At 39.5% G+C, this 137,386-nt stretch overlaps 1 protein-coding gene and 1 long non-coding RNA gene across 2 annotated transcripts in view; one reads left to right on the top strand and one right to left on the bottom strand.

The window, feature by feature from the left end:
• LOC122814374 (zinc finger protein 480-like) overlaps positions 1-8,056 on the top strand; it is a 188,202-nt gene extending 180,146 nt beyond the window's left edge. Inside the window, exons 7-8 of the mRNA XM_044086958.1 lie at positions 1-333; positions 7,913-8,056. The exon at positions 1-333 is cut by the window's left edge and continues 518 nt beyond it. Of these exons, the coding sequence (XP_043942893.1) occupies positions 1-333; positions 7,913-8,056 (477 nt within the window). The remainder of the gene's footprint in view (positions 334-7,912) is intronic.
• Positions 8,057-48,704: 40,648 nt separating this feature from the next.
• LOC122813861 lies at positions 48,705-99,011 on the bottom strand. The gene is made up of 3 exons (XR_006366738.1): positions 98,895-99,011; positions 98,123-98,395; positions 48,705-49,270 (listed from the first exon to the last, which is right to left on the bottom strand). It is a non-coding gene; the product is annotated as an uncharacterized LOC122813861 (long non-coding RNA).
• Between the last annotated feature and the right edge of the window lie 38,375 nt (positions 99,012-137,386).

The following is a 137,386-nucleotide window of genomic DNA, read 5'->3' on the forward strand; positions in this document are numbered from 1 at the left end:
ATTCATACAGGAGAGAAACCATATAAATGTACTGACTGTGATAAGTGTTTTACACAAAAGGCACACTTAAAATACCACCAGAATTCTCACACAGGACTGAAACCATATAAATGTACTGAATGCAGCAAGTGTTTCACACATCAAAGTAGTGTTCGAAAGCATCATCTTATTCACACGGGAGAGAAGCCTTATAAATGCAATGAATGCAGCAAGTGTTTCAGATATCTTAGTGGCCTTCGACAGCATCATGTTTTTCACACAGGAGAGAAACAAAAGCAACCTTTAAAGCAGGAAAACTGCAGCACCAGGAAAACGTCAGTTTGGGACAATAATGTGATATAAAAGAACTTGAGCAAGAGGGACTGTATAAATACTTTGGAATTGATAAAGGATCAGCAATAAAACATGAACAAAAGCGAATAAAACTCAGTAAGGAATACTTTAGAAGACTTAAATTAATTCTGAGAACAGCATTGACATCTAGGAACAAGATCCAAGCTATAAATCAATTTGCTCTTCCTGTCCTAACGTACAGTTTTGGAGTGATTGACTGGCCCCAAAAAGTGTTGGATAGATTACATATTAAAACAAGAAGGATGCTTCATGCTCACCAGATGATTTATAAAAATCAGTATACCACGATTATATGCCTCTTGAAATGGATGGGCCTCCTTGAAATTGATTACATGCATAGATCTGCAATTGTGGGACTCCACACATATTTACTGACCTCACAAGATGTAGTGAAAGTTTTGAAACATGAGGATAATAAATCTAAGATGACTTCTCTGTTTAATTTAGCAGAAGCATATAGATGTCAAGCGGGAATGGAAATCAAACTACAAGTAGATGAAAACCAGGTAGCAACTGAATGTGCCAAAAAACAAAAGAAAGAATATATGGTGAAAGACTAGATGAGAAGGCAGGAAATGTGGAAAAAACATAAATATAGTTGCAAGTATAAAAAACTTCTGGATCAAGAAAGAACGCAGGAATGGTTGAGGAGAGGCGGATTCAAACTAAGAAATGAAAGGTTAATATTGGCAGCCCAAGCTAGCAGTCTACGTACAAGCTGGTTTACAAAGTCCGTTGTACATGTGAGAAAAACAGACAAATGTAGGTTTTGTAAAACTGAATTGGAAACAGTCACACACCTTGTTGCTGGCTGCGATACACTAATGGCAGAAGGACTGTATACTGAAAGGCATAATAATGTGGCGAGACTGTTGCACTGGGGATTGTGCAAACATTATGGTATCAAAGTGGCTGAAAAGTGAGCCACGCAGCATCATAGAAAATGAAGTTTATATCTCATGGTATCACCCATTACCAACAGTTCAAAAGATAGATGCTAGAAAAACAGATAATAGTGGTCCAAGAAAAGAAGACAAAAGTAGCATTGATCATTGAAATCACCACACCTAGTGACTACAGTGCCTTGCGTACAGAGAGACACAAAGTCATAAAATACCAGGATCTGCAGGCAGAAATGAGAGTAATATGGAAGAAAGATGCCCAGACAGCTCCAATAGTAGTAGGAGCAACGGGTCTTAACAAAAAGAATTTACAATCATACGTTGCCAATCCACATAACCCCATATGAATTGCAGAAGGAGTCATTACTGGGCACATTGCGGGTGCAGTGAAGAGCAGTTTTGGCTGACATCAAAGATTGAAACAATACTAATTTCATGAACTTTAATCATACTTTGACTTAGGAATGGGGTCCATTCCCATCATGGTATTAGAAACTCAAACGTTTTGGAGAAATTAGAAAAGAGAGAAATCATATCAATGTACTGAATGGTAAGTGTTTCACACAGCATAGTGGTCTTCAAAAGCATTGTGCCCTTTTTCACATCGACTTTTCCCGGTTAGGGGTCGCCACAGCGGAACTCCGGTACGCTAATAACTGGCAGTCGATTTATATGGTGCTGAGGTGCCAGCCGATGCCTAACCTTCAACGAAGGCATGCGCATTCACGCATATCTTTCGAACGCCACTCTACCAGGGGGAGGACATGCAGACTCCACACAGAAGGCGCTCCAGCAGAGAATCAAATGGGAGAACCTTTTGCTGTGAGGTGACAATGCTACCGCTGCACCACCAGGGCTATGATTTGGGGAAAAAACACCCAAGTAGTAGAAGGAACAACAGGGTTAACAAAAAAATAATTTTCTGGTATACTTAAATTTGATACAGATACATTTAACTCCGTATGAGTTGCATAAAAATGCAATTCTGGGTAGAGTGTGAGTGCCAAGAAGAACACTCTTTGTAAGCATCAAAGACTGAAGCAATAATTGTACCCTGACATAGGAATGGAGCCCATTTGTGTTACAGTATTAGAAAATGGAAACCTCAACATTTGGAAAAATTCAAAAGAGAAAAAAAATATATATAACTGTACTGAATACAGTGTTTTTAGAAGTAGAATAGTCCTGGTAAAATATTAGGGTATTCACACAGGGGACTGGCGCACTTCCTTTCTCAGTATTAATAATGCTAAACATTTGTAGAAATTACAAAATAATAAACCGTGTCACTCTGCTCAATGTAGCAAATGCTTTATAGAAAAGGCACACATAAAGGACCATCTGGACTCTTGCACAGATTTCTGTGTGGAATGTTAGAAGACTGATAAATCTCATAAACACAGTACTTGGGACCATTGGGAAAGATTCGTATTATGTATCAAATAATTAAAATATGCTATTATGCAGCTTAACTAATAAAGTGCTACCACAAAAATGCAAAATAACAGAAGAAAGGAAAAGAAGTAAAATGCCACCATGGAAGCACTGAATAGTGGGAACTGATTAAAACGCTTCTATATTATATTATTGTATGCTGAAAATAGCGAACGCTATTTCATCACACCGATAATATCTAAACAACAAAATATCGAACAAACGGAACAGCGAATTTTTTTCCCAAGGAAAAAATTTGCTGCTCCGTAAAAAAAAAAAAAAAAAAAAAAAAAACACTTAAACACCCCCCCCCCTACTTAAATATACCAACTCCGAGATCACACCATAATGGAGGAAATTACAAAGTCCCGAAGACGGCCCTCCAAATTTTTCTCTGGGAAAAAATGTGATGTTCCGTGACTTCGCTACTTTGCCATTTCGACAGTATCGGATCGACTAAATAGCATTCGCTATTTAGTCCATTCGATACTGTCATATAGGTTCATAGGTTCATACTAGGCTATCTGCCCAAGGGCATTTATAAGCCTAGCCCATAGTTATGTGGCTTTCGCCACCCCTTTAGTTTGAATAAAAACTATGCCTATTATTTTGCTGTGCCTCTGTCAAGCAGTGACACTGAAGATTAATCCCTGGGGTATATCTGTGATCTCCCATCCATTGGTCAAGATTCCTCTTGAACAAGGCCATCGAGGTGCTCTGCCTCACATGTACCGGGATTTTGTTCCACAGCATAGGGAGTCTCTGGGTGATGAATCTGTCCCTCCAGCACGTTCTATTTATAACCGTGTCGAGGTTTAAGTCTCCCGCCCTTGTGGTTCTGAGGGATCTAGATTTTTTGAGGTGAAGCATATTCATCAAATCTGGGTTTGACATGGCCTTATATGTCAGGCACAGGTCACCTCTGAGCAAGCGGTATGAGACTGAATAGAGCTGGAGTTATTTCAGTCGGGCAGCATAAGACATATTTTTGAGACCCTTTATCCTTTTGGTGAGGAACTTTTGGGGCCTTTCAAGCTGCAGCAGGTGTCGGGTCAGATACATTCCGAACGGGGCATTGTACTCAATCATAGGTCTAATGAGTGATGAGTACAGGGGGACGATGACCTCCCTTGATCTAGATGTGAATCCCTTCATGATCAGGTGGGCAATATAGAAGGTTTTCCTAACTACTTTAGCAACATGAGTGTCAAATAAAAGGCTACTGTCAACCTGGGTCCCCAGATCCCTGATGACTTCTTCTGTGCTCAGTGGATTGCCACCTATATGGTAGCTAGGGGTAACCTTGTTTTTCCCGAAAGGTATGACTATGCATTTCTTGGCGTTTAACTTTAGGCCATGGCTCTGGCACCAGTTATCCGTTTCTGTGAGGCCCTTCTGAAGGATATCTGTGTCAGATGTGTTTTCGACTATGGCGCCCAGTTTGCAGTCATCTGCAAACTTTGTCAGCCATAACCCTCCTGTGTTTGCTTGTACTTCAGAAAAGTAGATGCCGTAGATGCCGAACAAGAGTGGACCCAGGACTGAGCCCTGTGGGACACCACTAGTGACAGGCTTTGAGTCTGACATGGCTCCAGCAACTCTGACCCTGTGGGTTCTGTCACTTAGCCAGTTTGCAACCCATCTTGTGATGTATGGGTTTACATTCAAGCTGATGAGTTTTTCGATGATACCTGAGTGGGGTATTGTGTCGAAGGCCTATAAAACAACCAAGGCAAGAAGTATTGCTACTAGAATAAAAGAGAATAGATAAATATTCTTATCTATAGGTTATAAAAGCAGCACACAATATCAAAACATACTAGGATTTGTGTTGTGCCATCTCCAAAAATGATCCACACAGTGGAAAAATATATTGCATGGAGAAATATAAAAAGTGCAAAGCAAGGAATTCATTGATGATCCCCCCCCAAAAATGTTCTTATAGAGAGTTGTGGAAGAAAACAGTAGTACAACCAAGTAAAAAAAAATAAATAAATACATTTTGGAAAAGTATTTATGAAGACCCTGTTAAATGAAACAATTTAGCTTAGAGTAAAAGTACTTATGTGCACATCCTAAACTGACACCAGCATGGTTAACAGGAAAACCTTCACTGCTCCTTAAACATGAATGTGCAAACCGTCCTATGAATTACACACCACTAAGTTTGAACTTATGTGCAGTAAATGATGCAGGCAGAGTTTAAAGTCATTTGGATAAAATGTAATAATGACAATAGAACAGAAGTAATTAAAGAAAAAGTGTGTGGAACAAAGGACCATCTGCTACTAAATAAAGGCATGATGGAGAGTTTATAAAGAGTCAGAACTTTTTATGTCTAGAGTACACAATGTTATTTGACAGTATGCCACAGTCGCGGGTTATGAAATACCTGCAAATATATAAAATATACTATACTTGGATAAACTGTATAACAATCAGACAAAGTTCTCCAATTCAGGATGGTGCTGGTAAGTTGACACACAGTGGTGAAGAGTAGTAAATCCCGCTATGCAGCTATGGAGTAAATGAGTCCTTTCTTATTCAAAGGTTATCCAAACAATTGCCACGTTCAAGCATCCAAATAGAAGTAGTGAACAAAAGGTAGAACTAAAACCAAACTGGACCAAACAGGGCCAGAAGTTTATTAAAAATTAAGCAACACGGTACAAAAATACTGCTTTTCGTCCTTTCACAATACAAAGACTTCTTCAGACAAATGGTTCTACACAAGAAACCAGCCTGTGTTATAAAGGCAATTTCAAATTCAAATTGTGCCCCTCCCCTGGTACAATCCGAATGACCTATTTTCCTGATCACAAAGCATTTGTCATTTCCTCTTCCTAGTTATACGCCCATTCAGTAATATACACAATTCACTTGCAAAAACAAGAATAAGGTTAAAACATTAAAATGAAATGTGTGAAAGTACAATGGATAAAAAAGCGAATCCACATTTCAAGTATAAGATCAATAAGCAAATATGAGTAGTATAAACTACAAGGATAACAAGTCCAAACATACACATTTAAGCATTTAAACATTGTGTCATAAGGTAATAAAGGTAAGGGGGAGGGGGGGGAAGGGGAAGGGAAAAAGTATTTACAACATAATAATGACAAACTGATAAATAACTCTGCTTTCTGTTGACTTCTAACAGAATTTAATACTATGATGTATGAGAACCAGTCGATCATAAAACAATAAAAAGTAAACCTTAAAGAAAACATTTGTGACAAAATATGCTAAAGATAAAATGGTGAAATAATAATATAAATGACAGGTATATGTTATGTATGTATGTTGAACATTGAAAAATGAAGTGCATGTTCAAACGTTATGTATTCTACCAGGTCTGCATGTATCACAATAAATGTCAGGGGTAAAATAGCCTATCTATTCAATGCTTTCAATTTCAAAATACTAGAAATAGAATATTGCTCATTAAGCCCTGGTACTGAGCAGGCTCTTGTACGAAGTTGCCACAACAATTCTAGTCTCTCTAGAAGTAGGGGGGTCGGTCCCCCTCTATCATTGTGGACACATTCACCTATTACTCTAAAGCCAAAGGTATGGTTCAAAAATGTCGCTGTGTGTCTAGCTAAAGCATTGGTCATGTTTCCAGTTCGCATACTATATAGGTGTTCATACACCCTTTCCCTCAGTCTCCTCTCAGTTTTACCAATATAGAATGAGGGGCATGCTTTACAAATAGCTACATATACCACATTCTTTGAATTACAGTTGAATTTACCTTGGCTGCTATATTGCCTATTTCTCAGTGTAAAATGTTTGCCTATGTCCATATGAGTACAATACCTACACATATTACATTTATTCATGCCTAACATAGATGGCCTACAATTATTCATTTTGCTTATTTGCAAGATGTTCTTTATATTTGCTCCCTTCCTGTATACTGTTTTGACTCTATTTGGTAGTGCACTTGGGAGTCTCTCTTCATCTAATAAGAATTTCCAATTCTTATTAATAGTGTCTGAAATTTGGTAGGCGTCCAGACTAAATGTTGTAATAAAGCAAAAGCTATTAATATCAGCATGTTCCTCCCTATTAAGTGGTTCATTTAACGTGTCACCTCCGTTGGTTGTACTACTTAAATTTTCTCCCAAAAGTGGTATGTATATATTTTTCATGCGTTTCAGTGATACTTCCCTTATAAGTGCATCCACCAAGGTAGGAGGATATTTCCTCCTCAAGAACATACCTCGCAACAATTCACACTCAAGGTCAAAGTCAGTTTCCCTGGACACCATTCTAGCTGCCCTCACCAGTTGGCCTTTCACAACAGCTCTCTTTTGGGTCACGGGATGGCAGCTAGAATAGTGTAAAAAAGAGTTTGAGTATGTTGGTTTCCTGTAGATCCTTGATACAAAGGTGTTAGTTTCCAAGTCTTTTTCCAAGGATACATCGAGGTATGCAATTTTACTTGTATGAAAACTGTGGGTAAAAGATAAAAAGGCAGTGCTATCATTGAAATGGATGAGTAATTCATCTGCAACTTCAGAGTTGCTCTTAAGCAATATAAAAATATCATCCAAAAATCGAGTGTAATACCTGATGCTGCTGGCCACCTCTAAGTGGTGAAGTACATAAGTTCTCTCCCAGTGTGCCATCACCAAATTGGCGAAACTGGCCCCACAGGGAGAGCCCATCGCTACACCTATTTTCTGCACAAAATATTCCCCACCAAATGTAAAGTAGTTGTTATCCAACACTACCTCAAGTAGTTCACATAATAATGTAACCAACGCAGTTGTGGCCCCCATTTCAAGTAATAACTCCCTCACCCATTCGACCCCCGTGCTTTGTGGTATCGATGAATATAAGTCTATAGTTAAGAAATTTAACTCTTGGTCGAATGGAATAGAGCTAATAGATCTCAAAAATGCCCAGGAGTCGTTACATATCTGTGGGAGCTGACATACAAATTTCTTTAAATGATAGTCTATAAATTTAGCTATTGGGTAAGTTATACTACCTCTAGCATCTATCAAAGCTCTCAATGGTGGGTCCGAAATAGATTTGTGGATCTTAGGGATCCCGAAAACAGTCGGGATCTTTGGAAATGCCATAAACAGAAAAATATAAATGTCCTTGTCTATTCTAACCTCTATAAAAAGTTCCTCAATCAGTGCTCTTATCCTGTTGTATGCTACGTTCAGTTCATTTTTAGATACACTTTGATATGTATTTGTGTTAAGGATCCGCTTGATCCTATTATTGTAGTCTGGTACATCAAATATAACAAGACCACCTCCCTTATCTGGTTGGACAACCCTAACATTGGTGGTCTGGATCAACTCTATACATTGTTTCTCTTCGTTTGTAATGTTATTAGTAATTAACTTGTTGCTAGGCTGTACGTTATTCAAACAATTAAAAATGTCCCATTCACATATTTTTTCAAACAAAGCTAATGATGTATGCATTGGTGGGCAAAAGGAACTAGACACATAAAGTGGATCAGGTGCTCCTTGTGAGGCTTTACTAGAACCAAATAAGAAATGCAAGTGGAGTCTCCTCATAAATAACTTAGTCCTCCATAGTGTGTGCAATGCTAGCTCTTGTAGCAGGTATAAATGTTTGACCCTTCGCAAGAAAGTCAGCCATTATTTTGTCAATCTGAATGGTGGAAAAGTTATAAATACAAAAGTCACCTTCTGAATTCTTGACAATTTCAGGTACTGGAACCGGTCCTGGGTCAGGGTCAGCGTCATGGGCATCTGTTGAAGATGGAAAAATTATTTCCTCCATGAATTCGCATACTTCACCTGTTGGCCCCGCCTCAAATTGTAGTTCGAGGCAGGCATTGGAAAATTTTGCACTTTCTCCTTAGTCCCCCTTTTTCGGTTCCTGGTATCCGGTGAAGAAATTGTCTGGTTGCCCTGAGTATGTTCACCCGCTACCTCGTTGTTCTCATTAAGGTTCACATCATCCCCTTCGATGTTGTCATGTCGGTTCTCCATAGAATTATCATTCCCCGATTGAGATTTGGGGGGGGGGATAAGCTACATTCAAACAGTAAGCTTCTTTGTCTCTATTTAGTTTCTTAATTTTGATAGATTTAAGTTTGACAAGATGCTGGTCGATACTAGTAAAGCAGCGCTCATAATCGAATTTATATCTATAAAAGTCCAGACTTGACTTTAGCTTTGAGTCTAGTGCGTTGAGTTCTTGCACTAGTGAATCAGCCCATGACTGATAATACTTAGATATTAAAGTCATTAGCTCAAAGCCATGTTTATCAAACAAAGAAATAAGGTCCTTGTGAAAGTCAGTCCCCCCCACAAGGCCAGTTGGATACTGCCATGATCTCAGTCCTTTTGGGACAATTCTCTCACTGAGACATTCCTTAAAGTAAGCAAGTTCAACTTGTAGTTTCTTATATTTGTAAAGTTTAGCATAAAATTCTTTCAATAAGTTAGTTACTAGTTGCCCCTCAGGTTCATTAATTTGAAGGCGTTGGTCATTGGTGTCATTAGTAAAAGACACTACACTTCCTAACCACTCATCTAAGTTTAATGCAATAGGTTGCCTCACGTGGTGCTGTTCATCACCAGTTCTTTGGATATTGTTTCCGTCTAAACGTTGCATCCCAGACCCCTCAAATGGGGTTGAGTGAATAGACATGTCCAAGTTAGGGTCATTCATTGACAGGTCTATGTTTTGGGTAAGGGGATTTGGGGGGTTTAAAAGTTCACTAGTATTACGAGGGCCATTATTAGTAGTAGAAAGCCCTCTTGACCCCTTGTCAGATAAAGTATCAACCCTCTCAGTTAATAGTTCTACCTTTTTAGTTAATTTCTCCATCAAAGTAAACAGTACCTGTAAGTTGTTAGAGTTGTCATTATTCGGTTGACTTCCCTGCACCACTTCTGAATCCATGACAAACAGCAAACTTGGGAACGCATACACAAACTCACAAAGTTCTCCAATTCAGGATGGTGCTGGTAAGTTGACACACACTGGTGAAGAGTAGTAAATCCCGCTATGCAGCTCTGGAATAAATGAGTCCTTTCTTATTCAAAGGTTATCCAAACAATTGCCACGTTCAAGCATCCAAATAGAAGTAGTGAACAAAAGGTAGAACTAAAACCAAACTGGACCAAACAGGGCCAGAAGTTTATTAAAAATTAAGCAACACGGTACAAAAATACTGCTTTTCGTCCTTTCACCATACAAAGACTTCTTCAGACAAATGGTTCTACACAAGAAACCAGCCTGTGTTATAAAGGCAATTTCAAATTCAAATTGTGCCTCTCCCCTGGTACAATCCGAATGACCTCATTTCCTGATCACAAAGCATTTGTCATTTCTTCTTCCTAGTTATACGCCCATTCAGTAATATACACAATTCACTTGCAAAAACAAGAATAAGGTTAAAACATTAAAATGAAATGAGTGAAAGTACAATAGATAAAAAAGTGAATCCGCATTTCAAGTACAAGATCAATAAGCAAATATGAGTAGTATAAACTACAAGGATAACAAGTCCAAACATACACATTTAAGCATTTAAACATTGTGTCATAAGGTAATAAAGGTAAGGGGGAGGGGGGGAAGGGGAATGGGAAGGGAAAAAGTATTTACAACATAATAATGACAAACTGATAAATAACTCTGCTTTCTGTTGACTTCTAACCCTACTAAGTTGACAAACTGGTAGTGACCACCCAAGGTGTAGAGCATTGTGTATGAAATGGTTTTCAAAATCTGTAGAAAAAGGAGCAAATAACCAATAACTGTAGGTTCAGTGATATGTAGATGGCTATGACATAGTTATGGCTGAAGGTTTTCATACTGAAAAACAACTGTTAGAGCTGATGTACTAAAAGCTGTACAGACGTTGCAGTGCACAGGTGGTTGAGAAGCACTAGTAACATCCAGAAAGAGTTACTGAAAATGAAGAGGCAATGCTCGTGTATGAATATCAACTGCTAGGAGAGCCAAAGTAATAAAGCCATGTGTTGTAGCGGAAAAAAGACGAAAGAAAGTCTTGTCGTTCAGGTAACTCTGTCTAACGACTGCAGTCTGTTTGGTGCATGCAAGCAGAGACCAAAACAATGTAGAACGAGGACGTTCTGATAGCTCCAGTACTGCTGGGAGGCATTAATCCAAGCATATTTAAGTACAGTGCTAGCAGAGGTAATCCCATTTATCCTACCCAAGGAGGCAGTCTTGGGTATGTTATGGGTGACAAGGAAAGCATTTCTCACAAACAGTGACTGAAGCAGTATTGGTTTTCTGAACTTTAAATATCCCCACATTTAGGAATGAAGTTGTTTGTGCTATGTTATAATAAAAAGTACACATTAAGAGAAGGTAAACCAGGAAAATGAAAGCAGAGGTCAACAAAGATCTAAAAGGCTAATATGTTGAACATTCTGGCCCGTAAATTATTTAAATGTTCAAAGAAAAAATTAAATAGGATCAGTCTTCTGTGCACAAATTCACCAACTGGCACCTTGAACTAACAACTTCATCTAGGGTTATGAACATATGAAATGTAAACCGTACTGAAGGGCTATCGGTGGTTTCCTCTGATGTACTGCTATTTATGTCCACTTCCTTCATTTCTGTCTGGAGACCTATAAAAATGAGACATGCTGTCTTGAAACATGTTTTGTCTTATTGTATATATTGTCTGATATTGTATACATTTGTTCAGCAATGTTGAAACTTCACCTAGTGAAATAAACCTATTTTTGTTGCTTTCTAATTGTTTTCTACTCTTGGATTATGTCTGCTGTACTTATTGCTATGTTTTGAACTTGATATGTTTAATTCTTTTCCCAGCTGGGCCTGAAATTGGTCAGCTTTGATCAGTGCTTTAACCTGGTAAATAAAATAAAAATATACTCTGTTAATCAACCTATTCAAAATAATTTCTGAATAAAATGTATTTACTTAAAATCTCTGCAGAAACTGTTCCAAATCTCAAATTGTATCCTGCTTCTAGGTTGGTTGAGGAACGCTGCTTTAATTCATGTCTATGACTTATTTTATGCTTAATTTCTTCAGAAAAATCGAGGAAACTATTTCTTCCAAAAAATCAAGGAATCAAGGTCCTAGTGTAAGCATTTTAATGTGCTGAACTACTGCAATATCAAAATTGCATGAATTGCAATTTCTAATGTTTTTATTTATTTATTTACTGACTGACTTACTGTTTGGTGACTAGGTGGGTGGACTAGTCCAGAGATCCTTTTCAGTTACAACCCAGGCTTAGAGGCAATAAATAGTGCAAGCAAACATATGTTCTGCACTTTAAATGTGATAGAGTATTAAGATATACAGTTGCAAGACTTTAGCAAGTTCATATACTCTTGTTATACAATTTTTATAAAGTAGAATGTTATACAGTTCTAATAAAGTAGCAGGCTTATATTAGGTTTTTATCAGTTTACATGGGTTGCAATACAGTTTGGTTACATGAAATTGCTTTAAAGGTTTAAAATGTACTTTTTCTGAAAAAAAGTCAAATGAAAGTGGGTAAAAAAATGGAGATTTACGGAAATAGTTCTAGAAACCAAGAAGAGAGCACAGGAGAATGAAGAGCTAAACGGTAAAGGAAAACAGATGAAAGACTGTAAGCATATTTAGAATTTAAGCCTTTTAGAGTTTATCCATTCTGCCTAAAGCATTTGCAAGCAACTTCCTTGAAGAGGTGCTCAGAAAGGGAGTTCTTAAACTTTGAAAGACTATCTTAATGACTGATTTCATCTGGCATTTTTTTTCCAGAGAGCTAGACCTGTCCATGAGAACATTCTATCAGCAATGATGGTTTTAAAAGGGGAGTGACTGAATAACGTTAAGTTCTCCAGGGAAATCCTTAGGTAGTAGGACTGTTCCTTGGAGAGTTTTCTTTTCAGAGTGGGCAGTAACAGTTATTTAAAATGTTATATAGCAAGGTGCATAGAACATGTGTCCCTCTCAGAAATGAATAGCCTATTTAGGTCACTTAGAAGGCTGCGGTGTTGTACCTGGGCATCAGTAAGTAGGGCAAATCTGGCAGTTTTATTCTTAGTGACTTACAGTCTTTGGATGGTGTAAGCAGAGTATCGAAAGTCAGTGTTCTGTTTTAGGGGAAGGGACATTCTTGGCTGGTGTTTTGCAGGCAGTAGAATATAGTAGATGTGTTATCTTGTAGTCAAGCTTTAGTTGTGAGAGGACTTCATTTTGTATTGTAAAGCTTAATGTAAAGGGTTAGACTTGAGTAGTTGTACCCAGTCACAGAAAGAATAATATTATTGTCTGGGATAGCAGTGACAGAAATGTCTCTGAGGAGAGGAAAAAATAGCATATCTTTTGTATGGTTAATTTGGAGTTTTTTTGTTCAGACCCTTGACAAAGAAAATAGATGGATTGCCGGGAGTTGAGATTGCAAGACTGTGGGGCATCTGCATGCCTAGGGTTTATTATAATCTCCATGGGGGGTAAGGGTAAGCTCAAGTAAGTCATCAGTAATATCCTTAATCAATAAAGAAACAGTGATGGATGTAGTACCGAATTTTGGGTGACACATGTTTTTAGCGTTCTATTAGTGGACAGCTGCTGTTGAAGTAGACTTGAAAAGTCCTACTGTCAAGGTTGCTGTAGAAATATGCAATGACTTTTTCTCCCAAGGTGAATGTTTGTAGTTTAGCAAGCAAAATTTTGTGGTCCACAGTTTCAAAGGCACACTTCATATCCATAAAAATACCAACTGCATGCAATCTTCTTTTTTAGGTTGCTATAGATAGCATCAAATGCTCATTAGTATAGCAGTGGTTGTGCTAAACCCATTTCTGAAGATATACTGTCTATCTGATAAAAGCCCAGAGCTATTAAAGTGTTCAAGCAGCTGATTGTAACAAACTTTTCAAAACATTCTTACAGGTGGGCAAAGAGTCGAGATTGGTTGATAGTCTTTATGAGTTTTGGGCTGGGGTACTTTAGAAGAGGTATAAGGATGGCATATATCAGGGGTGGTGGAACAATTTCTGTAGTAAGTGAGAAATTATAATTTGGGGAGGAGGGAGGTATTTCATTTGACTTCTTTCTAAGGAAGTTGGAATGGAGTGCAATGAAGGTAGAGGTGGATGGTTACAAGTACTTAAATCATTTTTTAGATTTGTTAGCAGGCTGCATACTCTGCAAGAATTTACATTTGAGCTGGAAAGTTATTTTGAGTAGTTTGTTGATTAGATCTATGGTTAAGAAATGGGTTAGTGATAGTTTCAATGGAGGAGATACCATTCTGGAGTCTTTATATGAATTAACATTTCTAGGTTCATAGGTAGGTACTACGCCGTTGGCCCTAGGGCCTGTATAAGCCTAGCCAAAAAGGTACCCTGGCTTTCGCCACCCAAAAAAATTATTTTCCTGTGCCCCTGTCGAGCAGAGCCACAGAGGTGATCCTCTGGGTGAATTTCCTATTTCCTATCCAATCATCAAGATTTTTCTTGAAGAGTGCTAATGAGGAGCTTTGTTTGATATAGATAGTTAGTTTGTTCCAGAGTATGTGAAGTCTCTGGGACAGGAATCTATCCCTCCAGCATTTTCTATTTATTGTGGTGACAATATTTAGGTCCATAGAGCATGTAGCTCTGAGGGATTGGGATTTCTTTAAGTGGAGCATGTCCAACAGCTCTGGGTTTGACATTTGTATGTTAGGCAGGGATTGCCTCGGAGTAGGCGATATGCGATGGAGTAAAGCTGGAGTTTTTTGAGACCATCTGCGTAGGTCATCTGTTTGAAGTTGGTAATCCTCTTTGTGAGGTATTTCTGTGGCCTTTCCAATTGTTGTAGATGTCTTGTGAGGTACATACCAAAAAGGGCATTGTACTCTATAATGGGTTTAATGAGTGATGAGTAGAGGGGAACAATGACCTCTTTTATCCTGGTTGAGAAACCTTTTGTGATGAGGAGTGCCGCACATAGAAGGATTTCCTGACTACTGTGGCATGTGATTATCAAAGGAGAGACTACTGTCCACCTGTGTCCCAAGGTCTCCTCAAACTTTCGGTGTTAAGTAGACTACCACGTATGTGGTAATTCATGGGTACAGAGTTTTTACCAAAGGGGAATGACAATGCACTTTTTGGCATTGAGCTTGAGGCCATGGCTTTGACACCAGGCATCTGTCTCAGTGAGGCCCTTTTGAAGGATGTCCACATTGTTAGGAGTTTTGATTATGGCTCCTAATTTGCAGTCATCTGTGAACTTCATTAGCCAAAGACCTTTTGTGTTAGCCTGTACTTCAGAGAAGTAGGTACCAAACAAGAGAGGACCCAGGACTGTACCCTGTGGTACTCCACTTGTCACTGGTGTGAAGTCGGATTTGGAGTCTGCTACTTTCACAGTACGGGTTCTGTCAGTGAGTCAGTTGGCAAACCATCTTGTGACATAGGGATTTATACCTAGTTTAGTGAGTTTATCTATAATTCCAGATTGGGGGATGGTGTTGAAAGGCTTGGTGAGATCTAGATAGGCTGTGTGAACCACCTTACCCTCATCTACTGCTTTGGTGACTGCTTCAAAGAAGTCTATCATGTTTACAAGACATGATCTGCCTTTTACAAACCCGAACTGGGTGGAATCCAGAGTTTGGAGATTACCAATGTCTTTGTTTATAAGTTCCATGATGATAAGTTCCATGGCCTTGCAGACCAGGCTCATTAGGCTAATGGAGTGGTAGTTCCCAGGGTCTGTGGTGGCTCCCACTTTGTGGAGTGGGTTAACCATTGCTGTGTGCCATTCAGTGGGCACAAAGCCTGAGGTGAGGCTATGATTGAACATGGTGCTTAGGTGGGGTGCCAGTTCGTTCTGTAGTTCCTGTAGAACACAGCCTGGGATGTTGTCAGGTCCCATGGATGCTGTGTTCTCTGCTTTGGAGAGTGTTTTTTACCTGTGCAGCCGTGATTACAGAAACTTTGCATTCTAACAGTATAGAGATAGGCCCTTTAGGTGGTGAGAAGGGGGGTAAAGTTAGCAGTGAACCTATCTGCCAGGATGTTGGCAATATCAGTTGGTTATGTATATTTAGTGCCGCCGTGCTGTAACTCAGAGCAAATCTGAGTGCTACCATTGAGATTCTTGACATAGCTATAGAATGCTTTGTGGTTGTCTTTAGAAATCAGTGGTGATTTTGTTTTCGTAACTAGCTTTGGAGGATTTTATGAGGGATCTCAGCTTCTTACTGAGGCTGACCAGGAAGTTCCTCCACTCACGGGATTTTACTATTTTTTGCAACAGTTTCTTCTGTTGTAGAGTTTGTTTATGGCAGGGGACCACCAGATTGGCTTCCTTTTTTGGAGGATAGCATCTTGGTTCTGTTAGGGATAGCACAATCTATGCACTCGTGTAAGTGCTTTTAAAGTGCATTTGTGTAGGATTCAGCAGTCGTACCTCTATTGTCCGTCTGCATGGGTGTCATGAAGTTTGCCACTTCTTTATTAAGAAGCGTGAAGCTGGCTTTGGAGAAATTTTTTACGGTGGTTTCCCTAATAGGGGGTTGGGGCGGGCTGTGGATGTCTAGGGTGATCAGCTTGTGGTCGGATCTGACCGACGAGGAATTGACCTCTGGTGTGGAAAACCGGTCGCCCATGTTGGTAATGACCAGGTCTAGGATATTGCTACCCCTGGTGGGGGTGTGGATCAGTTGATCCAAGGTGTTGGAATTTATGAATTCCAGAAAACGTCAAGCATAAGAGTTGGTACACGATTAGTTTTTCCCAGATGTTCTTCGTCTTCCATTGCTGCAGTCCTGACAATTGGGTATAGTCCGCGTCCCAGTCGGCCCGAATACCAGAGTATAAGGCTGACGTCGGTCATGGCGCCTTAGACTGACGTCAGCACGTCAGGGTACTAATGCGCATGACCGACGTCATTTCCTCAGTCTTTTTTGCCGCATGGTCCGATGCAGAAGCAATTTTGCGAGTGCAGGTTGGCGTTCTGAGATTTTCCGAAACCGGAGTTTCAGACCGAAACAGAGTTGGCTAAGTAACCCGCTAGAACATTTTGGTTTTCTTGCCTCAGTATTTAACCGGATGTCAGAAAAAGTGAATAACTGTATTTCTTGTGGGAAGCAGATACCGCATAGGGATTATCATACATTGTGTATACCTTGTTTAGGGCCTGAGCACGACGTTGTTGGTTGCCGCTCTTGTGCTAGATTTAACAAGCGCACTATTAAGAGGAGGCTAGATTGTGCTAGGTTAGTGTTTGGGAAGCGTTGCAATTATAATATGCCGTCGGATGCTCCGACGCCCGCTTCATCCAAGAAGCGCAAGGACAAAACAGTGAAGCCTAGGGGTGAGGAACCGGCAGTCCCGGACGTCGGTCCTTTAGAAGGCTCAGGGGAGCCAGAGGTTTTGCCAGGAGTCTCTATGGAGTCTCAGGCAGATACTTTATTGTTACAGGATGTGCCCTCTCAGGAGGTAGGCCAGGCTGAGGGGGCTTCTCAGGTAACTGTTCTTCCCGCTCTTCCCAAGGTAGTTAGGGCCTCTCCTTCTGTTGCCAAAGCTTCTTTTAGAGGTAGGCCAAGTTCAGCTTCTGTGGGGGCTTCTCCTAGCATTTCGGGCTCTGTGCCTAAGAAACATATGCTTAAAATGGCAGAAGATTTGATTACTCTGATTAGAGGCTCTATGCCCCGCCTGATAAGAGGCCTAGGGTGGAACAGGAGTTTGATAGTTTTGAACAGTGTTCACAGGCTTCAGAGTCTTCTGTGGAAGACTTGCAAGAGTTTCCTACTTATTCTGATTCTGATGTGGATGATTCCACTCCTACAGCTTCTCCTCCTGAGGATTTTTCATTTTCAGAGACTCTTCACTCCATGAGGGAGCACTTTAAATGGGAAGGCCAGGATTACTCTGATTCCAGGAAAAGGCTTAGGGAATTCTTGTTTTACCCCAGCATAGGCCCTTAGCTATTCCTCCTGTGTTGAATGTGGTGGAGGATGTTTTGCAGAGGCTTCCTGAACCCTGACTCCTTGCCTCCTGCTCCTGTTAAGCCTGATAGGTATTATAGGGTGCCGAAGCTCATAAGTATTTGTTTAAGAGTCCTAGGGCGGACCCAGAAACTGTTTCTCAGGGGCCTAAAGGTGTTAAAGCTTCTGTGGTTAAAAATCCTGTACCCTCTGATAAAGAGGCAAGGGCTTTGGATAGGTGGGGTAAGAAAGTATATACTTCCTCCACTCTAGCCATGAGGGCGTTGAATTGTCAGTTTCATATGCTAAAATATCAAAATTATCTCCTTTCACAATTAAAATCTAAGGTGGATGCTTTGGCGGAAGGTATTGAGTGTAAAGAATTGCTGGATTTGGTTCATGTGTCTGAACAAGTGGGTAAGCATTCTTTGCAGTGTGGTTTTGATGCTGTTCAGGCCTCCTCGAGGGTGGCTGCTACTAGTTCTGTTCTTCGCAGACATGCCTGGTTGAAGGATCAGAATTTAGCTGAGCATGTTAAGACCAGGATTTTGGATGCTCCTTTACAGTCTGATGTGTTGTTTGGACCGCCTGTGGAAGCAGTTTTAAAGAAAATGGAGGACAAGGCTAAGTCTATGCAGACTGTTAAAGATTTTTTGCAGGTGCAGCCTCCGAAGTTTAGTAGAAATTGGCCTGCTAAGGGGTGGACATATCCTGCTTATGGTTCCCAGTCTAGGGGTAGGTCTAGACGTGGTAGGGGCAGGGCTCAAGGTTCATTTCGGCCTAGATCAGACAGTTCACCTGCTCAGACTTCGGGTGAGGGCAGGGGTCAGTCCTTTCGTAAGCAGACCCAATGACCTGCCTTTTCAGCTGCCAGTGGATTCTCGTCTGGCAGCTCCTTTGGGAGGAAGACTGTCTCTTTTCAAAGAAAATTGGGATTTAGTCACTCAAGACAGATGGGTGCTGGATATCATTCATCACGGTTACAGATTTTATTTCCACACACTGCCCCCTTTCAAAGGCATGCCAGATGTTCCTCCTCCACAAAGAAAAGAGGCTCACAAGCAAATTTCTCAGTTACTCCAGATAGGGGCCATTCAGCCAGTCCCTGTATCAGAAAGGGGCTTGGATTTTATTCTCGCCTGTTCCTAGTACCAAAGAAGGGGAACACGTGGAGACCAATTTTGGATTTATCTATCCTCAACACTTATCTGGACATTCCCAAGTTCAAGATGTTGACGTTACAACAACTGTTACCTCTGCTGGGCAAAGATCACTGGATGGTAACTTTGGATCTCAAGGAAGCTTACCTTCATGTGCCTATAAGGCTAGGTTGCAGAAAGTATCTGCGGTTTCGAACTGGAGATTTTCATTATCAGTTCTCTGCATTGCCCTTTGGCTTATCTACTGCGCCCAGAGTATTCACAAAGGTTCTGGCTCCAGTGATAGCTTACTTCAGGCTTCAAGGCATTCAAATCTATCCTTACTTGGACGACTGCCTGATTCTGGCTCAAGACAAGGAAGACCTTCTACAGCATCTGGAATATGTCATAGCAGTGCTAAGATGCCTGGGGTATTCTGTGAATGAAATAAAGTCCAGTCTAGTACCCTCTCGAGACATGTGCTTTCTGGGTGTGAGACTGAATACAGCAGCCCAGATGGCCTTTTAACCCCGGACAAACAAAAGAGTCTGTCACTTTACTTCCATCAACTATCTCATCAGTCCGTGCTGACTGCAAGGACAGTCCTTCAAGCATTAGGGTTCATGGCATCTTGTATTCTGGTGCTTCCCAATGCCAAACTGCATATGAGGAAGCTGCAATGGTATCTCAAAAATGTATGGACACAGCACTGCCAGGATTTGGACACTGTCATTCAAATAATACCTTGCCTTCAAAAGGAATTCTTGTGGTGGGCTCAGGAATGTCACCTAAACAAGGGACTCTCTGTGACCCGGCCAGAGGCGAGTCAGGTTTTAACGACAGATGCCTCGGACACTGCTTGGGGAGCTCATCTAAATGGAAAGTGGATACAAGACAAGTGGCCTGCCAGACTACTGCATCTACATATCAACCTGAAGGAGATGTTAGCAGTCCAGTTTGCATTGATAGCCTTCAAGGAGTTACTTCTTCCAGGGCAGGTGTTGATTCTAACAGACAACACAACTGTCATGTGGTACATCAACAAGCAAGGCGGAACACATTCTTATCCTCTATGCAGGCAAGCAATGATTTTATGGGAGACTGCGTTAAGCCTGCAACTAACTCTTCAGGCAAGGTTTCTGCCAGGAGCACAGAACTCCCTAGCAGATGTGTTAAGCAGACAAATCATGGATCCCCACGAGTGGAAACTGGATCTTCATGTATTTCAAAAATTGACAGTGTCATGGGGAACTCCAGACATAGATCTGTTCGCTTCTCCACTAAACCACCAGCTGCCAAAGTATTGCACAAAGGGGTTTCATCACACAGCTTGGAAAGTGGATGCTCTGTCTTTCAGTTGGAAAAACCTTCATGTCTATGCCTTTCCACCTCTGCCTCTTCTTCCAAAGGTATTATTAAAGGTCAGACAAGACAGGCCAAGGATGATTTTGATAGCTCCAGATTGGCCTCACTAACACTGGTATCCACTACTACGGAGTCTGGTAAGGAAGCCTCCATGGCCTTTACCTCTGATTCCTCATCTGTTATCTCAGAAGGATGGTCATCTGCTCAATGTCAAGCTTCACTCTCTTCATCTAACAGCCTGGCATATTCTCTCTTGAAGCACAGCAGGTCTCAACTTCCTCAGCAAGTTTTAAATGTGATTATGGAAGCTAGAAGACCTAGTACAAGGAAGGTGTACGCAGACAAATGGAAGAGATTTTTATTTTGGAGTACAGCAAAGAATTTGGAGATTTCTGAGCCTAATTTGAGTGTGGCTCTTCAATATCTTACTGAGTTATTGGACAAAGGTTTGTCCTTCTCTTCCATTAAGATTCATGCTGCAGCGATTTCAGCTCATTATGATTGTGACCCACCTTTGTTTTCGCATCCTTTGTTCAAGCAGTTTCTTAGAGGGGCAAAGAATATAAGACCCCCACGTAGAGCTCCTACTCCTGCTTGGGATCTCAATTTTGTGTTGGAAAAACTTACTCTACAACCTTTTGAGCCTGCGGCTACTGCTGAGTTGAAATATTTGTCATGGAAGACTGCTTTTCTGTTGGCCATTACTTCTGCAAGAAGGGTGTCTGAGTTGCAGGCCCTTATGGCAGTAGAGCCTTTTTTGATTTTCCATAAGGATAGGGTATCATTACGTACTAATCCTTCCTTTATGCTTAAGGTGGTTTCTAGTGTGGCTTTAAACCAAACTATTCATTTGCCTACTTTTTATGCAGATCCCCAAAATAAAGGGGAAAAGATTTTGCACACTTTAGATGTACACAGGCAATTGAGATATTATTTAAGCAGGACTAAGGATTTTAGGCAGTCTCAGCAGTTGTTTGTTTCTTTTGCCTTGAGTTCACAGGGCAAGCCTGTGTCAAAACAAACTATTTCCCGGTGGATTGGCTTTTGCATTGCATTTTGTTATTCCCATCATGGCAAGGAGATTCCGGCTGGGATTAGGCCTCATTCCACTAGGGCTACTGCCACTTCTACAGCATTTCTAAGGGGTGGCAACTAAGGATATTTTGGAAGCAGCTACTTGGAGTTCAGTGCATACTTTCTCTAAGCATTATCATCTTCCTATCTACTCTAAGTCTAGGGCTGGTTTTGCCACTGCTGTTTTGCAAGGCATGTTATCAGCTCCTACTTCCTTATAATTTGCCAGCCTCCCTTTCCTCTGCTTTGGGATTCTACCCAATTGTCAGGACTGCAGCAATGGAAGACGAAGAACATAGTACAGTTTTGTACCTACCATAAATGTAGATGTTCGAGGATTCCATTGCTGCAGTCCAATTTACCCTCCCTCCTTCCCCTCTGTGTTTAGGGGTGGTTGTGTAGGTGAGTTGACATGCTTATATTTTTTGTATATATTGTTGTATATATTGTACATGTTTTTTGGTGCAGGTTGTTTTTGGGACTTGTCTTTTTGGGTCTTCTGACATCTGGGGCAAGAAAAGACTGAGGAAATGACGTCGGTCATGCGCATTAGTACCCTGACGTGCTGACGTCAGTCTAAGGCGCCATGACCGACGTCAGCCTTATACTCTGGTATTCGGGCCGACTGGGACGCGGACTATACCCAATTGTCAGGACTGCAGCAATGGAATCCTCGAACATCTACATTTATGGTAGGTACAAAACTGTACTTTAATGGTGGTGGGGTAGTTAAAAACACCCATTATTAGGGTGTTGGGTTGTACCCTAATATTTTCCAGTGTATCAAGAAATGAGGAGTGGGAATCCTGAGGCATGGTGGGGGATCTGTAGCAAGTTACAGTTTGGATTGTGGTCTTGCCCAGAGTTAGTTGCACTTGGATAATCTCGGATGCATTATGCTGAGCAACTAGCCTGGAGGCATAGATGTTGATGTTCCCCATTTTAAGGAATGCCTTGAGTGAGTGAATTTTGAGGTTTAGACTTCTAGCATTGAGTAGCGTTACCCTCAGATTTTGCTTGCTTGTACTTGTTGCAGTGGTGAATTTGTCATTTGAACCTAGGGTCATTATTTGCAAGGTTGGAAGAGTGGCTTGTTAGGTGTTTTATTTCTTTTCAAAAGTTTTTTTTTTTTTTTTGATTATTCACAACAGATATTTGCTTATTTCTAAGGTAAATGGCTTTGGTTGAGTTTGTAGCCATTCTTGTTTGTTTTACAAAGGATACTTTTCATGCAGGAGGATATTAGATGGATTTTCTTTCCATAAAGACCAAGCTTCATCCCAGTGTCTCATGAGAGTTTTGATTTTATTGGCAAACCAAAGGCATTTCTGGCCTTGCATCCTTCTGTGTGTACAAGGGAAAAGTCCTGGGTAGCAGAAAAGGGTGACAATGAGGTGTAACAAGGCATTTTCAGGGTCATCAGTTTGGTAAAGTGGGAGACAGTTCATGGAATTAAGATGATAATCGTGCATATTCAATTTATGTGGAAGGAATAGTTGATCAGTTTCTGGGGCATAGGCTTTATAGTTTTAAAGGATCAATAAAATAGCACTGGAAATTTGACAGAAATTTAAAAGTTAATGCATTGATGGGGCAAGTTGATAAAAATAAGATGAAGTAGTATGCTTTCCTGTTCTGAGGTTGTGCCTGGTTGGCTGCTTTGGCAGTTGTTTTAAGGTTTTTTTAGTGTGTTGTTCGGGTGTGTGACTGTTTGGAAATTAGAATCCAAGCTAATGTCCCCTTGAAAAGGTATTCCTGCTAGGATCATATGGGAACCTGTGTAAGATGGTGTCTTGAATAGTAGCAGTTGATGAAGGTGGGAAAATATAAACAGAGGCAGTGTTCAGTTGAGTATGGTTTCATATGTTCAGGTTTGCTATCATCCAGTTCTGGCATTGTCATCAACCTGGTTAGCGTTTGAAGAGTCCATAATTTGCAGGGAGCCACTGCTTAATTACAAGCATGACTCCACCATCAGTTTTTGGACTAGGTCTAAAGTCATACAAGATGTTGTAGTTGTTTTGGATCTTAGTAGATTGGAAGAAGGAAACTTTAAGCCAGGTTTCAGTAAGAGCAATTACTTATTATTTTCTGTAAACAGCCATGATTCCAGAGAGGCCTGTTATTTATGCTATATGCTTTAATGCATGAAATTCATAAAAACCTGCCACTTTTTCTAATGGTGTTAGAGTTGTGATAAACTGAGAGACAGTGGGTGTTACTGGATAGGTAAAGGTAGCAATGAATTTAGTTTAAGGGTAGCGAAGAATTTAGTTTGTTTAAGGAATTTTTTTTTGTGGTTAGATAAGTAAGCAGCTTAGCATTTGATGGGAGTTGGAAAGCAATTTCTGTGGAAATTTTGGCATAACAGATTGTAAAGTCAAAATAGAGTTTGAGGAAAAAGTTTTCTTTTAGGAGGAGTTAAGTAAGCTACATAAAGCTCAGGTGAGTATATGCCAGCTACAAAAAAGTTAAAACATCACTGTGTGGAATAGAAAAAAGGGGGTAAAGTGTGGAGAATGGGAAGAGAAGAACCTAGTAGTAAAACTGAAAGGTGATATCTGAGAGCAAGCTAGGAAGAAGTGGGTGGAATGAGATAGTGGATGAACTTGACAGCCCCAATGTTTAGGAGGAAACAGATGAAATGGGAAGCAGAGAGAGAGGTTACAGAGAGAAGATTACTGAAATGGAGGGAGTAGTCTAATTGACCCAAAGGCTGGAAGGAGAGAATAGCTATCAACTAGACAACCTTTAATCAAACTCAATGATGTTCATCGTGTTACCCTGCTGCAGTCATCACACTAGGGTTATCCAGCCGTCAGGCGGTCCCGCAGTCGGCCTGAATTCCAAAGTCTTGGTCCGGCGTCGGTTGCTGTTGCTTCTTTCCTGACGTCAGTGCGCCAGGGGTATATAAGAGGCATCCGACGCCATTTTCTCCAGTCTTTCTTGCCGTGCGGTGCCCGAAGCAGAAGCAGTTCACAAGTGCCGGTCGGCCGACACCTGAGATTTTTTAATCGAATTTCAGTCCAAAGTCTTCAAAAGCTAAGTACCCCATTGGGGAATCTTTTCTTGCCTCAGTCCGATGTCAGAAAAAGTTAATAATTGCATTTCTTGTGGGAAGCAAATACCTCATAAGGACTTTCATTCTTATTGTACACCTTGCCTAGGCCCAGACCACGACGTCACTGGTTGTCGGTTTTGTGCTAGGTTCAATAAAAGAACTATAAAGTGACGCTTTGATTTCGCACGACACTACTTCGGTAGAAAATTTAATTATGCTATGCCATCGGAGCAACCGACTACCGGCGTGCATAAAAAATGCAAAGATAAAGACAGGCAGCCTAGATCCAATCCAGACTCCGAGGCCTCGGCTGGGCCGGTCGCCGGTTCTCCGGTTTTCAGTGAGGCACCTACGCAGCCCCTGACAACCACAGAATTGGAACCCCAGACCGCTTCGGATTCTCAAACAGAGAGTACTAGGCCGACGCAGCCATTTTCTTTAGGCCCTACCGACAACATTGCAGAAGGCAAAACCGCTACTGTGGAAACCCTTTCGGTTACAGAAGGTGTCTTCAGGCCGACTACTCTCACCATAAAATCTTATGCTAAGCTTAAGACTCCATTAAAACCTAAAAAGACTGCACTTCGGTCTCCAGTTCAAGGCCCCATGCCTAAGAAACAGATGCTTAAGATGGCTGAAGATTTGATTACACTGATCAGGGGTTCCCAACCCCCCCCCTCCAGATAAAAGGCCTAGACAAGAGGAGGATTATGCCTTCTAAGAACAAGTTTCTATTTCCTCAGACTCCTCTGAAGAGCAGGATTACTCCTTTTCCCCTTATGAAGATTCTGATGCTGAAGATTCCATCCCCTCAGCATCTCCCCCTAAAGACTATTCCTTTGGGGAAACCTTATATACCATGAGGGAACATTTCCACTGGGAAGGTCAGGACTAATCCGACTCAAAGAAAAGGCTCCGAGAGTTCTTTTTACTTCCTCAGCACAGACCACTTGCTATCCCTCCAGTTTTAGACATTGTGGATGATGTTTACTTAGAATCTAGTCTAACTCCAGATTCTCTGCCTCCGGCTCTAGCCAAACCAGACAGATATTATAGAGTGCCCGACTCACACAAATTCCTTTACAAAAGCCCTGTTGCTGACCCACAATCTCCCAGGGTCCCAAAGGGGCTAAGGCTTCTATGGCTAAAAATCCTGTACCCTCTGAAAGGGACTCCAGAGCACTAGATAGGTGGGGGAAGAAGGTTTACACCTCAGCTACTCTAGCTATGAGAGCACTAAATTGTCAGTTTCACATGCTGAAATATCAGCAATTCCTAATGTCTCAATTAAAACAAAAGATGAGCACACACTCTCAACAGTCTGAATTCAAGGAAATGCAGGATCTATTGCATGCAGCAGAACAGGTGGGCAAACATACTTTACAATGTGGATTTGACTCCTTGGAAGCTTCCTGCAGAGCAGCTGTTACTGGGTCTGTCATACGTAGGCATGCTTGGTTAAAGGAACAAACTCTGTTTGATCATGTTAAAGCAAAATTACTAGATGCACCTTTACAGCAGGATGTCTTATTTGGGGTTAAAGCAGAAGAGGTTTTAAAGAAAATGGAAGATAAGGCAAAGTCTATGCAGACTATCAAAGATTTCTTACAGGTACAACCCCCTCGCTTCAGCAGAAATTGGCCAACAAAAAATTGGTCTTTTCCAGCTTCTGGCAGACCACAGAGGGGTAAATACAGACGCCCAAGGGGCAGAGGTCAAGCGCAAATCCCTTACAAACCTCGCCAATGGAGCACTGCAGCACAGAAGGGAGGAGAATACAGGCCCCAAACTTCTAGAAGACAAACACAATGACTTGACCCTTAAACTGCCAAGCAAAGCCCTCTTGGCAGCTCCCTTGGGAGGAAAATTAGCACTTTTTGCAGACAACTGGTGCATCATAACAAAGGACAAATGGGTCCTAGACATTATCTCACAAGGATACAGATTCCATTTCCACGCTTTGCCAAGGATAAAAGGAATGCCAAACCTGCCACAAAATCAATGGGCAGAGGCACAAACACAAATTGCAGCTCTCATGGACATGAGAGCCATTCAGCTGGTACCTACACAGGAGCAAGGCCAAGGTTTTTACTCAAGGCTCCTCCTAGTCCCCAGAAAGGACAATGCATGGAGACCCATTCTGGACCTTTCAATTCTAAACACCTACTTGCAACTACCAAAATTCAAGATGCTAACACTACAGCAGCTTCTTCCCATGTTGGGCAAGAAGGCTTGGCTAGTAACGTTGGACCTCAAGGAGGCATACCTGCATGTCCCTATCAGACAAAATTGCAGAAGATACCTCCGTTTCATTGCAGGTTCAACTCATTACCAATTCTCTGCACTGCCCTTTGGCTTATCTACTGCGCCCAGGGTCTTCACAAAATGCCTGGCACCAGTAATTGCATACTGCAGACAAAGAGGAATCCAAATATACCCATATCTGGACGACTGCCTCATCCAAGCAGAAAGCAAGGACGTTCTCCTACAACATCTGGCATTTGTCAAACACCTTCTAAGTTGCCTAAGGTACACAGTAAACGAAAAGAAATCAAAACTAGTGCCCTCACAGAACATGACATTCCTGGGTGCCAGCTTGAATACAACAGCCCAGATGGCTTACCTCACACCAGACAAACAACTAACTCAATACTTCAAAATAATGGCAATAAAGACCCAACTCCCTGCAAGAAAAATTCTGCAGGCCTTGGGATTCATGGCATCTTGCATACTACTAATACCATTTGCAAAATTGCATATGAGGAAATTACAATGGTACCTGAAAAGCGTATGGACTCAACACAGCCACAGCTTGGAAACAATGATACCTCTCATTCCCTGCCTTCAACAGGAGTTTCTATGGTGGTCGCAGGCATGTCACCTCAACAAGGGTCAGCCTTTCACCTTACCCCCAGCCAGGCAAACTATGACTACAGATGCATTGGATTATGCCTGGGGCAGGACAGTGCATTCAAGGCAAATGGACTACAGATCAAAGAAATCTGCACATCAATCAAAAAGAAATGCTAGCTGTACAGAATTGACAGCCTTCAAGGACCTCTTACATCCAGGACAACTTATAATAAGGACAGACAATACCACAGTAATGTGGTACATAAACAAGCAAGGGGGTACACACTCATACCCTCTATGCAGACGAGCAATGACCTTGTGGAATGCAGCACTGACTTACCAAGTTCAATTACAAGCACAATTCCTGCCAGGAAGAAAGAACACACTGGCAGACGACCTAAGCAGAAACATCATAGATCCTCACGAGTGGAAACTGGATCTGCAAGTATTTGCAATGATAACTCAAAAATGGGGGCACCCAGACATAGACTTGTTTGCCAATCCCCAAAACTATCAACTAACAAAATTTTGCACAAGGGCATTCCACCTTCAAGCCTGGAAAGTGGACGCACTCTCTTTCAGTTGGAAGACGTCAACAGTATATGCCTTTCCTCCACTGCCCCTTCTAACAAAGGTGCTGCTGAAAGTCAGAATGGAGAGACCACAGATGATACTCATTGCCCCAGACTGGCCACGCCAGCACTGATACCCACTACTAAAGAACATGGCCCACAGCCCACCATGGATTTTACCACAAATTCCTCATCTGCTCACACAGCAAGACAGTCAGATTCTACACAGCCAGCTCAAGACCGTAAATCTGGCTGCATGGCATATCACCTAAACAGCCAGCCAGCTCCTCTTTCACAAGCTGTTATGGATGTCATTCTGGAGGCCAGGAGGCCCAGCACCAGGAAAGCCTACTCAGACAAATGGAAAAGATTTTGCGCCTGGAACCAGGCTAAAGGCCAAAATCCCCTTGAGCCGGACATATCCCAAATTCTACAATATTTAACTGAGATGTTACACAAAGGACTTTCTTTTTCATCTATTAAAATCCACGCATCAGCTATTTCTGCTCACTACAACACGGATCCTCCCTTATTTTCACACCCACTTCTAAGGCAGTACCTCAGATGGGCCAAAAACATACGCCCCCCCCCCCCCAGGAGAGCACCAACACCAACTTGGGACCTCAACTTCGTTCTGGAAAAGCTTACACTACCACCTTTGAGCCAGCTTTCTCAGCTGATTTAAAGTTTGTATCACGGAAAACTGCCCTGCTGCTAGCAATTATTTCAGCCAGAAGAGTCTCAGAGCTACAGGCATTAATGGCAGTGGAGCCTTTCCTCATTTTCCATCAAGACAGAGTCTCTCTATGAACTAATCCCTCCTTTATGCCAAAGGTGGTAGCCAGTGTGGCTCTAAACCAAACTATCCATTTGCCTACCTTTTTCCCAAATCCATAGAACAAAGGAGAAAGACTCCTGCACTCCTTGGACATTCACAGGCCGCTACGTTACTACTTGGATAAAACTAAGATTTTCAGAAAATCTGACCAGCTCTTTGTATCCTATTCTACAGCATCACAGGGAAAGGCTATCTCAAAACAGACCATTTCGAAATGGATAGGACATTGCATACATTTTTGCTACACCCATCATGGAAAACCAGTTCCTGCTAACATAAGGCCACACTCCACCAGGGCAGCAGCTACATCTACAGCCTTCCTCAGGGGGGTACCAACCAAGGATATTCTGGAAGCTGCAACTTGGAGTTCAGCACACACCTTCAAAAAACACTATCACTTACCACTATACTCTAAGACTAGAGCTGGCTTCGCCACTGCAGTTCTGCAGGACCTACTAGCCTCTTCTAACCCTCTTTGATTCCACCTCCCATCCTTAGCGTTGGGATTCAACCCAAGTGTGATGACTGCAGCAGGGTAACACGATGAACATAGTACAGTTTTGTACCTACCATAAATGTAGATGTTCGAGTGTTCACCCTGCTGCAGTCCAGGTTACCCTTCCTCCATCCCCTCTGTACTAGCTGAACTTATCTTTACCTCTCTAACCTATACAACCTCTGTGGTGTATTTGCTTGTGCCTAAAGGTATTGTTTTATTTTTTATCTAACTATGTTTATATATATATATATATATATATATATATATATATATATATAGCCTACCTATTGGGGGCACTTGACATCTGGGGCAAGAAAAACTGAAGAAAATGGCGTTGGATGCCTCTTATATACCCCTGGCGCACTGACGTCAGGGAAGAAGTGACAGCAACCGACGTCGGACCAAGACTTTGGAATTCAGGCTGACTGCGGGACCTGCAGCAATGAAAAGCTAGCAAGTACGGCTGATGCAAGGCAACCAAACTAGTATGCATCAAAATAAAACGCCAGCACCAAAGATGAGCTGAAATTAGTTTATTGTTGAAACAAGTGAACTAGACTGGTTTCAGCATATAGCTTTCTTCAGTAGTGTAGAAAAGAACCTTGACAAAAGCCAGTAATTTATACACATGTTTCAATGAAGAAAATGACATCACTTCCTGTCTTAGGAAAAAATCAAATTGAGTTGTTAACAAAAGATTAAAATATGATCAATAAATAACTAATAAATAATTAATGGTAACTCAAAACTCCAACAAGCTACAAAGAATGTATGGTATAATTTTGAAAATGGAAAACTTACAATTTATCATTTAGTCCTGGGGAAAAAAGACTCCCTAGTTTTATAATCCATTTTCTTTCTTTGTTGAGTATATCGTGCCATCCTGTTTTAAATGACCGCTTGCCAGTAATGTGATCAATAATAATAAATGAGAATTTGGCCATGGGATGATTAATTGTATGTCTGTACAAGGCATTGGTCATGCGTGCATTTCTGATATCACCTAAGTGTTCAGACATTCTGATCCTGAACTGTCTGGATGTCTGACCTACATAAAAGGCTTGGCAAGTGCAGGTAGCAAGGTAGACTACCCAGTCCGTACTGCAGTTGCCAAATCCATATATGTTGTATAATTGTCCAGTATTCCTACTGGTGAATGTTTTGGTTTTGAACATGTAATTGCAGAAACTACAATGCCCACAAGGGTATGATCCTATTAATTTTTCCCTAGTTAAAGTTTGTTGATGAGTAACAATATCCCTAGATGTTGTTTTCTTAAAATAGGAAAAATGTGACCCCAATGTCTTGCCCTTTTTATATGAGAATGAGCATCTGTTACCCAAACAATCATCCAAATCAATATGAGACTTAAGTATGTTCCAGTGTTTGTTGACTATCTCAGAAAATTGAGTGGTATTTCTCCCATATGTGGTTACAAATCTCAAGATATCCTGCTGATTTTTTCTAGAATGCTGTTGATATTGTAGCAGACTATCTCTTGACTGGTTTTGTGTCCAACGCATGGCTGAACTAATGTTGTTTTTGGTGTACCCCCTGGCTAAAAATCTGTTGGCCAGATCATCATGATGCTGGGATAATTCTAGTTGGGAGGAACATATCCGTTTAAGACGTAAAAATTGAGATTTGGGAATGTTGTTAATAGTATGTCTTGGATGGTGACTGTTGGCATGTAACAGAGTATTATACTGAGGAAATTTGCGGTATACAGATGTTTTCAAGGTATTATCTGCCTGGCGATGTAAAGAAACATCCAAAAAATGCATCTCATTGTGATAATAATCCGCAGTAAATTCCACTCCCCAGATATTACTGTTGAGATGTTCCACAAACTCATGTAGGTATTCACTTCCTCCTTTCCAAATAAGCCAACAGTCATCCAGATATCTTCTCCAAATGTCAATGTCCGAAATATATAAATTATGAAGCTCATCATAAATTATATGTTCCTCCACATACCCCATATAAAGGTCAGCGTAAATGGGTGCAAACGAGGCACCCATGGCTGTACCCTGTATCTGCCAATAACAGTCTTGTTTGAAATAGAAAATGTTTTTAGACAAAACATGTTCAGCCATACAGATAAGCAATGTGTTAGTACCAGGAGGGTAAATGCTGGCTTTATTTAACCAGTATTCAAGTGCAGTTAATCCAGCCCAGTGTGGAATATTCGTGTATAATGATTTGACATCAAGAGTACACATTAACCAGTGTGGTTCCAATTGGGAGTCAGATACTATTTGTAAAAATTCTGTTGTATCCTTAAGTCTCACTCTGACTAATGATAACAGTGGTTTAAGTTTCTCAGTAAGAAATGCTGACAAGGGTTCCGTAAGTGATCCTATCCCTGACACTATCGGTCTGCCTGGTGGTTTGTCAATAGATTTGTGAATTTTTGGTAACAAATATAAATATTATGGCAAGATCCGAAACTGTAAGATGAGATAGAGTATTAGCTGTAATAATCCCTTGTTCAACTGCCTCTTGCAAGAATTCATCTATTTCTTTTTTAAAGTTAGAAGTAGGGTCAGTGGGCATCCTCATGTAGTGATGAGGGTTAGACAACTGTCTATTTCCCTCATCCCAATAATATTTAGAATCCATGACGACCACCGCACTGCCCTTGTCAGCTGGAAGTATAACAATATTAGTATTGTTTTTGAGGCTAGTTAAGGCTTGTTGTTCTGTTGAAGATAAGTTATGTTTGGTAATATTGTCTGAACCCATATAAAAATGTAAATCCTTAATCACGGCTTGCTGAAAAACAGCCACATGTTTGTCCATCGGTGGATGGAAGGTAGACCAATGGAATTTGAATTCAGAAGATCTTTGAGATAAGATCTGAGGATCTTGTTGCCTGAAAAACAATTTTAGATTAATTTTTCTGCAAAATGCTATGGTATCAGATACAAAAGAACTTTCATCGACAAAAAAGCCAGGGATGAATCCAAGTCCTTTATTAAGTAATGTTAGCTCATCAGATGTTAAAACATGTTGGGAAATGTTATATATATATATATTAGTAAATACAGGATCTATTTCGTTATTGAGAGAAAAAGATCTTCCAAGCTTTTTACCCTTGTGTTTACGTCCTCCCCTGTGTTGTTTATTCCTAAAGGGTCAGTGGATGTACGCCCTCTTTTAGAGTCAGGTGAACTACAATTAACTGTGGATTCTGTGTCCGTTGTAGAGAACTCCTCACCAGAAGTGATAAAGGAAGAGACCCCTTTTTTAAGTATTGATCTTGGCCTCTTTCTGCGAACAGAAGAAAAGTTCTTAGTGCCTTCAGCAAATCTAACTCCCCTATGGGACTCAAACTGTCTGCCTATGTCATAATTTCCCCTGTCACGGGAAAATTTGTGTAATTTTTTAGTCTAAGTTATTTTCAAAAGCTATGAGTTCTTTGGACAATTTACTTAGATTGGCCCTGAAATTGGCCTGTTCTTCAAATTTTTTCAAATCATTGCATATTTTTTCAATTTCTCCAATATTGGTTTGGACTGACGGCAGGATAACCTTAGTGTGATGACTGCAGCAGGGTGAACACTCGAACATCTACATTTATGGTAGGTACAAAACTGTACTTTTTAGAGGAAGAAGGTCTGATGGGAAGCGGAGAGATTTGGTTGTATAGGAAACCTGGCAGAAAAGGAAGGAAGGTGCAACCTAACTGCCACTAAGGCTGTAAGTTGGGGAAGGATAAAAAGGGTTTTAGCACAGGCTGCAAGGAAAAGATAGGTACAAAGGGATGGACAGTTGTGTTGAGTAAAGAGTTAAGAGAAGGATCAGCCTAGTTGGGTTCAGGAAGTACAGTAGAGGGGGGTCGATATAAGATAGAAAAATTCTGTTTTAAGTGGGTGCAGGCATTTGAGGGGATGGTAGTACAGTCAGGAGTGTGTATAATGTAGAATGAATAGGAGTTTGCATGTTAAGTTGCTGTGAAGCTCTGAGAGAGAGAAAAAAAAAACAGCCACCATTTTTATGTTTGCTTCTTCATGTGGTTTTACTACTTTGCAAGCATAAAATTAAAAAAAAAAAGTAAATAAAGAAAAAGTAATGGATGCATATGTGCTTGTGTGAGAGAGGGAGAAAAAGTGAGAAAAAGTGAGCAAGACAGAGACAGCAACAGCGCCTACGTCTTAACTTTTTTCAGCTGCACCTTGCACTCCATCAGCATGCACTGTCTTAACAATAAGAAATATGAAACTCTAACACTTGGCATTATTTACTGACTGTAATCCTCAGTGATTCACCAACAAGTAAAGCTTCTATGTGAGACGGGCCAAAACTATGGAACAAAATCAGGGACAGTTAAGAGGCTTAGAACGTTGGAATACCTTGCATTATTTGATTATTCATTTGATCACAATGAGACATATGAAGTGTATTTAGTCAACAAAGTGGCTGTAACTGCCAGGCATGTGTTGTGTGTGTTTCTCTGTATATGTGTGCCAGTCTGTCCGTGCTTCTGTGTGTGTTTGTTGATAATTAAATACTTGTATAACTTATACTTTGGATGCAAAATACTTCCTTTGACAACAATCAAATATGCTGCAGCAAGTCTGAAACAATAGGAGGAGGAATTTTACATTAAACAAATTAAAAAAGTATATTGTAATAAAAAAAAATAAAAAACAAGTTAGCCCAATCTCCAAGTGCAATAATGTCCTCCATGGTGGGCATTATCAGGGAAATAATGCCCATACAGTGGTGGTAAGGCCCGACAGTGTAAGAGGATGTTAATTCCTTGATAAAGTGCATCCTATCAAGCACTATTGCTTGCTGTATTTTTGTCTCTCTCTCTGCACAGGTATCCTTTATGCTTCTTTTCACAAAGTTAAGTTTCTTTGTCATGTCATACAAATTGTCCTGGAGTTAGATAGCCATAACCATTAAATATCCATAAGCTGTAGTGTTTTCCCACTGTTCACTGAGCTTTTGGTAAATGCTTTGTCTGCTTATCAGTAAACAACGACTTCTCTGATTCGAGTTTTTGCCTCCCTATCCTTAGAGGACTACCTAAAACCTTGTGCATATGTATCCTAGCTACCCCTTAAATACAAGCACCAAACCATTAGCAATTCAGTAGCTTGTAGATACAGCGCACATTACTCTTAGTTCTGCCTCAGGTTTGTTTACTCAAACAATTTGTAAAATAATGAGTGTATTTGTTGATTTATTTTGGCTTTTATTTGTGTTGTGCATTGTGGTAACACACACTCACACATGTAATACACACATGAATGCAGAATATCCATGTTACAAAATGCAGTTAAATATGCAAATTTTAACTAATATTAAATAAGACATTTTAAATTTTTTTTTGGAGCAAAGCAATTTTAATAAATTTGGTACCATGAAACATCAACAGCACAAAAAGTAAATGAAACATTTCTTAGAAAATATGTAAAATAACACACAAAAACTATATGCAGTAGTTGCATAATGATAAAAGACTTTAAACATTTGCAGATACCCTAGAGGTGCATCTTATCAAGTGGTCACTTTTGTAAAGTTAACATAAGTAGTGTGTAATAATTTCCCAATCAACCAGTGTTGATAGAAAAATTGGCAAAAAAAAATCAACAATTCAAGTTCTAATGTAGGGAATGCATATTATGATACATTGCCCATAGCAAAGCAATCCATCTCTGTCAGACATCATGGGGACAATTCCCTAGGGTCCACTTGCTTTCCGATATATGTCGGTCCTTCATCAAGGTAACAACTGTGTCTGCCTGAGGTGGATCCCTTGAGTTCCAGGTTTGTGATCATTTTTTCCCCCCTCAGCAATAAGAGCAAATAAAACAAGGGCATATGTTGCCCTATATGTTTACTGTCATTACTGACCCCTAAGAAATGAAAGATAGGTTTCAAAGGGCCTCATGTTTTATGAATAATTGCCTGCACTGCTCTTTTAAATATATACAATATGGTTCAGACCCATAAAGCATGAATCCAGTCTCCCAGCCCTACCTGACATCTCCAATAAACTGACAAGGTTCCTGGCGAGACCTTGGCAATGTATGATGGAATGTAGTAGTATTTAAAAAGGCACTGCCATCCAAAGAACCTGTACTTGCAGGAGATGGTAGAATATTTAGTCAAACTAAATATGCAAAACCAGAACTTCAGAGTAATCCAGTAAGAAAATTAATTTTCACAGTTCACTTTGTATCTGTTCAGCCTAGTTATGTCCTTAGATGTCATTACATTCACTGCTGCAGTATTTCTTACATATGGGATTCCCTGACATGGAAGCCCGAAGTCCAGCCAGTATACCAACGCTTTCTGTTCTTTTAAGGTATGCCGAACGTCACCTGTATGCTCCTCACATAGCATAGAGCATAAAGTTGACATTCAGGCGTACCATCCTCAGAACTTCTTTGCTGCCAATCCAAACTCTTCTTCCAATAGTTGGTCTGTTCACTTTCATCTGTTTTCTGCCATTTTAAACGCATTTTCATTCTCTGGTGAACACCTATATCTTGTTGTGAAGTCAGTGCCATTGCAGATAAGTACCCAGTTGGGGGGTTTGTTTTTTCTTGGCTTTTTTGTTGCTGTTATGGGTTATTGTTTTCCAGGAAGAGTAAATGTCAGTGCAGGAGACAGAATCCCATAAAGACCGTCATGATAGGTGTCTTTTGAGTGTAGGAGCTTCTCATGGCCATACGTACTGTTCGATTTACCATGCATTTGTACTGAAAACCCTTCATAGTAGGCTTTCTTCCCTTTCTTTTATATCTTGAGAACCAGCGTCTTAAGCTTCTTGATAAAGATACAATGAAAGGAACACCCCCCCCCCAAGGGTCAGCTGAAGAAGTTGTAGAAATTAAGACTGGAATCTTCCATTATCCAGCCTGTGCCACGTGTTTCTTCTGAGGTCAGTGAGACCACGGAGGCTCATCTGGCTTTGTTGTCGGATTCCTCTGCCGCGACCGGGTGGGAGGCTGTTGAGGATCCGGCTTGAGGCATATCCAACGAGGCTTTGCAGGTATCCATTTCAGATGTTCAGAGGGAACCATGGTTGATTATTTCTCAGGGGCCCAGGGGTGTTCCTCAGATTTTAGTTAGGGAAGAAGTTCCTACTATGGTTATTGAATGTTTTCCGGGGTCAGAGCCTTCTAAGTTTTATAGGGTAGATGTTCCTTTAAAAAAGAAATAAAAAACTAAGCATGTTTCTCCAGCTTCTAGGGATCCAAAGCTTGAGTGGAAGGCCTTTACTCAGGGTTTGTTTAATGCTTTAATGGCATTAAAACCTACTCATGGGGTTTCTGTTCCTGCTCCCCTCTTGGTGCTGTGTTTTCCTTAAAAGGCCCAAGGAACATGATTCTTCTGAGGAGGAGTCTGACTCTGACGAGGAATCCCTGACGTATTCTACCCAAATTCCTTCTCCTTTGGATTATAGGTCAGAGGAGGAGGAGGAATCTAATAGCCTTAATACTCCTTTTGAAGAAATTTCATTTGGGGACACAGTCTCTAGGATGATGGAATTTTTTTTAAATGGGATTATGCTCAGGTTTCTGACATCCACAAGAGGTATTATGATTTGCTACAGTTGGATTCTTGGGTTCTATCCATTACTCGCCAGAGGTACTTCATGGTGTGAAAATCCTGTCCCCCTTTTATGGGCATTCCTCAGACTTGTCAGGAAAAACTTTTTCCCATTCATTGAGATCTGTTGAATCTGGGTACTGTTCAAGAGGTGCCTGTGTTCCAAGGGGGGGGGGGGATACTTGGAAATCTTCTAGACCTCTCATCTAAACAGTTTTCTGAAGGTGCCCTCCTTTGACATGTTGTCCTTTCAGACTATGTTTCCTCTTGCTCCCCCAGGCCTGTATGGTGTCTCTGGATCTCAGGGATGCTTATCTTTGTATTCCAATCCATCTTTTCAGGAAGTTTTTGAGTTTCTCTGTTGCTTCCTGGCATTTTCAGTTCTCTGCTTTGCCCTTTGGCCTTTCTAGTGCCCCAAGGGCTTTCACCAAATGCCTCGCTCCTGTGATTGCTTTTTGAACGTTTCAAGAGATCCAAATATTTTCTTTCTTGAATGATCTGCTGATTCAGGCTTTTTTCCAGAGATCCTGTTGCAGAATCTTCATTTTGCCATTTCTCTTCTTCAGAGTCTAAGGTTCACAGTAAACTTCAGAAAGTCCTCTCTGACCCCTCCTCAGGATCATGTCTTTCTGGGTTGCAGGATTCAGACAGTGCCTATGTTGGCATCCCTGCCTCCCACAAAGGCCTTAACTCTCATTTCATTCTTTCAAAGTCATCTTCCTCTGGCTTCCTTTACAGCCAGATAATTTCTGAAAGCTGTGGGTTTTATGGCATCCACCATTCCAATGCTCCCTTTGGCCAAACTCCACATGAGAAAGTTTCAGTGATTTCTAAAGTCACTGTGGCTTCAACATGTACATCCTTTATACTTTGTAGTTCCTTGTCTCAAGAAGGAACTTCATTGGTGATCCAGGGCTCCCTTTTCATCCCCCTCTTCCCTTTCTGGAACTGTTCACAGACACTTTAGATGTGGGATGGGGAGCAGCTTTTGACTCCCTAAAAGTACAGGGGGGTGTGATCACCTCTTCAACAGAGGGAACACATCAATGTGAAAGAGATGAAAGCTCTTATGCTGGCTGTTCAGGCCGTTCATACTCTTTTTCTGTCCAGGGCCTCTCAAAGTATTCACAGACAACACCACATCAATGTGGTATATAAATAAACAGGGAGGAACAAGATCTTATCTGCTTGGCCAGGTGGCACTTCTGGTATGAGATCTTCCCGTCAAGTATCAAGTGACTGTTTAAGCAGTTTACATCCCTTCATATCAGAACATTGTGACACTCTGAACAGGTCCTTAACTCAATCCCATGAATGGATGCCTTACAGGGATGTGTTTCTGGACATTGTCCACCAGTGGGGTACCCCTCAAGTAGATGTATTTGCCTCCTCTCTGAACAGAGAGCTTCCTCTGTTTTGTGCCAGAGTCCTAGGTCCTCTAGTTTGGAAGGTGGACTACCTCTCTTTTTCCTTGGAAGAGGATGTTTCTTTATGCATTTCCTCTCATTCCAGAAGTCCTGTTAAAGATTCAACAGGATGCTCCCAAAATTTTGTTGGTGACTCCTATTTGGCTGCGACAGCACCGGTTCCCTCTGCTTCTGCATTTATCCAAGGGCAATCGTCACAAGTTACCTCACTGGGTGGATCTACTCTCACAAGATAAGGGATCTCTCATCTGTCACCACCTGTCCACGCTTCGACTTACACAGTGGGTGATAGGATTTTGATTCCTCATAGATCTCTTTGTTTTGAGGATGTGCTGAAGGTCCTGCAGGAAACCTACTACTAGGAAATCCTACTTATCCATATGGAAGAGGCCGTTTGGTGTCTCTTGCATAACCTGGGTCCTCTTGCTATGGATGTTCCCTTGGTTCTCTTATTGGTGTGAGTTGCCCAATGCTGGATTGACCTATTCTTCTATTCAGACCCAATTATCAGCTCACTCTCTCTCTCTCTCTGCTTGACTACCTTCATCTCCTCCTTTAGCTTTTAGATTTGAGACTAAACAATTCCTTAAAGGCATCCTTCATATGAGACCCCCTAGGAAGCCTGTTCCTCCTTCCTGGGATCTTAATTTTGTTTTGAAGAAGTTGACTCAGGCTTCCTTTGAGCCTGCTGCTTCATCTTCCTTACAGCATTGTTTCCAGAAGACAGTCCTTTTGTTAGTTCTTACCTATGCCAGATGGGTGTCCGAGTTGCAAGCCCTTATGGGTCATCCTCCTTTTTTGATATTTCATAAGGACTGTGTGTCCTTGCATACTAATTCTTCTTTTATGCCTAAGGTGGTTAATGAGTTATCACTTAATCAGTCTATTAATTTGCCTACTCCCCCCCCCCCCCTGCAATCTGGTAGTGAGAGGATGCTACATACTTTGGATGTGCATAGACAACTCAGATTTTATTTGGATAAGATCAGTTGTTTGTTTCTTTTCACCCTAGGCCTTTAGGATTAGTTGTATCAAAGCAAACTATTTCTCCTTGGATTTCTAAGGCTATCTCTTTTTGTTACATTTTTCATGGTAAGAGCCTTCCTTCCTTTATAAAGGCTCGTTCTACTATAGCTGTTGCTTCTTCTGGTGCATTTTCAAGAGGGTGGATACTGATTCTATTCTTGAGGCAGTTATCTGGACTTCTGTGCATACTTTTACCAAGCACTACAAGTTGGGTGGTATTTCTACAGCTAGGGCTAGTTTTGCTAGGGCCATTCTTCATGGTTTCCAGGAGGGCTGTACTGCTCCTCCCAAGTTTCTTCCTGAGCTTTGGTACTCTCTCAAATTTAAGGAATACTGCAGCAGTGAATGTAAGGACATAGTACAGTTATGTAAAAATCTTACCATAACAGTAGATGTCGTTGCCTTTACCACTGCAGTATTCACTCCCTCCCTCCCTCCCTCAAAGTCCTTTTCCTTCCTGGAAATACTGGTTACCCCTTACTTTTCCTTGGACTGGTGTTCCTACTGGAGCAATCCATTCTGAGGATTGTATGCCTGAACATCCATTTTATGCCCTACAGTACACAAGGAGTGTACAATTGACATTCAGCGTACCTTAAAGCCACAGTAGGCTTTGGTATATTGGCCGGATGTTGGACTTCCATGGCAGGGAATCCCATACTTAAGGAGTACTTCAGGAAATCCCATACTTAAGGAATACTGCAGCAGTGAAAGCAAGGACATCTACTGTTGTGGTAAGTATTTTTCTCAGGCTTGCAGAGGCAGTCACTATTAACCTTTTGTTGTGGGAAGATGAGCTCCAGGCTGTCCATAGCCACTGGACCAAATTCAGGATCTAGGTCTTTATTAAAGTCGCCTGGCTAACTTCTTGGTCTAATTATTCACTACCCCATACCAGGATATGTCGAGCTCTGTCTGAGGATGTCCAGCCTGGAAATCTCCCCATGGAGTAAAATGTCTAGTCTTGTAAAAAAGGTCACAGTAGTGGAACTTAAGGCTATATGTGGGCTACCTTTCCAGCTATACCTCATAATCTCACATGAAAGGTGCTAATGAGATTAGGGTTAGCATTTTTGCACTTTTTGATACGATATTAAGAAGCACTTGTATACTTGTAAGGTGTTTACTGTAGAGGTCAAAGTTTAGTACTGTCACTGTATAGTTACCTTCATTTGTGATGTAAATGTTTTGCCTTTCTCTTTGAATACAAGTAAGTCATAGAGAAACTTTTAAAGCACTTATCTTAATGAAGGTGGAAGTCATATTAATTATCAAACACCTTCTCATTTTTCAGGTATAACAGTACAACATGACTGATAAGTATAACTTTTGTCGGAGTGTTTGTTATGCAAATTCTGTACAACAGGCCACATGTATGTCTAAACATGAAGTAGGTTTAGAAGCACTTTTCTGTATGCAATGATTGATGGTTTGTGAAGTATGTTGTACTTAAGTAAAAGGGTTTACCTTTAAAAGTGCGTTATGCACTCGTGGGAATCTGCTTTGTTCGAAAGGAGGTTTTGAAAGTGGCAAAACCTTGAAAAAACAATAGTCCGAATGTGCAATGGGAGAATGCACATTGGCATTTGCTCATTGCAGATTCGACATTGTGGGTGCGGATTGCACTATAGCGGGGATCGGGAAATGATCCCTTTCCCCACTGTAGTGCGATCTTGGAGTTATATTAAAGTAGGGGGGGGTGTGAGGGGCACAGGGGGGCTTGCCCCCTGCATTACAATGTGTTTGACATTTCAGTTCGAAAATCAGCTGTTCAATTTGCTGATTTTCGAACTTCTGCAAATGTTGAAGTTTGAAAATCGTGCATTTGGTTCACCCAAATGCGCGATCGATATTATCAATTACGACAATGTGAATGTATACCAAGTAAAAGTGATTACAGTTATTTTTTATTCCTGAATATAAACATCTGCCAGATGTATTACACATACTTATGTAGCACAGGACAGATGGGTGGTTGTAGTGTGTGTACTTTTTAAGATACCATTTTTAAACATTCATTTAACTTAAGTGCTATACAGCAGTTACTGGTCTTCTACTTGACATAGTGTCAAAAAATGGAAAGCACTAATTGACAGTTGATGGCACTTTTTTATAGAAAGGAACACTTTGGGAACAACTTTACTCAGTCCATGGTCTCTTCAGTGCTGGAACAAAAACAGTTTGCCACTTCTTTTTGCCATAATGACAACAAAGTCACACAGGATGCACAGTGTTCTGTAGCACTTAGTGTCTGACATAATGGAAGAATGTGAGTGTTACAGAACAACAGAGTTCATCTTGTGTGTATACAAACCCACGGCCATCGAGGGCACTACACAGAATATCACAGGGAACAGCAATGAAAGGATGCTATTTCCACCTTTGCCAGAATCTCTAGTGCAATTCTTTGGATTATCTACACTTTATGGGTTTTAGACCAAGTTTTATACTTTATTTAGAAAGACCAAGACAATTCCTAAATGCTTTATCCCATGTATGGGTCCCTCAAATTATCTAGGGAATGATCCCATTTATTTCTACTAGGAGTTATATATAATTATTGAACATAGAATGGGTAGGACCAATCTAAAACTAAATGAGATAGATTAATTCAAACGAAAACTGGCTAGGAGTCAAATGTCCTGCAAGGGCAGTTAGCCTAGTACTTAACCTATGTGATTGCCAATTTTTGATTTATTCCAAAGCTCTCTAGAATATTGTAGACTACTGCATGAGCAGTGGCCAGAAGAAGAATTTCTTGCAGCATATGGAAGTCATATTCCTCATCAGAAAAAAGAAATTCCAAATAAGGGCTGCTGCTACAGTCTACATTCCCCCATTAGATTACCCCTTTTGCAGAACTTCTGATTTGACAACAGAAGGATATCCACGGACACAAAATAATGTTGAAGCATGGCACAGATGTGTGTGCTTTCTTCTTAGTTTGTGAATAATCATGAATACAGTTGTTAAGAAGCAAGATAGAGTGGATCATTTAGTTCATAACCTATTTGGAATGCCAATAACACCTCCAAAAAGAAAACATGTCGCTATATGATTTTATTCAGTACATTTTTGCTATAAAGTCTTCCTACATTACCTTAGATGTTTTAAAAATGTTAATTGAACACACTGATGTTAAAAAAAAAAAAAAACAATTTTCCTGCATGTATTTGAGTACATATATTGAGACATTGAATTATGCAGTGCATGAGATCATTAGCTTGATAAGTGTTTTATTAAAATACACTGTGAAGTAAATGAGAAACTGCAGTACACAGGTTTGCATTCACGTATGACAAATATCCATACATAACAGATTTAATTAATGTATGCATTGCTGTGATCAAACAAAAGCAAAAATACATATTCAACAATGGAAGTTAAAAAAAAACAGATTTAATAAATCATTGTCTTTCTTTCAAGCAAATGAGACAAATGCTAATTTTACAAAGTGTAATAAGTCTCAATTGCTGCACTAAAATAGTAAATATTGTACTGAAAAGTACATTTGTGTACCTCATTTTAAGGCACTGACACATTTCCCAAAATGCAGAATTTATATCATGCATTCTCCAAATGCAGGAAGTACGTTTCTTTATTAAACTAGAAGTAAAACATGGGGCATGTATGTTTGCCAAGAATGTTTGTAAACCAACTTTCTTTCTGTGTTACTACAATGAAAGGTAATTTACTATGCTTTTTAAGCTTTACACTGCACTGTGGATACCATCTTCTTAAGTTTTCAAAAATTATGTCTGTATTTCCATTACACTTTTTATTGCTTGTTTTCCTAGCCAACATTATGAAAAGTACGATCACTTCTTATATGCCCATGTTATTAAATGATCATAAACATAGTTTCTGAGTTTGAATGTATTTCATCTATTGGAAAGCTTGATAATGTCTATTGTCAAACTGCATTCCATAAATACTCTTGTATTTTTTGATGTATCTGTTACATATTTATTATATGCCCATCACTTTTCTGTCAATACAAAACCACCATCAATAAACTTCAGCAATTTTTTCATGCTTCCATATTACTATTTACCGTGTTCCATTATTCATGAATGTAATGTCGTCTAGCCTGTCTCCCAAAAACTCAGTTGCAGACAGGCAGCCATGCCTGTTATATTGCCTTGTAAAAACATACTGCTGAATATCCACGTAACCTCCCCAGATCATTCCTCCTTTTATCCTCATTCTACGTCTTTCATAATATTCTTTCTTCCAAACTGTATAAACCAGTGTCCAAGTCCCTTACATTTATTTTAATTTAGAATAATCTTCTTAAACGTGGATCTAACTTATACAAACGAAATGTCTCTTCCCTCCTCCCAGTATCATCTTTACAGCTCAGTGCAAATCCTTATTAACAGACAAAATCCCAAACTAGATTTCTTACCTCATTATATTCCCATATCTCACTAATATTAACACTAGTCTGTCTTCCATCCTTCAGTCTTATCCAACATAGGCTAAGGCTGCCTGTTTATTATTTCTTCTCAAATATTTTATACACATTTAAAATCTTATCCTGTCAAAGCACAGTCAGTGCAAGTAGTAGTAATTAACAAGAAATATGAAGTGCTTTTGTTATTTAATTAACTAAAATATTTTTAGACATTTTCATACGTTCATAGGTAGGTACTAGGCTATTGGCTGTAGGGTCTATATAAGCCTAGCCAAAAAGGTACCCTGGCTTTCGCCACTCAAGAAAATTATTTTCCTGTGCCCTTGTCGAGCAGAGCCACAGAAGTGATCCTCGGGGTGAATTTACTATTTCCCATCCAATCATCATGATTCTTCTTGAAGAGTGCTAATGAGGAGCTCTGCTTGACATAGGTAGTCTGTTCCAGAGTATGGGAAGTCTCTGGGACAGGAATCTATCCCCCCAGCATGTTCTGCTTATTGTGGTGACACTGTTTAGGTCTCTAGAGCATGTAGCATGCAAGGATTGGGATTTCCTTAAATGGAGTATGTCCAGCAGCTCTGGGTTTGATATAGCTTTGTATGTTAGGCAGAGATCACCTCTGAGTAGGCGATATGCGACTGAGTAAAGCTGGAGTTTTTTGAGATTGAGTAGGGCATCTGTTTGATGCCGGTAATCGTCTTTGTGAGGTACTTCTGCAGCCTTTCCAGTTGTAGATGTCTTATGAGGTACATATCAGAAGGGGCATTGTACTCTATAATGGGTCTAATGAGTAACTAGTAGAGGGGAACAATGACCTCTTTTTTTTCTTGGATGAGAAACCTTTTTGTGATGAGGTGTGCCATGTAGAAGGATTTCCTGACTGCTGTGGCGATGTGATTATCAAAGGAGAGACTACTGTCCACCTGTGTCCCAAGGTCTCTTATCACACTTTCGGTGTTAAGTATACTACCGCCTGTCATGGGTACATAGTTTTTACCAAACGGGATGACAATGCACTTTTTGGCATTGAGTTTGAGGCCATGGCTTTGACACCAGGCATCTGTCTCAGTGAGGCCTTTGCAAATCCCAGTCATAACAGCATAATTAAATATGACTTCCTCAAGCTAGGATAGCCAGTTGTTTGTATAATGCAGTATATCCCAGAAACCTATCCTTAGAGAATTTAACCAACTCAAACAGTCCTCACACTGCTACCCATTTACCGTAATAATATCCAACTTTCAAACTTCATGTTTTAAAATGCAGCTGAGGTAGTCAATTAGAAATTTTATTGTGTATATATCAATAATATTGTTGTTATTCTTTAAAAACTTCAATTAAATAGTGTACAGAATACATACAGGTAAATAATATCATTGCCAGCATGAGAAACTTGCATTTTTTTTCTGCTGTGTTCCACAGTACTCCCCTCGTTTTTCCATTTTCCTTTATTCTAATAATGTAGACAGTCATAATGATGAGTTCTCCTTCAAATTCATATAATGTTTGTATGACTAACCTTACATAAACATGTAGAAAGTCTTAACGCATTTAATAGTGAAATTATTATAAAGAATTCACTACTTTCAAAATATTTTTCTAACGGCACCATTCTCATGTGGTTAGCACTTGAATATTTTAATACTAATTAAGCAATCCCAATAAGTTAAACCATTACAGACATTAACAAATGCAGCTGTGTGCCCTAACAATTTAATAGAACATGATCTATAATAATATTTTTGCACAATTCAATATTTATTTGATGAAGATGTATGTCGTAGAAACAGATGATTGGAACATAGGTTTGTCTTCTTTCTTCTGACAGTCATCATCGTTATATGATTAATATAGTCAAACTGTAGTTTAAATTTAATGTTAAGATTATTTCATAATTAATATTTTACCGTCTTATGCAATATAAAACATTCCATTTAGTAGCGCTTCATAAAAAATGTATTTTTGTATTGCAAACAGTTATGTTTGTTCTGTCTAGCAAATTGCTGTTAGGCTGTTGCTACTACACCATTTTCTAATCTGAACATACATATTTTGCAGTGGATCCATACTGTAATTGTAGGCCTTTTTTGTGAATACTGCTGTTTGTGAAATCCTGATTTTTTTTTTCAGGGTGCAAGTCCTGCAAGCAATGTGGGTGCAGCCCTACAGACATAATCTCTGTATATACTAACTCTCAGGACAGTGCAGTTTGGGGAAAGGAGCAAACACAGAAATCAAAATAAGATGGATTTTGCATAACCGGTACTTGCAGCATCTCACGGTTAAGTACAGAACCCTTCTGTGGTATCTAAGTAGTCTAAATGGATATCATTTCTGTAACTAACAAGTTCAAATACTGGCTAACTTAAAAGAGTTGGCATAGTTCTTTTGTTTTTACTTTAATAACTGAGAAAACATGCATTGATCGGTCATATGGTTTGCATTTCACCAAATTCTAGTTCAAACTTAACATTGTAGGTTTCATATCGTTAACACTTGATCATTGTCTGCAATTGCCAAGTAGTTTTTGTAATATCATCTCAATGCCTTATAAAGGCACGTGTTTGTTTGAAGTTATTTCACTTTTTAAATATATATATATATAATACAATACTAACAAAGCATGCTCATTTTTTAACTTGTGTATCTTTAATAACACATTTTCATCTGCCCCATATACCTAAGCATTACTCTTCATAAATTTGAAGACCATTCCTATCAATAAGAATATAAGAAACAGTTGCTTACTATTTCTTAGGTCAAAATTTACCATTTCTAAATAGCACAATGGCTAAGCTTCCTGACAAATTTGAAGTTCTGTTAAACCTAGCCCTATTAAATTCTCCAGTTCATAGGTAGAATTAACATGCCTTTTCAATCCAATTTATTCCAGGGATTCACTAACTGCTATAATATAGATAGTTCTGAGTTTTCTTCATCTTAATGTTGGGTGAGAAACAGCATGTGAAAAAATAGTGTGTTCAGCTCCATAATTCCAATTACCCATCATCTGTGATATATACACAGATGTAGGAGCCCTTCAGGTATAAAAAAAAAATGTTTTTCCTGAATTTTTGTACATAGTCCCCCCCCCCTATGCAAAAGATAAAGCAGGCGGGGGAGTTAGTTTAAGATGCTTTATCACAGAGAAATGCATCAGGATGGATAGCAGCATCAATAAATATAAACAAACTGATTAACAGACAGACCTTACATACATACATGCTTACATCACAACAGCTTACTACAAAATGGCACTCAGACTTGCACGTGCTCAGTATTTATACAGTTGTGCAAGCCATCGGATAGCTTCTTAAAAAGATACACATACACATTGATCTATATTCTCCCTCTTAAAAAGATTGCCCTGAATCAAAATGACATTGCAGTTAAACATGCATTAATATACACATTTAGAAGTAAACATAATGTTCATGTCCGAGTTGCTGTGCATCTATAACACGGTCTGGAGATGCGATTGGATCTCGTACCATAACAATCAGGACTGGGTTTAGCAACAGGGGCAGTCTTCAGTGAACATCTCGTATTAGGAACTTCAGGATTCATCACAGGAATGGGAATATTCTCTGGAACTTCTTCTGGAATTGTAACACTGGGCAACTCACTCTGAGATGGTCTTTCTCACAGGCTATATGCTGTGGTATAGGCTCGGACACAGGTATCAAATGTCTCTGATTCCGCCTAAAGTCTACATCTTGTGATTCCATAATGTACGATCTCAGTGAAGATTTCTTGTCAAGCAAAATTTTCCAAAATAAACTCTTTGCATCTAAGACAGAAAAAAAACAATGGCATTTGGCATAAGAGCAGCAACTTCTTTGACTGTACGCATTAGATGTCTTTTCAGTGCCTTGTTCAAATCTCGTGGATCAGTACATAATTCTGATGTTATCTGAGCTTTTCTTATGAGCTACCACCATGGAAGATGCCCACTCAATTAGTCCATCAACTGGACAAATCACATCTTGCTGCACCATTTTGTCTACTTCGGCTTTAAGTCTGTGCTGCATAGCTACTGGAACTTTTTGGGCTGCCTGATACCTGGACTGACTTCTGGGTCTAATTTCATGGCGCACACAACTGGAAGCTTTCCTAGTTTGTCTTTGAAAAGATCAGCATAGGTAGACAAAATAGACTGGGTGAAATTAGAATAGTGGTCTTGTAAGCTAACAAGATGGACTTCCTTGTTAAATGAAAGCAGTCCCACTTTCAAACTGTCTCTGAACCCTAATAATGACTGGACGTGTCTCTTGACCACATAAAATAATAAGTTGATGCTTCTCTCAACAGAGTAACATGAAACCATTACTGAGCCTTCGGTTTGAATCTCTTCACCACCATAAGCAACAAGCTTTGCACACTTTGCCAAATCAATCCTTTCACCAGCACATACTCTAACATTGCACTTTGAGCCAGTATCAGCTTTGAGCTCTGTGGGTTTGCCATTTATCTGAAGAGTACAAAATACTTCATTCTTGGCCCATAAATCTACTGCACTGACTATTTCACTAAGCACTGACACACTAACAACATGAAAAGTAGGGTTGCAGCTTTCTAATTGAGCAACTCATTTCTTGAAATGTTTCCTTCTAATAAAAGAATGTGTGACCTTTGATTACAAAATCTTTTGAAGTTATTCCATTTTGTGGTATTGTTGACCAAAAGCTAAGCATTTCTCTCTGAGATTCTTGACTAGTACCACGATTATGACAGTTGGCAGTGAAATAGGGTGTTGGCCCTTGCTTTGAGTATGCTGACTCACTCTTATGCTTCACTGAAGCTGTGTGAATTCTGGAACTTGTAAGAAAACATTGGGGTTTACTAGTGAGTGTTGCAGGGGATACAGTTGCTGCCATGTGCCTGGGCCTGTTTCTTTTAACCACGTGCTGCATGCTATAAACGTGAGCTTTAGAAATTACTGGAAACATGCCTTTCTCATTTGTAAGCATATTTGTGTGCTTTGCTGTGAGCTCGTATATCTGACAAATCTCAGTGGTCTTATTCAAAGTTAAATCACTGTCATGAAGCAAAATTTTTCTCAGAGCATCATCTTTAATACCACATGAGTCTGTCTTTTATCAACTCGTCCATTAAATCACCAAATCTGCATGTTTTAGCCTTATTTCTCAAGTCAGTTATGCATGCTGCAAAAGTTTCACCAGGCTTTTGATCCCTTGTGTAATATAACTCTATTGTAATGTTTGTCTGGGGGTTACACATTTCTCTAAATTTATGTTTTAAGCACTCAGGGTTTTGGAATCTGTCTGCCATGCCAACAAATTCTGCACAAACATACTAAAAATATGGCTCTTGTAATTATACACAAATAAGCTCTTTCACTGCAGCTTGTAATAACATTCGCACAATAAACTCTTCAAAATAAGTACTTTGCAAAATATGTTCGGATATGGCTGTACTTTGTGAAATAACTGTACTGTAATACTGCACAAACGCGAACACTTCATACACTTTGGATAACTTGGATAGCTTTATCTAATACGAAAAATATGTGCTTTGTGAAAAATGTGGTAATTTCTTTTCATTTATTCGTTTTATGCAATTCGGACTTCATTTCAAACATTGCTTAGTTTCATATTGTGGGAATAAGAAATAGTTTGAGCAAGTTGTAACATCTGAAATTCGTTTCTGACCTGTTTTGCGAATTATATGTGCAGCAGAGGTTGTCCACTCCTATATGTTCCTCCAACAGTAGCTAGATGCCTCTCTGATTTAAAGTGGAGAAACTGGAGTTTCTTCTGGCCATAGGTTGTTTTAACCATATCTCTTCTGTGTATAGAGGGACAAGCAACATGGTGTCAGAAGATAAAGCAGGTGGGGCAGTTTAAGATGCTTTATTACATGGAAACACATCAGGATGGATAGCAGCATCATTAAGTATAAACAAACTGATTAACAGACGGACCTTGCATACATACATACATGTTTACATCTCAAAAGCTTACTACAAAATGGCAGTCAGACTTGTACATGCTCAGTATTTATACAGTTGTGCAAGCCTTTGGTTAGCTTCTTAAAGAGATATACACACACTGATTTACAGTTTTGTCTCTTATTTGTAGTGCCTGCTGATTCAAATTAGATGTAAACATTTGAGTATTTTCACATGTAGCCAGTTTGATGGGGGGTGGGTGCTTTAACGTGCAATTTTCATGACATCTTAATGAGTAAGGAGCAATTTTGATGATGCTTTTTTTTTTTGTGATAAGCAGATGACTTTGTTTAATATTTTATAGGTAAGAATTGATGGCAGTATGGTAGGGGGGTACAGAAACTGGCAGGCATTTGGCTTTCTGGAGTGCGATACAAACATGTTCTGGTTTTCAGGCAAGACCAGATAAATTTATCTGTACTATTTTAAGTGGAGTGAGGAAGATGGGCGTTATGTACAGAATATTGCAATATTATGGGGAGAGTATATTCTGGGTATTAGAACAATTTTAGCCATAGCCCCACATGCTTCCAAAGTAAGGTGATTTGATATAGGTGGCTAATTTTTTGACTTTAGTAGGAATAGTGTTAGTGAAATTTTAAAATTTAACTTATGTTCTGGGGTAAGGTCTAGAAATTTGAATTGATGCATAGCTTTTACTTGGCATCATTGACACCTTTTAGTGTAATAGTTTTATCCCTAGTGAATTTCTTTTTTGTGCTGTATAACATGGTTGCATTATTATTTACATTTACTATTGGCAGGCTAGTTACAAGCCAGTGGTAAAAATGTATTGAAGTAGTTTTACAATTGATTTTGTATTGTATTAATGGGGGTCAGATTCATGTATGATTATGCCATTTTCAAAAAAAAAAGAAGTTATGTTTTCCTGGGGTCTGATGTCAATTATATAATTTATTAATAGTGACAACAGCATGGGGCCTAGTACTAATCCTTGTGGTACCCTGCAGTGAAGGTGATTTCTTCTGTTTTGGTATCCCTGATTAGAATATGAATGCTCTTTCGTTAAATAGTTATTGGACAAATTTAATGGACTGTGACCGAATCTCAGCTTTTGTAATAGTAATCTGATTGACATTTTTCAAATGCCCAGCTTAAACCTATAAAGGCAGCCCCTCCTAGTGACGATTTTTCATTGCTAAGTAGATGAGGAAAAGGTAACATTGAGGTGAGGCCAAATTCGTTCATTATAAATTGCAGTTAATGTATTACGCCTATTATAAAATCCATTTTGGGAGTCTGTTATTATACCATATTTCCTAATCTGATTGTACATAAGCCCTTCAAGAATTTTCTTATTATGGGTTCATTAGGTTGGTACTAGGCTAACTGCCCTTTCGAGCCATTTTTAAGTCTAGCCAGTTATCCCTTGTAAGACTCAAACCCTGCACCTTGTGTTTGTAAGGCAAACACCTTAACCATTAGGCCACCCTCCCAACCCTATAGGACATAAGGTAATGATGGATTGGTAATTGGTAGAAGTAGTAAGGACTAGCTTATTTGTTATGTTGATTATGAAAATATTTAAACTGGGGTAGGAAGATAAATGTTGTGAAGGAGAGATTATAAATATGGGCTAGTAGCTTGGATAATGGCTTTGCAGCCTTTTAAAAAAAGTTGGGTTGCTGCTATACTTACTGGGTTGTATTTATTTATTATATAGTCATTCCAGAATTCTTTGCTGTGTTTTGGATGTTATAATACAATAGAAGAATGTAGAGTTAGGCAGGAAGTGTAGGAGTGTTTCTTTTGTGTGTGTGTGTGTGTGTTGAACTGAGTGAGTATCTGATGTAGTAAGACTATTTTGTTATGAATTTTGATTGCATATATTTTATCCTGCATAACCTGTGGTAATATCTGAGGTTGATGGGGTTCCTAAGTTTCAATGTTATATTGGTGTACTAGTCATAGTTCTGAAAGTGTTCACCATGTTAGTCAATTTATTTTAGGCCTATATTTGATGTATTATTTTCAAAATATGAAATATCTTGTATTACTTTCCAGAATAATTGTGGCTGAGACACAAAGCAGTATAATTTAGTTCTGAGGTAAATTGACTTAGCTGCTTTGTTTCTAGTTTGCACCTGTTTCTAAGAACCAGGAAGGTTATGCACTCTTTTCATTTTAACACCTTTATTAAATATCATTTAAGACATAGGGAAACATATATTAATAGAAAGGTAAGTGAACCATTTTTATATTTTTTTTCTATTTGCATACATTATACATGACTTATATATTTTACATCTTTGTAACTATCGTTAGTCCAACATTTCATAAATTGCTCTTCCACCTCCTAAACATTTCTCTTCATGTATTGTTCCCACAATTTCCATTTATTTCTATGTAATTTATTCCTTCCCTTTTCTAAAGATCTCTTTACAAGTTATTTTATATTAAATTATTCAAATACAGTTGGTTTTAACTTTGATTTCGGTTTTCTAGTAATTGCATTTTTTGGCAACAAGCAGAATTAAACTTAATAAGATCTTACTATGTCTAGGAAATTCAGATTCTGTGTCTCAGCTCAAAAGACTCATTTCCTTATTTACAGCCATTTGCTCAACCAGCATGTCTAAAAGAGTACTCTGTAGGGAATTTTTAAAATCTGCCAACTCATCTCCCAAAACATGTTCCCAGTCCCCTCCTTCTTCAACATCATACCTTCAGTATTTGCTATCTACCTGAAAAATTTGTTTGAAGTCTGCTTGGGTATAAAACTACCTATGCAAACACTTCTAAGCAAAATTCCTAAACCTTCTGGACATGTTACATACATGGGAGCTCTATGGCAGTCCTTCCATTATTCTCTTCTAAATTGCTTTTAAGATCTCTCTCCGATTTTTTCTAATCTTCTCTGACAAATTTTTATAGTTATCATGCAATATTTTATATGTCCTACTAATATTCCATTTTTTAACAGCTTCTGTTTCACATTAAACTAAGAACACTACCCCAACAATTCTTTCACTTAGGGATCCCCCATTCCTTTCTCTTTATCTATACTCTGATCTCAGTCCCTGGTAGGGAAGGCAGTCTGTAGCCCACCATCCAAATGTCTTCTTGACCTCATCCTTCTGTATTACCTTTCCCTCTCAAGTTATTTGCTTCCAATACCTTGGTTCCTTTGCCAGTTTTCTCCACCAAATTCCATACCTCTGCTGCCTATTTTCAGTACCCCTACCTGTAGTCAAACCTACTAGCAAAATCTCTATTATTCATTGCCATAATGGTTTAATTATAAGAATACTTACAGCTACTTTATGAATGTAACATTTTTTACAGTTGTTAATCTCCTTAAGGATCCACATCCAAAATCCTACTGTGTCCCATTATTTCACTATTGGCCTGCAATTTTTTTTCTCTTTTTTTCCATATAAATCTTAATTCCACTACTCACTTCTTTCTAATTTAAAACCATCATTTACCCATTCATTAGCCACACATAATAAGTACGTTTTTTTCTACGAATCATCTTAAGTTTTTATACGTTTCAAATCCAATTCCCTCTGGGCCAGCAGCAGATTCTACATTTAACCGTTTGAACACTTTTTCCTAGTTCATATATTGTAATCTCTTTTTCAGACTGTTAATTTATTCTACTTCCATATCCTTCCACTTTCTCTTGTTTTTTACTAAACATTTCTTCCACATAGCTTATCACAGTTTCTATAATTTGTTGTTGATTTTTCATTTTAAGTTCCATCTTTATGTTTTACTTCTCTTATCACATTACTATCATCTTTCACTGTCTTACTTAAATGTGGTGATACTTTTTCCTTTTTTCCTTGTAAAAGGATCTTTGTGCATATAATAGTTCTGTGATTTTTGTCTTTATTTCTCTTATAGATTTCTTTCCTTCATAATTCTAAATTTCCCAGAGCACCTCTAAATGTTTCAGCATACTCCTGTTTTCTTGCTTTTTGCCAATGTAAATAACTGTCATTATATTTTTTTCTTTAAAAGTGATCGACAACTCAGACCAACTATTGTAAAATGCTTTCATAGTAATATGATCCTTTCATAATTGAATTACTTCCTTTTCTTTTTCATTCCATTCTTTTATTCTTTTTATACCTTTTCATAATGTTATATATTCTTTATTATGATTTATATCTATCCATATTTCTTAATGATCTGAAAAACCTGTCTTAATAGTTTCTTCTTCCATTTTACATATATACACATACATACATGCATACATATGCACACACACACGTACACCTTATAAAACTATAAAGTAATCAGTTTCAGTTTTTTAAAACACCCCCCTTCTGTATGTCCATGGTTTATGTTTCATATAACCAGTTTTTTGCATTTCATTACTTCTAACATTTTATAACTTTGTTTCTTTTATTTCCCCTTAAATCAGTTAAATCTACTGTAATTATAATATACATGTTTACACTAGCATAATCTAACATACTTGAAATAAGTTTTCCCTTCCTTTACATGTAACATAAGCATAAATGATTGTATTTCAATAAACATTTTCTAACCCTCTTAAAACTACAATTGTTAATCTTCCTAATATTACTATTATAACATCTAATATATTTACTACTGTCCTGCATGATACTGACATTCCTAAATACTTTTCATTCCCAATGCTCCATATTATTTCCCCATGCCATATATTTTGTGTTTGCAGTCTTTCTTTATAAGTCAGAAATCTTATGTCTTATAATGTAATATCAGCTTCACATTTCATACCATTCTAGAAGTCCTATTCTTATTACATTCATATTGTTAACATTAACTAAAAGGATCCACAAGTTATTCCTTTCACTTTTCTTTAAATTTATAGGATATTATCTTCTTCCTATAGTGCTTACTTCAAATTCATATCTGTTAACCATTTCCTTTATATTAAAGCCTTTAAATTTTCTTTTTCTATCTTTTACCAATAGATTGTTTTCCTCTTACTACTTTCCAACATATGTCTTCTTCATCACTGGCTTCCAATTCTAACTCTACCTCCAGTCTTTCATCATTTGTGTACTATCTTCCTTTATTCTTGTAAACATTCATCTATTTCTATCCCTTCTTCATTTCCACTTTGTCCTTTATCATTACTTTGATTTATAATGCTTTGTTCATTCTCTTTCTGTACAATCCATCCATAAATGTCCTGTTTTGTTTTTCTTTTTACATTTATAACATTCAAGTTCAAATGTCTTTGCTTCATGTCCTGTTGTACAACATATAGAACATTTCTTTTATCACAGTTACTTATTTAATGTCCTCCTCTCCCACAAAAACATATTTTTGGTTGCCCATAATATTTCACAACCACTTTGGTGCTTTCAAATGTTTTCTGCTTCTATTTTTAAACTGACATTACAATCCCATCCCCCAGTCCATAAACCTGTCTTGTCATAAACTTTTGAAATGTCTGTTACTTCTTTGCAAACATTTTTTAAATCTTCTTTTAAAGTCTCTCAACTTCCGTTTGAAATTATGTTTTAATTACATATTCATTCCATGGATTGTTATTGTGTCTTTTTTCAAACTGATGTAATTTTTTTCCATACCTTCTATAGATTCAGAATAAATGTCACAAAATGTCTCTTTGTCAATAATAAAAAAAACTCATCTCTTGTGTTTTCACTCCTAAGGGTAGTATTAAATTGTCCCATACCTCATATCTATTTAGTTCCTAGCTCTTTTTAATGTTTCCATACCATGAACTTCCTTTTTAGCATGTTCTCGGTTTTCTTTCTTCATAGGTTGGTACTAAGCTATTGGCCCTAGGGCCTATACAAGCCTAGCCATAACATTTCCTCGGCTATTTTTCCCAGGAATTTTACTTCCCTGGTCCCCTGTCTAACAGGGAAACTGACATGATCCCTGGGGTGAATTTCCTATCTCCCATCTAGTCATCAAGGTTCCTTTTGAAGAGGGCTAAAGAGGCGCTCTGCTTGACATGTATGTGCAGTCTTTTCCAGAGAATGGGGAGTCTCTGGGACAGGAATCTATCCCTCCAGCATGTTTTGTTCATTGTGATGACCAGGTTTAGATCCCTGGAGCGTGCGACTCTGAAGAACTGGGATTTCAATAAGTGTAGCATGTCCAACAGCTATGGGTTTGACATGGCCTTGTATGTTAAGCAGAGATCGCCTCTGAGTAGACGGTATGCAACGAGAGTATAGCTGCAGTTTTTTTTGACTGTCAGCATAGGGCATCTGCTTTAGCCCTACAATTCTTTTAGTGAGGTATTTCTGCGGCCTTTCCAACTGTTGCAGATGTCTTGTGAAGTACATACCAAATGGGGCGTTTTACTATATAATGGGTCTAATGAGGGATGAGTTTAGCGGGACAATGACCTCCTTTTTCCTGGAGGAAAAGCCCTTAGTAATGAGATGTGCCACATAGAAGGATTTCCTGACTGTTGTGGCAATGTGTTTTATCGAAGGTGAGACCACTGTCTACCTGGTGTCCCTAGGTCCCTTTTCACACATTCAGTGTTTGTAGTGTACTGCCACTTATGTGGTAATTCATGGGTACATGTTTTTTCCCAAAGGGGATAACTATACATTTCTTGGCATTGAGCTTGAGCCCATGGCTCTGGCACCAAGCATCTGTCTCTGTAAGGCCATTTTGCAGGATATCCACATCATTTGGGGATTTGATAATGGCTCCCAGTTTGCAGTCGTCTGCGAACTTTGTCAGCCAGAGTCCATTGGTGTTGATCTGTACTTCAGAGAAGTAGACGCCAAACAAGAGTGGTCCCAGGACTGAACCCTGAGGTACTCCACTCGTCACTGTCTGGAGCTGGATTTGGAGTCAGCTACTTTTACAGTGTGGGTTCTGTCAGTAAGCCAGTTCGTGACCCATCGAGTGACGTAGGGATTAATGCCCAGCTTAGTAAATTTATCTATGATTCCAGAGTGGGAAATGGTGTCGAAGGCCTTGGCAAGGTCCAGATAGGCTGTGTAGATGGTCTTACCCTTGTCCAAGGCTCTGGAGACTGATTTGAAGAAGTCGATCAGGTTTAGGAGACAAGATCGGCCCTTCACGAAACCAAACTGGGTGGGGTCCAGTGTTTGAAGGTTGCCAATGTCTTTGTTTATAAGTTCCATGAGAATGCATTCCATGGCTTTGCAAATCAGACTCGTTAGGCTGATGGGATGACAGTTTCCGGGGTCTTAGGTGAACCCCCCCCCCCCTTGTGGAGTGGGATAACCGTAGCTGTGCTCCACTCATTGGGCACAAAGCCTGAGGTGAGGCTATGATTAAACATGACACTTAGGTGAGGTGCCACAGTTCATTTTGTAGTTCATGTAGCACACAGCCTGGGATGTCGTCTGATCCCATGGATGCTGTATTCTTAGCTTTGTAGAGTGTGTTTTTTGTCTGTGTGGTCATGATTACCGACATTTGGCAATCTTTTGGTATTGAGATGGGCCCTTTAGGGGGTGTGAGGGGGTGAAACTGGCACTGAAACGATCTGCTAGGATATTGGCAATATCCTTGGGATCAGTATATTTAGTGCCATTCTGTTGTAGCTCAGAGTATATCTGAGTATTGCCTTTAGATTCTTGACATAACTATAGAATGCCTTGTGGTAGTCCTTATAATCTTTGACAGTCTTATTTTCATAACTAGCTTTGGAGGATTTTATGAGGCCCACCTTATGCAGTTGCAATCTTTAGCACGTTATGTTCTTTTCATCTGTACATTATTCTTCTGGTCATCTGTGTCTTCTTCTTGTACTTTATCTATAATATCCTGACACTTCATTCTCTGGCTCACTTTAGTTAATTAAGTCTTTCAGTAAATCAGCCCATAGCCAGATTGGAGGGTTGTAACTATACATTTCTCTCTGCTCTAGCTTTAGTGTTTTTATATATATATATATATATATATATATATATATATATATATATATATATATATAGTATATTTTTATACATTTTATATTTAAGTAAACACATTTATGTTTTTTATATATGTAAGGTGGAATATCTACATTTGCTGTGTTTTGGGTGATGTGCAGAGCTGTAGTAACTACAGAGGGATTAAATTGATCAGTCACAGCATGAAGTTATGGGAAAGACTAGTGGAAGCTAGGTTAAGAAGGGAGGTGATGATTAGTGATCAGCAGTATCTTTTCATGCCAGGAAAGAGCACTACAGATGTGATGTTTGCTCTGAGAGTGTTGTTGGAGAAGTACAGAGAAGGTCAAAAAGATTTGCATTGCGTTTTTGTGGACTTAGAGAAAGCATATGACAGGGTGCCTAGAGAGGAGTTGTGGTATTGTATGAGGAAGTCGGGAGTGTCAGAAGTATGTAAGAGTGGTACAGGATATGTACAAGGGTAGTGTGACAGCGGTGAGGCCTGTGGTGGGAGTGACAGATACATTTAAGGTGGAAGTGGGATTACATCAAGGATCAGCTCTGAGCCCTTTCTTATTTGCAGTGGTGATAGACAGGTTGACAGACGAGATCAGACAGAAGTCCCCGTGGACTATGATGTGTGCAGATGACATTGTGATCTGTAGTGAGAGTAGGGAACAGGTGGAGGATACCCTGGAGAGGTGGAGATATGCTCTAGAGAGAAGAGGAATGAAGGTCATCAGAACTAAGACAGAATATGTGTGTGTGAATGAGAGGGAGGCTAGAGGAATGGTGAGGATGCAGATAGTAGAGGCATTGACAAAAAGGCAGGAGTCAGAGCTGGATGTGGCACAGTTAAAGATGCTAAGATTTGCACTGGGTGTGACAGGGGTGGACAGGATTAGGAATAAGTATATTAGAGGGGCACCCAGGTTGGAAGGTTTGGAGACAAAGCCAGAGAGGCAAGATTACATTGGTTTGGACATGTGCTGAGGAGGGATGCAGAGTATATTGGGAAAAAGATGTTAAGGATGAAGCTGCCAGGTAAGAGGAAAAGAGGAAGGCCTAAGATAAGGTTTATGGATGTGGTGAGAGAGGACATGAAGATGGTTGGTGTGACAGAGCAAGATGCAGAGGACAGGAAGAAATGGAAACAGATGATCCACTGTGGCGACCCCTAACGGGAGCAGCCGAATTAAGAAGACTGTGTTTTATGTGTCCTTTCATTATATATATATTTTTTACTACACGTGTATCCTTGTTCAACCTACTATGTTGCTAGGTAGCTAATTGTTTTTTAGCCCCTGTTCATTTTGTTTTTATAGATAATGTTTTTAGTATTATTTAGTTATTCATATCTATGCATTTTTAAAGGTATTTTAGGACTATTTTGGGTAGGTATTACTGCGATATCATTTATCAAGTGTGATTGTCTATTTGTGTGATTCAATTTATTGTATTTTAATATTAGTCCCTTATTGGTTTGTTTCTTATTGATTAGGTTTTATTAGGATGACAATGTGGCTGGGTGATTTTATTCTGATGAGGTTTTTCATGAACGGAAACTATGTGGAGTGATTACCAGAGTTAATGTTTTTGTACTTCAATAAACTGTTCATTTTTGGACTTTGCTTCTTGGTGCTTCCTTCAACCTTTGTTTGCACTGTTTGTTGGTTTTGAAGGTTGGATTCTCCAGTTTTTGGGTTTTGTTTTTGCTTCTTGTTCTTTTGGAGATTATGGAAAGCACTGAGGGGTTTCCCCGATCTCTGAATGAAAGGCAGGATGATATTGGTGAAACTCACAAGATGGTTGGCCAGCTATAACAGCTGGTGGATTTGCTTACACCCATTAGCCAATCCTTGGTGAACTTGTTGTCAGTCAGTATACCAGCCAACCAGGAAGCTGTTAATAATGGCGGAAATGGTGCGATGGCGTTTGTGGGGAGACTACAGCTTTCTTCTCCGGGTAGGAGCACCATTTTGGTAAAAAAACACTGAGAATAATGGTGATATCGGGATTCCACGTGCGTTTCTTGATTCTGCTGGTGAAAATTTGGATTCCACTGGTTCGAGGGTCCTGAGGACCAATTCTGGTGGAGTTCCACAAAAAGGTGACGGTTTAAATGACAATAATGCCATTGCTGGTGTTAAACCTAGGAAGGCGTTATCAGCATGGCTAACTGAGAAAATTAGTTTGAATTTTGAAGCTGGTATGGAACATTGGCAGTCAGCCAATAGAAAGGATACCTATGCTATTAGTTTAAAGACGCTGGGGGATCTTATGGGTAAATACAAAGCACTTAACATAGACAATGAATACCTCCGTGAATGTCTTAACAGGGGTATTATGCCTAAAGGTCTGAGTTCAAAAATACCCTAACAATATCATTATGGGGACGGACTTGTACAATGAGCTTTTAGAGGTGTACAATTGTGGTCTTGACATTATTAGGATCATTACTAAACAAAATGAACTGACTATGGCGGAAATGCATGCCGATATTGAATGTTTGAATGTAATTATTACTGGTGACCTTTTATTTACTGTGGAGTCTTAAAAGCAGAAATACTTTGGTACTTTGGACAATATTGATCAAATATGTGCAGCTAATATCAATAGAAAGATAAAAAAATTGGATAGGGACCTTTTGGAATATCAGGAAAAATGGAGTTATACTGGTCCTAAAGGGGTGTGGAATGGCAAGAGGATGAATGAACATGGATCTAAAAATGGTGATAACTTTGAAATGTTGGACAACCAAACTAATGAGGGTTTATATCCTGACCCTTTAGAGTACCCCCCTCTCTGTCACTCGGAGAGACCTATGCAGCAGAGAGCCCCCCAGTATTTTCAGAATTCTGAGTGGGGGGAGGGGGAGATTCAAGTTTTTGAAGATGGTATACTGCGTGTGGATAAAACACTTTTAAGAACTATAGTACTTTTAATTATAGTTGTGTGGACTTGAATGTAGGTAATTTTAATTTACTAGCAAGGGGGTTCAAATTTATACCAAATAAAAGGTGTAATTTGGCCAAATTGATTTTAGATGTCAAGATGTTCACGAAGAAACTGAATTTTGAAGTTTTCTTTGAAGGGGAAAATGGAGTTCCTAATCCCACTACATTAAAACAGAAAAGTGAGATTAATCCACCATTGCATCCATAAATTAAGAATTTTGAATTGGTGGTCGAGAAGGAACTCAGGCGGGTTATGGCTCCCCCTACATATTTTAAGCATAACCTTACGGCTGGTGAATGGAAGGTATTGAAGGACCTCCAATATAACTATAAGGTTCGAGTTATGAAGCCTGGCAAAGGTGGTGAGTCAGTACTGATGGATGATGTTGTGTATGAGGGGAAATGGTTGACATTTTGGGCGACTCTAGTACATATATATGAAGGTATCCAAGAATGAGATCTTTGTGGCATATAAAAAGATAGATCTGGCTATCAATGACCTTCTGATGGAAGGGCTGATCGATATAGATACTTTCAATTATTTACATGTCGCCCAACCCAGGATTGCCACCATCTTTGGGATACCCCAAAGTACACAAGGATCCTGTGGACCCCCCTCTCAGGCCTATTGTTTCTGCGGAGGGGTCAAAAACGGTCCCTCTAGCTAAATTTGTTGACAAAAAATTGAAGATTTTGTGGGGTACAGAAAAAACAGTACTAAAGGATTCCTGGGATTTTTTAAAGGGAATTTGACAATATTATATTTGTTGCTCTAGTTATAAAGGACTTGTTCACAGTTATTCCTCAGAATATCGGGTTAACATATTGTTTTGAACCTTATGGAACTTATATTAAAAAACAATTTTATATTTTACGGAGATGAATATTTTCATCAGATCAAAGGTGTTGCGACAGGAGCTAACTGCGCCCCCACTTATACCAACATTATTTTGGCTTGGTGAGAAAAAAAACTTTGTATATAATTCTAGATTTAGTGGGTGTTGGTCCCATTATCAGAGATTTTTGGATGACATCTGTATATTTTAGAAGGATTCTGAAGAAATGCTTTGTGAGTTTTGGGGTATCTGGAAACTACCACCTCATTTTTACATTTTACTAGCAACGTTAGTTATGACAGGCTTGATTTTTTGGACGCGAGTCTTTTGAAAACTTCTGAGAGTATTAAGTCAAAGGTGTTCCGAAAGGACACTTTTTCTAACTCTTATTTACATTTTTCAAGTGCCCGTCCCTTTATATAAAAAAATAATATTTTTAAGGGTCAACTTATTTGGGCCTGTAGAATGACTTCGATTTAGAATGTGATTTCATTGAGGTTCTTTGTCTAGAAAGGGGATACCCTAGTGAAATATTGAGGGACATACGAGTTTATGTTGGGAATCTTCGTCATTCTAGATATTACCCATTGTTGGGTAGGGGGTTTGAGATTAATTATAATCAGTTGGTTGACATAGGTACGTTGGGTTATTCCAGAGCCCTTTCCTTGGATTTTAATGTGGATTCAAAAGTGATTATAGGTGTGATTGGAAAGGAATGGAATAAATTTTGTTCTTTTTTATAGATTTAAAAGGAATAAATAAAGGAGACCATGAAGGTTATATATAAAAGGGGTAGGTAACTGAAGGATTTATTTGAAAGGGCAAAGCCATTTAAGGGGGGGGGTGACACGAGGAAGGGAACTTACAAATGTGGTTACTGCACACAGTGTATATATATTTCTGACACAGACCGTGTAAACATTGTTAGCAGGAACAGATATATTTATGGTAAATGTTTTAGTAATTGTAACACCAGTGGGTTAATATATTTGGCAACATGTAAGATCTGTGGTAGTTTCTATGTGGGCAAAATGGAGCGAAAACTTAAACATATTTATAAACATACATATGATATTAAAAAGGGAAATGTGAATAACACTCTATACAAACATTCTTTGGTTTGCCCGCTAGCAACCTTTGTATTTTTTGTCTTGGAGGTGGTCGTGGTTGATGCCAGGTGGGGGTGCCTGGGAGACTACTTTAGAGTACAAAGAATTATTTTGACAAATTACTCTGGATGTAGCCAAATCCCCTAGCTTAAATGAAAATATTTCTTTAGCCCCTTTACTTAAGTTAAGGGCTGCAAAGCTTTAGTGTCCCATATATAATTACACCCCTTAAATATATATATATATATTTTATACATTTTATATTTAAGTAAACACATTTATGTTTTTTTTATGTATGTGAGGTGGAATATCCACATTTACTGTGTTTTGGGTGTCCTTTCATTATATATATTTTTTTGCTACACATGTATCATTGTTCAACCTATGTTGTTAGGTAGCTAATTGCTTTTTTAGCCCATGTTCATTTTGTTTTTATAGATGAAGTTTTTAGTATTATTTAGTTATTCATATCTATGCATTTTTAAAGGTATTTTAGTACTATTTTGGGTAGGTATTAATGCAATATCATTTATCAAGTGTGATTGTCTATTTATGTGATTCAGTTTATTGTATTTTAATATTAGTCCCTTATTGGTTTGTTTCTTATTGGTTAAGGTTTATTAGGATGACAATGTGGCTGGGTGATTTTATTCTGATGAAGTTTTTCATGTAAAAAACATATGTGGAGTGATTACCAGCGTTAATGTTTTTGTACTTCAATAAACTATTCGTTTTTGGACTTTGCATCTTGGGTGCTTCCTTCAACCTTTGTTTGCACTGTTATTTGTTGGTTTTGAAGGTTGGATTCTACAGTTTTTGTTTTGGTTTATACACTTCTGTCTGCTCGACTCAACCAATTTTCCAAAAATCTGCTGCTGAAACAATAATTCTGAATCTTCTACATCTTCTGTAGACTTTTTCCTAGAGCTGGAATTCACCTGTGCTCCCTGCACTGAATCCATCTCACACGCTGTCCTTCCAGCTGCCACTGCACTAAAATGGGACGTGTGTATATATTCACGACTAGCACTTCTGTGAATACAGATTGTAATCAATTTTAGGGGAAGTTCCCCAGTGCACTGGCCAAATGTACCCCAGTAGTATAAATACCACCTCAGGTCTTCCCTAAAAAGAGGCTACTAGCCTGGAGGAACTAACCTGGACAACAAAAGGTAAATAAAGAAATACAGTAATTAGGTTAATTAGGAGGATATATTGTATCAGTGAAGACAAATGCTTCCATTCCTTACTCTGTTGAATGCTTTCTTTTCATCAAGACCTACTAATAACAGGCATGTTTTCTTACATTTTGCTTTCATCTGGATGATCTTTGTTCTATTAATGTTATTAAATGTTTACCTTCCCTCCACAAAACCTCATTGATCCGTATCTGCCAAGGAAAAATGGAGTCTGTATACTGTAACAAAGGGTTACTGTACAGAGGGCAAGAATGTGAGGTAATAACAGCAGTTGCTAATGCCCAGAGCCTACTGTCTGGCACTTCTAGCTATAGTCCAAGAAGCTCCTTTTGCAGGTCATAGGTATGAAGCACACCAGGAGACGTATTATGCAATACCTTTATTGGCCTGAAATTGCAAAGGATGTAACAGTGAGCAGTGCCAAAAAGTAGTCAAAGCAGTAGACATGGTCAAAGCTCCTTTGATGCCTTTGCTTGAGACTGAGGAGCTGTTTCAGAGGGTAGCTATGGATATTGTGGGACCTCTGCGTAACCCAAGTTCCACAAGGAAGATATATATCCTAGTGGTAGTAGATTATGCTACTAGATACCCTGAGGTGGTGACTCTGTCCTCCATCAAGGCAGAGAAGGTGGCAAATGTTTTGTTAAATATTTTCAGCACGGTAGGTTTCCCGAGGGTAATACTGACTGACAGAGGTGCCAATTTCATGTCAGATCAACTGGCTTTTCTGTGGGAGCAATGTGGGATGAAGAAATAAAAACTACCCTGTATCATACCCAAACTAATGGTCTTGTGGAGAGGTAAAACTCTACACTGAAGACCATGCTATGGGCGTTTGCAGACCAGATTAAGAGAGAGTGGGAGAAATATTTGCCCCATCTGCTGTTTGAATATAGAGGCGTACCCCAGGAATCCACAGGTTTTTCACCCTTTGAGTTACCATATGAGCATAGGGTGAGGGGACCCTTGGATTTGATTTGTGATGGGTGGGAGATTGAGTGTGAATCCCACAAGGGGTCTGTTGTGGCATATGTTGTAAACCTCAGGACAAGGTTTAGGGAGTTCATGGGGTTGGCCCAGCAGAACCTGACAGAAACCCAGCAGCAGAAAAAGTTCTGGTATGACAGGAATGCTGGAGCCAGAAAGTATGTTATGGGACAGCGGGTTATGGTGCTCATTCCTGTCAGACACAATAAGCTGCAGTCAGAAAGACCCTTCAAAGTGGTAAAGAAGGTCAATGATGTTAACTACGTGATAAAACTGCTAGACAGGAGACTGGCATAAACTGTACCATGTTAACAAGATGAAGCCTTACCATGATAGGGAGGCCCTTGTGCTGAGTACTTGCAGTGGGTGGCAGGAGGAGTCTGAGGGGGATCTGGTGACTGATCTCCTCAGCGAGGCTTGGACTGACACCTCATTGGAAGGGGTAGCAATGTCCCAGCAGCTATCCTCTACCCAGTTTCAAGAGATCTGAGCGGTGTTACAGGTGTTTGGGGACATGTTCACTGGAAAATCTGGGTGCATCCACCTGGTGCAGCACAATATGGATATAGGACCCAAAGACATATCAAGCAGGTCCCTTACAGGGTGCTTGAGCAAGTCAGACAGACTGTGAGAGAGGAGACACAGGAAATGTTGAAACTGGGAGTAATCTAGAGTCTAACAGTCCTTGGGCTTCCCCGGTGTTGCTGGTACCAAAGAAGGATGGCAGCACCAGGTTATGTGTGGACTATGGAAAGCTAAACACTCACACAGAGTCAGATGCCTACCCCATGCCTAGGACAAATGAAGCCTTAGAGCAGATGGGTGGGGCTAAATATCTGACCACTACAGATCATGTCAAGGGCTACTGGCAGGTGAACTTGACACCAACTGCTAAAGAGAGGTTAGCCTTTGTGACTTCTTTTGGATTATGTGAGTTCACGATGATGCCCTTTGGGATGAAAAATACCCTAGTGACCTCCCAAAGGCTGGTAGATCATATCCTAGCAGGAGCAAGAAATTATGTCCTTGCTTAGATGGGTGATATTGCCATTGCTGGCAAGAGTGCCTTCAGCATGTCAGGGAGGTTCTGGCCAGATTGCAAAGGGCAGGGTTGACCATTAAGCCCAGTAATTGTCAGGTGGGTATGGCAGAGGTCTCTTAACTGGAACAGAAAGTTGGGAGTGGTAATATCAAGCCAGAACCTACCAAAGTGGAAGGTATTCAGGCATGACCTGCCCCCTGTTACCAAAAAGCAGGTGAGGCCATTCTTGGGCAAAGGGGGTACTACAGAAAGTCTGATTCCAATTATAGTACAGTAGCTGCTCCCCCACCTGACAAGGAAAAATGGGCCAGATAAGGTTGTGTGGATCCAGTCTGTGAGCAGGCATTCCAAAAGCTTAAAGTGGCTTTGAGAGGACCCCATGTGTTAGCCAGTCTGGATTACAGCAAATAATTTGTTGTACAGGTGGATGCTTAAAACCATGGGGTGGGGGCTGTACTCAGCAGGTTTCCTCAGAGGTAGAAGAGCACCCTGTTGTATATCTCAGCTGTAGACTCCAACCCAGGGAAGAATATTATGTAGCGGTATAAAAAGAATGTCTAGCCATAGTAAGGGCTGCATTTTTTGAAGTGCCCAATCTGTATGGAAGGAAATTCACTGTGGTTACAGACTACAGTCACTTAACATATCTACATTAAGCCAGCCAGCAAAATGCCAAGTTATTGAGGTGGAACCTAGGGTTACAGGCATATGACATGACAGTGCAGCACCGTAGTGGGGTCAGCAGTGCCAATGCAGGTGGTCTCTCAAGTCAGGGTGTTACGACCCACCATTGAACTGGTAATCAAGGAGCGTCAGTACTCACTACTGGCAACAGTGGGAGATGTACACTGGAAGGATGACAAGTACACACACAGTATTTCCAGATGCAGCTCTCTGAATCACATGCAATTTCCCTTAGGAGCACACAGAGACCACAGTCAGTCCGGGGCTGGTTTCTCAGTCTTTCTCCAGATCCCCAATAAGACTCCCCACTGGCACAGCTATAGAGTTCAGATCTCAGATGAGTGGCCAAGCCAAGACCTCCAGCGCCCTCTCTGTCTACCTAGTGCTTCATGTCCTTACTCAAGTAGCTGACACACACACTTGGGAAAGGCTAGCGCAGGTTTACTAGCTATGCCCCCTTTTGCCCAAACTATAAGGTAGTTATCACTGACACCAGCTAACTCCTTATCAGCTACTTTATGGCCCTTAACAAAGGGTGTCCAATCTTACTGTATAATATTAATAATGCAAATGGTAGTATGACCAAGACTGTTAGGAGTGGCCCACACACTGTCACTAAATAAATATGTAAGTACTCTCAAAACTTAAATATCTCTAGACAAATCAGCCACAATAAAAGGCTTAAATATATTTAATAATAAATAATAAAAGAACACAAAAATACTTGGTATATATTCACAGTGACATCAGAGTTCAAAATCACAGGAAATATTTAAAACAACATTGCAGGACAGTCTCAAATAAATAAAGAAAACTATCTAAACTAAGCTTTGCTATATTCATGAGTATATCTAAGAAAGTTACTATACCCTAAAAACTTATTTACAGAGAAAGATAGATGTGTGGTGAATGGATCTTGTTGTCAGGTCCAAGACATAATGCAAAATGCCCTGTCTCTCTCAGAGAGTTCTCAAATTAATATCTCAAATATTACTGCTGGGATAGCTTGCTGAATGACAGCATTTCTTGTCATCTGACTCTATCCCAGGTGAAAACCCCATTGCTGGAATCTGGCAGTATTTAGCATCAACCTGTGAAAATACATAGACCTCAGATCTTTGGCAGATGCTGGAGTCATAAAACAATTGCATTTCTTTATGCTTTCAAAACTAGTAATTAATCCACCCTAGTACAGACATTGTGTCTCTGCTACATTGAAAAATGAGATACCATCTTTTACAGGCTAGCCATAAAGTAATTTAATTCCTGTTGTTTTTTTCTAAAATTTGCTAGACTGAGGTTAACCTCCCGTATTCCAGTTACCACTGTTAAAATATATACATTTAAACAGTTAAAATAGTGCATGTACATTTCTGTTCTATTCCAGCAGGGCACACTGGTTACACTTCAAACATCACTTTGCAAACCCTTTTCAACACATACTTCTGTACCAGCAGTTTGATATACACATGACATACAGTTCTAATACATTTGTAACACAAGCTTCTTATAAATCATTTTGATATTCACAAATGACATATAATTAGTTACAAAATTCCAGATAGCTGTGCTGGCAGTATCTCCCTTTGTCACACATGGTATGGGTTAATGTGTTCCCAGACAGGCTCACTTCTCTCAAGCAATGTTCCTTCAGGTCGCTTCAGAAACTAACTTGAGTCTTCAAAGTGGGGGGGGGGGTTGATGTGATGATGTGAGGTAGTGCCAGCTGTGGTGGGGATAGTAGGGGAGTACATGTGTAACATATACTAACATAGCTAGCTGGAGCGTTATAAAGAATTATATGACATATGAATATCAAAACTGATTTGTACAGATGCTTGTGTTAAAGATGTATTTGTAAAGTTGCTTGTGTTAAAAATGTATCAACAGTGGGTCCTGTTGGACAGAAAATAAATATAATGTACATGTATGTCAGACTGTACTGTTGTAAATGGTGAAATGTAGATAGTTTAACAGAGGATACAGGAAGGGAAAGGGTTAAGCTCAGCCCATCTAACCTTAAGAAAAATAGCCTGAAATTAAATGACTTGATTTATGCCATAAAGATTATATCTCACAGGTCTGACTGCAGCCAGAGATGCAATCTCTGTGAAAAGCCTGGGCTGGGATCCTGCTCCATTGTCCTTAGTGGTGAACTAATTGCTACCCTGGAGTGCCAAAAAATGCCTTGTTATTTTCTGCAGGAAGGGTGGAAGTATTTAAATTGTTTTACAGTTTCTAGATGCTGTAATAAACCTTAGTTAAAGTTCTATGTGTGTACTGTGACACATCAGTGCTAGATCCTGGCTCAATTTCTAGTGAGAGGGTAGTGTGGGAACCACAGAGTCAGCTGACCAGATGTGATGTCATTCTGTAACCAGCACTGAAATTGTATTTGAGTACTAGTGAGAGATGTGAGGTGTGCACTCTTAAGTCACTCATCCACATTCATCTTGCCTTGCTTTAGTAAGTAACTAGGGAACAGTAATTCTTTAGTCAGTTAGAAAAATATACTGAGATTAGCTAAATGTATTTTTTAATGTATCTGTCTGAGTCTTTCCATTTGTGTTGTTTTTTTATATTTCCTGTGATTGAAACTTTGGTGTTTATTTACATAGATGTTCAGAATTTTCATGTTATTTTTTTATTATTATTTATTATTAAATATATCTAAACACTCCCACGGTGGTGTACCGGTAGCATTGTTGCCTCACAGCAAGAGGTTCTCCCGTTCGATTCTCGGCTTGGGTTGAGAGTGCCTTCTGTGTGGAGTCTGCATGTCCTCCCCGTGGTCGAGTGGGTATTCGAAAAACATGCGTTGAATGGGCGTGCCTCCGTTGAAGGTTGGGCATTGGGCTGGCAACTCGACACCATAAAAACCAACTGCCAATCATTAGTGGACCGGAGTTCCGCTGTGGCGACCCCTAACCAGGAAAAGTCGAAAGGCAAACATTAAATATATCTAAACCTTTAATTGTGGCTGGTCTTTTAGAAAATATTTAGCCTTTAAAAGTACTTGAATTTATTTAGTGGCACTGTGGCTCCATGTTCCCGAAAGTCTTACTGCTTGGTTAAACGCTACCATTTGTACATTAATGTTACTAAGTGTAATTGCGTGCCCTGGAAAGAGTCTCAAAGTAGCTGGGTTTGGGTGTTCTGGTGGCAGATCTACCTTACAGTGTGGGTAGAGGTGGCAAAATGGGTAAGCTGTGCCAGCCTTTCCCAGGTCTGTGCGTGTGTGTTTGAAATTCAAACCTTAAAGAGAGTAGGGACACTGATAAATCTGATTTCATAGAGAGGGTGGTGGAGGATTTGGCTTGGAACAACTGGCTAAGGACTCAGCTCTGTCATGGTCAGTGTGAGTCTTATTTAGACCTGGAGAGGAAGCCCAGCCCCAGGACTAGAGACTGCATTCTCTGTGTGGTCTTAAGGAAAACTACTTGGTGCAGAGAGCTGCTTCTGAAAATATTGTGTGTGTCAATTTTTCTCACAGTGAATGCTGCCCACAGGGCCGGTGTTAGCATTTTGGGTCCCCCAGCAAATGTCAAGTTGGGGGCCCCCTAAGCACTTCCTGTCAAGTATCACACTGTCACTGCCACACTTTCTAAGCAACCTTTTAGTTCATGCTGCAAACTAGGTGTAATATGCACAGACTGACCTGTAACTACAATACTATTACATTACAACAGGCCTATGTGCCACAGTATGTTGGCCCATCTCACAAAGGGACATTTAAAGTTACTGGCATTTGCTTGCAACACTGATACATTACAACAAGTCTATGTAGGTCTGGACTTAGGTGAAATGGAGCCCTAGCCACTCCCCCCCCCCCCACACACACACACGTCCTCCCACATGCTTCCTCCCATCTTGGGCTCCCCACACCATGCAAATTACTTTTTTCTTCCTTTTCTCACATTTTGCTTTACTCTTCAGCTTTTTCAATAAGATGTAACTTTCTATATGCTCTGAACTGCATTTTAAAGTTTTTTTTATTTACGTTTTACACATCCTTTTCATCAATGAAAGCTTGAATAGAAGTTATGATTATGGTGATTGTGAGGAAAGTGGAAAAAAAACATAACGATTACAGCATACTGTCCATACACAAGCTATAATAACCTTTGTACACCTCTGAGGTCTGTGAGAAAAGTAAACGAAAAAATTACTACACTATCTTCAGCCCAAACACAAGCTATAATTACCTCCTGTGCACACCTCTAAGGTTTGGCTGTGATGAAAATTAAAGAAGTAATAACCACTCTGTCTCCAGGCCCCCCATATAACCTACAGCAGCTTTCTTTAAACACACATATCTGAGCAGGGATGGTTTTAGAATATGAGAGTAGAGGTCTTTACCAGCTTTATCCTAATAGATCATATCACAGCCCTGTTCTGGTTAAAGAGTATAATCAGACAATTAATACATTTTTCTCCAACCAGCAACAGCTTTTGTGGGGACCCCACACAGTTAGGGATGATTAAGGGAGCCCCCTTAATCCATTTTTAAAGTCTGGGGAGTGGGAGCCAAGTGTCTGTTCTATTTTATGCAATACCTTTGAAAATGAAATATAATTATTTATCTGCATTTTTTTTACTGGTACCCAGAAGAATAATGTACATGTCCTGGCATTATTTGGTGTGGGGACAGATAAAAATCAGTGATATTTTAAGACGCACACAACCATAAGCCATAACAATACCAATTTTGCATACCTGCCTCTGTTCCTGATTTCACAGATTGTGCTCATAATTTTGCTCTGTCCATCATAAAAAAAAGTTTGATTTCCTATAAATCATTCAGGATGACAGACAATCAATAACTCCAGACAGAGTTTTATACTTTTTATTGTCCAATAAATGCATTTTGTTGCAAAAGATGTTATTCTATTAATGTTTTAAGTGAATTAGAATAATATTTAAGACATATTTCTGATTTTCAGTGTTTATTCTGCTATTATTTATGGCACTGGCTGAATTCTTCTGCAAAGATGTTGAGAGTTATAGTATCCGGTGTTTACCCAGTATTTATAAAATTCCAGACAGAAAAAACCATCATTGAAAATTGGAAAACATCAGCTCTTCTTAAAATCCAAGGTTTGCACTGACATCAGTCACACTGGGCTGTTGATCTTTCTAGTGCTTACCCTGCTCGTATTCATCATTAGCTTTATCCTGATAGGGTCATATCACAGCCCTGTTCAGGTTAAAGAGCATAATTAGTAAATTAATACATTTTTTTCCTCTTCATTTTTCCCCAACCAGCAACGGTTTTGTGGGACCCCCACATAGTCAAGGATGATTAAGCACCCACGCCATAGCCACAGATACTGCAGGTACCTAAAGATGGCTATGTGGTTAGTTTTAGTGGAAAGAATGTCCACCAGCAGGGTTTAACTAAGCTAGGTGTGCTATGTCAGTGGTAAAATATTTAATGGAATTGTGAAGCCTGTTACTTGATGAAACACTGTTACTATAACTAGAAATATCCTTGAATTTTAAAGGAGATGCAAGTAATAGTTATTATCCAGATGGTTTATTAAGTATACAAGATTGCTGTATTACCTTTTGTTGGTTTGACCGACATGTTACAAAATATCAAGATAAGTTAACTTGCTGTGGTTGGGGGCCACCCAGGAACAGGGGGTCCCCCAGCGACCACAGGGTTCGCTGGTGCCTAAAGCTGGCTATGCTACTAGTGTCAGTGGTGAGTATTTAGGCTCCTTGATTACTGGCCCAGAGAAGGGACATTACAGTAGCTATTGGATTTCACACCCTCACAGGAACAAAAAAAGAAACAAAAAAAAATGTTCCAAAGCAGACTACAGCCTACTTAAGTAATGGTATAAAATGTTTCAACCCACCTGCAGTCACAGAGAAGAATGACCCCTATGCAGAGGTGTACAGACATGTCCTGTATGAACACTTAATCAACTGCACCTAACCAGATCAAAACCAGGTCCTCCTGAAAAAACAAACCACCCTGGTGCACCTCAGGTATAAACAGTTTATATAACAGAAGGAAAAAAAATATGTTGAAGAACAAGAGGGAATTGACTTAGCAGAGGAAGAGGAAAAAATTCCCTCCACAGCTTGAACATGCAAATCAGAAATCTTGTAAAGTTCTCTAAAGCTAATTATGAAACTAAAATATTACTACATTGGTTGTCTGACAGCAGCATGCATCTGATTCATGCTGGACAGGTAATTTTGGGCATATTTAGATGTACAGGTATGCCTGGTGCAGTTTGGAAGCTGTTTTAGAGTATGAAGAATGTAGATGTACTTCCATATCACTGTTGCAGTATTTCTTACAGTAGAAATCCCCTCCCAGGGGTAGCCCGACATCTGGCCAGTATACTAAAGCCTTAGGTTGTAATAGGGACATCGTATGCTCCCTGTACATTGTATAGGGCATGAAGGTGACATACAGACATACCATCTTCAAAACTTCTTTGCTGCCAGTCCAAACACCATCTTCAACCATCAGTCTGAATGCTCGTTCATCTGCTGTTTGTCAAGCCGTTTTTCCGATAAGGTCCCTTTGGGATTTTTCTTCTTATCTTTTACTTTGTGGTTGTTTCATGTCATCCAGAAAGGGGAAATGCCAGTGTGGGAGACAGATTCCCTATAATGACCATCACAAGCAGTATGTATTTTGCTTAGGTGCTTCTCACGACCATATGTCTTGTCCTATTTATCAGACCTTTGTTCCAAAAAGTTTGCATAGTCATCTCTTCTCTTTGACCATTTACCTGGAGAACCAACATATTAAATTGCTGTCTCAGAGTACTTTGACAGAATCGTCCCAGCTCTAAGGTCAGCCATCTGCTAAGATGAAGACCAAGAAAGATTGCTCAGATTATTTGGCTGTACCACCTTCACGTGACATCTCTTTCGAGGCTGGTGAAAGCCCAGAGGGCTGCTCATTTTTTTCAGTCAGATTCCTCTGCCACGACTGTTTCGGAGGCCAGCATGGATCCAGGTTCGCACATGCCCCCTCAGGCTCTGCAGATATCTGTTTTGGATGTTCAGGGGGAACTGTGGCTGATTATTTCTAATACTCCTTATTAGGGAGGAGATTTTTACTATACTTATTGAATGCAGGCAGAGGTCTGAACCACCTAAGATATTTAGGGCTGATGTCCTCTTGAAAAAGAAGCAGAAAACTAACCATATTTCTCCTGCTGCTAAGGATCCTCAGTGTGAACAGCAGGATTTCACACAGGGTTTGTTTAATGCCCTTATGGCTTTGAAACCCCTTCAGGGGAGTCTCTGTTCCTGCTCTCCCTTGGTCTTCTACTCCTCTTAAGAGGCTTAGGGAGCAGGTTTCCTCTGATGAGGATGTGAATTCTGATGAAGATTCCTTGACCTATTCCTCCCAGATTATCTCTCCCTTGGACTATGTTTCTGAGGAAGAGGATTCTGTTAGTCCATATTCTCCTTTTAAGGAAATTTCCTTTGGAGATACAATTCTCCATATGATGTGGTTGGTGGGACTGTACCTAGGTCTTGGATGTCCAGCAGAGGTATTACGAACTCCTTCAAATGGAGTCTCCCAGGCCTTTTGCTGTCCCTCCTGTCCTTGTTGACTTGTTGGACACTTTTTCTGCAGCTTCTCAGGCTCCTGATTACGGTCTTGACTCCCAACCACTTGCTTCTAAAAAACATGATAGGCTTTATAAGGTGTCTGATTGTAAATTCCTGTACAAGTGTCCCTCTTCTAACCAGTCTGTTGTTTCTTTTCTTCTGATAAACCATCTAATCTTTTACCTTCTACAAAGCTGCTCCCATCTGATAAGGACAGCAGAACCAAGGAGAGGTTGAGTAAGAAAGTGTATACTGCTGCTACCCTGGCCTTTAGGGCTGTGAATTAACAGACCCACATGAGCAGGTATATTTTGGCTCTTCTCTGAAAGGCCTGTCAGGTTATTTCAGATCTTCCAGACTCTGAGGAGAAGACTTCAGCTCTTTCTTTACTGGGGATATCTTCTCAAGTAGCTTGCCATTCTATTAAATGCAGCTGTGATGCAGCTGATGCCTCGTATAGAGCTGCTGCCTTTGGTCCTGTGTTGAGGAGGTGCTCCTGGCTTCACTTTCAGCCTTGGCCTGATGATATTAAGGCTAAGATGATGGATGCATCTCTAGATAATAACCATCTCTTTGGTTTTGCAGCTGCTGGATTTTGTGAATCTTTCAGGAAAAGGGTAAGGCTGTGCAGGAACTGAAACATATTTCTATTTCCAAATTTCAGAGAACAGCCTGCCTTTGTCCTTAGACAGTCTCGCCCTCCTCCCAAAGGTAAAAAGGTGGTAGAAGGGCTCCTCCTACTAAGTTTTTTCAAACTCCTGTGGCTCAGAAGCCTCCTTTTCCAGACAAGCCAGGCTCTGTCTGGTTGTCTTTTTTTCTTCACTCCTCAGTTTCATTCGTCTTTTGCATCTTTCTCTGTCTCTTCGAAATTGGTTAAAAATCACTCAGGATTCTTGGGTTCTCTCCATCATATGGTTTGGAAATCGCTTCCTCCCCTTTTTGAGCATTCATGAATCACCTCAGGAACAACTGCTCTTTTTTCGAGATTTTTTTGGAGCCTTTTGTTTCAAGAAACAGTTCAAACAGTTCTAGATACTCAAAAGGGAAAGAGATTTTACTCTAGAATGTTTCTCGTTCCCAGGAAAGAAGGCACCTGGAGACCCATTCTGGATGTCTCTCATCTCAAATACCTTTTTGAAGGTTCCTTCCTTTTTGATGTTGTCCCTTCAAACCTTGTTTCCTCTTCTCAGGCTTTCCTGTTTTTTCTGGATCTCAAGAATGCCTGTCTCCATATCCTGATTCATTCTCTTTTCAGGAAGGTTTTATGTTTCTCTGTTGCTTCCTGGCATTTTCATTTCTCTGCTTTGCCCTTTGGCCTCTACTGCCCCAAGGGCCTTCACCAAATGCCTTGCCCCTGTGATTGCTTTCTGTAGGATGAGGGGACTACATATCTTTCCTTATACAGACAACCTGCTTATTTAGCCTTCCTCTCCAGAGATTTTGCTTCAACATCTTCACTTTGCTATCAGTCTCCTGCAAGGCCTAGGGTTTACAGGTTGTTGTTGTTGTATCTTTCGGCTTTTCCCGGTTAGGGGTCGCCACAGAGGAACTCCGGTCCGCTAATTATTGGCAGTAGATTTTTACGTACCAAGTTGCCAGCCCTGAAGCACAGCCTTCAACGAAGGTACACCCATTCATGCATGTCTCCATACAGAAGACGCTTTAGCTGAGAATTGAACAGGACAACGTCTTACTGTGAGGCGACAATGCTACCACAGCACCACCACCACAGTATATTCCTGACTCCTCCTCAGGATCATGTTTTTCTAGGGTGTAGGGTCTAGCCTGTTCCAATGCTGGCATCCCTGCCTCCTCCCAAGACTTTAACTCTGATTGCTTTCTTTCAATCCCTTCTCCCTCTGGCCTCCATTATAGCCACGGGGTTTCCAAGGGCTCTGGGAAACATGGCTTCCACTATTCCTATGCTTCCTCTGGCCAAGCTTCATATGAGAAAGCTCCAGTGATTCCTAAAGTCAATCTGGCTTCAACATTCTTATCCTTTGGATTTTCCAATTCCTCTTGTCCCATGCCTCAACCTGGAGCTTCAGTGGTGGATTCATCAATTGTCCCTAAACCCAGGGGTTCCTTTTCAAACTCCAATCCCCACTCAGGAACTCTTTTTATATACCTCAGACATGGGCTGGGGCCTCCTTCAGTCCACTGAAAGTTCAGGGCCTTTGATCTCTTTTTCAGAAGGACCATATCAGTATCGGAGATGAGAGCCCATCTCCTGGCCCTTCAGGCCTTTCATCCTCGTTTACTTCCAGAGCCCCTCAAAATCTCCACAGACAATACCACAGTGATGTGGTACATCAAAAATCAAGGGAGGACAAGGTCCTACCTCTTATGCAGAGTTTGTCTGCAGAGTCAGGTTTGGGATAAAGCTGTCCAGTGTCAGGTAACTCTTCAGGCGGTATATATTCCTTCAGATCAGAACTTTATGGCAGATTCTGTGAGCAGGCCTGTCCTATGAACAGACAACTTCCTCTTACACCAGAGTCCCATATCCTCTGGCCTGGAAGGTGGACACTTTCTCTTTTTTTCTGGAACAGGATTCCTTATGCCTTCCCACCCCTTCCTCTCATACAACAGGTCCTGTTCAAGATATAATAGGATGCTTGCAAAATTTTGTTGGTGACTCCTTTTTGGCCCAGACAGCATTGGTTCCCTCTTTTTTTGCATTTAGCCAAGGGCAATCATCACAAGTTACTTCACAGAGTGGACATACTCACACAAGACAAGGAGTCTCTCATCCATTCCCACTTGTCGACACTTCAACTAACACTGTGGATGATAGGGTTTTGATCCCTTTTAGGCACCTTTTTTTCTGAGGACTTGCTTAGGATTCTGAAGGAGGCCAGGAAATGCAATGTTAGGAAATCTTATTTATCCAAATGGAAGAGGTTTTCTGTTTGGTGTTCTATGTGTAACCTGGATCCACTTTCTGTGGAAGTTCCTTTGGTTCTGTCTTATTTGTGTGAGGTGTTCAAAGCTGGGTTGCCATACTCTTCTGTTAAAGCCCACTGGTCCTCTATTTCTGCTTGTCTGCCTTTGACTCCCCCTTTGACTTGTAGATTCAAGGTCGAACAATTTCTTAAAGGCGTCCTTCATATTAGGTCTCCCACAAAGTCTATCCCTCCTTCCTGGAACCTTAACTTTGTCCAGGAGTAATTGACTCTGGCTCCTTTTGACCCTGCTATGTCAGCTTCCTTACAGCATTGCTCTTGTAAGACTATTCTTTTGACCTTTACCTCGGCCACCCAGATGTCTGAGCAGAAGGCCCTTATGTCTGTTCTTCCTTTCTTGTTTTTTCATAAGGACAGCATGTCTCTTTGTACAAATCCTTCTTTTATGCCAAGGTTGGTTAATGAGTTATCTGTTAATAAGTCTATCCATTTGCCCACATTTTTCCCTTCACAGTCTGCTAATGAGAAGGTTCTTCACACCTTGGATTTGCATAGAGAACTCAGATACGATTTGGATAAAACTAAAGCCATTCATTTTTCCACCTTTTTTTTCCCCTTTTAAATTAGGTCTTTAGGTTTGCCTGTTTCTAAACAAACTATTTAATCTGGGCAGCTACTTGGACTTCTGTGCATACTTTTACCAAGCACTATAAGTTAGATATTGTTTCTAAGGCTAGAGCTGGATTTGCCAGGGATATCCTGCATGGCTTTCTTGAGGGCTCTGCTGGAACTTCCTCCTCCCAACTTTCTTCCTGAGCTTTTGTGCTCTCCCTACTGTAAGGAATACAGCAACAGTGATATGGAAGGACATAGTACAGTTGTGTAAAATCTTACCATAACAGTAGACATCCTTCTCTTCACTGTTGCAGTATTCGCTCCCTCTCTCCTCCTGTTTCTTTCTCCTGCTGGATGCACATGTTCCTTTTTTCTCCTTGGACTGTAGTTCCTCCTGGGGCTTTTCAGTTCTGAGGATGGTACATATGTACATCACCAGTATGCCCTATGCCGTTTGTGTGGGAACATGTGTGACATACAACGCCCCTATTATAAGCTAAGGGTTTAGTATACTGGGTGGATGTCGGGCTACCATTGGTAGGGGATCCCTAAGGAATACTGCAACAGTGAAGAGAAGGACAGCTACTGTTATGGTAGCATTTTACATAACTGTACTTTAGACAGGATGTTTCTGTGTGACGATTACAATTTTAGTCTTGGATACCTGCAATTTTTAGGCTGCAGGATTAGTAAAGAATGGCAGTTGACCACAGTTTCATCATAATTTCCCAGCACTTCATAGGCAGATTAGTAATCCTACATTCAACTGTGAAAGGCACTAGTACAAATGTCAGCATGGTTACCTGTGTCCAGCCTGTTAAGGTAACATGTTATGGTACAGCATCTTGCACCCGTCAGTTAGAAAGAATTGTATCTTTATACAGCAGTGGTTATATATTTGTATGATGTCCCTATGTGTTTAATAGGTTAATTATGTGGATTGTTATGCAAATTTATTTCGGTTTTCCCTCCCTTCCTTTCTCACTACCATTCCTTTTGACATATTTAATATTTTTATGTCATCGCTCCCCATTTATTTTGCACTTTAGTACAGCGGCTGCCATGACTAGGCCTAGGTCTTCAGACCCCTTGCTTGCCCAGCCATCCTCTCTCTCTCACCAGCCCACATCCCACACTGCTTCCCTGGCGGATGCAGAAGGGAACAGCCAGGTAGCCATCTTTTCTGTCCCTGGTGGTAGCTTACTAACTGGAAGTGCCATTGTTCCCTCCAGTGGCACTGCCATGGGTAGTGATTTTCTGATATGATGGGAGATGTTGGAAGTGGTGGGGAGCTGTTAAACAAGCATCTGGAAGCCCACATCAGCTGCCTGAAATGGTTTCTTTTACAGCTGGTTGAGTCACATCACTTCCTGCCCCTGACATCAACACCTCAGGCAGGGACTGGTAGGCATGATGGTCAGTGTTCTGTCTGTCTTACCTTGTGTGACACACGATGTGATATTGAAGACTGTACCTACAGTATTCCTCATATTTGTGTTCCTCTCTGTTGTGTGTTACTGTCCTCTTCTGTTTGTCTTACAGTCCTGTCCATCACTCCTCCCTTTGTATGTCTCTGACTCCACTTTCTCCCCTCCACGTGTTAGAAATCCCATCATTCTTTGTGTTTGTTAAAAGGTTGTGTGTTTAACTAACTCCAAAAACATACAAAGAGCCAAAAATGTTTATTTAAATTAAGTGCTTTCATCCTCTAGAAAGACAGACTTCAAAGTTACAAAACCAGAAAAACCAATGATTTAAATACACCAATCGATACAACATAATAGAATAATAAAATAATGAACAATAATTAATTGAACGGTTATAACTTTGTAGGTCTTCTATCCTTTAGAAAACATTTGATGTTAAATTTCCAGGTCTAAATGAAGTTATCAGACCCCAACTTTATTTGCCATAAAATTTCCTTCTACCCTATAATATTTTTATAATCACCCCCTCTACTACTTTTTATTAAGCCATGGAACATAAATGTCTTATGTTCAGGAAACAAAGCTAGGTGTTTGTACAAAATATTATTGCTCTTGACATTTTTAAAATCCTAATTATGTTCCAGAGGTTCCACTTCATAATATTGAATTATTGAAAACTCGAACTTCATATGGCCGAGACCATATGATCAAGTTTTCAGTAACTCGAAATTAGAAAGTTAAGTAAAAAAACCCAAAGACATCATTTCTGCAGGGGAGGCAAGCCCCCCTGCACAACCCACCCCCCCTACTTAAATATACCAATTCCGAGATCGCACTACAGTGGGCAAAAGGGAAATCTCCTGTTTCGCACTGTATGCAGAAGCACAGAACGGGAGATCTCGCGTTTCCTCGCTATAGTGCAATCACGGAGATGATATATTTAAGTAGAGAGGGTGCAGGGAGGCTTGCCCCCCCTGCAGAAACAATGTCTTTGTTTTTTTTTTTTTTTTTTTTACTTCACTTCCTAATTTTGAGTTACGGAAAACTCGATCATATGGGCTCGGCCATATGAAGTTCGAGTTTTGGGTAATTCGATATTATGAAATGTAACTGTTCCAGAATACGTTCATGAAACTATCTAGATGTCATGCCTACAGGAAAAGCAGAACACCCTTGACAAGTAGCAACATAAACTAAACTTATGTAAGACAAGTAAATCTCATATTAGAATAAACAGTAAGTTGTAAATGTTCAAAAATAATAAACCGACACTCATTACAAGTTTCACAAGCAAAAGTACCAATCACTTTATTCTCACTAATGGTTATATGAAAGCTGTCCCTATCCAAAATATTTTTCAGGTTGTTATCCTTTTTTAAAAACTACCTTAGGTCTTTTTCCAACTACTTTAAATAATTCTTGGTTATCTCTAATAATACTCCAGTTATTATCTAAAATAGACTTAAAAAATCTCCAGCTATTCTCTCTCTCATATCGTCTACTAAGAGGTGATCTCTGCATGACTTACAAAGCCATGTCTGACCCAGCTGTGTTAGAAATGTTACATCTAAAGAAATCCCAATCCCTCCACACCACATGCTCCAGAGACCTCAACCTCATTACCACAATTAACAGAACATGCTGTGGGACAAGTTCATAACCCAGAGACTGCCCATGCTCTGGAATATACTTCCCATACATGTCAAGCAGAGCACCTCACTGGCCCTCTAAGAGAAATCTTGATGAGTGGATGGGAAATAGAAAGTTCACCCCGGGATCACTCCAGTGGCTCTACTTGATAGAGGCACTAGGAACTAACGTCGGGTGGCATGATGCCAGAGCACTAATATGGGCTAGGCTTTTAAACGCTCAAGAGCCATTAGCCTAGTACACACCTATGAAAAAACATTATCCAGTGTCATTCTACCAACTTTCATCATTAATCAGGAGATAAGTCATCTCATATTTCTTGTGTTTTTGATATGTCCTTGGACATAAACTGGGAAATCTGCTTTAGTGCAAATAAGTACGTAGGATGCTTTCTAGATTTCATAAATGGAAACTTCTTCCCAAGTAGACATCAGAAATATTGTATCTAATCCTCAGAAATTTAATTCCATTATTCTTTATGCCTGTACTTGTCTTGGAGGTATTAGAGAACACTGGACTGTACCAGTGTTTTTACGTAGCTCTCAGAACGTTATGGCAGTTGCATAGCATCTAGGAGCTGCTGCATATCACTTCGGCCATAGTTCTCAACTTTTTTACTCAATAAATAGGGGCAAAGCTAAAAACAGTGGGTAGAAAAAAAACCCTGATACCTTTCAAGTGAACTCATGAGGAATGTTCCTAATTTTGAGCCTTAAAAAAAGTCCATGTCCCACATTTGAAGGGCATGTCACGCTTTCATTGTTAAGAATATTTTTAATTAATGTCACTTATTGCTGAGAGATAAACTAAGCAATAATGAATAGCTTTTTATTTTTATCATATTTACTGGGAGTTTCAGGTGGTATCTGAGAACACTGGACTTTGCATAACCATGTCAGTCGGTGTTCTGGATTTGCACTTGCATGTGGTCCAGTGTTATTATCGCCATTGTCTCATCCGTGGTCAGATCTGACCACTGTTCAGTAGTATTCCCTATGAGGGTGAAACCTAATCTGCCCTCTGGTCCTACTCCCTTTAGAGATTTCTCAAAGGCAAATCTTCTGCAGAAAAAATTATGCCTGATGCGATTTAAGACCACCCTCCCATTGAAGATCCAGGAGCATTCACCACTGCTTTCACAGACAGTTTCTGGTCATACCTTAGTGCTTGTATAGCAGTGTCAGTCTGTAGTAAACACAAACACAATGATACGCTTAGGAATCCTAACATAAGCTACATGACAAAAGGAAGAAACAGATTCCTCTAAAGAATGAATTGAATATGTTAAGCTGAAAAAGTGATCTAAATAAGTTGAACACTTAGAAGCAAAATCAAATCCTCCAAGAACAAGTACGAGTTGAAAATCTCCGCTACTGTAAAGGATAACTGCTAAGCTTTTTAACAGCTGGTATACGTTTTAGAAACTTTGCCCAGTTCTGCACTGAACTGATGCATAATACTAATCCATACTCACCCGCTGAGACATAGCCAACATACTAGCAGATAAATTTAACTGAAAAATTAACCCCCCCTTGTCTTACCCAAACTTCCCCAAATACCATCCTGTTTGTAGCCTCCTCAAATCAGGTCCTGAGGGCTGTATCCAAGGCCAAGAGCATTAGTTCTGTATGTCCAGATAATGGGCTCATCTACTTTTTTGTATGTACTAAGCACAGTCTCACTGAATTGCTGCACAGTATGTTTAACCCCAGCCTTTCAAATGGTTTTATGCTAGCGGTAATGAGAACAACTGTATTATCCCACTCCACAAGGGCAGGCCCTCTAGTGATCTATGCACTAACAGACCAATCAGCCTTACCCATCTTATATGAAAGCCAATGGAACACACCTTTATACAGCTTGCAAACAACGATGGCAACCTGTAATTTCCTGGACCCATCAAGTTTGGATTTGTAAAAGGCAGATTCTGTACTAAACTTAGATGACTTCTATGGAAAGAGTTACTGAGGCATTAAATGAAGACAGCTCTGTACACACCACCATACCTCTCAACTGTCCCTGATTGTTAGGGATGTCCCTTTTTTGACTCCCATTTTAGTTCTGTCCCTCTTAATCCCTTCTAAGACTGGTGGCCTTTGGGGAAAAGGTAGTGAATTACACTTAAATAATAATGACAATAAAAAGAGTTGTAGACTTCTTTTACTTCAGAAAATGTATGTTAATTCAGAGTCTCTTATTCTGTCAATGTCTCAGGTTAAAAAGTACTACTATTTTACATGTCCCTGATTAATTCTTGATTTGTCCCTGATTGGTTGAGAACTATGCACACAACTTACCTCGACCTAGCAAAGGCCTTTTATAGAATCCCTCATTCTGACATTATTGACAAGACTAATCATACTAAGTGGAAAGCCTTATGCAACCCACTGAATACCAAAGTAGCTCACTAACCAAATGTAATGGTGGAAGAGACATAATCATCTACTAGTGAGGTCCACTAGGGATTTGCACTATGACTGTGTCCGTTTGGTATTTATTTTTTTGTTATCCAGGCTGATTGATGTTACGGGTCTGTGGCTAAGTGTGCAGCTGACTTAAAGCTATCAGTGGACTCCTAGATCATCCACGCGTGCAAAGCAGTGGTGCCAGGAACATGGCCTAACACTAAATGGCAAGACATTTTAGTATCTTGTCCTATTGGAAACATGACCTCTCATTCATCTGCCACAGTGCATTTACAAACTAATTACTATAGGTAACAAATATTACTGCAACAGAGATCCTACTCAAGCATCTGCTGCTGTGGTCAGTGTATTTACAAACTAATTACAATAGATAACAAATGTTACTGCAGCAGAGATCCTACTCACACATCTGCTGCCGTGGTCATGTATTTACAAACTAATTACTATAGGTAACAAATGTAAATGCAACAGAGATCCTACACACATCTGCTGCCGTGGTCAGTGTATTTACAAAGCTTCTCTGCCATTGTTACCATATTACGCATGTGTGATAATCCCTTTTTTATTATTCTTAAAAATTGCCTGCCCTTTTCTGTTATTCTTAAAAATTGCCTGCCCTTTTTAGTTTCTGTACATTTTATTTTTCTACCGCTTTATGAAACTTCTGCACTGATTCAGGCACTTCATTCCAAATATATTTGGATGAACTCTTTGGGTGGGCAGAATTGACAAATACTGCATTCAGTGCCAGGAAGTGTTCTGTTGAACGTTGGTCAGAATAATAAGAACTGCCTATACTCCACTAATACTGGATTTTGCATTCAGTTAAGATTGTTAAAAATGTTGATGTCCTTGAGGAAAGGTCACTGATGTTTGAACTGTTCACTTGTGCAATAATAAAGATGTGTCATCTGCCAATGTATGACTTTTTATTTAATATCATCCAGGTGTCTGGATATTATTCTACCTTTATTTAGATCAGTGTTTTTGTATCCCCTTAGAGTATTGATTATTCATTTTGTCTGTGCTGTATGAAAGGGTCCCACAGTATTTTACTACAAGAATAAGTAACAGAAGAAGAGTTAGTTACAAGGAAAGACTTGTACAGTTGTCCTTATATTCCATGGTGTATAAACTTTTCAGAGGTAGGATGTTGAAGTATTAAGTGCTCTACTAATGAGGTGATAGATGGTGTATTAGAAAGTTTAACTTTTTGCTCCAGTAATCATTTAAGGAAGCAGTTTTACCTGAACTGTGGATGGAAGCTATAATAGTTCCCATTTTGAAAGTAAACCAGGATATGTGGTAGAGAACTATCATATTGGGTAAGTGCTTAGAGAGGCCACTGTGGCTTTTGTGTAAGCAAGTTCTAGACATTAGCTCTGTTATATGTTAACATAGATTCCTTTCAGGGAGATCATGTGCCACTAATTTGATAAGTTTTTATGAGCAGACTGTTAGCTCACTGGAAAATTCGCCAGTCACTGATGTGTTTTCGGATCCTGGTAAGGCTTTTGACTTGATTCCCCCATGAAACAGTTACAACAACTTAAACGAGAATTGATAACTGACTGTGTAGCTAAAAGGGTATCCAAATGATCACTGGGTAGAACCTACAGAATGAGAATTAAACATTTTTACTCTCAGTATAGATTGATGACCAGGGGAGTGTTGGTCTAGTAACGTCAGAATGTCCAAAATCTAACTCTATGATTAAGTAAATTCGCCAACGATATTAAGATGAAGTGGGCAGTAGCTAATACTAGTGACTGGTGTCTGTTGCAATCTTACTTGGATAATCTATATGAATGGATAAAGAAAGCTTGATATATTTGTATTCTTTGGCGTACTGGTTTCTGAGAGGTAACATGTAAATTGGCTAATGTAGGCCCTAAGACTTTTAGTTTATTCACTGAACCACTGTAATACCTCATCTAACAGAATAAATGTTGATTTAATTGTTGAAATTGACAAATTTATTTGAAGACTAAAAAATCAAACTTGCAATCAAATAGGAGTACAACTCAAATGACACCAATAAAAAACTATTAATCCCAAAAGTGTAATAGTCAGCAAAGCAGGTAGTATAACCAGTGGAAAGAATTTTTATTAAAACAAAACACAGAAATAGTTAAGTGCTTTCGTCCGTCCCTGGACCTCCTCAGAACTAACTGTTACACAAATCCTGTTTAAATAGAACTCCTATATGGTAACAGTACCAATTAAATTGAGACAATTAAGTTAAGCTAATCAAGTACTACTGGTTAATAAACCTAATTCCATAAATAAATATGCAGAGCACTATAAAAATTGCATCATTACTTGGAACCAGTCAAAAAAGAATTTCTTCAAAAAATGAACGAAACTCAGGTTTTAAAAAGTATAAAAAACATCTAAAAAACAAATACATAAAAAAAACACAGAAAAATCAATAAATCTATATTCTTTCAAGTCAAATCTGTTGTAAAAAATGCAAGGTTCATGTTACAAACAAACCTTAGAAGAGAGATAATGTAATGTTTTACAGTTTGGCAGCTCTTAGTGTAAGAACAGGCTGCAGGGAAACAAATTCATTGAGGCCAGGCTTAACTGTGGCATCTAGCCTCAGTTGCCAGAGAAGTTCCTTGTATTCAAGTCTGTTCTCCCAAGTGCCCCCTCTAGGGTCTTGGGAACTATTTCTAAAATGCCAAATAATCATCTAGTTTAAGAATGGCCCAGTTGTGGGTAACAATCTCTCTAACCATGGTGCTGAGTCCATCATGTTTAATAGCCATACCAGGGAAATATTCCCTTTGTTAAGCTCAGAACCCTTGCCCATGTCAACTAGTAAATGGGGTGTCCCTAAAACACAACGAAAGTGCCTGTCCCTTCTATCCATTACCTCCAATTTAAGTTTAGTAACCAGATCAGGTAACCTCTGTCCAAAACATACCAGAAATAACCTACTACCTGGTTTATTAACCAGTATTACTTAATTGTCTCAATTTAATTGGTATTGTTACCATACAGGAGTTCTATTTAAACAGGATTTGTATAACAGTTGTTAGTTCTGAGGAAGTCCAGGGATGGAAGAAAGCGCTTACCTATTTCTGTGTTTTGTTTTAATAAAAATTCTTTACACTGGTTGTACTGCCTGCTTTACTAACTACGACACTTTAAATCAAACTTGTTGATAACCTTTTGAAAGTCATGCGACTGATAATTGAATGCATTCTAACATTGTATACCATATTTTCTCAGATAACCTCACCTTCGCAACCGGAAGGCAGCACACTTTCTTAAAACTCAAAGGTGACAAATAAGCCAAACTTCCCAATAGCAGAAATATTAAAAATGAAGACATTGGCATTAAGGTTAAGGTTTTTAGCTTACAAACAAAAGGTACAGGGCTTGATTCTCCCTTTTGGGAAGCATGGCTTGGCTTAAAAAAAAGGCCCCCTGTGTTCTCTTTCTAAGCGGTGAGGCATGGCATTGTAGCTGTGGTGTTTACCTTAAAGAAACAAGGTACAAGGTTTGTTTCTCACCATTGGGAAGTCTGACTAGGCTTACAAAAGGCCCACAGGAGTATTAGCTCAGCAGTCACATATAAACAATTTCCAGCTGCCTAACTGTTTATTGAGTTTCTCTTAAGAGGTCACAGCAGACATTTTAGAGGAATAGAATATATTCCCCATCATAAGATGTGTGACTCCCCTAATGGGTTGTTATAGTTCTGTTAAAAATTTTATTATGGGAGTCTTTAACTTGAACTAGTTAGTTTCTTTAAATAACCATCTCAGTTGGACCCATCCTCTTCTCAGCCATAGTCAACTAATACCACACCCATGTAAAACATACAAATAGGCAGATCAAAGAATCGAGACTGATACGACTTGCTGTTAAGCGATTTTCATTTACTCAATGGTAAACTTCATCAGACCAGGAGTTTTTAGATGCTATGAGATCCAACAGGATTTGGATTAACCTTACGTAGAACTTGAAGGGCTGTTAGATGAAGTGACTGGACCCTGGACTGGGGAAGACTGACTATCTGAAGTCTGTTGTTGAAGCGGCATCTGATGAACTCTCTAAACTGAGTTGGAGTCAGCTGGCATTTTGGTAAGTTTACAGATTACAAAATTTTGAAGCAAATGGAAAACAAGATCCTAGTGGGTAAGTAGGAGATGCTTGGTGGTGGCACTGAGGAGCTAGTCGTCTGGATACAGAAAAGACTTGTATCCCCAGTAAGAGCAAGTACACTGCTACTACTACTACTACTGCCATAATCTTGGTGATCACCCGGGGGCTGTGGTGATTCTAAATGGCAAAGCTCTGAACTGAAAATGATTGGCTCCCAGCTGGAAGTGGAAAAACCTCCTGGAGTGCATCACTCTTTTTATGTGATAGTAGGCATCCTGGAGATTTAGAGCACATCCACTCATCCTGCCTGAGAAGAGGGAAAATGGACTGAACCATGAATATCTAGAATTTTGTCTGTTTTACAAACTGGTTTAGGTGTCTGAGATCCAAAATGAGTCTTAGGTCCCCAGTTTTCTTTGGCACTAAAAAGAATCTGGAACAGACTCCAGACTCTTAATTGGTCATGAGAGCAATTGGATTACTCTTTTTTCTAGCAGCTTTGAAGTGTCTGTGGCTGCTAAGTCCCATGACTGGGTGAAACATCAGGGACTTTCTTCTTTTTCTGGGGTGGGAGGGAAAAGGGAATTGAATAGCCTCTGCATATTATCCTTAGCACCCATGAATCTGTTATCTTTCACCAGGTTTGGGAGTGTAAGGAGAGACACTTCCTGACTGCGTACAGAGCACAGCAGTTGGGCAATAGTTCAGGAGCACTAAAAGGCTTTCTCTGAGAAAGGACCTTGAAAGCCTTGATTTTGTGGTCTGCCTATGCCTCTTGGGAGTCACCCAGTAAAGTTACCTCCACCTCTGCCATGTGGAGGTCTGTCAACTTGGAAGTCATGAAAAGAGCTCTGTGATTAGTGGAACCACATCTTCTTCCCCAATCTATCTGGTTCCTAGAGAATGTTCTTTGGGGGTGGAGAAGCGTACTCCCACTGCAGAGAGAGTCTTGCCATCTTGTTGGCTCCTTGTTAGTGCATCCTTGACTCCGCGTCTAAATAATGTTGAACCATCATAGGGGGCATTAAAGACAGATGATTTTAAGCCTTCCACAAAGTTACATATTTGCATCCAGGAGTGGCAGTGCATGGAAAGACTGGTGTCTGCTGCTCTGGCTGTGCAGTCAGCTTCGTTTGAAAGCAGACACATGCAGGCATTAAAAGAAGATTGAAAGATGGAAAGCTTGGAGTGTACCGTCTTCTGAACATCCACTGGCAATAACCCTTGAGAGACTTGGAGATCTCTTTAATCAAGTATCTCTAGAATCCTGTCAAATGGGCAAGGTATCTCAGTGACCTGAGGGCAAAAGTTGCTGCCCCATAAGTTTGCTTTTCAGATCTGTCCATCACCCTAGATTCTCTGTTAGAAAGATGAACAGATGAGCTTTCTTTCAAAAGCTCCTTCTTGATGGCTACAACCACCAACATAGCATCTACCAGTAGGCCTTACTCCAGTGCTTCCAGTTTGCAGGAATTGATAAGACTCTATCAGCCTTTTTGGGAACAGGCTCCACCACATCCGGATCCCACCATGCCCATCATGCCATAAGATCTGTAAGGGGATCAACGACTGTTGCCACCAAGGACGACGGTACCCAAAGCCTCCATGAATACTTACTCATCAGATGAAGTGTCTTGGGATGATCAACCCCCTCTATCTTTCATTAATTTGAGAATATCACCAAAGGTGACATCTTCAGAGAGGAAGCGAGGTGAACCCTCACCTTCTTCCAAGTCATTATTTTCGGTGAAAGATTTGGGTGAAGAGTCTAGTTGCTTCCACTTGCACATTTTCTTTCTGGGAACACCCTCTGCAGGAATGCTATAGTGGTCATAGTCAGAAAGAGAGGTAAAAAGCAAACTTCCTCGGAGGCAATTGGTAATGACTATTTCTGTTGACTAGGATGTAGAAGTGAAGATGCAGAGTGCAGATGAAGTCTAGGTGGAACTGAAGTGATTGAAGGCACCTTCTCTTTGGTAGTTTCCAAAACCTTTCGAAAGCCTCGACCACCAGTACTGCCACTGGTTCCAGAAGGTTCCTTCCATTCCAAGAAGAGATGGAAGTCTCCGCAACCGAGGAGTACCAGCCATGAACAAACCCACAGGTTTGTAACAGATGAAAATTTGACAACATGGATATAATATTCTGACAATACATAACTTTTCATTATGTCTGATGTAGTATCCCCCTTAGCAATAGTTTCTTTACCCTCAATCAGGATAGGATACAGGCCTTTAGAATAATTGGGAGCAACTGCAGTTTCAAGACAATTCACCACTAGTGTGTTGTACTGCCACTTGTTAACCATCTCACATGGCTTCTTTTTTTTTTTTTTTTCATTTTCTCTCTCTCTTTCCCGCTCTCTCTCTCTCTCTCTGTAGACATTTGAACTGCACATTCCCCTTGTAGTGTACTGGGACCACTGATTTCCCCATTGCCTGTACACTCTTGTGATGGTCTAAAATGCTCTTCAAATGTTTCCTTATGCCACTGTGTTTTTTTTTTTTGCTTTGTTTTGTTTTTTTCTGTCTACAGATGACTATCATCTGCCACCATTTTCTCTCCTCATTTACCAGGTCTGTCAGATCTGCTTTATCCTCCCAGGGCTCCATCCGACCCATATCTGAGACAGAAGATCAAGAACAATGGTGAAAGACCACACTGCTCATGGACAGTATTTTTATTATGCACTAGCTTCCCCTTCCTACCATGTGCACCTGTTGATGTCCAAAGGTGGACTGTGCAATGAAGACAAGCTGAAATATCTCACTCCCTTAGTAAGTTAGCCTAAATCCCCACCTAGCCTCCTTAAGGACAAATTCACACAACTGTACATCCCCAACTTCTGCCATGGATCAACTGCAAGGTGTGTTCAGGTGCACAATCTTGTCCAAGAAGGGCACGGCCATTCTCCCCTGCCAGCATCTCGGATACCTAAGCCTCTAATGCAACTCAGGTTGCCTGGGCCATAGTCAGTGCTTTATCTCGGTCATGGCACTACCATACCTATACATGGTACTAGTTAGATCCCTTATGGAGTTTGCACCCTGCATATCCATGCATGGTACTAGTTAAATACCTTGTGCATTTTGCAGCCTGCATACCCATGTATGGTACTAGTTAAATCCCTTGGACTGTTTGCACCCTGCTAGATAGACAGATTTTCATATCTCTTCAATTGAGATACACTTCTGGTCTGTCAGCGACATTCTCACAGGGTAACAAGTGTTTGCTCCCCTATCATAAAGGTCAGCAAATGTTTCAAAAGGAGAAATCTGACATCCAGGTCAGCCTTCTATTAAGTAAGTGCTTATATTTGCAACAAAACACTGATGCTGTCTTCTGGTTTCCTCCAGATCTAGTAATTTTCTTTTCCCAGAAGGTAGTACTACTTCTGCTGCTTTCTGCATTTAATCATTGCCGGCTGTGCTAGAAGTTGTTCTCCAATTACTTTTTTTTGCTGCACTACAATGCCCTCACGTCCAAAGAGACAGTGCTGAGTAGGGCTTTCCTATTATTGGGATAAACTAGTGTACAACCTGCACATGCCCAGTACTTTCTATATTTTAATCCCTCTGCTACAGACTAAGTTAACCAATACATTTAGGTTTTCCAGTCAGCTTAACACACCCAATACACCATCACCTTAATTATCCCAAGACCATGGGTGTATGGATCACTTACTCCCACTCCATTACCAGCCTATAAGCCCTAGGTATTCTGAGGCGGGGCTCTACATGGTTAATACTGACCAACAACTATTACTTCTCCCTTCACTACAGTCCACATGTGGGAGGTGCTAATACCGACTAAAGAGGAGGCTAGCCTCTCATCTAAATATACACACAGCATTCAGGAGGCCGTGACTGCCCACATCCACCTTGCAACTGTATGTCACATACCTATAAGCAAGGTGTCTTATGTAGAGGTACTTAAGAAGTCTCTTTCAAAGCCTCAGAAGCCTCCAAGATGAAAGAATGACCAACTCCTCAGTAGAATAATGCAATCTCATATACTATGTTTTTGTCACCATTTATGAGAAACCGTACTCAAGGGGTCATCATACCAACTTACCTAAACTCTTAAGGAATTATAGGCCAGCTAAAACACTGGGACTGCCCTGGTCCCTGGTGAGTTCATAATGAGACAAACAGATACTCAACTTACAAGACTTGGCAAGGAGAGGATGATGGATAAGCTGCCTTTCAGGAGTTAGATTACAGCAAACTAGAGGCATCTATGACATGGTCATTAGTTCATGTGGGTGGAAGTGACTTAAGGCACTTATTCCTAGACCACATGAACAGAAAGATGACAGAGGTTTTGGAATATACATCCAATGCTGATACAAAGTTAGTCTTCAGCAACAACCTACCTTCACTCAGAATGATGCTTCAGTATAAACAAAAGATAACCGAACTCTACAACTGCATCAGTTATTGGAGCTTTAAGCAGGATCCAATATGTGGGTGTGTGTCAGCCTCGAAGCAGATTGGCAACTGTGTTATTCCTAGACGTTTTGCCAGAGATGGCCTGAAACTTTCACTTCACAGTGGCGGAGTGTTGCAGTGGTAAGCATTGTCTGGTTCTCTGGTTCGATTCTCAGCTGGGTTCTTTCTGTGCAGAGTCTGTAAGTCCTCCCTGCATTTGCATGGGTTTCCCCTGGGTGCTGCAGTTTCCTCCCACATTCCAAAGAGATTCTTCTGGAGCATTTCTCCCCAGGCCTCTGCTGAAAATGGGCTCTGTCCCAGTCGGACCTTCCCAGTAAACAAATGTTAAATAAATAAACGTCATGGCTTTTGTATGCTGGCCAGTGCTTTCTGTACACCTGTAGTGCCTTTCTTAGGCAATATAAGCCTGCTTCATGTACCAACTTAGCCAAACCAGGGAAGCTTAAGGGTGACTCGGCAGTGTCTGACACCTAGATAAGAAAATTCCATCCTTAAAAGCCTTCCTAACCCAGAAAATATAAATACCTGCATCATTACAGAAACATGGTTTCAATGTAGTGATAACACATTGCCCCATCAGGCTTCAATCCTCATCACATGTTCAAATACTGACAGTATCCCTGTAACAGGTGGTGGTGCGTACAGATAAATCCATGATTCCTTTACCTCTAGACCTATAGAGCTAGGTAATGACAACAAATGCCCTTACCACCTCCCGGACAGCTATAGAAACTTCTGTATGTCAGACACAGCCCATGAGGCATATCTAAATAAGCCACAGTCCCTTACCATTGGACTGAACACTGTTATACTTGGAGATTTCAAATGATCCATCTGTTAACTGGGATACTTACGTTGCTATAAACAAATATGCTCTGCACTTTCTAGACTTCATTTATGGAAAGTCACTACACCGGATTGTACACTCTAATAGAAAAGGGGACAAATATATTAGATCACATCATTGCAAACATCCCACCACTGTACTCTGTGCCTATGAAACTACACCCTCCATGGTTGTGTCTGGCCATTAATCAGTGCCCCTCACTATTAGAACCCAGCCAAAACATTGACAAACCCTACCACCTTCAAAAATGTCTGTACAGCAAGTTTACCTCAATAATATGATAACCAGAAGAATTTCAAGTGTCTCCCTCTACTCGAAAGCACAAAAGAAAACATGGAGAGGTTCTGTTTTCAACATAGATGCTGCATAAAGACTTCACTCTTGATCTATAACAAATACACTGCCAAGTTTGGAATAAACCCCTTTTAAGGAACTCAGGCATAAAGAAGCTCTACATCACGAGTAAAAACAATCTTAGTAAAAACAGGCTTTTCACTTTCTTTCTACAGGTGCAGAGACATTCCGTTTGTCCTGGTTGATTGTAATGCAGCCAAACTGACCAACCACTCTCTTCCTCTGTCAATTCTGTACTCTGGGTGTAGGGACAAACTGACCAGCCACTCTCTTCCTCTGTCAGTTCTGTACTCTGGGTGTAGGGACAGACTGACCAGCCACTCTCTTCCTCTGTCAATTCTGTACTCTGCGTGTAGGGACAAACTGACCAGCCACTCTCTTCCTCTGTCAGTTCTGTACTCTGGGTGTAGGGACAGACTGACCAGCCACTCTCTTCCTCTGTCAATTCTGTACTCTGGGTGTAGGGACAGACTGACCAGCCACTCTCTTCCTCTGTCAATTCTGTACTCTGGGTGTAGGGACAAACTGACCAGCCACTCTCTTCCTCTGTCAATTCTGTACTCTGGGTGTAGGGACAAACTGACCAGCCACTCTCTTCCTCTGTCAATTCTGTACTCTGGGTGTAGGGACAGACTGACCAGCCACTCTCTTCCTCTGTCAATTCTGTACTCTGGGTGCAGGGAAACAGACATTAATACTGTGAATGACTGGATCATTGAACTGATGATACACTGCATGGAGCCTATTTCTCAGTAGTTAACTAGTGCAAGAGCTGCACAGCAGTTTGAGATCTGTGGATATAATTGTACAAATTGTTTTCTGTACTGTATCTTAATGGAAACATGCTGACTACATCCTTCTGCATGTTTAATACAAAGTTACAATTATCTGTATCACAAGCTCTAAATGTCAGAAGGTTATTATAAAGTTGTACAGATGTCGTTTAGGAGGAAACAACGTTACTGTTTTGAATCATTTTCTAACTATGAAAGGGACATTGTCTATAAAGGAAAACCTGTTATCTGTAAATATTTCTTATTCCTTAGTGTCATGACAAAGAAGGCTAAAACCTTGGCTACAGTGCAAGTGACCTGGAATCAATTAGCAGCTCGGGCATCTGAGGCACGAGTGTCAATAGGCATATCCATCGTGGGGTGGATGGCATGCACTTGGGTGCACTTTACAGTCGATCTGTGGCAGAAGCTAGGAATGTGCGGGGGAGGGGTGGTACACTGTCATAAAGGGCATAGGAGTGGACACTGGCTCAGTCAATGTGAATGTGGGACGATACAGCAGTATGTCACAATTTGCATGTCTGTCCTGGGCAGTGTAGTGGGAAGGGAAGCTACAGCATGATGGAAAACAATCCCCTAACCTCCTCACCAGCATCGGAAGAGATTGAATAGAGCCTGGGGGAGACTAAAGGTGGTCTGCCAGACTTGATAAACAATGAGAGTAGTGGTCTGCAACTAATTTGTAAACTGCAAGGAGCCAAAACAAAACAAATCCTTGGTCTTAATTATACACAAATTCAATTAGAGTTTGCTGCTCTCCACGGGTTAAACGATAAAATGTATCCTACTCTAATTGAATTTGTGTGCATTATTGTATGTTAGCTGCTCCTTAGCAGTGGCAAGTAATTGTGTTTTTACTTTGGTCTTAATTATGGTCTGCTATGTCAATGACGACATCTTTATTGTCATCACCGTCATAGGATTCAAAACCGTTACTTAACAGCACATTTCTTAAAGTTTATATCATTATCAACTGAGAAAAGATATAAATGACCAAGGAACAACTATAATTCACAATGTTTTTTCAAGGTTACAACTGTAGATCATTTGTGCTGTCATCAACAACCTTAGTATCCCAAACACTTTGAGTCCCTGTTACAGGATCCACAGCATTAGATACTTTACAGAGAAAAAAACAGTTACATATAGCTCATACATAAAAGTTTAGATTCTTGTGCAGGCAATGACTGTTTTTCCAATCTAAATTGCCCATTTCCATTCCTGTTCGATGTCCTAGAGATATTACTTAAACAGCTTATTTCTTATTTTTACCGTAATCTTTCATAATAATTGCTTTCACCAACCATTCTAAAATCGTGTTACTTGTTGCTATACCACTACTTCATTAAGTGCGTACCATTCATTCACCACTCTTTCAGTGGAATATTACTTCCCGGCACCTCCCAGAGTTATCCACCAAATTTTATCTTCAAATTGCATCCTTGACACATGGTAGCCAGTAAGATTCTTCTGATATCCATCAGGTATTAGTTTCTGCCATGCCTCAATTTTTTTTTAATGTCAACAATCAGCAACCCCCCTGGTAAGATGAAATAATAAAGACAGCATCCTTGCAGCTGGGGATTTTTGATATGGCCTAGCTTTTTTAAAACATTTTTATTACGAGACATTTTTTAAAAAAAGTGGCACAGGTACACATACAGTCATAGAAAATAAGCCATAATTGCATTACTTTTATTTTCATGCAGTATACCATTTTATTTTTATGTATTAGCATTCTCTCTAACATTACATACATTGCTCATTTCTTGCAGTCCCTTAAATTTCTCTCCTCTTCTGAACACCATTCAGCACATACTACTCCAATCAATTCCATTTACTTCTATGTAGTTTCTATTTCTCTTCTAAAGATCCCACTTCCAGTTCTTTTATCTCCTTTACTCTGTTCTGTACTCTGGGATGACAGTTCAGTTTGCAAGCACATGAAGCAACACGCATGCTCCTATTACAGACATCTGTCTACACTGCTCCCCTAAGTCTATCACAGGGCTGACAGGCAAAGAAATAATGTATCTCCAGAAAAGAAGAGATGTTTAACTGTTGCTCCCTTGATGCCTGGATCAGTAATTGAACCCAGATTGCTTGCAGCGCAGACAGGAGCTTACCATCTATAGCAGAAAACTGGTATATAATTAATCATGTCAAACTGTTCTAGTCCCTGTTTAAATAGTGTCTGTTTACCATTTTATTACCTGCCCCTGAATGACCTCCAGACTATTTCTGTCCTTAGATTGAGGAAGTCTTCAGAACTGCACACATGGGATCTCATTCTACATACAGAGGGGTAGTAACTCCTGGTATCTGTTGTAAATGCTCTTTCTTGTGTATGTTAGCATTACACCAGCTTTCTACTCTGTCATATCAATGATTAGGGCCAGCATACCTCTCAACCTCTCAGTGCAAGAAATCTGGACAAAGCCAGAAAGAATGGGGGGACAGTGGTCTAAAAATAGGGACGGAATTTAAATATTGCTCCAATAAACTTAGAAAGTTGCTAGAATAACGGGTTTTGCATTATTACATATTTTCTGAAGAATATAAAGTCTGAAACTCAAATGTCTGTCATTATTTAGTAATATTTAGTGACTTCAATCTTCAATGATTTGCCAGAAAAAAAAACACACACAAATTTTAAGAGGAACACACCAAATATCTGAGTCTAAAAATCTGGACATTCTGTGAAAATCTGTAGAGTTGAGAGGTATGAGCCTAGACCTCTTTCTTCCTCTTTTATCGATGCTATGACCTTCCCTCCAGCTGTTTTCTCCTTCCTTTTGATTTCCTTTTCCAAATGTATTATAATGCATTTCTGTACACTAAATTTAAGCTGCCATCTTTTATGCCATCACTACAATCTTGCCAGGTAGATTACAGTCTTTTCAAAACCTTCTTGTGTATCAGCCCAGCACCTCTCAACTGTTCAGTTTTGCAGAACATCCCTGATTTTGCCTCATATTTTTGCCTTGTCACATTTTTTTTCATTTTCTCGTAAATCACTGAGGATTACAGTTACTCAACAATGCCAGACATTAACGTTTCATGTGTCTTATTCTTCAGAAAATATATGTTGATGCAAAACCTTTTGTTCTATTTGCTATTTAAGGAAATTAGATTGTCTCAATAATGTCTCTGACTTTGAACTATTGTCCCTCCATTAATTTTGGCTTTAAGACTTCTTGAGCAAAGAAGTTGAGAGGCACAATCAGCCCTCCCTGTTTTATAACTTTAATTCATCAGCAAATAGACAAATTTCTCCTTCAGTCCTTCTCTTACAAAGAAAATCAGAAAGACCGACCCCAATGCTGACCGATGTGATACCCTTTCCTCAAAGTTAATTAACATTTCACCCATGCTACAATCCAGACATTCACTCCAGGTCTTTCTATTTTTTTTTTTTAATAAATCAGTTGTGTGGTACCATATCAAATCCCTTGGTAAGATCTAAACAGTCCACGTTCACAGCACTTTTCTCTTTTAACATCATGGTTATGCAAAGAATTGCATTACATTTCTTCTCTTAGAGTTTGTACAATTAAACTGCATCCATGCACTTAATATATGCGCAGTGGCACTTAATAACTTAAGTGCCACAATGCATTTTCCCCACAATTAGATCTAGTTTATTTCTTAATAAAAAAGCTTCACAGACATTTAATTAAGAGAAGCTCACATATTTTTTCTTTACATGCCAGTGATATAACCAGCTGAATAACATGGATTTGTGTCCAGTCACTTTAATAGGCAGTTGCCTGAACACATCAAATACATTGACAATCTGATGGTAGATGAGTTTGTAAACACAAGCAAGAACAGATATTGGTGGACTGCCAAAAGATACAGTTAAGAAAAGGAGGTATCTTAAGAAAGGAAGTCCAAGGTAAAAACGTGAAAGTTGAGGCTGAGAGGAATTAGGTAATGTTGCCAATAGAAAAGCATCTGCATGCAGCTGCACTAGACTGTGAAGCAACAGGTACATTTATTATTACATTGTTGCCATGGCAAAACACTCTGCCTTCTAAAAGGTTACATGCTATAAATCCCTACCTTTTTATAACAAAAACACAAACTAATGAATTGCTTAAATTCATCATTTCAAAAGGTGATAAATAAAACAGTAATTAGGAAAATACATTAACATATTCATTTTGCAGATTTAACCAAACAGCCATTTAAACTAAATGAAGAAAATGCTTCCAAGTGATGCCTTTATTCCATCCCAGGGATAAAAGTGATACATTTCTGTTTAAAGTAAGCTTCTTTTGGTTGCAAAAGGGGCTTTTCTTATTCAACCCCATCCCTGCAAAGACTGAAAATAATGCAAGTGTAACATGTTTTATTACTCTGTCACTATCTGTCAGCAAATTTTGCTGCAGCACTATGGGAATTATTTTTCGTACACCTTTAAGTCCTTCGGTGTATTTGATTTTGTCTGTCATGACTTTCTGTTTACAAAACTAATTTGCCTTGGAAAATTTTTGAAGCCACTGAAGCTTTAGTCCTTAACTTTTCCTGCTAACTAAGCTGTTCTCACGCCCTCTTCTAACTCCACTCACAGCATGGGATTTTTGTTTTTACTAACCCAAATAAGTTTTAATCAGTGTCTGAAAATAACATGGCTATACAAGCCACTGTAATAAAGGATCAGACTCATTGTATCCCAGCTTTACCACAAAATACTGCTTTTCTCAGTCACTATGCACTATAAAAAATTAAGTAATAGCAACTGCCATGACTGAGAATTCAGAAGCAAAAAATGCATTGCATAATCTATGCATGAAACCTGCTACTAAAGCATTCATCAAGACGTGTATCTTACCTAATGCACAGCTCATGCAAGAATCCAAAACCACATCGGGAATGTTTGGGAGCAAAAAGAACATAAAGATTTCGTACTAATAACAGAACAACTCCAGTCTCCATCTGTGATCATCACGGCATTGCACTTTTCTCCAGTTTGTAGCACAAGGATTCTGCAGCTCTTCCTTCTTCCTTTTTCCTGCAGTCCGTTTCCTGTCCTGTGTGAACCATCTTCATTCTCTGATCAGCCAACAAGCGATTTGTTATGTACCTCCTGTCCGGAAGTTCCTGCCTACAATCAGGAGATGAGAATTTTGTTTTGTATTGAATCCTTTTAATACAGTGCATGCAGAAATAATATCCACAATCCAGATTCAATAAAGTTTCACACAACCTCAGCAAATAAACTAACGTATATAACCCCAAGCCTATACGCTGAAGGCTACAACAACAGTTTAGGATTATTTACAGAACACAGGAATTAGAATGTATGAAGAAAAGTGTTGTCCTCCTTTTAAAGGGGCAATGCACAAGGAACCTGCTAGTTATAATCTCAAATTAAATGCTTGTTCTTTAATAGCTGTTTTTTTTATATATTCCTAGCAACGTTTCATTACAAGAGCAACTAAAAGTAGATATTTTAAACAAATAAACTCTGTCCTTATGCCAGAGTTTTCTTGTATTTATTTTCCTGATTAAGTCTACCTTCTGCTTCTTTTCTCCAACACTATTAGGATTACTCTTATTTGTAATTAATTTATTATTAATTATTTGTAAGAAAACTTCTTAACCTCCATTTAGTTCCTGCCAGAATACACTGTAATGTTAATGGCCAAGTGCTAAGTTTAGAAACTCGGTACATCAGCTGAGCGAAGTCTTTTCACTGACATGTTATGCTCTGTCGCTGTGTGACCCTGCAGTTCAAAAGGCATGACTGAAGGTTCGGTGCTGTTCACTCAGCAGGCATTCGCCCCTTGTAACTTCCTGCTGCTCTGACATCACTGAGACGTAGCACTCACCAAACTGACCTGTTTATGGAGAACTGGGACAGTTTATTACAAATTTCCTGTTAGTTGTACAAGCAGCATAAGAAGTAAATAAACAATTGTAGCCTGTGATGTCATTTCCCACTTAAAAGCACTCCCTACATTATAAATATGAATTCTTCAGTATTAAGATCACACTGTTTCTGAAAGAAACTGCACATGCAGTATTTTCCAGCATCCTCCTGGAATTCCTACGGATGCAGTGTCGATCCTTTGGGTATCTATTTATTTTTCCACTGAAATGCACACCTTCTCTTTTAATTCACTTTTAAGTTCTCATCATGCCTCTCAACCTCTTAGTGCAAGAAATCTGGACAAAGCCCAACAAAATCAGGGGACAAAAGCTCAAAACAGGGACATATTTTAAATATTGTTCTTATAAACTTGGAAAGTTGTTAGATTAACAGAGCTTGTTTTAACATACATTTTCTGAAGGATGAAACTGAAATATATACATTATTTAGAGATTTTAATCATCAGGCCATCCTAGTGAGTTACCAGAAAACCACAAATTTTGGTACTTACGTATTATCGCAACCAGATTTTTGTGATAATACCACTTGCTTCCCGGTGTGTGAATGTAACCAGAAATGTATGCAGAATTACAGTGGCAATGTTAACTTTATGAAAAGACATTACAGGAAGAACAGTGTACAGTTTAAAAAATGACTGTTTGAAGTTATGCCATTTCCCGACATCATGTCACTCATGATATACCCACAACTGAACAATCCACAAGTATGCGGCCCTAAAACATCCAGAAAACATCCACAAGTATGCTGTCCAAAACATCCAGAAAACATCCACAAGTATGCGGTCCAAAACATCCAGAAAACATCCACAAATATGCCGCTCAAAACATCCAGAAAACAACCACAAGTATGCTGTCCAAAACATCCAGAAAACATTTAAACAGTAACTACTATCCATCTGAAAACAAAAAAATCATCCGGTACTGTCAGATACTCCATACATGTTTATCTTACACCTAACAGCACATGTAATATTATGTTTAGCCTCTGTTGTACAAGTACTTTATCTATTTGTTCCTCTCTTTAACTTAAATTCTTTTCAAATGTTTGTAAAATAAAGCCAATAATTTACCCCCAAAATTTGCTGCTCTTGATATCTTATTCTCTGAAAAAAATGTATTGTCAGCTTTGGAATAATCCTTCTTGCAGTACGGCAGCAGTTCAACCAAACATTTCCCAGGTGTTCTCGTTTCATTTCCAGCAGTATGACAGCAGTGTAACCAGTTTTGAAGGACGCAAACAGGAGTCACATTTCCACGTTAATTTTGCTTATGAATTTGTGAAAAAAATAGGTTGTATCCATAGAAAACATCAAATTCAACCTTAACTTTACCCCCATAATCCGTCTTTGGGCCAACAAGCATATTACCACAACCGCGAAAATCTGGTTGCGATAATATGTAAGTACCCAAATTTTATGAGGAATGGACCAAAAATATGAGCCAAGAATCTGGACAGTTGAGAGGTATTATGAGACCAAATTTCCATCACAGACTTTAACATTTGTAACAGTTCTCTTGTCAGTTCTAGTCATACCTTCTGTCATGTCAAGTTCTTAGAAATGTATTTATTTATTGACATTTGATGACTGCGAAAGTCCGACTGAATAGGTGCCTGTTTTCAGCGGAAGCCCCGGGAGAAAAACTCCAAAGTATTACAAAAACATTTTTAGAACAATCATTTTACAGTCTTTAAAAATAATACAAAAACATCTACAGTGTGAGTAATTATACCAAATTAGACATAATATGAAAACATTGGTTAAGAATTGATACAACTTGTATGACAATGTTTTAATATTTAGAGAAATTTTAGATAGTTTGTAGAGAAATTAAAGGTAAATTAGTATAGCACAAATAGAATTGCAATATAAACTGAGAGAAAAAAATAGGGTCATGGCATATTTAGGAAGAGAGTCAGGATAGAAAAATTGATTGAAGTAAGGAAGAGAGAGGAGGAGAAGAGGGGAGAGTAAGGAGGTATTCGGTATGAAGAGGCACTTCTTCATATTTAGGGATACAGTTTATCATGGGGTTAAGCAAGAACAGAGCTACATTTTAGTGCAGACGTCTTTCAGAATGGGTTTAAAGTACTGGAGAGATGATATTGACCTGATTGATAGAGGTAAGGAGTTCCAGACATTGGCAACATGGTATGAGAACAGACCATGCCCAGCAGATTTGATAGGATAGCAGACAGAGAAGACTTTTTTGGTCATTGAATCTTCTTCTCTTTTAGCTGTTCCTGTTAGGGGTCACCACAATGGATCATCTGTTTCCATTTCTTCCTGTCCTCTGCATATTGCTGTGTCACACCAACCACCTGCATGTCCTCTCTCACCACATCCATAAACCTTATCTTAGGCCTTCCTCTTTTCCTCTTACCTGGTGTTCTGAAAAGAGTATTATCTGTAAATTTAGACACTTTATTATAGCACTGTTCAAGTTTTGATCTTTGTGATGCTTGGAGGTTAGTAGGAATGGGAGTGCCGTAAAGTAGTGAAGGGAGGAACTAAGTAGTGGCAAGTGAAATTTTAGTTACGTTTGGTAAGAAAATGTTTGGCTCTATAAAGTATCTGTAGTTTTTTGTGAGTTTTTAAATGCAACTTTGTAAGTACAGGTCAAATTTAAGATTATCATTCTCTATAATCCTTAATAAATCACTATGAGAAGTGACATCAGTGGTTGTATTGTTAAGAGAGAGGATTTAAATTTTTGTTTTTTCATGAGAGAGGGATTTAGAGAAAAAAATAGTTTGTTTTTTGGGGGGATGAGCATGGCCTATGCATTACAAATCCATGTTTCAGTGGTTGTTAAAGCTACCTGAGTAGTTTTTGGAGATATGTCATGTTGTATTAGGGAGACCTGTTGTATGGATTAGTGGAGGGAGTTAGTGAGTGGTGATTGGAAGCATGGAGAGAAGGTGGAGTGCCATTTTACTGACTGATAACTAATGGACAGGTAGTTTTGAACCATAGAAGGGTTGGCTAATATAGACCTAGTTTGGACATTTGAAGTAGATGTTTGCTGTGGCAAACTGTGTCAGAGGCTTCAGAGAAGTCTAGAAATAAGGATGAGACTAGTTTGTTATCTATAGCTTTATTAACAGTACCTATATAAGTTAGAAGTGAGTGTTAGTAGTATGGGAAGGATGGAAGCCATGTTGTGTGGGGGACAGGAGTTCTTCCTGCAGGTGATAGTTTAGCAATTGTTTTTGAATACATTTTCAAAGTATTTTGGAGAGGGTGGTAAGATTGCTATAGGTCTAAAGTTAGTAATGTCTCCTAAATTTCCTCCTTTGTGTAGAGGGATACTGTGTGATATTTTTACAGTGAGAGGAAAGCTGGGATTCCTGGACTGACCTGTTTATAAAGATTGAGACAGGATAGGAAATGCTATTGGCTGCTATTTTAAGATCCTCATTTAGAAGGTCATCAGCTGATGTAGAGCGTGGTCTGAGTTTGTTTAAGAGTAGCTTTATATATGATGTGGACACAGGCTTGAAGGTGAAAGTGGATGTGGTGATATGTGGCTGTTGGGCAGGGTTGGGATTAGATGATGGGGAATCCTTGGCTAAGGGTGTTGTATTATCTATGAAATAAAAGTTGAATTCTGCTTCAGTTTTGAGTGGTGAGTTACTGGAAGAGGGCATAGTGTTGAATATATGTCCAGGCTGTAATATTTCTTTAATAGTTGTCTAGAATTGTTTAGGGTTGTGTTTGCTGCTGTTCTGAATGTTGTTATAGCTTTTGTTTTCATTTATTTATTTATTTGCGTTTTAGTATGGTTGCAGAGCATTCTGACGTTTTCAAGATATTGTGGTGTTTTATATTTTTGCCATTCTTTCTATGGTTTTTCTGTATCCTGCATTAGCATTCTACTCTTTTTGGATAGTCAAATTGCATTATTTGTTTTTAGTCTCTTCATCCTATGAGGTGCAAGGCTGTTTAGGATATTTAAGAAAGCTGTATTTAATTTATTTACATCATAATCTAAGGGGAGTTTTTTTAGGATGTTCCGATTAATGGATGATAGGGTAGTAATTAATATTTCTGGGTTATACATGGACAAGTTGCATGTTTAGTTGATTTGTGAGATGTCTGGTTGTATAGTCTGGGAGATGCTGACTGACAAAGTCTGGCATTGTACCTTTTGGTGGTGAATTTGCTAGGGTCTGAAAATAGGATCCAGTCTAATAAGGAAATTTATGTCTTGTTATAAACTGTGAGGCTATTAATTAGTTGGGTGAAATTATATAAGTTCATGCTAGATGTAGAGCAGTTAGCGATTATGTAGGAGATGATTGTTGATGACCTTTTCTCCAATGCTTTTAGATCTTGTCCTTCAGATGAGACTTTAATTTGAGGTACCGTCTGCTTGAGTTAGTATTAGCTCATGTCCATGTAAAAGATTCCAGGATACCTTTCGAAAAGAGGAGGTGATGTTCCCATATCCCCTTGCCAGATTTCCTCTAGTAGTATAAATATGACCTCTAGCCCACCTGAAAAGAGGCTACTAGCCTACTGGGACTAACCAAGTCATCAAAGGATAAATAATATAAAATAAATAAATAATATAAAAATAGAAGAAATAACAGCATTTGTGCATTTATTCATACATTTAATTCCTTATCATAAATTCCTTATACTAGTAGCCTCAAGAGATCATCTACATTGCCATGTCCCTTAGGCATTCTGTATTCATTCTGGGAATCTAGATGATAAAGCTATATCATCCATCTCTGAATACATGGTGCTGCTCTTACAAGCAGCCCCATAGCTCATCAAAGAGTTTTAAAAGTGATTTGTAGTCTGTAATAGGTTTAGACAAAGGCATAGGCAACCTTCAAACACTGGATCCAACCCAGTTTGGCTTGTCAAGGGAAGGTCATGCCTACTAAACCTGGTGGACTTCTTTGAGAAGGTCACCAAAGCAATAGATGAAGGAGAAAATGGAGCATACTTCCTTCCTGGACCTAGCTAAGATGTTTGATGCAATACTTCACTCTGGAATGGTTGAAAAACTCACCAAACTGGGTATAAACCCCTGCATAACTCGCTGGATTGCCAGCTGGCTCAGAGACAGGACCCAGGAAGTCATGATTGGTGATACAACCTCCACTAACAGACTAGTCACAGGAGGGGTACCACAGGGCTCCATACTGGGACTGCTCCTACTTGCCATCTACTTCTCAGAGGTAAAGGCTAATGTCAAGGGCCTTTGCTGACCAAGTTCACAGATAACCGTAAACTGGGAGCTATCATAGGTTCATGACACAAACGTCTTACAAGAGGGTCTAACACAGACAGATGACTGGTGCTAAAGTCATGGACTAAAACTCAATGATAAGAAATGCAATATAGTGCCTTTTGGGCAAACTGCCACCCAGGCCAATTACTCCATCAATAGGACACCCCTAAGAGTTAACCCAGTGGTCAGGGATCTGGGAAAATATGTAGACAGTAATCTGGCCTTTGACCACCATGTGGCCAATGGAGTAAGAAAATCATTCTATGTCACCCAAATTATAAGTAAGGGTATGGCATCCAGGTCCAAGTAATTCATACTACTACTTTATTCAGCCCTTATCAGACCCATCAGTGAGTATAATGCCACTTTTGGCATGTACTTGACCAGACATATGCAACCGTTGGAATGTCCACAAAAGTTCCTTACCAGGAGAATCCAGGGTATAAACTCATATACAGATCACCTTAAAGGCCTGTCTCTATACGCTTGTCTCCTACAGGTTACTGAGAGGTGATCTATGCCTGGCATACAAGGCTTTGATTTACCTTTTGCACATCCACAAAGCAAACCGCATCAGAACCAGTAGATCCAAGGATTTAAATTTTGTTTGTGACATAAATAGTACATGTTGGTGAGACAGATATGTGTCTCAGAGGATTCTCATGCTTTGGGATAGGTTCCCAATCCATATGGAGCATTGTCCACTCCTAACACTATAAAAGAATAACTTTGATGAATGGATAGGAAATTCACCCTGGGTCTCCCATGTCTCTATTGACAGATTCAGACAATAATGCTCAAACTAACATACCCCCCACACATAATCTCTAGGAAACATCCTAACTAACATAGACCCTCCTAATAAACACCCATGATACACAGGGACACAATGGGGTTGGATTGCACAACTAGACTTATAAGGGCCCTGGTAGCTCGTTGGCCTACTATGTAACTATATACCTATGAACTATAAACCTAGCATTCCAAAGGGACTGACAGGGCTTCTTTATACCAAAAGTCAAAACTAGAGCCTATTTTTCATTTTGAAAACATTTTTCTGTAATGGAGAAAGAGTTCTATTATCATAAGTATTTTTCTCATCCAAGGGCATGCCATGCTGAATCATTGCTTCAATTGCATTAATTAATTAATTTATTTACTATTTGGCAACTGTATTGGTGGACTGGTCCAGAGACTCTTTTCAACTCCAACATGGCACAGAAGCAATAAACAGTGCAAGTAACCTTAAGTTACAAACTTCAAATATAATAAAAAGGTTTATATAGTTGCAAAAACTTTAGAAAGCTCATATACAGTTATAATGCATTTTTTATTACTTAGAATGTTATGCAGTTTTTATACATTTCTAAAAGTAGTATGTTTACATTAGATTTTATCAGTTTACATGTGTTGCAACACAGTTTGTCTACAGGAAATGTCTTCTTAAAAGTTTAACACTGAATTGAAAGTGAGTAAAAAAACAGAGATTACAGTGAAATAGGCCTAGAGAATAGGAAAACACATGATTAAGAAGAGTTAAATGGTCAAGGAAAATAGTTGAGAAACTGTAAGCATTTTTAGAATTTTACATAATCTTTTAAGGAGTTTATCGGGAAAAGCCGAAAGAAGAAGATCACTTATCCCTGATGCATTCACTATTTTAAGAACTTCATAAACTTGGTAAGAGTATCTTGATGCCATGTTTCAGCTGGTAATTTGTATGAGAGCTCTGCATGTTCGAGAGTAGGCTGTTTAACCAATGACTATTTTAAATGGGGGCTGGTTGAGTGATATTTTTATTTACTTACTTAAAAACTTATATAAGGTATTCATATGTTTTAACTGGGCTTTTCACATAAAGTAGTTCAGATAGTAGTGAAATATTTAAAAGCAGAAAATCTTAGAAAATAAAATCCCTTTAGATAAAATTTAAGAAAACTAATAATTAAGGCAGTAGCTGGAGGAGGTGTGTCTGTGTTCCTAAAATAACTTCACCAGCAGACTCTTAATGCTGGACAATGACCTTGAACTCTTCCAAATCCTTCTCATGATAAACAAAACCCAGTGCCACATCATGGCCACCTACAATACCTCCTCCATCACACCAGCAGCCCTTGAGACATATCTAAACAAACTGACATCTCTTACTATTGAACTCAACACAGTCATCTTGGGAGACTCAAGTATTCTGCCATTAACTGAGAAACCTACATCAACACAAATAAGTATGCTTAAAGATCTGAACGTGTAATTCAAAAAAAAACAAAAAAAAAAAGATTCCTGGACTTCATTAATGCTAACTCCTTGGCCAACTAGTTCAAATCCCAATGAGGATCTCAAAAATATTGGATCTGTTTTTCACCAATATAGCTTCACTATGCTCAACACCCATACTTAACAAATTATTGGTCATAGCTGAGCACCATGCAGTAACACTTACTTTAAGTGTCACACCCGAGTTACATGGAAGCCTCTCTGTCTTTACTGACTACTCCAAGGCAAATCTACTCCAGCTGCCTGATGACAGCCTCCTCACTTTGATGACCCCACCTCACATGCTGCCATATTCACAGATAAGTTCTTTGCATATCTCTAAGCTTGCATTGAGGGTTTTGGACTCCATAAGACACAAATACAATGCCAAATTCAAGAACAAACCCATCTGGTGGAACCTCATTATAAACAAACTATATAACAAGAGGAAGAAACCCATAAACCATAAGCACAAATGTAACATCTCATCATCTAGAGGGGACTCAAGAAGATCAACAAAGAACTTAGAAACAAAATCAAACCCTACAAAAGCGAGCATAAATTGAGAATTGCCACCCATGCCTAAGGATAGTCACAAAGCCTTGTTCAGCTATGTCAAAAACCGTAGAAGTAATACGCAGCAATGCTCAGAGTTAATACAAAAGAACAACACAAATTTAACCCCTGAAGATATTGACAATGTACTAGTACAGAAATTCCCCTCAAACATTACTTCTGTATCGCTCTCAAACTTAAAACAGTACATTAGTATACCTACACCTCCTCCCCTGATCTATACCTACACCTCCTCCCCTGATCTATACCTACACCTCCTCCCCTGATCTCCAAGCAAGGCTTGAGTGCTCATTGCAAGGCTAAGAACCCTAACTTCATGGGCTGGGGTAATGTGCCAGGCTGTCTTCTTGTCAGCAGCAAACAGTGTCTGACAGACTTGCTAATAAGTCTGTTCACTGTTAGCCTCTCCACTGGGTTTGTGCCAGAGATATGGAGAACAGCTGTAAGTCTTCTCACTCCATAAAGGAAACCCACTGCTGATTTGGCTAACTGTAAGCAAATAAGCTTCACCAGCCTTATCTGTATGGAACCTATTAACTAAGACATAGGCTGTCCTCAAATCCGGGACCCAAACACGTCTGCATTTGTTAAAGGCTGATTCTGCCTACTAAACGTTTTGTCTCAACAGTTGGGCTCCCTGTGCCTTGTATTAACTTTTATCAGTTTTTTGGATTGGCACTGAGATCACACTCCTTTGTTTCCTGATTCTGCCTACTAAACTCATTGGACTTTTTTGAACAAGTCACTGAGATATTAGACTCAGGCAAATTGGTCCACACTGTGTATCTGGACTTGGTGAAGGCCTTTGATACCATTCCACATTCTGGAATTATTGATAATCTAATCTAATTAAAAGAAAACCTCTTTGTCACCTGGTGGATAGCAAACTGACTCACCGACAGAACCAGATTTATTAGTGTTGCAGGCACACTGTCATCCAAAAGAGGAGTTACCAATGGTGTCCCTAGGTGTCAGTCCTTGGACCACTCCTATTTGGTATCAACTCTGATTTTAAAGCTGACACCACAGGCCTGTTGCTGATGAAGTTAGCTAATGATAGTGAGCTCAGAGCTGTCATAAATTCCCCAAATGACCTCCAAATTTTCCCAGAGGGACTAATATGCACTAACAAGTGGTGCTTAGACCATGGACTCAGATTAAATGCCAAGAAATGTAGCACTGTGTCCTTTGACAAGCCTATGCACTCATGATCCTACCTGAAATTGATCCCATCTTAAAAACTGTCATTAGAGACTTGGGCACTTTCACAGACAAAGAATTATCCTTTGACCACCATGTTAGGAAACCCTTTTATATAACCAGACAAATTACCAGGGGTCATATCATCTAGATCCAAGAAGGTCAACACCCGCCTCTACTCCTCCCTTATCAGGCCAATAATAGGCATGTGACCCATGTCAAAACTCAAAACTTTCACCAGAACATAAACAGCAGCTGCTGATGAGATAGATACCTGTCACATAAAATCCCTATTTTATGTAACAGATTCCACTTGATTATAAAACAGCACAGTTTCCTAATTTTTAAGCATAACCTGGACAATTGGATGGAGAATCATAGGTGCACCCCTGGTCTGGCCCCTCAAGCCCTTATAGAAAGGGTTGAAACTAGGTATAATGTATTTAATTTTGATGGGGTCCAGTATTAATTCATATTTTGGTAAATACATTCTAATTGGGATATTATGTCTAGGCTGCAAATGGTCCACCAGATCAACAGCCTAGTATTAACCCATGAAACTAAATAGCAGGTAAATTCTACTTACTAAGGTCCAAATAGACTCTCATAAAAAGAAACACTTTAGAGACCTCCTAAAGGGGTTACACAGAATCACTTACACAAATCCAGGAAGGTAGCAGGTTCCACAAGATAAACAACTGGTAACTTATCAGTTGTCTCAACTCAAGTTCACAGAACTGTCAGGCAGTCCTTTTCTGTTGACCTGAGGTGTTTAGCCAGGTCTCATCAGTTCTTTTAGAAAATCAGGATCCAGGCTGTGAAAGGCATGGAACTTGGGGTCAGTATTTTATCAACATATCTTGATGTTATAGAAAGCCAAAGCAGATCAGACAATATTTGCATAACGTGGCTGGTTTGAGATGTACTAATGAAGACTCTAGCTATGGAATGCTGCACCTACTACAATTAAACTAGATAACCATCCAGAAGCCCAAGGTAGACAGTATTACACAAGTCCAGATATCAGATAATCAGCACTTATAGCAGTTTTTTGATCTGGGTTATCTCCTTCAGGTGACTGAAAGAATTCTGGGTAATAGCTGAAACCTGGTCTTTCAATGTCAGTCCGCAGTCAAAAAACACACCCAGATGACGAACACAGTACACAATTCCAACTTATTTTCTCTTAAGTTATGGAGAGAAAATAATAGAAAGGTAGGTTCAGTGGCATTTATAAGCACAATCTCAATTTTTTCCTTCTCATGTGAGCATAAAATGCTTGCACAACAGCCATTGCAGAGTCGGTCCCTAACAGAAGTCATCTAAAGTGGGTCAACATTAATTAATTGAAACTCCAGTTCCACAAATACCTATTCATCAACCTATTCAGCAAACATCCTTTTATCGAACATTCAGATCAGCAAACATTTTTCCCAGGGCACTGAGTTAGTTGGCAAAATGTGGAAATTTGCCCTTTTCCCCCACTGTTGTGTGATCTCGGAGTTGGTATATGTAACTAGGGGGTTGTGGGTTTGTTATACTGCGGTGTGTATTGCTCGGTATGTTGCCTACTAAATTAGTTAGCTGCGAAAACGTTTGCTGATTTGTGCGTTCATAAAAGTGTAGTTCACTAAATAGGTGTCGATGAGTAGGTATTTGCAGAATTGAGTTTTGATGAAATAATATAGACCCATTTAAAGCAGTAAGATCATGTACAGACCTTTTATACAAAAGCATCACTTGATAGTGTAAGAAAAAGGTCATTTCATAATGTACCAACACTTTATCACACATTAGTAATGTTTTACATTTTAAATTGTCTTGTTTTCTTGGAATTTCTTCTGCCAGGTAATCTGCTAATATCCCCTAATTGGGTCAAATGTCACACAACAGTTCACTAAAACAGGAAATGCATGTGACTGTTTCACAAAAGTGTGGTGAAGGGGTAAATCATAAACTGATTTTACCTTCACAGTTGAAGGATGAATTCTAATTATTACCAAATGCTCAAGATGTTTAGCATGTAACCTGCAAAACTCCCATTTTGATTTTCTACTCAGAAATATTTTAACAATCTCTGCTAACACTTTTTGCAAGTTACTGATGTGTTTACATACAGGAAAAACAAAGACCAAACACTTTACTACATCACCACATTTGCATCTTTAAACAGATTTTCTATTACTCTTTGGAAAATTGAAATTACTGAACTTAATACATATCTAATTTGTAAAAATTAGACAATTTTCTGTGGTTTTGTTTGGTTACATAGATGGCTTGATTGTACCTAGGGTTGCCACCTCACATAAGTCTAATTCCTGGAGGTGCTATTTTAATGTTAAACACAGACCGTATTGTTTGGCCTAAGTGCTGTCTGACTCAGAGGCTATCAATCTTTGATATGTTAATATTCATAATGATTGTACAATGAATACTATGTACAGGAAAAGTTCAAAACAATAATACAACTGTAAACTAATTATTCAAATGTTCATTCTGTGTGCTTTGGTCGAGTGACGAAAACTACTTGCGCTTAAAAGTATATTTTTGATCAGATCTTGCAGCAACAATTTGGGTGTCTTCATCAAGAATTCATGAAACTTAGAATAGCTGCACCTCAAATTTTCGCACACCTGCTGCTCATCTCGCAAAACACCAAGTCCCAGATGATTTCTTTCTCTGGTCCACAAAGAATTCATCACACTGAAAGTTCGTTCACATGAAGAATTTGACATAGGTGTAGAAAATGCGAAGGATACAACTTTAGAGAGATCCTCACAACACTTCCTATGCGTCAGTTTTGCAAAAAAATCCTTCCATCAATCAACCACTAGTTCATTTTTTTCCACCAGCTCTTTTTGAACATCACGTAGAATGCAGTACTCATCATAGTACTTAATTATTGTCAATGTCAATGCGCAACTTGTTTGCCAGTTCCTCGAATAAGCTCCATATCATTGATTCTTTCAAGATTAAAGCTCTCATTACTTGAAATTCTGAATCCTGGTAATTATACCACTTGTCTAGGTAGTTTAAACACTTGTTGTAGAATTGATCAGCATCAGCTTTGAAGTGCCTTTTCTTATCCTGTGGAATTCTTTTAAGCATGTCTGCAGCAGCCTTTCCATAAAATTTATCTTGCTTGCAATTTGCAATTTTCTGTCTTACTCCAACCATAATATCATGCAGTTTGGAACTAGTAGTTAACATTAGCACACTACTTTGAAAGACCTGCATAACATTCTGTAAGAAACAGCGGTATAGTCTAGGTATGGACTTGCTTTCTTCGTCTCTAAAGGCATCCTGAATTACTTTGTGGCATTCTTCTTCTCCCTGTGAAACAAATTAAGACTGCACAGCAGGCCATACTAGAAGCATTCTTTCAAGTGCTAGAAATAATGATAGCCATCTCATTGGTACATGACAGAATGTCTTGATACTCAAGTTCAACAAACATGAAAAATTACAGGAGCTGTGCAGTTCGTTTGGCATATCCGGAAAATTCAGCATAAACTTTGAGAATGAGAATTTCAGCGTCCATTGACAAAGTTTTGCATGCCTGTTTAACATAATTATGCAAAATATGGCACTTGCAATTCACTGAAATGAGTTCAGAATTTCATTTTTCAGTTTCTCATACACAGAAATCTCCTTGCCAAAATTCACTGCAGCATTATTCCCAGAAAATGCAGATACTCGTCTTATGTCCAGTCCATTTTTCTGTATCACTTCAACTAATCTACCCGTTATCACCTCACTGTTTTCAGCTGAATCCTCATAGAAGTCTAGCAAACCATGTCTTATTCCTTCGTGTTTTGAAAAATACTGCACTTTAACTGAAAAAAATGTAATGCTTCCTTTGTTTGAAGAGTCAGTTGCTTTTGAAAAGTACTTTGATTCTTGTTAGTCAGAGATCAACTGTTCTTGTGAAGCAGGATCGAGAACATTTTCAATTATATTAGTTGCTTTCGTTCTGCTGCAAGCAATCTTTTTTGCAATACTAGATTCTGGGAAAATAGTTCCCATTATCTTGTTACCGCAATTTTGACTTGCATAGCTGTGATGATGCTTAACACTGTGGTAACTTAGAGTTACTTCAGCAGCTGTTATAAGATCATCCTCTTTGGTATTTAGTTTTCTGAAGAAGCTCGTCATGACTGTATTTTGCTTAATCTGCTTCACATTTTTATTATATTTCTCCGATGTTGCATGCACTACTACTGATCTGCGTTCCTTGTACTTTACTGTAAATGTGTGATGGCAAATTTTGCATTCTGCTTCACACTCTGTTTTCTTAACCAACCAATCCTCAAAATCATCTTCTTTTAACCATTCATCATTGAATGAACAGTGATACTTCTTTTTTGCCTTTATACAACTTTCAGATTCAGAATCCGAATGCTTTAATTCAGCCATTGTGACTTGCGAGGTTTTATTGATCGTGCGCAGTGCAGCCAAGGCAACAAATTAAGTGCAGTCGACTCCAAGATATCCAGTACCCATGGGGATTGGTACAGTACAGACTCTGCTTCCAGGGCAACAGGCAGCTATAGGGTCGATCTTAAGGTGTCATACATGGATGATAGTCCAGCCACACCCAAAGACGTAGAGCTGTTAAATTTTTTATGGATAAGAAATTTCTTGTTTGGAAAATCAACCCAATAAAGTAAAATACATAATAAAACTAAGGAAATGGTTAAGCAGGTTTTTTAGTCCCTTGTTCTTGGTAGATGCCGGATAAGTGTCGTTTCAAGTTGCTAGAGAGTTCACTCTAAGATCAAAAAGTCTGGACAAAGCAGTAAATAATGGGCAATATTGAAAAACTGTCCCTATTTATGGGACTGTGCCCCACTTTTATTTATGGCTTTGTCCAGATTTCTTGCTATAAGAAGATGAGAGGTATGGAGCGAGAGATTTTGTGTGTGTGTGTGAGAGATCAGGAGAGTGAGTGCGATGTGTGAATGAATGCGTAAGTCAAGTGGCATACCTCTCAATCTCTTAGAGCAAGAAATCTAGACAAATGCATAAATAAAAGTGGGACAAAGACCCAAAAATAGGGTCAAGTTTTAAATATTGCTGTTACAAACTTAGAAAGTTGATCGAATAACAGGTTTTGCATTAGCATGAATTTTCTGAAGGGTATGAAATCTAAAACTCAAATGTCTGTCATTATTTTCTAACTTCAGTCTTTAATTATTTGCCACTAATATGCCAGAAAATCACAATTTTATGAGAAATGGACCAAAAATATGAGGCAAAAATCTGGACATTCTGCGGAAATCTGTACAGTTGAGAGGCAAGTGGGTGTGTGGCTGTGTGCGTGTGAGAAAGAGAGAGAGAGAGATAGCAGTGCATGAATGAATGCATAAGTGGGTGTGTGGCTTGTGTGTGTGACAGATAGTGAGTGCAATGTGTGAATGAATGCAGGTATGAATGAGGAAGTGACTGTGTGTGTGTGTGTGTGTGTGTGTGTGTGTGTGTGTGTGTGTGTGTGTGTGTGTGTGTGTGTGTGTGTGTGTGTTTGTGTGTGTGTGTGTGTGTGTGTGTGTGTCTGTGAGATTGTGAAACTAAGTGCGATGTGTGAATGAATGTAGGTATGAATGAGGAAGTGACTTGTGTGTGTGTGCGCGTGTGTGCACATGTGTGTGCGCATGTGTGTGTCTGTCTGTGTGTGTGTTTGTGTGTGTGTGTGTGTGTGTGTGTGTGTGTGTGTGTGTGTGTGTGTGTGTGTGTGTGTGTGTGTGTGTGTGTGTGCGTGTGTGTGTGTGCGTGTGTGTGTGTGTGTGTGTGTGTGTGTGTGTGTGTGTGTGTGTGTGTGTGTGTGTGTATGTGTATGTGTGTGTGAGATTTGGGGAGAGAGAGTGAGCCAGTTGCTTGAGTTCCAGTTAAGCAAGAGTGTAATGTCATTATTCCTGGACATTTCATAGTTTTTAATTACTTCCACAAGACGGAAGATGTTATAAAAATCCTGGAGATTCCAGGGCAATCCTGGAGAGGTGGCGACCCTAACTGTACCACCTAGAGTCTTAGACTTGTGCTGCCAATTGGCACTGTTGGGAATGAGAAAGACCACTAAGCACACCAAAGATTTAGTCAATGTGGAATATCTAAAGTTTTTTTTGTTACAGCAGCAGGGATAAGAAGGAAGCAATATTAAGGATTAGATCCCTTTAAGAGAGCTTACCTACAGTTCAGATAAATTAATGACACCTGCAGTTAGGTGCCTATTTAATACAAGTGCACAGACAGTACAGCAGAAGTCAGTGAAAATCAGTGGCAGTAAGTGCACTTTCTGCACTCCTAGTTTCAGAGGAGTCTGTATGGTTTTCCTGAGGAGAAAGGCACACAAAGGCTACAGCAAGCAGCTCTGAAACAGGCAATGTTGACTTCTGCACTCTATGATTGCCATTGGAATTCCTAGTTAATTAGAATGCTAACCAGCATTTTTCTGGAAGGCATAGTGAGCAAGAGGTACTTAATCCAAGTACTAATCCAGGTGTTCCATGAAGGAGTAATGAATCAGAGGCATTACCTGTTTGATCATAAAGGTGTTGCCTAAGAGACTTTAATTTACTAAAGACTTTATATTGGTTTGAGGTTACATAGGCCAGTGTTCTTCTTCACCAGAGGCTTGTGTTCAGTATTTAAGACAGTTATCTTGCAATAAGATGCAAGCATTGCATCAGAGCTTTCATTTGTATGTTTCTGAGACTGATGAACTGCATTAACTATAAAGCACAGTCCACCACAAAGGTACACAAGTCTGAATGTGAAGAACTGTTTAAAAGACATGTGATATGAAAACAAATCCCACAATGCAGCAGGAGACCTAGTGTCAGACAATGAGTGTGAATTGAATTTTCTCTAAATTCAGCATGATTAACACATGGCAGCTGGAGGTCCAGTGAGAGGCATTGTATATTAATTTGCCATTTGTGTAGTTTTACTGTTACTGATCACCAAGGTTAGACCTGGTAAAAGACACTTGTGTTGATTTTAATTTACATTCTAATCTGTTCAACAAGGTGAGACCTGGAAGAAGAGACTTGCGACCCTGTATATTTCTGTGATTGTATATTTGTCCAGACATGTAACACTGTTATTCCTGGGGTGCCACAAGGGTTAGTGCTAGGCTACTTACTGTTTAGATATACTTCTCAGAAGTTCAGGCCAAAACTAAGGGGCTGTAGCTGACCAATTAAACTGGGTGCAGTTATTGAACCCCTAAGTGATGTCAGTATACTTCAGCAGGGTCTTATTCAGACCAACAGCTGGTGTCTTTGTCACGGTCTCAAACTGAATGTAAAGAAATGCATCATCATTCCCTTCAGTTAAAACAATGTCCCTTCTCACTATCAAATTAACAGCAATACACTATGTATCTATGAAGTGGTAATAGATCTGAGATCACAAGTAGACTGCAACCTTAACTTTGACCACCATGTGTCTGCTGTAGAAAGGAAGCCTTTTTACGTAGCACACCTAATTAGCAAAGGCATCCTCTCTAGAGCAAAGGAGGTTATAACTCCTGTATACTCATCACTAATCAGACCCACAATTGAGTATAACATCGCTTTCAGCATATACTGTTAAATTATTTAAAATGGCAAAGTGACCAGACTCACAATGTACTACTGTATCTGTTATAGTTTATTGCAGGAAACATATATTGCCAAGCAGTTATGCTGTCAGAGTTATTTCAATTCTATTATAACATAGCTAGAAAAAAGTATTTGCTTCTCATAAACTGTGTCATGCCTTGTATCAATGCACACTTGATCAAGATGGCTCCCAAGAAAAGCAAGCAGTGTCCAACTTATATACACTTTTAGATAGCAGCAGGTGTTATTTTTTAGTGTCTTTGTGGTTTGCTTGTCTGATTTTTGTTCCATGTCATCTTCGCATTGGTTGATGTGTCTGTATTTTATTTTTTCATTTCTGCACCTGGTGACTCACAAAAGGTCCTTGTTATTTCCTTTTAAAATAGCAAATGTCTCAGCAGCTTCCTTCTTTGTATGCTCCAGTTTGTCATAACAGGATGCCATTTTACTGTGACAGTTTAAGCCCACAACCACATGATTTCTCAAACAAGCTAAACTATATATGTTTTATATTTTTCTGTGAACCAGCCCTAAACCACATGTATTCAAGATAAGCTAAATTAAGCATGTTTTATATTTTTCTTGCAAAATTGCTGTAACAGGTGTCTGACACATAGCTGCTGTGCTAAGCACATTTCCATATCTATTTTTAACTTTGCAGTTCAAGCCTTGCATGTTACATTTCTGCACTTTAGAAAAAGAACATTTCCTTTTCAAACCTTGTATTAAAAGCAAACATTTCTTATTTCAAACTTTGCATTAAAAGCAAACATTTCTTAGTTCAAACTTTGTATTAAAAGCAAACATTTCTTATTTCATTATTGCTTTGGGGAAAATATTTTACTTTATATAATATCTATCAATTCCCCCTTTTTGTTTTAATTAACCAAAGAAAAAATGTGATCCTCTGTATTTAATACAGATTTTAAGACAGATACAAATTGTCATGATAGAAGAGTGGTTTCCAGCTCTGAAATTGTAATTTTGTTAGCCTTTTTGGGCTGATTTCTATCCCTTTCAACTTTCTAGCTTAAAAATGAGTGTGTTTGTGCATTTTTCGCATCTTGCAGCACTGCAGGGCTACGGTTAAACTATTCCAGGTGCCAGAAAGACTGCTCTTCAAAATTTCCCTTAGAACTATCTGGTTTCTCAGTAATAGCACTAAAATCTGAACCCCTGTAACTAGCACTTGCCCTAGAAACTGCTGGAAAGCACTAGGAAGCCTGAAACTGATACAAGCACTCAACTCTCCTTGTCAATAAGGAGAAATTAATCATAGGCACTAAACAGCCTAAAATTGCAAAGTACCTTGCAAAGGTAAGGGAAAACAGCTCTTGTACTTTACAAAAAAAGCACCTAAACAGACATGTCCAAGGGTCAGCTTCCGGTGATTTCTCCTGTCCACCTGGTGAATTCGGGCATACTGGGGCAATGCGACAACTGCCTCATGTACACAGACAACCCTCTCCTCCTACCACCCAACACTACAACCTGCGAGAGATGCACTTACATAGCCAAACTGGAAGCAAAGCTCTCTCCAGCCAAAATTGTGCTAGACAGTCAAGAAGAGAAGGTTAACACCTGCACTACACCTCAAGCAACACATAGCCCTTCAAAACCCACAACATCAACACCCACACATAGCAACACTAAACCCACATATGCAGAGGCCCTTAACATTAACCTGCCCAAGCAACAAAGACATCCGAAGCTAAAACGCAAACACCAGTCACACCCAAAGTGATACATAGCTCACAACAACAGTGTGCCACCCAACAACAGCCCCTAAGGCAAGACAATGTACCCAACACTTTAATCATAGGTGACTCTGTAGTCAGGCACATTGATGTCCCACTCACCAGGCTGAACAAGGAGAAAATTGCAGTCAGCTGCATGTCGGGTGCCAGGATCCACCACATAATGCATGCACTCAAGTCACTCCACATCAAGTACAAATACGGCTCTGTCATTGTCCATGTTGGAGTGAATGACTTGAGACATACCTCCCTGGACTATATGAAAAGAGACATGGAAGAGCTCTAAGATCATGTGGCCCAGGCAGGTGTGACCCTAGCCCTGAGTAGCATCCTGCCTTCACCCAGAATGATACCACAGTATAAGGACAAAATGATTGACTTCAACAATTGGCTAAGCTTCTGGTGTCATTCAAAGGGGATCCAGTATCTGTCTGCCTGGGATGACATGATCGACAAACCACAATGCTTTGCCACAGATGGTCTGCACCTGTCACCCCTAGGCTTCAGGTTACTGGCTAAAGCTCTTGCCACCCCTATAGTGCCTTTTTATGTAAGGTTCAAAGGACAAAACCACCACCATAACAGCTACAAGCATGCAAAATCTGAAGGTAATGCTACTCAGTGTTAGAAGTCTAAACCTCAAAATGCACTCTCTCGAGGCACTCCTAAAAATGGAGAACATCGATAAGTGTGCAGTAACTGAGACCTGGTTCAAGGCTCCAGAGAGCACCCCTGCAATACCAGGCTACAACTCTTACCACACTTTTCGGCCACCAAACCAAGACCAAAACACTAAAGGTGGAGGAGCGTCCATATTCACCAAGGATATTCACACCTCCAGGCTAGTTGCCCAACACAATGCATTTGAAATTCTCCAGGTGCAACTAACACTAGGTAGGACTACAATCCAAATTGTAGCTTGCTACAGATCCTGACCATGCCCCAAGATTCTCACTACACCTTTCTAAACATACTGGAAAATATTAAGATACAACCAATCACCCTAATACTGGGTGGTTTCAACTACCTTGCCATTAACTGGGAAATCTGCTCGGGTACCAACACCTTTTTCCACTGGTTCTTGGAATTCATAAATTCCAATGCCCTGGATCAACTAATCCATTGTCCCACCAGGGGCTCCAATATCCTAGACCTGGTCATTACCAACATGGGAGATAGATGCTCCACACCAGTGGTCACCCCCTCATTGGTCAGGTCTGACCATAAGCAAATCACCCTTGACATCCACATCCCACCCCCACTCCCCAGTAAGGAAACCTCTGTAAAAAACTTCTCCAAAGCCAACTTCATGCTACTCAAGTCAGAAGTGACAAACATCATGAGACCCATGCAGACAGGATCTAAAAGTTCGACTGCTGAATCCTACACTAAGGCACTGTACGAGCACATCCACTCATGCATGAATCATGCCATCCCAAATAGAACCAAGATGCTCTCCTCAAAAAAAAGTAAGCCAACCTGCTATAAACAAACTATATAACAGAAGGAAGAAACTGTTGCAGAAAATCCCAGGATTCAAAAAACTCCTTTATCAGCCTCAGTAAGAAGCTGAGAGCCCTCATAAAATCCTCAAAAGCTAGTTACGAAAATAAAATTGCCAAAGATTCCAAAGACAACCACAGGGCATTCTATGGTTATGTCAAGAATCTAAATGGCAATGCTCAGATCTGCTCTGAGCTACAACAGAATGGCATTACATATACTGATCCCAAGGATATTGCCAATATCCTGCCAGATCAATTTAGTGCCAACTTCACCCCCTAAAGGGCCCATCCCAGTACCAAAAGATTGCCAAATTCTGGTAATCATGGCCACACAGGTAGAAACCACACTCTCCAAAGCTAAGAGTACAGCATCCATAGGACCACATGGCATTCTGGGCTCTGTACTACATGAACTACAAAATGAACTGGCACCTCACCTAAGTGTAATGTTTAATCATAGCCTCACCTCAGGCTTCATGCCCATTGAGTGGCACACAGCTACAGTTATCCCAATCCACAAGTGGGGATCCACCTTGGATCCCAGGGACTACCATCCCATCAGTCTGATGAGCCTAATCTGCAAGGGCATGGAACGCATTATCATGGAACTTATAAACAAAAACATTGGCAACCTTCAAACCCTGGACCCCACCCAGTTTCGTGAAGGGCCGATCTTGTCTCCTGAACATGATTGACTTCTTCGAATCAGTTTCCAGAGCTCTGGATGAGGGAAAGATGGTCCACACAGTCTATCTGGACCTCAACAAGGCCTTCAACATCATCCCACACTCTGGAATCATAAATAAACTTACTAAGAAAAGTAGCCGACTCCAAGTCCAGCTCCAGACAAGTGACAAGTGGAGTACCTCAGGGTTCAGTCCTGGGACCGCTCTTGTTTGGCATCTACTTCTCTGAAGTACAGGCCAACACTAAGGGACTCAGGCTAACAACGTTTGCAGATGACTGCAAACTGGGAGCCATTATTGAATCCCCAAATTATGTGGGTATTCTACAAAAGGGCCTTACAGAAACAGATGCTTGGTGCCAAAGCCATGGGCTCAAGCTTAATGGCAAGAAATGTATAGTTATCTCATTTGGAAAAAAACATGTACCCATGAATTACCACATAGGTGGCAGTACACTAAACATTGAGTGTGATGAGAGACTTAGGGACACAGGTGGACAGTGGTCTCACCTTCGATAACCACATCACCACAACAGTCAGGAAATCCTTCTATGTGGCACACCTCATCACTAAGGGCTTTTCATCCAGAAAAAAGGTGGTCATTGTCCCACTGTACTCATCCCTCATTAGACCCATTATAGAGTATAACGCCCCGTTTGGTATGTACCTCACAAGACATCTGCAACAGCTGGAAAGGCTGCAGAAATACCTCACTAAAAGAATCACAGGCCTAAAGCAGATATCATATGCTGACCATCTAAAAAAACTGCAGATATACTCTGTGGCAATCTCTGCTTAACATACAAGGCCATGTCAAACCCTAAGCTGTTGGACATGCTCCACTTAAATAAATCCCAATCCCTCAGAGCCACATGCTCCAGGGATCTAAACCTTGCCATCACAATGAACAAAACATGCTGGAGGGATAGGTTCCTGACCCAGAGACTCCCCAGACTCTGGAATAGACTGCACATACATGTCAAGCAGAGGGCCTCCTTGGCCCTCTTCAAAAGGAACCTTGATGAATGTATGGGAGATAGGAAATTCACCCCGGGGATCATGTCAATCGCCCTGCTAGACAGGTGTCCAGAGAAGTAAATATTGTGGGAAGAAATATCCAGGGAATTGTTATGGCTAGGCTTGTATAAGCCCTAGGGCCGATAGCCTAGTACCAACCTATGAACCTATAATGACAATGAAGACAATCAGTGCCATGATTATAGTACCCCACCAACCTGAAAACAGTCCGCTTAACCAATTTGACCACTCTGTATTCCATGTTTTCCTGGATTTTTAAGGAAACCTCGGCAATTCTCTGTAAATATTGCTGTGTAGATTCTGATTTATCAGGAATAAGCATGCAGCATTCTGCTCCCACCAGATCACATAACTCTCCCCCTTGGCTAGCAAGCAAGTAATCTAATGCCATTCTGTTCTGGAGGACCATTGCCCTCAATGCTACCATCACCTCTGTTGTGTCTGAGATAACTCCATAAGTTGCATTTGCTAATACTTCCATTAGCTTTGCAACTTTCTGTAATTCTCATATTGCCTTAGCAGAACCATACCAGGGAAAGATCCCAGCTCCTGAAATAACACCATCTTCTCAGTCCAACTGTTTTATATCATCCCCTATTTTGGAAAAACTATCATAGACCTCCCTCTTTTTCTGTTGATTTCTTACCATGTTCCCCAGTAATGTGTGAGTAATTCTCATCATTGGAACTGCATACCCTATGTAACAGGATCCCCACCATCCTGTTGGTAGCTATTTGTAGGCATTCTTTCCACATATGAAAAAGGACCCATCTACCAGAATTGTGACATTTTCTTGGTCCATTAAATTAGTCATGATATCACTGCTGAAGAACTCTTTCATCCTTTCCTCAAAAGAACTGTTATGTGTTAACGCCCATACAGTTTTTATTTTATCAACCCCTCCATGATACTCAAGCATTTCATGTGATCAGAGCTGGTGTCAAGTGATGGAATATTTACAATTACTAATATCAACTCTGACTGTCCCTTTCTTCTGAAAACAGAGTATCCCTCTTTCTGCTTCTGCCACCTGTAAATGTTCTTTTATGGCCAATTGTCTTACAATTCTATTCTTATAAGACCCTTTAAACATAAATCCCGTATCCATAACCTCTACAGGGGCTACATGTAATGGCATTTTCCCTCTGTAAGGAATGTGGCTACAAACCAAACAATTTGGCTTATTATATGCCTTTGCAAACAAATTTTGCATGGCCAAAAATGTATTGAAATCAGGTATCCAATCATGAGGTCTCTGTTCTTGTGATTTATTATACCTGAGTATCTCTCCTCATTCTGTATATTTTTTCTTTGCAATTTTCTTATTTGGGTCTGTTTTTTGGATTGCTTTGCCTGTTCTTGCAGCTCTACTATAAACACTATATACAGTAACATCAGAATACAAATGACTATTAATATGCACCCCCAAAGCTTGAATTTCCATGTGTTTAGTCTCCACCATTTTTTCTTGCTTCCTTCCAAATGGGTATATTGGCATCTAGAAACAAATTTAAACAGACTGTTACTTTCCTAACACTGTTAACAGACTGTTACTTTCCTAACATTGTTTGACTTTTATTAACTTACACTGATCTCTATGAACCAACATGGTATGTTGCTTTTGCTTGGATGTCCCCTGTTTCCTTGGATTAATCTTCTCCTTGCTTACCCTTTGTATTCTGTATACTAATGGCTCTATCTGCTCTATCACCTCATGGGGGCCCTGCTACTTACTACCCCACGGTCCCCCCTTTCTGGAAGTTTTTTATAAGCGCCTCATCTCTGTACTGTAGTTTCATTTCCATGGAAAGCACTGGCATTTTCTTCCATAGACGGTAAGCCTGTTCTCTGGTTATAGTGTCACATACCCCCTGTATATCTTTCAACCATTGTTGGTGTTCTACTGCTGTCAGTAATGGTTGATTATCCACTGTTACTGGGTCACAAGGAAGTGTGAGGGGCATTTTCCTCCCTGTCATCACCTCAAAAGGTAAAATTCCTGTTTTACTGTTAGGTGTAGCCCTAATGCCTAATGGAATACCTGGCAAATATCTCACCCAATCCTTGCCTTTTTCCAAACATGCCTTTTTTAACATTTCTTTGATTGTCCGGTTCATCCTCTCAACAATTCCGTTGCACTGTGGATGGTATGGAACATGAAAACTGTGCTGAATCCCCAACAATTTGCACAAATGCCATATTATTTGGCTTGTAAACTGGGGTCCATTATCTGATTCTATGACCCGAGGCCATCCCCAGTGAGCAAAAATGTTTTAACATAATGCCTCTGCCTTGGCTTTAGCTGTCATACTGTTGGTGGGAATTACTTCAACTCACTTTGAAAACACATCAGCTACCACTAACAGATATCTGTATCCCACTTTCACAGCTGGAAGGGGCCCTGCATAATCTACCTGGATAGCATACCATGGCCCACCAGCCACCAGTACTGTATGCAATTGAGGTTTCTTTACATTTGTATTAGTTTGTAGACAAACCAAACACCCTTCTAATACTGTCTTACACAGCATTTTTAGACAGGGATTCCCCATCTTCTTTTTCACTATACTCCATACATCTCTGTACCTATCTGGTTCAAAATCTTGTGATTATATTCAACCAACTGTCTAGCTAGATCTCCCAGGATATATGGTATTTTTTTCCTGCCTAGCATTGCATAGACAGAAACTGCCTGTTTGGCATCCTCTTCCCGTATACACCTGTCCAGTTCTTCAGGAATCCCTTTCTGTTTTTGAAGGGTTGCCAAATTCTGTATTTCTACAAGTGTAGTTTTTTTCAACTGACATTACCTTGTCTGTGTGCTCAAAACACTCGTGTAGGTCCAGCCACTCACCTGTTTCAGCCTTTTGTTTGCCTTGGCATCCACCAAAGAATTTCGTCTAGCCTCTTGTGTATTGTATGTCAACCATTCTTCCAACACCAACATATTGAAAAAAAATTCCTTTTTTCTCTTGCCACTGAGGCAGAGTCTGCAATAAATGAGACTGTTGATAAATAACAGGAGAAATAACTGCCATTCCCACCAATCCCTGTACAATGTCAATTGGTGTATTTTGTGCCCATTTTAAATCTTTTTGGGCTCTTTCTAATTGTCTTGTTAAATTAATTTCTATAGTTTGTGCCCTCAGTAAGTCTTGTTGGGCTCTGTCCAATTCATGTTTAAACACATAAATTTCGTCTTTTAAAGTCTGAATGGTATTTTGAGTCTCTGCCTCAAGATGGCATTTTTGTTCCTTACTACTGTCCCAAGACAAGGTATTAAAGGCTTTTAATTTGTCTGTTAAAAGATTAATAGTAGATCTCGCTATCAGAGAACTCTCTTCTTGTGCCTTAGGAATATTTTTCTTATAAATTTGCTGAATTTTTTTCAAGTCCTCATCCTGTTTTTTCTCATCAGTGACATTGTCAGGAAGTTTATTCCATTCCGGACAATATTCCTCATACATTTTTACCACATTATATTTAGGTAAAGTCTGAAGACTTTGAAGAAAATCATTTATAGTTTTTATCATATCTGACAAAGACATGACTGCAGAAGGTACATTTAACTGTTGTATATCTGAGGAACTATTAACAGCAGAAGCAAACATAATCTTTGGCAGAATAAGATACATCTTATTGTATGGCTTATATATTAGACTTGTGTGACATGACAGACATAATTGTGGAAATTTACTGCCACATAAAAACAGTCTTCTTGAATTGCCTTACACTTTCCTATGCATTGATCATAAACATATATCCATTTACAAACACAAGTTTTATCTAATTTCTGAACATTAAAAATTCCATATTTGTATTTCACGTCTGACATAGAAGATTCAAACCATGTTTATAAATAAGACCAGACTTTGTCTAGTGTATCATGTAAATCTATTTCTACAAAATGTGGGCATTTTAAACTTAAGTCTCTAATGGCATCCATGTTATAATTGTGAAGAATTTACCGTATTTTTTGTAGACAAGGAACAGGTGATCAGGGTGAAGTCACTTCGAAGAAACGTGCTCCTTCAACAGACAAATTTATGGTGAAACATCTCTAGACAGCTACAGCGACATAACTCAGAATCCACATAGAAGAAGCTCTGGAAACTGTCGACCTGTTAACTGACATAAAAATTATGGCGCCAAATGAACAATAACTGCTGGTAATGGATATCAAAGGTTACATTCAAGCTGACTCACCACTGTTAAATTATTTAAAATGGCAAAGTGACCAGACTCACAATGTACTACTGTATCTGTTATACTTTATTGCAGGAAACATATATTGCCAAGCAGTTATACTGTCTGAGTTATTTCAATTCTATTATAACATAGCTAGAAAAAAGTCTTTGCTTCTCATGAACTGTGTCATGCCTAGGATCAATGCACACTTGATCAAGATGGCTCCCAAGAAAAGCAAGCAGTGTCCAACTTATATACACTTTTAGATAGCAGTAGGTGTTATTTTTTAGCGTCTTTGTGGTTTGCATGTCTGATTTTTGTTCCATGTCATCTTTGCATTGGTTGATGTGTCTGTATTTTATTTTTTCATTTCTGCACCTGAGACTCACAAAAGGTCCTTGTTATTTCCTTTTAAAATATCAAATGTCTCAACAGCTTCCTTCTTTGTATGCTCTAGTTTGTCATAACAGGATGCCATTTTACTGTGACAGTTTAGGCCCACAACCACATGATTTCACAAACAAGCTAAATTAGATATGTTTTATATTTTTCTGTGAACCAGCTCTAAACCACATGTATTCACAGATAAGCTAAACTAAGCATGTTTTATATTTTTCTTGCGAAATTGCTCTAACAGGTGTCTGACATGTAGCTGCTGTGCTAAGCACGTTTTCATATGAGTTTTTAATTTTGCAGTTCAAGCCTTGCATGTTACATTTCCATTTCAAGCCTTGTATTAAAAGCAAACATTTCTTATTTCAAACATTGCATTAAAAGCAAACATTTCTTAGTTCAAACTTTGCATTAAAAGCAAACATTTCTTAGTTCAAACTTTGCATTAAAGGTAAACATTTCTTATTTCATTATTGCTTTGGGGAAAATATTTTACTTTATATAATATTCATCATATACTGTACAAAGCACCTGCAGCATTTGGAGAGTCCTCAGAGGTTTCAAACTATTAAGATCAAAGGACTCCAGCACGTGCCTTACACAGACCGACTAAAGTCCCTGTCACCATACTCAGCATCGTATAAACTTCTTCATAGGAGAGACGTATGCCTGGCTTACAGAACAATCTCCAACCCAAATCTAATGAATTTGCTTCACATCTGTAAATCAAACCAGACTAAAGCTATCCATTCCAAGGACTTAAATATGGCGTGCAACTTGAATAGGACATGCGGAAGGGACATATTTGTCTCCCAGTGATGGCAGCATATTTGGAATTTGCTGCCAGTTCACATGAAGCAAAGCACCTCTATGCCACTGTTCAAAAGCAACATGGACTAGTGAATGGGGGCACCATAAATTCTTACTGGGGATTGTGCCCACAACCCTCCTGGACATTGTCAGTCATCACTAAATACAATCCTGGGTATATTGACTAGATTATCTATGGTATTACATAGGGATGGAATGGCTAGGCATACAGGAACATTCCTGTCCAAGGAGAGGAAAAGGCACCTATCTTCTGGGCCTTCTTGAATGGTATCCTGAAGCAGAATCTTGCCAGCTGATTGTTCAGAGAGGAGACAAAGAGATCTAATTTGAGGAACTCCACACAGATGGATCAAATCTTGGAAGACTCCCTGATGTAGTTTCCATTTCATGAGCCTTTAGAAACCAGTTTATCACTAATATTAACAAGCTCAAAAGCTTTCTCACAGTCCACAACTCGAACAATATACACTCCTTAGATGACCCTTATACAGCAGCTGTAAACCTAACAAACTTTGTTTTTTTACCTGCAAGACAAATTATTTTCACTTACACACAGGCTTTATAAACCCACAAAAACTGATTGGCTATCATTAGAACAAAAACATCTCCTCACTTTAAAAAATAATGATTGGCAAAAATGAATGGAAATTCTCATAACTGAGATCTAAGCCTCTCTCATAGTCCTATGTAACCTAGGTAAGCAGTCCATCTGAAGATACAAAAGCAGTCACCAAACAGCAAAACAAATCACTGTCTTACATTCCCCCAAACGATTATGGAAAGAAATTAAACTTTTGACAAGAAGAAAACTTCCTCATGAGACCCTCTCTATAAACACCATTCAATGTAAACCATTTCCAAGAAGATTTCCTTAAAGAAGTTAGAAATCTCCCATCAAAAAACTCCACAACCCCACAGATCATGAATTACCCACCTCATCACCATTCATCCCTCTCCTCCACTTCAAATACATACATCTCAAAGACGTCTGTACACTACTTGAAAATATTCCCAGCAACACCCAACCTGGATCTGCTAACATAAACTCTTAGTTCATATATACTGCAGAGATCATCTATGTCTTCCTCTCACCAATATATATATATATATATATATATATATACATATATATATATATATATATATATATATATATATATATATATACACAGAGAGAGAGAGAGAGAGAGATGGGGTCTGCTTCTAAAGCCTGACTCCCAGATGATCAACTTTCAAAATCAAGTGGTACACAGGTATAACAGATACATTATATAAAAAGTTGCAATTAACACATTTGAAGTCATGGTATTTACAGAGTTCAGGGTTTTACAGTTTCATTTAAGGAGCAGTGTAATATGTGATGTTAGACAGCAATATAAGTATGAACATGAATAGAAGGAGAAAAGATAGAATAATGACATAGCTAATACACTCTGGTTACGCATAATTAAACATGGATGCTATTTACAATATTTGCAAGGTTGAGTTGTGTCAGAGTGGCTGTAGGTGTTATTGAGAGCATAGAGAGCCCAGGAGAAAGAGAGAGAATGCAAAATCATAAAGGTTCAAACAACTGAACGTCGACATTTTACTAGGGTAAGTAAACACTTGGCCAAATTCCCTGTTCTCCATTGTACTGCGATTCCAGAGTAGGTATATTTAGTTAGGGGGTTATGGAGGGCACAGCCCCCCACATTGGGGGGGATGTAGCCCTCAACCTAAGTGGGTTTTACTTACCTCAGTATGTGTCGTTTACAGTTGGTCATGTATTGACTTACCCTAGTAAAAATCGACATTCAGGTTTCTGAACTCTCATGATTTTCGTCTCAGCATTTTGAAAGGCAGTCATATAATCTACATCCAACTCTCTCACTATATCCAGCAGTAGCATTTATTCTTCTCCAAGCAGCATAGATTCTGGCCTAGATAAAACACTTGATAGCACTTTAGTCTTGAATGGATGATATTTTGCAAAACATTGATAAAGGCCTCCTTATAGTGCCCTATTTATAAACTTAACAAAGGTATTTGACATCACTGACCACTATCATCTTATAAACAAGCTAACTGAAACTGATGTCAGCCTAAATTGTGTTCCCTGATTTAAAAAGTTCTTCACAGATGTTTCACAGTTAAAACTGGATCCTCCTAATCAAAATCTGTACCTATTGTCAAAGCTGTACTGTAAGGATCCATTCTTTTTCCCCTCCTCTTCTCCAAATTTATTAACAAACTTCTTTGCACCCACCCACATCTGCCACTCATACTCTATGTAGATGACATGGTCATTTGCCAGTCAAGTCACTCTCACACCAACAATCATTTCCAACTCCAGTCAGACATGCATGAGCTCAGCCATGGTTCATAAACCCTAAATGACTTTTTGACCCCTCCAGCTATGCTTTTGGAATGCCACAGAAAATTCACCAAGCGCCTGACTCTTTAACTATTTTTGACTTAGAGTATGACTAGTAATAGCTGACTATAGTGGAGGTGATGTGGGAGTGCAGTCCAATTTAGTTGTTCAAGGGTGAAACAGTGGTGAGCTCTAAAGGGGCGAATTGCAGCAGAGTGAGCTATTTTATTTGAGCATTGTTCCAGCTTTATGTGGACATTTGCAGCTTATTAAAGAGTGGGGAGGCATATAGTATGGTAGGTATGGGACAGGCTTTAGCTATGCTTTCTCTAGTTCTGTCTGTTAGGTACATTTTTGTTGTATATAACAGGCTTAATTTTGGGGGGTTTCCTTTTTAATAACACTTAAGTGTAGGTCAGATTTCATGCTGTCATCAATGGTAACTTCTAAGAGTTTGGTGCTAGGGACCTGTTCAATCAGGTTATTTAATGAAGTGATTTTGACAAGAGTTTTGCTTTGAGAGAGTGTTTAAGAGGTGAAAAGTACCAGGTTTATTTTTTGGGGGGTTAAGTAGGAGTTGCAAGTTGTCTAGCCAGGATTATATAGATGTAAAACACTCAAGTAATTTCTTGAAGTTTTTGTAGGTTAGTGGCTGAGCAGATGAGAGGAGTCATCTGCATATTGTCCAACAATGGCATGCTTGGAAGCAGTGAGTAGATTAAATTTATAAATATGTTAAACAGGATTGATCCAAGTATTGAACCTTGTATTGCGCCTGCAGTAATGGGTAGAAATGATGAGTATTCTTACTACCATTTGGCTGGTTGGAATCTATCTGTTAGGTAGCTGTTAAAGCAAGAGAGGGAGGAGGTGGAGAGATCTAAAGAAGACAGTTTTACTAATAGTTGATCATGAGCTACAGTGTCAAATGCTTTGGACAGGTCTTTGAATAAGGAAGATATTAGGTTTCCAGTATTTCTGTTTTTATTAATGGTATCAGCAAAATGAAGTAAGACTGTAGTGGTGCTATGGTTGGGGCAAAAACCATGGTGTGTGGGGAAGAGAAGACTGCTTATGTTTAGGTGTTACTTTTCTAATATTTTAGACAGTGGTGACAGAATGGCAATTGGTCTGAAGTTGAAGTCCTCCTTTATGAAGAGGAAGTATGACTGCCTTCTTCCAAATGTCTGGGACATGAGATTCCAGAATGGATCTGTTTAGTATAAATACTGGATATGACAGAGCTTCAGCTGCAATTTTTAGAAATTCAGGAGGAAGGTTGTCTGCACCAGAACTTGCTGTTTTTGTTTTTTAGGAGATATTTTCTTATAATGTGGGTAGGGACAGGTCTGAGTGAGAAGTGGGCCTTCATGGGCTTTTTTGGGTAGAGATAGGTTGGTTTGATAACGGGTTTTCCTTGATGAGTGAGGCTACAACTTGAAGGAAGTGTTTGTTAAAGTTATTAGCAGCTGTTAATGAAGTCTCTTTTGAGGAGGGAGTGGGTTTTTGCCTTTGGCCTGAGTTTAGTAGACTTTGGATTGATGACCAGAATTTTTAGGATTATTTTGTTTTTTCTGCTGTAAAGTTAAAGTAGTGGAGTTCTTTGTCATGCTTTATACTGTGTTTGGTTTTATTTATTATCTGTCTGTAGTACAGAAGTTTTTCCTGGGATATGTTGGTGTGCCATGCATTCCAGGCCTTGTCTCTAAGTACCATTAGCTGCCTATTGTTTTTCAATAGCTATGTTGCTGGATTAACTCTTTTTCTCCAGATAGGAGCATGCTTGTTCAGGATATTGGTAAAAATTTTGTTAACTTCAAGGATGGCTCTGACTGGAGGAAGATTGTTTTACCTATTCCAATTGTGTTTCTTGAGTGTAGAGATGAAATTGCCTGCGTTAAAATTGGATAGATTATGCACATTCTTGTATGCGTGGTGTTTTACTGAATTGCATACAAGAGTGTTAGGAAAACTGGGCAGGTTTAAAGACTTTTCATGCACCTTTTGTGAGATGATAAAACTGCATAGTTCATTAGAGAGAGAGATTAATGTGGAAGGATGATCCCAGACAATTTCAATAGGAGTAACAGCAAAAGCTGTAGTGAAGAAGCATTTACAGTCATTCTTAGATATGCTACCAATACATGTAACTACGAATGAATTGCAGAAGTTGTCAATTCTGGGCACATTGCAGGTGCTGCGAAGAACACTTTCGGCTAATATCTAAGACTGAAACAATACTAATTTCATGAAATTTAAACATACCCTGACTTAGGTATGGAGTCCAGACCCATCATGATATTAAAAACCCAAAAGGCTTGGAGAAATTAAACCAGGAATGAACAGCAATATGACCTAATCTGCCACTATCCGTATCCATGGGGGCCAGGACTAGTGTTGACATATAAGTATACACCATGGAACAAGGACAGAAAAGGCCTTGTCTGCTGTGTCCCAGCAGATTCAGCCATCATAGAAAATGATGGAATCAGTAAGGCCATGGAGTTTGTACATGAGATCCTTAATAATCAAAGAGTTTGTCCACTCCGACTCTTTGATTACCTCAAATATCGCTGAGAATGCGTGTTAAGATGGAAGTGCCATTGCTGTGTTCACCATCTGGCTGTTGAAGGCACAGTTTTAGCAAGTTCTTATTCAGTGTTTGGCATGATGGTTTGGTACACATTCCTGACAGCTGTGTTTTTTCCTATTGTATTCTCTAGCAATATAATGTAATAAAAACATAATTATAAGTACATGTTGTTTAACCTTTCATTTTTCTTCTTTTTAGATATTTTTTACTTGCATCTAACAGCAACAGTGCTACAAGTCATGTATCATACCTTACAGATACATTTCATGAACTGTAAAATAGGCTATTGATTCAGACAATTGTTTCATAGGTTCACTGTTAGTCAGTAGGCTTGCAGTCCAGGGGATCATTGAGAAGCCAAACCAAGATTCCCAATTGCTTCCAGACACTGTTTGGTTAAGTGACTTGCTCAAGGTCACACACAAAGCAAATGAGGGCTAAAGGAATCAAACATTATACCACAGGAACTAAAGCTTACAACCTTAACACTCTGCACCAGCTGTCAGACTAGTCTCATTAGTCTGCATTTTATGCCACATTGCAATTCTCTATGTCACTTTATACTTGCAGAACATCACTCCATTCAGAGATGTTATAGCACATCAGTTATACTACCTGTCAGACAGTGTAGTGTAGGTTAATAGGGTTCATAGGTTTGTACTAGGCTAATGACCATTGGAGCCTTTATAAGCCTCATCAAGCATCCCAAGTAGTGTGCAAGTGTATGTGCCTTAGAGGTCATTTTAAAGAATATATGTAAACTAGGGGTAGATTTACAGAGTGCCTCTGTCCATTAAAGACACAGGTGCCAGACCAGGGGTTTATTTCCTGTTTCCCATCCACTAGTCCTGGTATCTCTTGGATAGGGCTAGGGAAAAGCTCTGCTTCACTTGAATGTTCCAGAGAGGAGATATTCTCACACATATCTGTACCTCCAACATGTCCTATTTATGTCACAAGCAAAGTTTAAATCCCTAGATTGAGTAATTCAAATGCTATTTGTTTTGTAGATATGGAAAAGGTACATCAGAGTATGATCCAAGGATGCCTTGCATGCTAGGGATAGATCGCTTGTCAACAGTCTGTAGAAGAGTATAGAGATAGGACTTTGTGCCAATCTGCATAGGATATGTTGTTTATGCCATGTATTCTTCTTGTGCAGAACCTCTGTGGACATTCCAGTTGTTGCATGTGCCTGGTCAGGTACATACCGAAAGGGGCGCTGGCCTCAGTGATGGGCATGATGAGGATCAAATACAGTACAAAGATGACTTCCATGGACCTAGAAGCCATGCCCTTGCTTATAGGTTGAATAACATAGAATGATTTCCTTACTGCTTTAGACACATGTTGATCAAAAACCAGGTTACTATCTACATATGTACTCAAATCCCAGACTACTGGTTCTACTCGTAGGAGTGTATCGATGAGGTAATTTCCTAAGGTGTCTGACTTCGCAAAGGGTACTATTATGCATTTCTTGGCATTGAATTTTTAAGCAGTGGCTTTGGCACCAGTCAGTTGTCTGTGTTAGTCCTTCCTGTAGGATGTCAGAGTGTTGGAGCGATTCTATGACAGCTCCTAGTTTGCAGTCATCTGCAAACTTGGTCAGCCAGATGCCTTTGGCATTGGCCTTGACTTCCTAGAAGTAGATGCCAAAAAGCAGTGGACACAGCATACAGTCCTGAGGGACCCCGTTTGTGACCAGCCTCTTTGTGGAGGTGGTCTCCCCTGTTCTAACTTTCTGGGTCCTACTGAGAGCTAGATGGCTATCCAGCATATAGTATGTGATCTTCATCAAGATAACCTAACTATGAGTTACAATGAAAAAGCCTAGCATCATACTTATTATCTCCTCCATGCTATGCTGTACTTTGCATGGTAGACCTTTTAGCAGAGTAGTATGTTTATATAAGACATTAGCATACAAAAAGAGATCTATTTCAATCGCACACTGTTGCCACGTTATGTGGATTGCCAACTCGTCAGCACAATGTAACTTGATAAACACTCCTTTCTTGCTTGAATCATGTTGATGTTTAAAAACATGTTTCAAAACAATGCACAGCAGCTGTTTCTATTGTTTTATTAATACATGTGTTTCTCCTTTCATCTTTTTGAAGATGTACCGTTATTATATGTAAGTGAGGATGAGTGGCGTGAAGCCATCCATAGGAGTGATAGGACTCTGTGTAATCTACTGAAAACAACGAATTTGTGTGTTTGAACTGATTTTATGAGATGCCCACTTGTGGTGGAAGGGGGGGGGGTGTTGACAGAACCAGAATAGGGTTAAGTGTTTTGGTGATTACATGGAAGGCTAGAGACGTAAAACAGAGCAGAGGAAGAAAAAGGGTTTCTCAGCTTATGGCTCAGTACCCTTACTCTGCAGAACAAGGATCCTGGATTACAAGAAGGGGCATATGCAACCAATGATGCAGGATGAGAAGATGGACATTACTGATATTAAAAATAGACCAGTGACATGAAATGGTGTGACATGGAAAAGTCTGGTATAACTTTTGTCAAAAATATCAGAAAAAGGAGAGGTGAGGGTGGAGTAGCAACATACACAAAGGAGAGCATCCTCTGTGACATTGGACAGGCAGAAGAACAACAATCCAGAAATGGTGCAAGTGTACAGCCAGGGTTTGAAGCTAGGTGAAGTGCAATGCTGAGACAGCTAGTGGATTGGTACAGTTTATCACTCATTAGACACAACTAGAGAGGAAGAGGATGACAGACTGGCAGAAGCAATATAGGAGTGTGATAACAAAAGAGTAATACACATGGGCGATCTGAGCTGATTGAGAGATTCTAAGGTCCATGAGAGAGATAGGGAGCAGAAGGTGATTCAGCTCTTGCACCATGAGGGATTTGGCTAACTTGCTTAGGACTAAACCAGAAGTGATACAATCATGGATGTGGTCTTAACCAAAGTACACTGTGACACAGACATTCAGAAGAAGGCAGCTTTAGCCAACAGTGATCAGGTCACTGTGTTGTTTGCATAATATTGGAAGCATAAAAAAAAAGGTAAAGATGCTGGCGTGGGAATTCTAAACAAGTGGATTGTCTTATTCTGTGAAGAGGGTCTCAGAGGACTAGGGAGAGAGAGCAAATTGAGTGAGTAAACAAACTGTGGGGATGAGTTTGAGTTAGGCATGGAGTAGACAGGCCTGTGGACAACATTGTGAAAAAGGGGAAAAAAGACAAAAAAGAGAAGGCAGCCAATTTGTTTGCATAGGAAGATGAGTGCAACAATTAGGGCAAAAGATAGGGGCATACGAACACCAGAAAGGAGAGAGGTGACACGGATGAGGCACAATAAAAGAATACTACCTAAAAGGCAAAAATATTTAAAGCAGCAGATGTTCAAATTGAAAGGAAGTTAGCACAGTGGATCAAGACAGAAACAATGCTGTTTGAAAGGTACATAACAAAACTAAGTAATGGAGGGACGGAATTGTCCAGGCTGAGCAAGTATGGGAGGAAAATCATAGATAACTAGGAAGAAGCAGAAGTCTGAATGAATACTTTCCTTCTGTGTTAACCCTGAAAAACAAGTATTTTATTTTTCATTTTTATTTATTTTACTTTTGTTTACCGGGAAACTCTGACTAGGCAGGTTGCCCATATTCAGCAGAGGCTCAGGGAGAAAAGTTCCAATTTTAACAGTACAGGATTATTAAAAAAAACCCAGGAAGAATGAAATGATGGTACAAAAAAAAAGCATACAGTAGAAGGTGCTGTTGTGACAGGGAGACAAGACAGAATGGGGGCAGTTATGGACAGATACAACAGAAGAGACAGAGGAGGTTCTGAGGAAACTGCCTGCTCATAGGGGCAAAAAGCACATGGGTCACATGGGACACCTCAGTTAATGCTCAGACATCTGAATGGTGTTGTCAGGTCCCCCTGATGGAGGTCTGCAGACTGATGGCTGTTGATGACACACCAGATGATTAGAGGAAAGCAGCTATACCCTAGTATGAAGAAGTCAGTGGAACTACAGGCCTGCTAACTTAACAGCAGTCGCAGATGAAGTGATGGAGGAAATCTTGAGTGGAAGGCTCTCAGCATTTCTAATGGACAACAGTTTCCAGGTTAGCACCCAACATGGGTTCTTGATTATAAGGAACTGTAAATAAAGCCTGGTTTAATGTCATGGCTGGCTTAGAGAGGGCCTTAACAGGGGAGCACTATAACAACTAGGTCTACTTGGACTTTAGCAAGGCCTTTGACTGTTTCCCAAACAGAAAAATGACAGAGAAAATGGCAGAGTTGGGGTGGGACCAAAGCTAAGTAACTGGACAGATGTATAGTGGAACAGTAAGACTGAGACAGTAGTGCTGAGATGTGCAACATTAACAAATTTGGAATTGACTAATGGAGTATCAAGTTACTCCAGTTTGTCTCAGACATGTGAGGGAATACAGATTAGGATCAACTTCTATGCTGATAGCAAAAAGATAGTTTTGAAACTGACAAATAGGGGGAAATCAAGAGAAGGATTTGAAGTGGGAATATGTAGAAATGAAGGAAGCAAACCGCATTTGAAATCAGTACAAGTAGGGCAGCTGTGTCACTAGTAAGTGACATGCATTGTCTGGCACCTTTTGATAACACATTTGTGTGACTAGTTGTGCTACAGCCGTAACCCGTGGTGAAAATACAAGTTGTGGTGTAATGGTGTTAGGGTGTGAGCACTGGTGTGGAGGGATTCTACAAACATCAAACAAGCATTTCAAAATGTTTCCTTATTTTGTCTGTGCACAGATGGCATGAGCTGTCACACATGCAGTCATGTGCACCCCGTTTCCTCTTCAGGGTAGTTAGACACTTCTACCTCATGTCAATAAAACACTCAGAGAAACAACATACATAATACCAGCATACAGATACCAGATGTACATGATGGTAATTCCCATACCTGTTGAAATGGGACACAGGTATTGTCAACATCGGCTAGTTTCAGGTGTAGATGCATAGGGATATATTATCTCACATTGTACATGTATATTTCTTTACAACTGCAGGTTTCCATGCCGAAAGGTATAAAACACAAAGCAAAAGGAAATTCTCCCATGCAGAGAATGTCATCCTGCTACAGGCCCTCTGTGAGTGTGGTTGTTGGTGCTCTATCATGAGAGATTTGACTAGACCTTCCCTGCATGTGTCTGGCAGGATGTCATAGGTGCTATCACTGCTGTCAGTGGCCAGAGTTAAAATAACATTCATAGCACCTGTCAGGATGGCTGTGTGGTCTAAGGTACTACATCCAGGCTGGAGTCTCACCTGGAGGAATGGGTTTGAATCCAACTTCTGACAAATGCTTTTTGGGGGTCAGGGTTGGTAAGTGGTATAATTGTTAAGAGGTTTACCTCGCAATTACAATGTACAGTGTTTGATTCTCACTTTTGAAACATAAATTGGCTAGGCTTAAAATGGCCTGCAATGGCAGCTAACCTAATACTGGCCTATGAACCTATGACGTCCAAAGTCGGGTTACTAATATAATTACAGCAGCATGCACAGCAGAGGATGCCACAAGAGGGAGTCTGCCAACACAGCCACCTATGACAGAACATAGAGCAGTGCCTGGAATCTCTGAATGGTGGTCCAGAAAGTTCTGTCATCTCAGGTAAATGGTAGACATCAGGGTTGAGTTGTATATGGCACGACAGATATTCATCAGTTATGCTCCAGGTGGGTATGCCTCAACATGACCTATGACTATCTGCATAACTCATGCAATGCCAGGTGATAGAACATACAAGAGTGTCTTCTTTCTTTTATAGAAACATTGGAACTGCAGGTCCAAAGGCCATCTGCTGAAGATATTTTGAATAGTAATTTTAAGTTGTACTTTGTTGCGTAGGAGTAGTTTCACTGGGCTGTGGGTATTGATGAAGGGTTCTTTCTTAGTCTGTGTAATGTTTGGCGTTTTCACAAGTGCTGTGTTATCAGGGTCCTCCAT

Source organism: Protopterus annectens, chromosome 10.part0, assembly GCF_019279795.1.
Source record: "Protopterus annectens isolate FY-2018-M chromosome 10.part0, PAN1.0, whole genome shotgun sequence".
Lineage (NCBI taxonomy): Eukaryota > Metazoa > Chordata > Ceratodontiformes > Protopteridae > Protopterus > Protopterus annectens.